A 144179-nucleotide genomic window follows, 5' to 3' on the forward strand; every position below is an offset into this window, starting at 1 on the left:
CCCCGCAGGCAGCACAAATGCATATTTGTCGGTCCACTCTGTCTTAAATTCACGATTTTCGGAATCCACCTTTCACTTTTTGTCAAGTTTGGAGCACGCCATGATTTTTGAAATAGGTACCGTTCGCAAATCTGACCGCGTTGTTGTAGCTAATGATGACCTGTGTGACTGCGGTGAAGTTAGTTTTAAGTAGGATATTCGATAGGTTTACCCGGAGCGAAGAAGAGCGAATGTCTGTCAAATATCCAACTTAACACTAACTTCACTGCGGAACTGCAGAAGAGTACCGCAGTGACGGAAGAAGAAAAAGCACTCACGGCCACAATGAGTTGTCATAGTGATGTTAAACAACAGCTGATAGGACATTTGGATTGGGCACGGGGTAGATACGTGATTGGAAACAGAAACAGAAATCACACGCCAATGAAATCTCGCTTGGATCACTATAAAAAAAATTGGAATATTGATTTTTGTCTCGGTCAGAATTTCATTGCGTTTGGGTCCGGATCCGGACCGGACCCCTGTAATAGACTGTAAGGTTCTGTGGTACGTTTGAGCTAGCCCATGGACATGATGAAAGTAAATGCTCAGAAAATTTGAGTGTTTTCAGAAGACTGTTTGATTTTGTAGCATCACTAGATGCAGCAGTACAAGAACATCTGCAGAGTGCTGCTGTGTTTGAAGGAACATTTAAGACAGGACAGAAAGAACTCTCAGTTTTGAGGGAGCATATTGTTGAAGAAATCAGGAATGCTGACTTTGTTTTAAGTCATTTTAGTCATTTTTCAAGCTAAAATGTCAAAAATCTCTCAACAGCGCTTCTTGTCATTTATGACAGTAAATGAAGAGTCTTTAGGTTTTGGACTGATGGTTTGACAAGCAGGTTTCAGTGAGGGTCATTTTAATGTGGTAATTATCTTTTTGGGGGGGGAAACCATATCAGACAAATATTACTGTTCCAAGCAGAGTATTTTTATTTAAATGTATTTAAATAGACTGGTGTAATACATGATTATAGCGCATCTGAAAAATGACATTTACATAGATTACATACATTTACCAGCCATCACTGCGTTTGACTATAGTGTCAAGAAGAATTCAAGGGTGTTACCACTGTAGATACATTCATGCACAAACTTAATGAAAACAAACATATCGATAACTGCTTTACTTAGAGGACTCAAAGGCTTATCTAGTGTGGAAGACCACAAGTGTCACGGAAAAAGTAATAAAGCATTTAACTAATTGTACAATAAAAATAGGCATTAATAAATTAGTTTATTAATTAATGTATTAATTATTAATAAACAAACTAAATTACAAACTACAACATTATTTGATATTTTAATGGGCAATAAAACGAGGAATTATAAATAGAATTTACAGATGAAATAAATCCATCATTGTATAGATCAAAATAAAAAGGGATATACAAAAACAACATTTACCAGTCAATAAGTACATCATTTAAAAATGCATTACTGAATTCATAAATAAATAATGGAATTTAACAATCTATTTAAAAATGCAGTTTAAAAAGACAAATAAACAGCTGGATTCACAAATTGAATTAAGAATACATATTTTAATCAGGTATCTGCATTTCCGTTTACCTGCTGCTTTTCCTTTTCCTATTAGCTATTCCATTTGCTAAGTCATTTAGCTTCTCCTTTTAGCCTGTCCATGACACTTTGGACCTTGAGCTGGTAAAACGAGGTAAAACAATGCAAATTAGCCATGGGATGTAACAAGCTCTCTGATTGGTTATTGTCATCTGCAGACGTATGACATGCCTGGATGTGGGAAGGAGAAGGTGGTAGAGGACTTATGAATTTGAAGCAAGGGCACTAGAGGCATCTGCCGACTGAGCAATTCTATTTATAAATCCTCTTTTTATTGCCCATTAAAGTTATTAATCGATTAATAAATACATTTGTAAAATAATTTATGAATGCCTATTTTTACTGTACAATTAGTTAAATGCTTTATTACTATTTCTGTGACACCTGTGGTCCTCCATAATGTAGATGAATATCAATACGACCAATAATGAAAATGTCACATATGAAACTTGGTTGGTAACAGCAGAGTTTGTGGACTGAAAAAAAATCAGCTCAAGGAGGCGAAAACACTCAGAGTAGTGAGGGGAACTGCAGAGTTAATGATAAATCTCTGTGTGTTTGTAACTACGTGGAACACCTAGTATTTCCAAATGTCCATTTGCATGTTTCCATCAGTCTGTGTAGGTGAGCTCCATGTCAACAACCTGTATGCAAAACCAGCTAGCCAAAACCCCAACATAGTCAAATGACCCTTGCAACATAAACTGCCCCTAAGAGCAACTATTTTTTATTAGTCCAAAAGAAAAAAGGGTTAAGGTTAGAGCTCCATCATGATAGAAACATCATAGATCATTATCTGCACTTGATACAAAATGTATGTGCATGTTGCCCTTAACACACACATGCACACAAACACATCTGTGAATATTTAGGGTTACAAAATATGTCAAGTTGTGATTGTTTGTTCCAGTATGAGTTTCACATCTCTTACACATGTAGTCATCACCGAAACCTCCCGACCAAAGTAAAATAAGACCGCCCCAAAGTTAGAATTACAGAAGTGTTTATCTATATCTGGGAAAATCTAGAAGAGGGCGAAGATGCCGCTTAAAAGCCACCATAATGATCATGATAATGATCATGTGTCAATGATCTCCTTCGTGGAGAAGCTGCTCAGAGAGAACCTCAGCATTCCACCTTCGAGGGACATGCAAATACAAAGAGCCCACCGAGCGTTGGCACCGCAGCCCCCGGCCGACGCACAGCCTAGATCGATCCTGGTCAGATTTCTCAGTTTCAAGGTGAAAGAAGAAATCATTAAACTGGCTTGGCAAAAGAAAGGCTTCAGGTGGGGAAATTCCAAGATCAACCTCGACCATGACTACGCACCAGGAATCCTAGCCAAGAGGAGGGAATACGCTGAGGCGCGGAGGCTCCTGAAGGAAAACAACATAAAGTTCCAAACCCTCTACCCAGCCCGACTGAGAGTTTTCTATGAGGAGGGGACAACAACATACGAGACGGTGGAGGATGCAACGGGGGATCTAGCAAGACGGGGCTTCCCGGTGAAAGTAATCACCCAGCCGAAATCACTGATGGAGAGGATTCAGCGTTGGTCGTGGCAGCCAGCACAATCGCGGGGTGCAGCTCGGTCCGACAAAGCACCACCAAGCTGCAGGGCAAAGTTGCAAGTATTCAGACGCATAAAAACTCAGGACACAGGGTAATTTGAAAAATGAAAACAATGCCTGAAAAGATATAGCCTGGCCCGAGTTGTTATCATTTAAAGTAACAAATGTGTATGACGGCGTACACAACGGTTTAATTCATAAATACAAGGTTGAGATAAAAAGAGAAGGGGGGAGAGAAACATTTATATGGCTGTTATCACAGCAGAGGGCCCCCTGTCCCAGTTTGGAAACAGAGGTTATCCCTCAGGTCTAAAGCAGGGCAGTGGACTGGCCCTATTTTTGGAAGCTTGGACAGAGGTCCACATGTTACAAGTTCATTGTACCTGTTTTGGTTATGTTCTTTTGTTTTGTGTTCTTATTGTGAAGGGACTGCTTACTTTTTCACCAGAGGGAAAGAATGACCAGGTAACCTTAGTTATGACAAAATGCAAGGAGAGTCTGTGAAAATAATTTCATTTAATGTAAATGGGGTATTAAATCCAATCAAGAGGAGTAAAATCTTATCAAAGTTAAAAAAAGAAAAAGCTCAGATAGCTTTCCTCCAGGAAACACACATGAATCGATCTGAACACATGAAGTTAAAAAGGATGGGCTTCCTATGGGGCGCCGATTGTAAAGTTGCGCCTGTTAAAATAAACAGCAACTTTTCCACACATTTAGCAAAAAAACACGTTTAAAAAACACATGTTAATTTTAAAATGTTACTTTTGACCAGATTTACGGCAATATTTGTGAACTTTGTGATATTTACTTCTCTTGTAAAAATATAATGTCAATGTTAAATCTAAATACAAAATCTAAATCCAAATGTTAAATCTAAAATCTAAATGTTAAATCTAAATCTAAATGTTAAATGTTAAATCTAAATATAAATGTTAAATCTAAATCTAAATGTTACATTTAAATATAAATGTTAAATATAAATATAAATGTTAAATTTAAATGTTAAATATAAATGCTAAATGTTAAATCTAAATGTTAAATCTAAATGTAAATCTAAATGTTAAATCTAAATGCTAAATGTTAAATCTAAATGTCATGGTGAAACTAAATATTTAGCTAATATGCAAATTCACACTGCCTGTCACCGGAAGTACCAAAATAAAAGCACATTGCCGCGAACAAGCGCTATCCGCGGTCTCCTCGGGTAGTCAAGCGAGTGATTGCGCTGCACTGTTTGTCACGTCTCCTCACCGTTCTCTCATGTTGCCTGCCACCATGTCCAGCGACTTAGCTGGAAACATTGGTAGGGCCGTTTTGGCAGCAATACAGAGGTTCAGCAATGCGTCCGCAACGACAGCGACAGTAGCCCTTTTCACAGAGTCTCCGCATTATCGCCGCAGCGGCGGTTCGCCATTTCTCTGTCGTCGTCGTTGCTGTCGTTGTTCACACAGAGCCAAGCAGCTTGATGTTTGGTGGGTCAGGATCTCAATCCCAACACATTATAACAGCATCCATATGATTATAAACAGTCAGCAGTACATGTTTAGATTGACAGGACTCCTGTCAATGGAGGACACCTGGGGAAACACCTTGAAAAAACACACAGACGTCATCAACATGACGTGTACCTCTTTCGGAGCCGCAGCGGCTCCGGCGATAATGCGGCTTCTCTGCTTGAAAAGGGCTAGCACAGCTACAGCATACACCACAGTAGAGCCACTACAGCACTCGGTAGCTTTTATTTTGGTACTTCCAGTGACAGGCAGTGTGAATTTGCATATTAGCTAAATGTTTAGTTTCACCCGTGACATTTAGATTTAACATTTAGCATTTAGATTTAACATTTAGCATTTAGATTTAACATTTAGATTTAGATTTAGATTTAACATTTAGATTTAACATTTAGATTTAGATTTAACATTTAGATTTAGATTTAGATTTAACATTTAGATTTAACATTTATATTTATATTTATATTTATATTAAACATTTATATTTAACATTTATATTTATATTTAACATTTAACATTTAGATTTAAATTTAACATTTAGATTTATATTTAACATTTAGATTTAACATTTAACATTTAGATTTAATATTTAACATTTAGATTTAGATTTAACATTTAGATTTAACATTGACATTATATTTTTACAAGAGAAGTTCACAAATATTGCTGTAAATCTGGTCAAAAGCAATACTAAAAAATTCACATACGTTTTTTTAATGGGGTTTGGTGCTAAATGTGTGGAAAAGTTGCTCTTTATTTTAGCATGCGCAACTTTACAATCGGCGCCCCATAGCTTCCGGCATGTTTATTCTTCCTCATACAAGTCAGGCCACAAGAGAGGTGTCGCCACTCTTATATCAAATACAAACTATGAACACATATCTGAGGTCCAGGACGAGGAGGGGAGATTTATTAAAATCACAGGGAGAATAGAAGGGAATGAAATAATGTTAATAAATGTTTATGCTCCCCCAGCAAGTGATTGGATATTTTATAAACGTATTTTTGACTTAATGGTGAATTCACAGGGTGTTGTAATCTGTGGGGGTGATTTTAACATCAGATTGAACTCCGCACTGGACTCATCCAGAGCAACTACCCAGAACAAACCCCTTACTAAGAGAATGATATCACTGATGAGTGAGTTGGGAATAATGGATGTATGGAGGGGGTTGCACCCCACCAGTAGAGATTACACATATTTCTCCTTTCCTCACTCTGTATATTCAAGACTAGATTATTTCTTTATGTTTAGCATTGATAGATTTAAAATTACGGACTGCAGTATAAAGACAATTGACCTCTCGGATCATAGCCCTATCTCTATGTCTCTAATATTAGGAGGGAAGATTAGGAAAAACTTATGGAGATTGAACTCAAACATACTCAATGATCCAAAAATCAGAGCAAAACTAAGAGGGGAAATTCAAGATTTTCTATATTTTAATGACTCTGGGGAGGTGTCGCCTACAATTCTATGGGACACTTTGAAGGCTGTACTGAGAGGTAAAATAATATCCATTACCACACACATGAAGAAACTCCAGGGACAAAGACTGTCTGACCTTCAGGGAAAATTAAAACAGTTACAGCTTTCTAACAGTAGAAATGTAAGCTCAACCTCGAAAGAGGAAATAAAAAAATTACAGAGTGAAATTGACGACATATACACGCAAGAAACTCAGAAAAAAATTATCTTCCTGAAACAAAAGAACTACGAAGTGGGAGGAAAATCATCAAAATTTCTAGCATATAAGTTACGTAAACAGCAGGTGGATAATACTATTATCGTACTGCATTGCTACATACCATCCTTGCCATTGATCATTACTACTGTTATCACTAGTAATCACATTTCCATGTGCATTTCATCATTATTGCTGTAATACATCTTTGTGTACTTTCACTCCTGTCAACCATCGCTTATAATTGAATACATTGTGATCTCGTTGATCTGCTCTGTACATGCGACATCTATTGCACGTCTGTCCGTCCTGGGAGAGGGATCCCTCCTCTGTGGCTCTCCCTGAGGTTTCTTCCGCATTTTTTCCCTGTTAAAAGGGCCTTTTTTGGGGCAAGTTTTTCCTCACTCGAATCGAGGGTCGAAGGACAGAGGGTGTCGTCTCTGTACAGATTGTAAAGCCCTCTGAGGCAAACTGTGATTTGTGAATTTGGGCTATACAAATAAAATTTGATTTGATTTGATAAAATAAAGAACCCGAAAACAAAGGTGATTGAATCTAAACTAGGAAAAATTCAGGAGAGTTTCGAAACCTTCTACAGGACATTATACTCTCAACCTCAAGGTTCTGATGAATTACAAATTGAAGCCTTTTTAAATTCTCTAGACTTACCTAAGCTCACAAACTCCCAAAACAAAAACTTAATACAACCAATATCAATCAGTGAATTAAATTTGGCTATTTCTAAATTGAAGGCTGGAAAGTCCCCAGGATCAGATGGCTATACTACCGAATGATACAATTCCTTTAAACCAGAGCTATCCCCACTACTACTTAATACATTTAATTGGGTCTTACAGAAAGCAGAAATACCACCCTCCTGGAGGGAAGCAACCATTTCAGTCATTCTTAAAGAGGACAAAGACAAACAGGAATGTGGTAGTTACCGACCTATTAGTGTTCTTAATCTAGATTATAAATAATTCACATCCATTTTAGCTCACAGATTTGAAAGATTTTTGCCGGACCTCATCCATTTAGATCAAACGGGATTCATCCAGCAGAGACAAACTTTGGATAACATAAGAAGATCGTTACATATTCTTGATCAAATAAACAAAAACAAAACTAGATCATTGATAGTGGGATTAAATGCCGAGAAAGCATTCTTATATAGAGTAATGGGAAAGTTTGGCTTTCATGACAATTTTGTTAAAACAATACAGTCCCTCTATAATAAACCAGTGGCTCGAGTAAAGATTAATGGAGATCTCTCTGACTCCTTTGTTATGGAAAGAGGAACAAGACAGGGTTGTCCGATTTCCCCTGTACTTTTCGCTTTATTTATTGAGCCCTTGGGCCAGTTGATAAGACAAAGTGAAGTTGTTAAAGGCATTATTATGGCAGGGACGGAACAGAAGGTGGCGATGTTTGCAGACGATGTTTTGGTGTTTCTGGAGGAACCTGAGACATCATTTATAGGATTGATGACCCTACTAGAAGACTTTGGGAAACTATCAGGCTATAAGCTCAACATTTTAAAAACACAGGTCATGACATTAAACTGTAATGCCCCAAGAAATCTACAGGATAAATATAATCTCAAATGGGAAGCCAATTCAATAAAATATTTAGGCATAAATTTGACAAAGGAGCTCTCAAAACTATCACAGGCTAACTATGAACCATTATCCTCAAAAATAAAATCGGATATGCACAGATGGAACCTCATCCCCTTTCTCAATCTGAACTCAAGGATAAGTGCAGTCAAAATGAATATCCTCCCCCGCTTATTATATATCTTTAGAACTCTACCTGTAGAGGTAAGTGACAGTCAATTTAGAGAATGGGACAAATGGATTTCCCGTTTCATCTGGCAGGGAAAGAAACCACGGATTCGATTTTCCATCTTATAGCTAGGAAAGGAGAGGTGGGTTTGCACTTCCTTGCCTAAGAAATTATTACTATGCCTCACAACTAATTCCCTTGTTGCACTGGTGCAATGGGGAATACAAGGGCAAGTGGAAAGAACTAGAGTTTGGATTTTCCCCTAGGTTTCCCCTTCAAACCACAATTGCTGATAGAGGCCTGGCAACCAAATTAGAAAGCATTAATAACCCCTGGATCAAGCATTGAAAATATGGCAGAAGGTGGTTAAGGCATGTGGAATCCATAGGATGTTAAAACTTTTTACAGTAGATGGTGTGCCTATGACACAGAATTTCTCCCCAATAGGGGGGATAAAAGTTTTGAATCATGGGTCGAGAAGGGTCTTACGACCTATCTCTCCTTCACACACAAAGGCACAATACAAAGTTTTCAGTGTTTGATGGCCAAACATGACCTACAACAAACCGATTTTTTCAGATTCCTTCAAATTCGCGACTATTTCAACCAGAAATGCAAAATTACAGCAGCAGAATCATCATTCTATAAAATTCTGAAATTAGCCTACAGTTCAACTCTGAAAAAAGGTATCTCCTTACTATACAATTCATTGTTCCACGGCACTAACAAAAGTACACTTCATATTAAAGAAAAATGGGAAAGAGAGGCAGGAATGAGGCTTTCTGAGGAGGTTTGGGGGGAGATATGCACTTTCCAATGGTCTTCAACCAACTCCATGGACTGGAGAGAACACTGTTGGAAGAATGTTATAAGATATTTTAAGACCCCATGTCAAGAAAAATACAAGAACACAAATGTAACCTGTTGGAGACAATGTGGTTCTCCAGAGGCAAACCATTTCCACGTATTCTGGGGCTGCCCCAAATTGAACCAGTACTGGAGCGGCATCCACAACACTTTAAATACAGTGTTCAAGTGTCAAATACCCCTTAATTTTGAAAATCTGTATCTGGGACATGTTGTGTGCTTGAAACTAAGGAGGGACATAAAGCTGCTTCAGGCTCTCCTGGCTGCAAGTAAAAAATCCATTACCAGGAAGTGGTTAAATCCAACACCACCCACAACTGAGGACTGGCACGGAATAATTCTGGAAATATTCAAAATGGAAAAACTGACCTATTGTTTGAGAATCCAAAAGGTTAAATTCTATCAAATTTGGGAAAAATGGATTGAATTTATAACCACGATTCGAGCAGACTTTGTATGATCCCTCTGAAGTTCTTTCTTTATTTATTTTTATTTATTTATTTTTATCTTTTGTCAACTTACTACCCCTGATGGAAATAACAATAAGCAAGTTCCCTCACTTCAATGTATATCGTTGTCTTTCTAAGATTGATAATATGTTGATGCATAAACTGCAACTATGCAGGTTGTAAGCATGTGGGTTGAAGAGAGAGTCTAATGTGTGTAAATGTGCTAAACCTTTCATACTTAGGGGTATATATAAGGACATGTTCTCAGGAAAGTGACAATGGATGCTCACGAAGGATTAGGAGGACTGTCCTTTACCACACAAACTGTGTCCTCTGTTGACTCTTGTTGCTCACCTGTAAATGGTTGCATAAACAGGAAAAGGACTATGGTAAACACCAATTCTGTATTTTTGTACTGTTGATTCTGATGGAAAATGCCTTTTCCAAACAAAATAAAAAATGAAAAAAAAAAAAAAAAAAGGATGGTCTCTGGTGTAAGTTGTGAATGTCCATCTGTTGAGTGCAAAGACATTGCATTAAGTCTGGACACAGTGTCGGAGGCGGAGCCCCGTTCATTCCTTTGAAAACTGCTCAGTGGCGCATGAAGCCAAAAAGAAGCTCAACTCTCCGGGTATGAAAATACCCGGATTGTTCGTGTTGTGCAGCCCATGGAGACTTCTGCCGATCAAGTCGGCTAACTTCTGGTTAAGCATCCGGCTAACTTGACAAAGACAAAATGATTAAATCGGGTGGCTCTTCTAGGCTTTCCAATTTTTACTGGACTGAATGATGATCAAAAACATGTATACACTGTATAACAGACACTTCTTTCACAATGTAAGCTTATGAAAAAAGTCTCCTTCGGCTGCAGTGCATCACATGACGTGATTCAAAGCATGCCGCTCTTCCTAGGGGCTTGGTTGAGTGCTGCTGATGATTTATAATCCCTTCCTAATCCATATATATCTGGCTTTGGTCTTGGGTCACTGACAGCTTCCCTTATCATCATCCTGTGTGGTGATAGGGTTGGGGAAAAACTACATCAGTGAAACAGCTAGAGACACCAAGAACAGACACAGCATAAACACTGCTCACAGCATCCTCTGAGAAGAGGTCAAAGGTCAACACGAATGAGTCGGTTGACTTTCAGAGAAAGGTTAAGAAGATCAATCACATCTGACACCAGAGACCATCTGTGAACAGAGACTGGGGATACTGTCTTCACTGATATATAAGCAACTGTTGTCACATGACCGAAAGTTCATAATTAGGTCTTGTGGTGACAGCTATTCTGGCTCCATTTGCTGCATGAAGATCATAAGATGTCATTAAAAGCTTTGAATCATTAGCAAAGGGAGCTTTGAGAGCAGACATCAGTCTAGCTTTAGCAAAGCTTCCTGCTACACCGAGGTAACCCGCATCTGACATGTTGCTATAACTTAATGTTAGTGAACCGATAATCATGACGTGATTTATCCTACAGCTATACACTACTGAGTGTCCTAGACATCGGAGTACAAAGTCTTCCCATCACGGTCCTCCCAGGTCACACACGTCCTAGGTCTGTGGGCAATCCTGGTGACGTCCAGTTCAGGTTTACTGTAGTACCACTCATTGAGCAACTGGTCCATTTGGTCCTGCTTTGATATCCCATGAAGTCTATCCTCTTCTTCGTCCTCCCATTCCTCTCGGGAGTTTGCGATGAAAGGCGGGTGGGGAAGATGGAGTACAGTATCCTCTCTCATGTCTTCAAAGAACTGCACCACACATTTGCGGGCAAAATCACGGGCATGCAGGACACAGGTTTCATCGAAGAGCTTCTGTTCCACATCGAGGTAGTTGCTCCAGTAACGAGTCTGCAGGAAGGTGGCGTGGTCGTCAAAACAGGGCTTGATTAGGCGTCCCATTGCTCCTAGTACAATCAGGAAGAGGAGGATGGACCAGCCAACTGCCTAGACAGGACGAGGAAAGTTAGCTACACAAAGACAACAAAAGCTATCAGTCATTTGGTGCAGTGACTGTGAGGAGCCTGCAACCATAATTCAATAACACCAACTGTTGCTGATACTCCCACATGTGGAGAGGATGAGTGATCTGCTGACTAGTATGACAGCAGTTCCTTTAGGAATGACTAATACTGCAGTCTGAGCCTCAAATGCCACAGCTTGTCATTTAATGTGAAAGTGAGGGTAGATCCCCAGTACAATATATTAAGAGCCCGATGCTGTGCTCTCAGGGTTTGTTCCCTTGAAGAGCATCCCTGAGGGCAAGTTTCACCTACTTGTATGAAATTTGGTACACTTGTGTATTGCACCTTGACCTTCTAATAGGTCTTGTTGCCATGGCCTAAACCTAACAGGAAGTCAGCTAATTTGAATTTAGTGTTGATACTTGCAGATATTGTACTTCAACAAAATCCTCCTACAGCTTTAACCAGATCAACTTCAGCTTTTGTCAGGTCAATCTGAACACCCTTGCAATGACTGCGTTATTAAAAGAGTTTTCGTTAAAGGGTGTGGCAGTGGAATTTGCCGAATTCCACTGCACATGGTCGAACCTGCCCGAAATTTCACAAATTTGGTAAGAGTCCCGGCCTGAACACATTTACGTGCCAATATTTTGTTACAGTCATAGTGTTTACATCTCTTTTTTTTTTTAGTAGTGATGTACTCTTCCTGGTTGGATGACAAAATCTGCCTCAAACATGGCACAATCACACTTAAGACCTTGATGACACTGTACAGTGAACATTGTGAGTTTTTCGTTGAATGGCCTGGCTGTGGTGGCACAGCAAATGCTGATGTGGCACCATGAAACAGGAAATTGAAGTTTCATAACAGAACTAGCCTCAAGACATTGACATGCCAATATTCTGTTACTGTCATAGCACCACCTATTGGCAACAGGAATCTCTCACACTTACATCTACAAAAAACGTTCTATGCAGCCATTTTGAAGTTCTCTGCTCATTTTTGGTGATTTGCATGTGTTGTATTTTGAGGAATTCCTCCTACATCTCTTACCTGATTGACTACAAATTTTGTCAGGAAAATCTTAACACCTTTGCAAATTGTGTGGCCGAGGCAGGGCAGTGAATATTAATGATTCACCATTACACAAGCAACCTAAAAAAGAAGGAGGGCTCATTACACCACTGAATTTCGCTTTGGGGCCAGACTGTGATGACAGCTGTATTGAAGTTAATAGGGGATGTATGGAGAAACACACTAAAACCCAACATATGTTACGCTTTGTGAAAAGGTTAGGGCCCAAACGCAGAAACACAAGGGAGGCAGGGAGGATAAGGAACAAAAGCAAGCTTTATTTAAAGAAAGCTGACAAATCCAAAAAACATAGTAAACAAGAGACAAGAAGATTAAATTCCAAAAATACAAAGTAGCAACACAAAAGCTAAAACAAAGTACCAACTAAGAAAAGCAAAGTACAACTCGAGGAGTTAGCAGAAACAAAACGCCAGGAACAAAAACCAGAACACATACCACAGTGTGACACAGGAAGACACTCAAAGACACTGGAACAGGCTCAGGGGGATAACACAGGTAGAGGACGTAGAGGGAACACAGGAGAACACAGGGTGGTTACAATGGAACAAGCTGACTAAGTATGGACCCAGCAGACGAATTACTGGAGCTGATAAAGCAAATAGTATTGTTTCAGGACGTGTGTGAGTCCCACTTGTGGGTCTTAAAGTGCCTGCTAGCCACCCACCTACTAGCCTCTTGTCAGCTCCAGTATCAGCTAGCCACCAGGCTGCTAGCTTCCAATCTGCTCCAGTGTCTGGTAGCCGTTAGCCGGCTAGCCTCCTGTCAGCTCCAGGGCCTGCTAGTCCACAGCCTAATACTGTTGACACCTGCGACAGGCCCCAAGTGTCTCCTTTCTGTGGAACTCGTCTAGCCAGCAAGGTGCATCCCCCAGAAAAAGCAAGGTTCCCAACCACATTCAGACACCCCAGACAAGCCCAAAGTGTCTTCTTTCTGGGGAACCCATCTAGCCTACAAGGTGCCTCCCCAAAGAAAGCAAGGTCCCTGACCACATCCTGACTCCCTGATATCCGTCTCCCTGGTTTACTGTTCTTCACTGCTGCCCAGGTCGTCTTCGCCCCAGAGCCAAGCCCGCCCAGTGCCCCAGCTCCCGCATCATTGGTCCAGCTGACATCTGCCAGTGGTTTTCCGTCAGAGGTGTTTGTTCTCATTGGTTTTTGTTGGAATCTTGGTTTTCTTGTTTTTTTGGTTATTTCAGCTTAAGTTATTAAATCGCGCGTTTTGTTTCTTAATCCTGCCTGCCTCCCGTGTGTTTCTGCATTTGGGTCCTAACCTTTTCACAAAGCGTAACAACATACATTCAGTCATGGTTAAAAGTTTACATTTGGAAAGAACACGTACATCATGGCAGTCTTTAGCTCAAATGATTTCTATAACTCTCATTTTCCTGTGATGAATGAGTGCAACACAAACTACTTTGTCATGAAAAAAAATTAAAAAGAAATTCTTCTGAAAATGTGACCAAATCTGCTTGCTCAAAAATTTACATACAGTAACTTGAACGATGAATTTAGGTGATTATAGAAAGTTGTGCGAATTAAATGTTCTTTGTAGCATGACCTCTTAACTTCTTCTGAGAGATTCTGATTGATACCAGCTGATGACTTTTCTGGGCCCATTTTAATAGGGCTTGTTTGATACAGCCATTAGACTCAGCCACAAACACTACAATGGGAAAGTCTAAGGAGCTCAGCATTGATCTGAAAGGGCACATTATTGATTTGAACAACTCAGGAAAGTCACTTGGAGCCATTTCAAAGCAGTTACAGGTCCCCAAGATCAACTGTACAAACAGCTGTTTGTAAGTATAAAGCTCATTGCACAGTTGTGTCACTGCCACGATCAGGAAGAAAACACAAACTATCACCTCCTGCTGAGAGAAAACAGGATGGTCAAGACCAAAAAGCAAGTCTGCAATGAATTAGAAGCTGCTGGAAGACAGGTGTCAGTGTCCACAGTCAGGTGTGTTTTACACCAACATGAACCGAGAGGCTGCCGTGCAAGACAGAAGCCCTTGATTCAGATGGCACCTTAAAGCTGGACTGAAGTTTGCTGCTGATCACATGGACAAAGAAAAAAACCTTCTGGAGGAAAACTCTGGTCACATAAAACAAAAACTGAAATTAGTAGCAATATGTTTGGAGGAGAGAAGGTGAGGCCTTTAACCGAGAGAATACCAAACCTACTGTCAAGCATGGTGTTGGTAGTGTAGCAGCATAGAAATGGGGTTGTCTTGCGGCAGTGATAGCACACAGCTGATCACTAGGGCGGCAGTACATAAGTACGGCCCTCCTTCCTGTGCTCTCACTGACACATCACTTCAGGGTCAGAGGTGTTTGCCCATGCAGGTAATGCTCTGCGCTGCTGCTTCAATTTCTATATATCGCTCCCTGTCCTCATGCTTAAAGCCTGTGTGTTTTCACTGCAGAGCAGCGACCGAGTGCTCCTTGCTCCATTTGGTCCTGGTTGTCTTTGGCGGTGGTAAGTGTCCTCTCTCTCTGCGATAGACCGAATGCTACCCGGTAGCTAATGCTAGTGTGGTCACAGGTAGATGTCTGCAGCCATGTGGGTCTCTCTCTCCCTCTCCCTGTGCAGGGTTTGACTCTTAAAAACAGGTATGCTACGTTAAATCTAGCGCTCAACAACCTCTGTAAATGTAGCTTAGCCATGCTAATTTTATGTTTATTGTTAGGAACGCTCATCAGCTGGCCGAAATCCACCGGTGGTGAATACGTGAGCCACACCAGCTGAGTGGGACTGCCGCTGCTTTGTCTCTGTTTTATCTCCACTGCTGTGTTTCGGCTACTTTGTCGGACGTTAACTCTGCGGCTGGCGTGGTTGGACTTTTTCTTTGTTTTATCTCCGCTGCTGTGTTATCGGCTGTGTTTCGGCTGCTTTGTCGGACGTTAAAGGGGACATATTATGCAAAACTCACTTTTTCCTTGCTTTAGTATGTATATTTTCGTATCCAGAGTGCCTCCCCACCCCTTAAGCGTGATTTTCGACCACTAAGTCAATGTTTTGTAAACTACCGGAGTCAGGAATTGAGTCTCTAAACAAGCCATTTGATTTGAATACTCCAGCCCTCGTGCTGGGTATCTCCTCCCACACTACGCCAGCTACCTGAACGAGAATCCGCCATTTTCTCGTTCTCACTTACTTGTACGCGACAGCCTGACCGCTACCATGTACAACCCGAAAGCCAAGCACTGCTGCTCTGTCGTCGGATGCACGGATCCTCATGTTTCGCTACATCGCCTCCCTACCGAAGAGGATATCAGAGCTAAGTGGCTACATTTCATTTATCAGGGAAACGTCCCAGCTTCAGTGAGCAAAAGCGTTATGGTCTGTGCCAGTCACTTCACGCCGGACTGTTTCAGCAACCAGTGTCAGTATAACGCTGGCAACGCCACAGATGATGTAAGTATTTATTTAACTGTATAGTTTGTGTTACTTTGGCCATTTAGCACATGAGCTAATGCTAACCGTCGATGTAAATATGAGGCTGAACTAACACTACATGTGAAGTTATCAACGTTGAACACGCAGAGGAGACGGTATGAAATTGTCTCAGTTGTTAGTGGATGGTGAGCTGCTGTTCCGCCATGAACACGCAGAGGAGATGGTATGAAATGGTCTGTTATTCACCGCCAGTGAGCTGCTGTTCCGCCGTGAACACGCAGAGGAGACGGTATGAAATGGTCTGTTATTCACAGCCAGTGAGCTACGTTGATTAATTAGCATGTTGTGCTAAAGGACAGTGTGTTAGATGCCCATGAGTAACTTGGCAGTCGTACGACTTACTGTGTGTTGGTATACACACAGCTAACGCTACAGCTAACTACGTGTAGCGTTAGCTGCTGGCATGAGAGACCAGACCTGAGAGTACCAAAACGTTATCTGCAGTAAAGTGTGGCGAGACGGAGGCTTTAAATGCCAATATGGTTGCTCAACAACGCCACCTTGGGAATTGCACCCAAAGAATTAATTACTGGTCAGAAACACAGGTTCGTTCCACTCAGATGGCAAGACACATGGTTCCCAGTTTACAAAAAAATACTTTATTTAAATATATAACAATTATCTTTCATTCAAAAAGAACAATGTAAAGGGGAGCCTAATCAGGGGCTGAGGCCTACTGGTAGGGAAAGAGCTAGTGGAAGGGAAGGTGATTTCATCAAAAATAAATGAATTAAAGAAAAACAGGGGGTTCACCCAGGCACACGTGGCAGTCACACACAGTGATATAACCGAAATCCAAGAAGGCATAGCACACAAGGAGAGACACCACCACCCACGTCACCAGCACCACCACCAGCCTGCAGCCACTGAGAAGGAAAACAAAGACAAAAAAGTTACAAACGAAACAATTAATACAAAATATACAATAACAAAATATACAACTTAGAGCAAGGGACAGTTCATAATATATCTAAGCTAAACACAATGGCCTAAATAGAATCAATTTACTTAATCAAAACAATAACAAATAAAGAAAACGAATTAAATGATCCAAAATAAAGGGATTAAGTCTTCAATCATTCAATTAAAAAGGGAGAGGAATAAACAGTTTAAGAACGTGGTGTCGGCAGTCCACCACACAAATCGGCTGTAGACAAAAAGCCATGGAGCAGCGCCACCAGGCAGCACAGAGCCGCAGAATGAGGCAGAATTAAAGAGACTGCAGCAGGAGACAAAGTCCAACCACGCCGGCCGCAGAGTTAACGTCCAACAAAGCAGCCGAAACACGGCCGATAACACAGCAGCGGAGATAAAACAGAGACAAAGCAGCAGCAGTCTCAATCAGCTGGTGGTGGCTCACGTATTCACCACCGGTGGACTTTGGCCAGCTGATGAAGGCTCCTGACGATAAACATAAAATTAGCATGGCTAGGCTACAATTACAGAGGTTTGTTGAGCGCTAGCTTTAAAATAGCATACCTGTTTTTAGCGTCAAACCCTGCACCGAAAGAGGGAGAGAGAGACCCACACAGCTGCAGAAATCTACCTGTGACCACACTAGCATTAGCCACTGGATAGCACTTGGTCTAACGCGGAGAGAGAGGACACTTACTACTGCCAGAGAGAACCAGAACCAAACGGAGCATGGAGCACGGAGCACAGAGCACTCGGTCGCTGCTCTGCATTGAAACCACACACACACACAAGCTTTAAACATCAGGACACTGAGTGATGTAAAGCGAAACAGCAGCGCAGAGCATTACCTGCACGGGCAACCACCTCTGACCCGGAAGTGATGTGTTAGTGAGAGCACAGGAAGGAGGGTCGTACTTATGTACTGCTGCCCTAGTGATCAGCTGTGTGCAATTACTGCCGCCAGACAACCCCATGTCTATGCTGCTACAAAAGCAATCACTACTTTGTTTTGGAGCCGGAGACAGGGGTTACCTGCTACATGTCTGCTGTGCTACAATCAGTTATATGCAGGCACGGACACAGAAAAGTTGCGTCGCGCTGTGTATTGCTCGTTGTTGGGGGGGTTTTGTTTTTGTTTTTTTTCAACTTTATTGAAAGTTGCTGTGTATCGCTCGTTGCCTTGGTCACGCGATGCCGTCCTCACGTCTTCCGCCCGGCAGGAAGAGGTGGGCGGCACACGCAGTAGCTCATTAGCATTAAAGGGAAAGGCACTCAAACTGGCCGCTTAGAGCAACGTAACTAAGCAACATTGTCAAGCAAGATAGTAACAGTTACTGGAAGTGAAGTAGCCACTGTAGAGACGGGAGTTAAGGTCCTTTCACACCGCGGACGTAACGAATAAACGACACGAAATATTCGGCGGCGAATATTTCGCATCAAAACCATTCACACCGGTGGCGACGCGAATAAGCGACAGATGCGACAATTATAAACCAAAGATCATTCAGAAGATGACGGATTCAGCAACATCATCAAGTGACGATGAGCTTGTCCTCCGCCTCCTCACCTACAAAAAAAAGAGGAGATTTGGGGTCCATCCACTCCTACAAGCCAGAGAAAGAGATGGGGAGTTCCATTGCCTTGTCCAAGAGCTCAAGCTTTATCATGGCCGGTTCCGGACATATTTTTGGATGTCTGTGCGACAATTTGAGATGCTTCTGGGGCTCCTAGCACCGCACCTGAGGAAGCAGACCACTAATTACCGGGACCCTGCTGATCCCGAGCAGCGTCTGGCAGTGTGTCTGAGGTAAGGTACAAAGCTGTAGCTAAAATACTATAGTGTGTAGGCTATGCCATATTATATTGTATTATATATTATTATCAGGGTTTTCCCTGGGGTTTTTTTTTTTTTTTTGACACCGGCTTCCTTCTCCTTTCAAACGGGGCAGAGCTCCGTCGAAAACATTACGAGAGACACAGCATTATATTATATTATATTATATTATATTATATTACATTACATTATATCTGCAACATCGCGTGGCAGTCGGGGACAGTGCCTCTGGACTGGCAGACTGGGGTGGTGGTCCCTCTCTTCAAAAAGGGGGACCGGAGGGTGTGTTCCAACTACCGGGGAATCACACTCCTCAGCCTCCCTGGTAAAGTCTATTCCAGAGTGCTGGAGAGGAGAATTCGGCCGATAGTCGAACCTCGGATTCAGGAGGAACAATGCGGTTTTCGTCCTGGCCGTGGAACGCTGGACCAGCTCTACACCCTCTGCAGGGTGCTCGAGGGTTCATGTGAGTTTGCCCAACCAGTCCACATGTGTTTTGTGGACTTGGAGAAGGCATTCGACCGGGTCCCTCGTGGCGTCCTGTGGGGGGTACTTCGGGAGTACGGGGTCGGGGGCCCTCTGCTAACGGCTGTACGGTCCCTGTACGACCGGAGCAGGAGTCTGGTTTGCATTGCCGGCAGTAAGTCAGACCTGCTCCCGGTACATGTTGGACTCCGGCAGGGCTGCCCTTTATCACCGGTTCTGTTCATTACTTTTTTGGACAGAATTTCTAGGCGCAGTCATGGGCCGGAGGGGATCCGGTTCGGGAGCCACTGGATTTCATCTCTTTTTTTCGCGGACGATGTTGTCTTGTTGGCTCCTTCGAGCCGGGACCTTGATAGCCAAGATGTTCGGCGATGCTTTGCCACACATTATCCTTTAATGCATTGTCCTTGTAACTTTTGTGTCCCTTGTCAAATAAAACAGGGTGATGAGAGACGCAGGTTATTAGTAGGTCCGCCATTGTTCTCACAGTGTTGTGACGTTGGGGTTGTGACGTACCTCCTTTTCACGCTACATGATTGGTTGATGCGTTTAGTCGCCGGGCAAAAGCTCAGAAAAATCGACCTCGCTACGAAAAAAAATAATGTCGCATTTTCGCCGCGACACATTCGCGGTCGGTGTGAAAGGACTCGTGTTGAAAACCGGGGTTTGAAAAAAATATTGACGCGCGAATTATTCGCACGAGAAATACGTCGGCGGTGTGAAAGGGCCTTTAGACATGGAAATAAAAACTCTCAGTTAAACTGAAACTTTCGATCAAGCTCATTCTTATGACTTGAAGTTATTACAAACTGTTTACTCCTCTCCCTTTTTAATTGAATGATTGAAGACTTAATCCCTTTATTTTTGGATCATTTTATTTGTTTTCTTTATTTTGCTATCATTTTGATTAAGTACATTGCTTTTGTTTAGGCAATTGTGTTTAGCTTAGTTATATTATTAACTGTCCCTTGCTTTAAGTTGTATAATTTGTTGTTGTACATTTTGGATTAATTAATTCCATTGTAATTTCTCTCTTTTTCCCCCTTCTCAGTGGCTGCAGGCTGGTGGTGGTGCTGGTGACATGGGTGGTGGTGTCCCTCCTTGTGTGTTGTGCCTTCTTGGATTTCGGTTATATCACAGTGTATGACTGCCACGTGTGCCTGGGTGACCATTTTCTTCTTTAATTCAGTTATTTTTTATGAAGCCCCTTCCCTCCCACTAGCTCTCTCCCCACCAGTAGGCCTCAGCCCCTGATTAGGCTCCCCTTTACATTTTTGAATGAATGATAATTGTTGTTAAAATATATATTTAAATAAAGTATTTTTTTGTAAACTGGGAACCACGTGTCTTGCCGCCTGAGTGGAACGAACCTGTGTTTCTGACCAGTAATTAATTCTTTGGGTGCAATTCCCAAGGTGGCGTTGTTGAGTAACCATATTGGCATTTAAAGCCTTCGTCTCGCCACGCGTTGTCGGCAGGATATACTCTTATAAAGGCAAAGACGTGTGTGTTCCTGGTGTTTTGTTTTGTTTCTTTGTTTTGTTTGTTGGGTTGTTGTTTTTTTTACTAGTGCACTAATGTTGTTTTTCTTGTAGGCACCAGGAAGGACTTAAAGAGACAAAGCAGCAGTGGTTTCCAGTGGATCTTCGTGCCAGTTCTGGTGAGATTTGGTATAGCAGATTAGGCTTGGGGGGTGGTTTGAGTTTCATTGTAGCCATGGAGGGAGAGTTACAGGAACTTGGAGATTTGATTGTACAGTTAAAGGCTGATGATGAGCACTTATGACAGGAACAGGTTGGCCCTAGTGTTTTACCGTCTACCTCTTTTGTGCCACCTACTGCCCCTTCTACTTCCAGTGTCCCTGTAACAGTTTGTCGAGCATGTGTTGGATAGCTCCCTGCGTCGTGAGTTGAAGCAGTTGGTGCATTGACAGCCCAATGACACCTTGCTTGCGGTTAGAGCAAAGGCGATTCAGTGGGAGCTTGAAGGTCTACCCGGCGGTGTGAGGGGCCGCAGTCATTCTGTCCCCTCAGTGTTGGGTGTCCAGTATGGTGTCCAAGGTAACCATCAGGGAGCTGTCTCTTCACCCCCTGTGTCTGAGATGGATGAGATGAGGGAGATGCTACTGTGTCAGCAAGAGCAGCTCAATCAGCTCACTGCAAGCATTGCTCTGTTGCAGAGCTCCTAGCAGCACAGTCGTCTACCTCGTACCAGCCCCATGCTATGCAGGCGCTGCAATCAGCCTGGTCATTTTGTGAGGGAGTGTAGAGTGCATGCTCCTCCTCGCTCACAATTCCATTCACAGCCCCCATCTAATCCTGGTAGGCAGTCTCGTTTTGCTTCTGCATTGGAAAACTAGTGCCCACCGAGCTGCAGAGCCACAGCTTGGGTGGGGCTGCTACAGGCTCACAAGCTTTACCAAGTAGCTTAGAGGTTTCTGAGTTGATTTCTTCGTGTACCCATTTAGATGTGGACATGGGTGGAGTGAAGGTCCCTTGTTTGGTGGATACTGGGTCCATGGTGTCTACTATTTCTGAGAGCTTTTTCCGCCAGCATTTTGAGCCTTGGGGCCGGGAGCGCCTCCGATCATGTCACTGGCTGCAGCTCAGAGCCGCTAATGGCCTGGCAATCCCTTATATTGGCTACTTGGAGCTAGAGGTACAACTTTGTGGCAAATTGATGCCCCACTGTGGGGTGCTGGTTGTAAGAGACCCCCCTGGTGGTGTGCCTGCCCAAGTGCCTGGGGTCCTGGGGATGAATGTTATCCGTAAATGCTACCAAGAGCTCTTTGGGCAGCATGGTTTGGCTTTGTTCTCTCAGCCCTGTGTTTCTAGGGCCCCGGGGCCTATTGTGCGAAGGTCCCACAGGACAGTCCAGGAAGGGTAAAGGTCATGGGTAAGAAGGCATGGCGGATTTCTGGTGGTGTCATGAAGATCGTGGCAGCCACATGTTCTGAACAATTCTCTGGCTCCACAGTGTTGTTTGAGCCCCTGGACTCTGGTTTGCCTAGTGGCTTGCTTGCATCCCCTGCCCTGGTTCGAGTGATCCGGGGCACAGCTTACATACCAGTTGTAAATGTAGGCTCCGTTGAGGCAGTGTTACACCCCCGCACAGTTGTTGGCACATTGGACACTGTCAATGTTGTCAGCCTTCCCTCAGGAGTCACTGAGGTGCCATCAGGAATAGCGACCATGTCCTCCCATACAGTTCCCCCTACTGCACCCCAGCAGGTGGGAGAGATGGACCTGTCATCACTAGGGTTGGGTATCGGTTGGGTTTTTTCCGATACTGGTTACTACTCAGTATTTTTTAAACGGTTCCGGTGCTTAAACAGTACATGAACCGGTACTTAAAAACCTAAAAATGCACACACTTCGTCAAAAAAACAATGCCCTTTTATTTCCAGAGCCAAATTGAAAACAATTAACTTAAAACATTATAAATACAACATAAAAATAAACTATTATTAAATAAAAGTCACACAATTTACATAATATCAGATACAACAATATTGTATCGAAAAATATAATAATGGAGATTAATGAGGAGCTCCATCTTAAAACTTCGTTGGCATTACTTTATTATTATTTATTGCTACTTTAAATTACGGCGTTACTTAGGCTACCCGAAGAAGAAATGCTGCTGTCATCGTCATCTGTGATGTCCATCACACTGGCAGCAGGACTGGGGCTCTCTTCACGAAGTCTGGGTCCGGGAGGCGCAACACTGGCGGGAGCAGCAGCGGCCGTGGATGTGCTTGGTACTGGGTCGCAGAGTTTGTCAAACACGGTGCACAGTTCGGCTTTTAAGTACACGCCGTGTGTCGCCAGGTGTTTCATCAAATTTGAGGTGTTACCCCCCCTTGCAAGCAATTGTTTTGCGGCATTTATTACAGATCGCGGAGTCTCCATTCTTAGGTGTGTAATGAAGCCCGACTTTTGACCGTCTTCCTTTCGGCATCTTGTTGATCCTCTCACCATCTCATCAGTGGCACCGAGCAGCGTCACTGATGATGTCAGTGACGCTGCTCGGTGCTGACACACGCAACACGTGCGACGTCGGTGCCGTCAAGTGCGGCACCGAAATGAGGCACAGAAACTTTTGTTTTTATTCGGTCCAGTTACTACCGTTTACCTAGTCATCACTGTCTGCTGACCAGCAAGGTCAGGTGAGGTCTCTGCTTGAGCAGTACACCTCAGTCTTTTCAGCTCACGATGGAGACTTGGGTTGTACGAACCTTATCTCCCATGACATCCCCCTGGTTGATGATGTTCCGGTCAGACAACGCTATAGGCGTATTCCACCCTCAGAATATGAGGTGGTAAAGGAGCACATCAACCAGCTGCTCTCATCACAGGTAATCCGGCAGAGCAGCAGTCCTTATGCATCCCCCATTGTGTTGGTGAGGAAAAAGGATGGTAGTCTGCGCATGTGCGTTGACTACAGACAGCTTAATAGCAAAACCAGGAAAGATGCCTTTCCTCTGCCACGCATAGAGGAGTCCCTGGATGCTTTGTCTGGTGCCTGCTGGTTCTCTACCCTGGACCTGGCCAGTTGTTACAACCAGGTACCAGTTGCGGAAGCAGACCGGGCAAAGGCAGCCTTCTGTACACCATTTGGCCTATTTGAATGGAACAGGATGCCCTTTGGGCTCTGCAATGCCCCCAGTACCTTTCAGAGGTTAATGCAGCGTATTTTTGGGGATCAACAGTGTCAGTCTCTCTTGTTGTACCTTGATGATATTGTTGTGTTTTCATCAATAGTGGAACAACATCTGGAGAGGTTAAAAGTAGTGCTAAGCAGACTTCAAACTGAGGGCCTCAAGGCCAAGCTCAGCAAATGCTTCTTCTTTCAGAAGGAGGTGCATTACCTGGGCCATGTGATTTCTGGTGAGGGTGTCTCCACCGAACCAAGTAAAATTGAAGTGGTAGCTAATTGGCCGATTCCCACTACCGTCTCAGAGTTGTGGTCTTTTCTTGGTTTCGCCAGTTATTACCGGCGTTTTGTGGAAGGCTTTGCTAAGCTGGCAGCGCCCCTGCACAAGGCTGTGGCTGAGTTTGGTCGCGCTAAGACTGGTAAGAAGTTTGAGCGTGGGGTTATCAGGTGTTGGACTGATGAGTGCCAACAGAGCTTTCCAGCATTGAAAACTAGGCTCAGCACTTCGCCAGTGCTAGCCTATGCAGATTTTTCCCTCCCTTTCATTCTTGAGGTTGATGCGAGCCATGGTGGTTTGGGTGCAGTGCTCTCTCAAGAGCAAGCAGGAAAGGTGAGACTGGTAGCTTACGCTAGTCGAGGCTTGAGACCCACAGAAAGGAACATGGTGAACTACAGTTCCATGAAGCTCGAGTTTTTGGCTCTTAAGTGGGCCATGACTGAGAAATTTAGAGAGTACTTGTTGGGTAATAAGTGTGTTGTCTATACTGACAACAATCCCCTTAGCCACTTGTCCTCTGCTAAATTGGCTGCTACTGAGCAGTGATGGGCAGCCCAGCTTGCCTCGTTTGACTTTGAGATTAAGTATCGGTCAGGGAGGAGTAACCAAAATGCTGACGCCCTCTCTCGTCAGCATCCACCTGGTCCTCTGGATGTGGAAGCGATGCTCCCTGGTACTGCCATACCTCAGTCTTTGCAGGAAGCGTTAGGGTTGAGGAAGGCTGAAGTAACCCAAGCTGCCATTGCAGCCTTGCCACAACACACCTCCCCAGAGATTTGTGCCTTTCAACAGGCTGACCCTGTTATCCAGGAACTGTTGGAGTTTTGGGAGCAAAAGCAGCGGCCCAGCCATGAAGAGCGGGCACGGCTGTCCCAGTCCACGCTGTCTCTGCTTCGACAGAGGGACCGTCTGGTTGAGAAGGATGAAATCCTTTATCGCCAGGTGTTCCGCTCTGATGGTGCTGAGGCTGTGCTTCAGCTGTTGCTGCCTGGTGCGCTGATAAGCAAGGTTCTGACCCAAGTCCACCAGGAGCATGGGCATCAGGGAGTGGAGCGGACATTGGCGCTCCTTCGGTCTCGGTGCTACTGGCCTGGCATGTCTTCTGATATGGCTCAATGGTGTCAGACATGTGTCAAGTTGCTAAAGATGTTCACCCAGCAGCTCGTAGCTACATGGGGCATCTGTTGGCGTCACGTCCCAATGAAGTCCTGGCTATTGATTACACCACTCTAGAGCCCGCCCATAATGGTGTGGAGAACATCTTGGTGATGACAGATGTTTCCAGTAAATACACAATAGCTGTCCCCACCCGAGATCAACATGCCCCCACCGTGGCTAAGGTTCTGGTGACCGAATGGTTTTACAAGTTTGGCATCCCTGCTCGGTTACATTCCAACCAGGGCCGTAATTTTGAAAGCTCTCTCATCCAACAGCTTTGCAGCTTGTACAGTGTTGTAAAAACACGCACTACCCCATACCATCCAGCTGGAAATGGTCAGTGTGAGCGGTTCAACAGAACCCTCCACAATCTGCTGCGTACACTGCCTGTGTCTCGAAAGAGGGACTGGAACTCATGTTTGCCCCAGGTACTTTACTGTTATAACACAACTCCCCATCAGGCCACTGGAGAATCCCCCTTCCTCCTGATGTTTGGCCAGGAACCTAGGCTGCCAGTGGACTTCCTGTTGGGTAGAATTGAGAGACCTGTTAGTGGAACTGTTCACGAGTGGGTTCAAGAGCACCAGGCTCGGCTAAAAGTGGCATTTGAAAGTGCAAGGGAGTGCTTGCAACATGCGGCTGACCGCAGAAAGCAGACCCATGACAGGCATGTTAAGGACCTGCCGCTGAGTGAAGGTCAGTTGGTATTCTTGCGTGACTTCAGTGCAAGGGGGCCCCATAAGACCCGGGATCGGTGGAGCTCTGTGAGGTATCGAGTGTCAAGAGCACCTAGGGAAGGTGGCTCAGTGTACGCCATTGTGCCAGTAGATGACCCGACCAAGGTCAAGAGAGTCCACCGCACCATGCTGAAGGCAGTGGTTGGAGTGGACACTCCTGGTTGTGCCCCTTCCCATAACTCATCTGTGGAAGAGCCACCCTCTGTGGATGAGTATTCATTAGAGTATGACTTGCTGGTTCTTAGACAACCACCCTCTGTGCGCCCTTCTGCTATGCCCTCATCCCAAGTGCCAGTACTATCTGACCCAGGTTCTCCTGGGTGTAGCTCATCGATGACTCCACCTACTGGAGCATCGGCATTTCTGGCGGTTCCTCCAGCCGACTGTTCTGGCCCCAGCCATGAGGCCCGACGCCGGACTGTACGGTCAACTGCCGGCCACCACTCTGATGTTCACCATCTTCCACGGCCAGTCGGAGAGGTGGGACCTGCTAATCCTCCCGCTTTTGTATCTAATGCAGTTTCTGCTCTTTTTAGACCTTGGAGCTAACTTGTAGCACTTTCCTTGATTCATCCATCGTTGGGACGACGATGCAAGAAGGGGGGGTAGAATGTAGCAGCATAGAAATGGGGTTGTCTTGCGGCAGTGATTGCACACAGCTGATCACTAGGGCGGCAGTACATAAGTACGGCCCTCCTTCCTGTGCTCTCACTGACACATCACTTCCGGGTCAGAGGTGTTTGCCCGTGCAGGTAATGCTCTGCGCTGCTGCTTCAATTTGTATCACTCCCTGTCCTCATTCTTAAAGCCTGTGTGTTTTCACTGCAGAGCAGTGACCAAGTGCTCCGTGCTCCGTTTGGTTCTGGTTCTCTTTGGCGGTGGTAAGTGTCCTCTCTCTCTCTGCGATAGACCGAATGCTATCCTGTAGCTAATGCTAGTGTGGTCACAGGTAGATGTCTGCAGCTGTGTCGGTCTCTCTCTCCCTCTACCTGTGCAGGGTTTGACTCTTAAAAACAGGTATGCTATGTTAAATCTAGCGCTCAACAACCTCTGTAAATGTAGCTTAGCCATGCTAATTTTATGTTTATTGTTAGGAACGCTCATCAGCTGGCCGAAATCCACCGGTAGTGAATACGTGAGCCACACCAGCTGAGTGGGACTGCTGCTGCTTTGTCTCTGTTTTATCTCCGCTGCTGTGTTATTGGCTGTGTTTCGGCTGCTTTGTCGGACGTTAACTTTGCAGCCGGCGTGGTTGGACTTTGTCTCTGTTTTATCTCCGCTGCTGTGTTATCGGCTGTGTTTCGGCTGCTTTGTCGGACGTTAACTCTGCGGCCAGCGTGGTTGGACTTTGTCTCCTGCTGTAGTCTATTTAATGCTGCCTCTTTCTGCGGCTCTGTGCTGCCTGGTGGCGCTGCTCCGTGGCTTTTTGTCTACAGCCGATTTGTGTGGTGGACTGCCGACACCACGTTCTTAAACTGTTTACTCCTCTCCCTTTTTAATTGAATGATTGAAGACTTAATCCCTTTATTTTTGGATCATTTGATTTGTTTTCTTTATTTTGTTATCATTTTGATTTAGTACATTGCTTTTGTTTAGGCAATTGTGTTTAGCTTATATTATTAACTGTCCCTTGCTTTAAGTTGTATATTTTGTTGTTGTACATTTTGGATGAATTAATTCCATTGTAATTTCTCTCTTTTTCCCCCTTCTCAGTGGCTGCAGGCTGGTGGTGGTACTGGTGACATGGGTGGTGGTGTCCCTCCTTGTCTGTTGTGCCTTCTTGGATTTCGGTTATATCACAGTGTGTGACTGCCACGTGTGTCTGGGTGACCATTTTCTTCTTTAATTCAGTTATTTTTTATAAAGCCCATTCCCTCCCACTAGCTCTCTCCCCACCAGTAGGCCTCAGCCCCTGATTAGGCTCCCCTTTACATTGTTCTTTTTGAATGAATGATAATTGTTGTTAAAATATATATTTAAATAAAGTCTTTTTTTGTAAACTGGGAACCACGTGTCTTGCCGCCTGAGTGGAACGAACCTGTGTTTCTGACCAGTAATTAGTTCTTTGGGTGCAATTCCCAAGGTGACATTGTTGAGTAACCATATTGGCATTTAAAGCCTTCGTCTCGCCACAGTAGTATTATGCTGTGGGGCTGTTCTGTTCTGCTGCTCTAAAGAAAGTAAATGGAATAATAAAGAAGGAGGATTATCTCCAAATTCTTCAGGAAAACCTTAAATCATCAGCCAGAAGATTGGGTCTTGGGTGCAGTTTGGTGTTCCAAAAGAACAATGGTTCCAAACACATATCTAAAGTGGTAAACGGATGGCTTTCACGATTCTGTCAGAAGGAGTGGTTAAAAATTCAGCCAGAGGACGACCAGAAGCTTGTGGACGGGGAGTAAACACTGAAGGCGAAAATTGGCTTCGTGTTTGGTGTGAAGACACCATAAAATTGTTCATCTGTAGTTTTAGCACAATGCAGTAAAGGTTAGGGTTAGGGTTTCTTCTAACCTTCTAACAGCAGTTGATGGACAAAACTTACACAGTAGTTGTGGTTGAGCGTAGATTTGCTTGAACAATCATTTTTTACAGTATTTTGACTTAATATAATCAGTTTAACCCATTTTTGCTGAATTGTGGATATTTAGATTTTATTTGTCTGATATTAAAGGTTTATTCTATTAACAGAAAACATGTGGCTGATGGTGACATTTAGTAGTCAGAGACTAAATACATTCATATTATAAATTGCATATAATATATCATAGTTGTAGTCTACTGCATATTAACATTGGACTGATATAATTATTTAAGTATTAACCAACACATCCACATCCGGTAAGTTAGATGTGAGGACTCTTAATAAAACGTGTACAGATGTGAAGCCTGACAGTCTAAATATCTGACATGTAAATAATGAATGTCTTCATTCTTTTTCTGTTTTGCCTCTTAATGTTTTCTATTTATTAATGTTGTTTGAGGGGGAAATGTCTGCTCAGCTGATTTGTCTGCAGCAGCAAACTGACATGATACTGATTTACATGAGATTTCGTGTAGAATAGAAGTTGAACCATTAAGAGAAATCACAGATTGTAGGTACAGCATTTAAATATGTCATCAATGTCATGATTTAAACAAATAGAGCTGACAGTTTGACTTACCAGAGTCACTACTTTGAGACTCCTTGTGGTGTAAACCTATGGTCATTTATGGAAATATAAATAAAATATTCTATGGAAAATAATTTAGTGAGTTGTATCCTTCCTCCTTTATTTATTTATTTATTTTTTTTCATTGTTTCATCTCAGTTCATGTCAAATTCTGTGAAACTGACAGCAATGCAGTGAATAAATACATCATTCCTGGACCTTGTCTTTTTAGGAGTATTTTGTATTTCTTGAGCTGCAGTTCAACCTATCGATTATTGCAGAATTGATTAATCATGAAACTTTTGTCACCATAAGCATTTTAAAGCTTATGCGAATTGTTCATATATACATACATACATGCACACAAACATCTAGAGTAAGTACAATTGGTTAGAGTTGAAGCAGAAAGTGGGTAAACTTTGATAGATGTTTTTGTGTTTTGTATGTGCATGCATGCTGAGGTTGCAACAGCTTACTTGTGAATAGCAGCGAATATAACGAGAGACTGCTTTGCGGAAAGAGCTGTTCCTGAAGATGATATCCTCCTTGCAGGGCACTTTGGCCATGATTTTAATCACATCCAGACCTGTATTGTTGGGCAAACCTGACGAAACACATGATCCATCATACAGACTATTACTGTGCCATATGTAGACTGTAGTAAGAACACTCATTGAATATGTATTTCTTCTTTCTTTATGTTTGTAGATACCTGAGAAGAGTGCAGGGTCTACACTAACACTGAAGGCACAAATGAATATCTTTCCATCCAACAACGTGACCAGGATCCACACCATCGGTGCCAACAGGGCTCTCTGGATCATGGCGGAGAACAGGTACCTGCAGGAAGACATAGGACCTCACACTATACAGCTTCACCCTGAAACATTAAATTTAGGTCTGTCACAGTCCCCTGCTAACTGAGGGCAACACTGTAACATATATGTGTTGTATATACTGGTGTTACAGTGTATATATCGTTTTATATGTGGAGAGGCAAGCTCTATCAATAAAGTGGCTAAATCCCTGCAAAGGAAAGAGGAATAGCAGCTAGTTTTATTTATGTTCATACCATTAGCAGTGAGGTTGGTGTTAGGGTAGCTTGCCATTTTCTGTATGTAGGTTGTTAGCTTGGGTTTTGTTGTCGGTTTTTCATGTATTAACAAGGAGTTTGAAAACAGTAACATGCAGATAGTGTTAGGGAGAAGAGTGTCCTGAAATAGGCTTGACAGGCTTTATACAAACAGTTTACATCCAGTGAGTCCGACTAATACATACTATTAACCCGTTGCAGACACGTCACGTCACGTGACGCGGGAGGCGATGCCATGACGGGCGGCAAAAGAACACTGGACTCAATAGAAAGACAAGGAGGCTCGTTATTGTTCCTGACATTTTGTGGTTTGTTGTTAAAATGGGTATTTCCTGCTGTGCCATGCAGTGTACCAACAGACAAGGCTGCAAACCTGATCTAGCCTTTTACAGAATTCCCTTTGAGAAGGACAGAAGACGGCTATGGATAGCTGCAATTAATCGCAAGGGCTGGCAGCCCTCAAAATACTCGAGGATCTGCAGCGAGCATTTTGTACAAGGTAAGTTTCATATTAAAACGTTATCAAAGTTATGTTAGAGTCAGTCAAAACAAATTCAATGTAGTTAGCTCACGTAGCTACCGTTAGCTAATAAACTCAAGTAGGGTTTGTTTACTAGCCTACTAGCGATGCTAGCTGGCTAGTCCTTCTCAGGACTCTGTTTGTATTAGCTGGTGGTCCTAGATCAGATGTTCTATAGGCCTACTACTGGGGGTGCCAGCTAATACAAACAGTCCTGAGAAGGACTAGCCAGCTAGCATCGCTAGTAGGCTAGTAAACAAACCCTACTTGAGTTTATTAGCTAACGGTAGCTACGTGAGCTAACTACATTGAATTTGTTTTGACTGACTCTAACATAACTTTGATAACGTTTTAATATGAAACTTACCTTGTACAAAATGCTCGCTGCAGATCCTCAAGTATTTTGAGGGCTGCCAGCCCTTGCGATAAATTGCAGCTATCCATAGCTGTCTTCTGTCCTTCTCAAAGGGAATTCTGTAAAAGGCTAGATCAGGTTTGCAGCCTTGTCTGTTGGTACACTGCACGGCACAGCAGGAAATACCCATTTTAACAACATAAAGTTAAGTTAAAACCAATAGAAAACCACAAAATGTCAGGAACAATAACGAGCCTCCTTGTCTTTCTATTGAGTCCAGTGTTCTTTTGCCGTCCGTCATGGCGTCCGTATCTCGCGCGAGTGGAACGTGACGTCACGTGCAAAGGGTCAATACTTATAGGCTATACTCCTTCACCTGCAATTCCCATTGATCACGACAGGTACTATACTTATAGTGTAATCCAAAAAAGATGATGATTGATTATTCTTTATGTGCTTCTATGAAACAGTCAGTAAAATCTTTGACTCACTTAACCACAGCAGGATTTTTGGATCTGTTCCCAATGGGTCTCATCCACTCATCCATCATGACGCCTGTATGTCGGTTAACCAGGACCCCCAGGAAGAACAGTATGATGGGCGGGACGATCATCACTCCCAGAGAGTACAGTTTGTTGTACTGAGGAAGGCACGGGCAGTTAAAGTCAAAGCTGGTGTAGAGCTTGACACTGACCAAGGCCAGGATGATACAGATCCCATTGGAGATAGACTCAGAGTTGGACTGGAAGTACTGCAGGACTAACTTCAGACGCTCCATATCTTAAATAGAATGTAGGTAATGTTCAGGGCGGAGGTAGAAACAGCAAGATGATCCAACTGCTGCTAGGGAAATGGGTCCAGTAAAATGTAGCTTCTGTGAAAATCTGCTATTAACAAGAAAATCTGCAGATAATATCCAGACAGTTCACCTTACCTCACAATGTGAACTAATCTTTTCTGAAGAAAAGTCTTACATCCACAATTTAAGCAGCCTCAGTCAACAAGCTGCACCTTGGTGGGAAGATACTAGTTATGGAGTGAGTCCTGCAGTGATCCAGGGAGAGTATGAGAATGCATGAATACACCTGCGCAGGTGACCACACCCTGCCTCATTGTTAAAGCAGCACTCACATAAAAGGCTCACAGAGAGAAAAGGAGCTGGTACAGCTTCATTGTGTCATAACTGGACCTGAAACTCAACTTTAAAGCATACCAGACTGTACAATAGATCAACAACCACTGTTGTGGCTGAGGATCAGACAGATTAAACAAGCCAACATTTGATTTAAAGGTGGCCCCTCACTTTTTAATGATGTTATGTTCTCACATCTCAGCTAATTTGATGAGTGTGATGATTATAACAGAAGATTTTTACCACAAAAACAAGACATTGTAACAACTCCTAATTACCCTGGGCTTTTTTATCAGTGGGAGTCAAACAGAAAGTAATCATGTGCAGTACAGACCAAAAGTTTGGACACACCTTCTCATTCAATGAGTTTCCTTTCTTTTCATGACTATTGACATTGTAGATTCACACTGAAGGCATCAAAACTATGAATTAACACATGTGGAAATATGTACTTAACAAAAAAGTGTAAAACAACTGAAAATACGCCTTATATTCTAGTTTCTTCAAAGTAGCCACCTTTTGCTCTGATTACTGCTTTGCACACACTCTGCATTCTCTTGATGAGCTTCAAGAGGCAGTCACCTGAAATGGTTTTCACTTCACAGGTGTGCCCTGTCAGGTTTAATAAGTGGGATTTCTTGCCTTATAAATGGGGTTGGGACCATCAGTTGTGTTGTGCAGAAGTCAGGTGGATACACAGCTGATAGTCCTACTGAATAGACTGTTAGAATTTGTATTATGGCAAGAAAAAAGCAGCTAAGTAAAGAAAAACAAGTGGCCATCATTACTTTAGGAAATGAAGGTCAGTCAGTCCGAAAAATTGGGAAAACTTTGAAAGTGTCCCCAAGTGCAGTCGCAAAAACCATCAAGCGCTACAAAGAAACTGGCTCACGAGGACCGCCCCAGGAAAGGAAGACCAAGAGTCACCTCTGCTGCGGAGGATAAGTTCATCCGAGTCACCAGCCTCAGAAATCGCAGGTTAACAGCAGCTCAGATTAGAGACCAGGTCAATGCCACACAGAGTTCTAGCAGCAGACACATCTCTAGAACAACTGTTAAGAGGAGACTGTGTGAATCAGGCCTTCATGGTAGAATAGCTGCTAGGAAACCACTGCTAAGGACAGGCAACAAGCAGAAGAGACTTGTTTGGGCTAAAGAACACAAGGAATGGACATTAGACCAGTGGAAATCTGTGCTTTGGTCTGATGAGTCCAAATTTGAGATCTTTGGTTCCAACCACCGTGTCTTTGTGCGACGCAGAAAAGGTGAACGGATGGACTCTACATGCCTGGTTCCCACCGTGAAGCATGGGGGAGGAGGTGTGATGGTGTGGGGGTGCTTTGCTGGTGACACTGTTGGGGATTTATTCAAAATTGAAGGCATACTGAACCAGCATGGCTACCACAGCATCTTGCAGCGGCATGCTATTCCATCCGGTTTGCGTTTAGTTGGACCATCATTTATTTTTCAACAGGACAATGACCCCAAACACACCTCCAGGCTGTGTAAGGGCTATTTGACCAAGAAGGAGAGTGATGGGGTGCTGCGCCAGATGACCTGGCCTCCACAGTCACCGGACCTGAACCCAATCGAGATGGTTGGGGTGAGCTGGACCGCAGAGTGAAGGCAAAAGGGCCAACAAGTGCTAAGCATCTCTGGGAACTCCTTCAAGACTGTTGGAAGACCATTTCAGGTGACTACCTCTTGAAGCTCATCAAGAGAATGCCAAGAGTGTGCGAAGCAGTAATCAAAGCAAAAGGTGGCTACTTTGAAGAACCTAGAATATAAGACATATTTTCAGTTGTTTCACACTTTTTTGTTAAGTATATAATTCCACGTGTTAATTCATAGTTTTGATGCCTTCAGTGTGAATCTACAATTTTCATAGTCATGAAAATAAAGAAAACTCTTTGAATGAGAAGGTGTGTCCAAACTTTTGGTCTGTACTGTATGTGTTAAGACAAAAGTATTTTGTAAATCTAGACAGTCAGCCTTCAGAAAATGTGACACCATTCTACTTTTGGGGGTGAAAGTATGTCAAATGACTCAAAATTGGATCAAGATAGCATATTAATTGCACTATTAAAACTGGCATGCATGCTGTAAAGACTAGATACTACAACCCCAAACTGGCATAAAATCAACCCACTCAGAAGAAAACATTGGAAAAATCTGCTTCTAGCTTTAGAGCTTGGTGTGGGTGAAAACAATTCTAGAGAGGAGACTTAATTAACTGCATCTTGGCATAAGGAAACAATGCAATTCAAAGTGAACTGGCAAAGGCCCATGCTATGACCCCCCCCCTTCAAGTGAGGTCCAACACAAGATGACAAACCAGTGGTAGTTTAAAGAAAGACACATTTATTAAAGAACCAGCAAACAAATTAACTGATGGGCCAGCCAAAATAAACAAAAGGGCAGCCATCTGCTGTCACCTGGCCAGGCAAGAGGCCAATCACCAGCCACAGTGACACATCCTGGCCACAGAGAGGGAGCATGTAACAGCCCGTAGTAACTAACACGTTGTCAGGAACCTAGCATGGGCTCACAGGGAAACAACTAGAAAATACTGGGGGAAAAACACATCATACAGAGGCCATAGTTTATTTAGATAAAAAGACATGAAAGAAAATGTATGCTTCACCTGCATGAAAGTGCTTTGATTACAACATATTTAAAGATCATCGGTTTCGAATGGACAATTAACATTGAAGAGGACTAACTTGATTAAATCATGTCACTATAGCTTTGTCTTGTTAAACAGATGCACAAACCATGTGCATGTTAACAGTCAGAGGACAGATTGAAATAAAGATCATGTGTTGTGGGTATTGCTGGAAGGTTAATAATGATTATGTTAATGCCACTGCCAAGGAGAAAATGAGCTCAACCATCTGGGCAAACGGAATCCTTTTTTCTTCATCTTTTGGCATGAAAATGATCAATGATACTGACAGACTTTAGAACCCCAGTGGAGATTGAATCTTAAAAAGGGTACACAGACTATGTTCAACACAAAAACAGTAAAACACAAAAAGCTCGATAAACAGGACTATCAAGTCAGTAAAGAAAGTAAAAGACAAAAAATACACTATTCAGTCTACAAACAGCAGTTTCAGGGTATTTTCTGGAAGCTTATCTATCTACTACAAGTGACAGCTGTCGTGAGCCATCTACAGTAGGTGCAGTAGAAGACTGCGGTCTCAAGTTCATATCCGAGATAAGATTTCAAGCGCTCTCAGGTCAACGTGATCTCTGATGACTCTTTGTCATCGATCACTCTGAAGACGCCCACCTTCTCTTTCTTCATGCTCCCCCTTCCTTTGTCTGAAAACACAACAGTTCACTTCAGCACACTAAATTGATCAAAAATTAAAACCATCGCAGCTTCAGCATTTATTCGTTTTGCAGTTAAGAAGGTAGTCTCCTACAACAATGTATTTTACATGACCTCCTGAAAGCTGCTGAGTTGTGTGTCTCCTCACCCAGTAAGTCACTGCGATCCAGCAAAACCTCCAGGTCCTTGTCACTGATCACCTTCCCCCTTGATGCTTTCACTTCCCTGAGAGGCACAAAAGTTAGAGCCAAACGTTACCCTCCATTTCTGTCGACAAGTTCAGTCCCAGTACAGACTCAACCAATTTCACTTTTCATGTATTTTCTCTAAAGATTTAAACGTATCTCGTTTAAATATTTCGTATGTCTTACTTCTCAGTGCCTCTGGCTTTGAGCAGCTCCATCAGCTCATCCAGATCAATGCAGCTTTTACTTTGGTTCAGCTCTGTCCTCCCACCTTTGAACTTATCTGTGGATGAAAGAAAAGAAGCGATCTTTAAAGTTTACACTGAGCGCAGATTTCAGACCACCCGTGCTGCAGTGCTTGCAATCAAACAAGTTTGTATTACAGAAGATAATCTTCTGCTGTGGTGTATGATTTGGGGGTATCCCATGAAAGTGCAGCCACTCACTCTTGTGGATGACCATCTGCTCCAGCTTTCTTTTGGCTGTAGCCCTCTCCAGGATCTTCTGGTCGATGGTGTTGGCTGTGACCAGGCGGTACACCACCACTGGTTTGGTTTGCCCAATGCGGTGACAGCGGTCCTGAGCCTGCAGGTCTGCCTGAGGGTTCTGAGAAGGGGGGGACACCACACTGACTATACACAATACATGGAGAGAAACACTTCGAATGGTAACATGGTTGCAGTTTGTTACCCCACCCAGTCACTGTCGAAGATGATGACAGTGTCAGCAGCTGTCAGGTTGATCCCCAGTCCGCCTGCTCTGGTGCTCAGCAGGAACAGGAACACCTCTGGATCTTTGGAAAACTTGGTCATCTGTGGGACAAGAAAAAGCTGGTGATGCCGCAGCATGGATATGTCACAGTTCTCACAAATTAGAAAAAACTGCCGAGAAATGCCCTGAGGGCAGCAATTTTGTTATCTGCTAATTCTGGATCGGCACAAGAGCCTCACACTCTTCTATCTCTCTTAATGAGCAGAGTATACACAGCCATCCCACAGTCACCTGCTCAGAATTCTTTACAATATATTAGATGTACAACATTTTGTTAACTCACATTTTCGTCTCTGTTGGCGTATGACATGCTGCCATCCAGTCTGCTGTACTGGAAGCCCCGCAGATAGCAGTAATCCATCAAAATATCCAAGATGGACGTCATCTGACTGAAGATCAGAACCTGGACCACAACAGTCAACCATGCATACAAGTCAGAAACATACTGGTATGGAATAAACCAAAGACAACAAACAGCATGGACAGAGGACTGTTGACACACAGCAGCACCATCACACTATGCCTCAACATTAGCTGAAACATTAATTACAGTGAGATACATGCTAAATTCCCTTAATGCATATAGATATGGCAATTAACACAGGCCTTAAATACGCCAGGATTTACAGTACCATACATTAAGTTGAATTTTAATAACTGAAATAAACATAAACCTACTGTACAAGTGGATCATGAAATACATAGATTACTTACATTAAGCCAAGTTTTATTTGACTGTATCTGAATTGTACTTAATAATGGAAATTAGCCTAATTCAGATCTGCAGGCATTATTACAGGTTGTCCTGCACAGGATGCAGGACCCTTTACTAAATTCAGTGTGTGCATTTTTCAATGGGAGGCCTTTCCAGGTGGTCAAAATGTACAAATGTTTGTGGGCTTCAATTCAATACCACAAAGCAGAGTGGGTTATATTATCTGAACTAATATGAGACCAATTAAAATGTGAATTTGTCTTTTGATTATCTTAAAGAGGTCATATTCTGCACATTTTTTGGGGGGGGGCTCCTAGCAGAATATGTTCACATACACATTATTTTTCTCAGATGGTGCATTGCTGCTTTCACTAGTCTGCTGATTCTTTAGCTATAAGTATGGTGCGTTGTTTTGAAAATTGTTTTGGTCATAGGTAAAATTAAAAGTCCAAAGAGAAAATTAGAAGTTAAATACATACAATTATAAAGATTGTTATTTTAGAACACAACTATAAATAATCAGGTCATAAATAAACCTAAGAAGAAAAAGTAACCCTAAGTAACTAACCCTAATCCTGCATAAAGCAGAAAGACATTTGTTAAATTTAAATTTTTAGATATATGGTAAAGGTAAAAATATGTTTTTTAGAGATAGTAATAGTGTTCCTCAGGTAGAGTTTAACTGTGGCAGAAGTAAATATTTTGAATCAAGATCACCATGTTAACATTTCAACAGCAGCTCATGACTCAATGAGGTGATAAATTCACACACCCCCATATTTGTTGGTTAGAGGTCAGCCAAAACATGACATAGGGGGGTTAACAGCAGGTAACTGTACACGCCATTAACTGATTTCTATTATAGTCAACATTACCCCAAACCAGTAGACCCAGCAGAAGTAAAACATGGCTACTGGTTATTTTAAAAAAAACTTAAATTAATCCTTTTTCATTGGTGATGAAGTTACACGTTTGGCTCTGTGTGCTGTTTCACCTTATGTCCCCTTTCCTTCAGTGCAGGCAGCAGGCTGTCCAGTATGAGAAACTTCCCAGAGCTCTGCACCAGCTGCTCATCAATCTTCAGGGAGGACAGCAGGACAGTTTGTGAAGATGGGAAAGCAAAGAAGACGAAAAAAACTATTCACAGGCAGTCAGCTGTGCTTCTTTAATATCACTACTGAAAAAAATTCTCAAATCTCAAATGTACCTTCCTTCTGTTTTATTATAAATCAACATTTGCCTGAGGCGGTATCACCTTTTTGATAGAAAATTCATAGTAAATTGCTAGTTTCTCAAGAGTGTCAATTTCACTTACTCATACAACAATTCCATCATCTTCAGTGCTATCTCAAACTGACTGTCAGTTCAGATTGATAGAAAGTAAAATGGGATGGTTAGATCACAGGGAACACCGCAGTAACTTACTGCCATGATTTTGAGTCAATTTTGTAGATTTTCACAAGTTAATTTATTATATGTCCATTTCACCAAAAATGCAGTTACTGCAGTCAGCCTTTACATCATATCTGTATCAGTTTGTTATTAGTGGTGGGACTCGATTAAAAAAATCAATCAAATTAATTAGAGGCTTTGTAATTAATCTCAATTAATCGCATATCAATATTTGACACGAGAAGCAACATTTTTCATTTTAAACGGATTTTGGTATATGACTGAATCAATGAATAGACATGAATGAGCTTAAACAACAAAAGCATGTCTATTTTCAACACTGAGTGTTAACATAAAGTGCAATATGAATAAAGAATATTATGATTGCATTGTTCACAAGGCACAAATTTAAATTCAAGTTAGATATATTCAAGCTTTTTCAGACTTTTTGTAAACTTTCTATGTCTTAAACACCGTTGTTTTTGTTTATTAAAATAAAAAACAGCGCTTAGTACAGCACATTCCAGAAAAGTGGGTCAGATCTTCTACCACCGAGAGTGGCCGACAGTCCAATGCAATCCACTTCGCCAGTGCGTTTGTTAATTTGTCAGTACTCATTTTGGCTCTGAACCCTGTCATCTTGTCGAGTGTGGATTGGTGACACTGCCTGCTCGAACTAGGAGCGTTGTCTGTGCTAGCTGCAACATGTTTGGCATTGAGGTGGTAGCAGAGGCTGGAAGTGCTCCGGTGATAGGCACAATTTGCACACAACTGTGCTTTTATCCAGGTTTCCACCCAGTAGTTTTTTAAAACTAAAATTTCCGCCCACCGAACCCAGCAACGACTTCTCTTCGGTTTCCATTTCTCGTGTTGTGTCCTGTGCATCAGTATTACGGGTTTGCCGGTAACTCATGCAACGAGCAACGTTCCGCGCTGTTTGGAGTGCAAAAATAAATTGCGATTAAATGCGTTATTTTTTTTGTTGCGTTATTTTTTCTGTAATTAATTAGTGGTAATTAATGCGATAAAGTCCCAGCACTATTTATTATACCCCTTTTCCACTGGTCAAAAACCCAATTTAAACCCACAAAGATCAGGCTTTTTGTGACTCTGCAGTAGACATGGGTTTCTATCAGCACAAACACGCTAAATTCCGCTGTGTGAAATGATAATGCGTTATCAACATCCATATATTGAAGAATAATTTGGGATGCGGTTTCGTGCAATCTATTGTTTTCTCTTCTTATACAACTGTTTCCAGCACAATCATGACATGAAACGTGTCAGATAGGGCTGTCTTGCCTTCGGGAAGTGGGGATGGGGTCAGTAGGCGATTTTTAGAGGGTTGACCCACGTTCAGAAAAAAACCTGTGTAGACCGGCTAATTTTTGTGGAAAAGTGGCATTAGAAAGAAGAACCACTCTAGATTCTGAATTACCTTGGTATGCCGTAACACCTAGATACTGCCAAAATGTAATCAACACATTGCAACAGTCCTATTCCAAATAACAGCTGAAAATCACAAACATTGGGAACACAGTTAAACAGTGCCCATGTCCAAAGAGGTACAGGTGACTGTAAGGTACCTTGAACTCCTGTGTGGCAGGATCGAGGGGGTACTCCACCAGGTAAGGGTGGTTACAGCATCTCTTCAGCAGCATGAAAATGTTCCGCAGCTTCAGGTTGATGTGGGTGTCCAACGGCCTCTGGATATCCAGCATTGGAAGGGAGCTGGAGGATACGTGAGGAAAGGAAGTTAAGATGGACACATAGCCACAGGGTGTGCTTCTCATGGAATCATGACATGACATTCAAAACATGGCGAGAATTGTTAAACAACCAGCATTTTCTAACAAACTGTACAACACATATGTAAAGAAAGAAAACTCACAAGTTGAGTAATGGCCTCCCGACACTAGCATCAAAATTCTATTCAATTATTTGAGTGTGCAGCTGAGCTTTGTGCAGGCTGTACTGACCTTTGCTCATTCTCCTTGCAGACCATCTCAAGATATTTCTCCAGGTCATGTGATGCATCTCCACCCGTTTCTGTATAGTTCACCACCTTTCGAGTGCGACGCTTCGGCCTGCCACTTGAAGTCAACACTGCAGGAGCCTCTGTCTAAATAAAGAGCAGACAAGTTCCATCACTTGGCTTTTAATGGCACTTTATTACGGCAATTAAATGGTCTATTTGGTAAATTAATAATGTAATGGGTCATTTTCTACCTGTTGACAAAGAGGACAAGTCTGCACTGAGCAGAGCCCATCACAACTTTCAATAACACACAATTCAAGAGAGTTTACTTTTCCATTAAAATACATTAAGATATGAAACAAAAGACAATATATAGAGAGATGTAGAGATGTCTTTTTTGACCAAGAAATGCAGAGTGGGACGTAAAACAAAACAGCCATCGAAATGGATCCATAGACTTTCTATGTGGGAAGTTTGTTCATGAGCCAAAGGACAGCTGATTAACTGTTCACGTCACCTGGATGAAGGGTGTGTGGCATTGGGATTGGCCTTGAACAGAAAAGGCGCATAACTTCTAAATGGACTCAGATGACCACAAAATTTTGTAGAAAGGCACACACACACGTTTGCACTTCTTTACTTGTGAGTAAGTCTTGTTCTTTACATCTGAACGCATGACAGTTCGGATGCCTGTGTGAACCTGGTCGAACCTGGTTGTGAATACACACTTGTTTGAGATTGGGATTGTTCATGCTGTTACCTTTTCATTTCCCAACACCTTGGCGATGGTTTTGTTGACCACAGCAGTGTATAAGATCTCCTGTTTGGCTGTCAGGGGAGCATAAACAACAATCTCCTTCTTAGGAGGAACCTCCAGTGTCACATCTGACTTCAGCCTCCTCAGCAGGAATGGAGTCAGAATCTGAAACAAGAGAAACCTTTAGAAAATGTATATTCATTAGCCTCAACTCAGGAGGCCAATTCATGTGTGTAAGTGTGTAATAAGCCGATACTTCGTACATTTCTTATATTGAAAGAAAAAAAAAACAACATTTATTCTGCCTTGAAGACAGGAAATATACACACACACACACACACATATATATAGTGTATACATACACTATAGAAGTATACTGTGTGCTGATGGTTTTGAGGACTGACCTGGTGCAACATGCTCAGGATGTTCTGCTCGCGCTCAGCAGCCACCACATTCTCAGCCTCACCCAGGGTGTCGATGTCAAACCATGACTCAAAGCTGCACAGAAGACATGTCAGCAATGACTTAAAGCTCAACATTCAGCAACACAGATGGCACATCAAACACCATATAGCAACTAGTAGCTACTACAGGTGGTATTGCTGCCATTGATTTAGACACAACCTTCGACAAAAGACCCATGTCTGACACTTTTTCTATTTGTCATTTATTATCATCAGTCTTATTTTCTAGTTTTGCTGTACAGATGTCAGTGCATAATTAGATCCATAAATGAGAATAAAAGATAAAATTATTTTGAGGGGCCAAAACTTTGCAGTATGTCGCAGCAGTAGCAGTACTGTGATCAGCGCTCAGTAATCAATAACTACAGGAAACACATGGCTCCATACCTCTTGAGGTCATCAAAGACCTCTGGCAGGAGGAAGTTGAGGAGGGACCAGAGCTCAGCCAAGTTGTTCTGCAGTGGTGTACCAGTCAGCAGCAGCTTGTTGTCTGTGGGCAGCATCTTCAGCTCCCGTACCAGCCGACAGTTGAGGTTTTTGATCCTGTGGCCTTCGTCCACTATCAGGTACTTCCACTGGAAGCGCTGGAGCAGAAAGCAGAAAGCAGACATAACCTGGCTTCTTAAACAGTACTCATGAGAACAGGAAAATGAGGGTGAATAAAGACTTTATGTCATATGCTTGTGGTTCATGGATCGATTTTTTTGTTTGAATAAACATTCAAGATTATTGCTGTTTTTTCTTCAACTGCGCAAACCCTACCTACAACTATGAATACAAAACTACAATTGCAATATCATTCGACAAATATTTTAGTCCCTGTAAAACACGCAGGTCATAATAACCATTTCTTTGTTTAGTAAAGGATGAGCAGGGATCCTACTTGTAGGAATTTTCTGTCTATCATGGTGATTTCAAAGGAGGTGACAACCACAGGACACATGTTGAGGGGCCCCTGAGGCCTGCGGATCTGCTTCAGTAGTTTGGCTCTCTCTGGGCCGTGGTACAGCAGCACGGACACCTGGGACACAAAAGACACATAACACTGCTCAGACTGCTTCGCTACAGCAGATATTAACACACTCAGTATTAGTGGGCAAGTAATTGGTTAGTTTAGTATTAGTTAGTGCGGGTGCTTTGATTGATCAGACACGATCATTATTGACCGATATAAGTTGTATATATAGATAACTATGGTAACAGCATGAAGACGCCCTCCGTTGTTGTCAGCTCAATTTATCACTTGGGATGGTCTGTTCAGAATTAGTGCATTTTCTGTCATCCTGAGAGGATGGAGGAGGACACAACTGTTTCTGGCCAACTGGGTGGTTTAAATTTTTTTTAGTATGCAACTACAATATTGACAAAATACCAGTAAAAATGTCAGCCTTTCACCGGCAGGCCTTTCTCTCCTGGTCCCTTATCTTCAAGCATAATTTTTCACCTCATAACTATTATATATGGAACAACAAGGATATTTTATTTAAACATAAATCCCTTTTTATTGAGTATTGGTTTAATAATAACATTGTACATATGGCTCAATTATTCAACAGGGATGGTCTTCTCTATTCGTATAATGAGTTTTTATCTGTATATAATATCCCTGTATCACCTGCAGATTTTGCCAGAGTTTTTGGAGCAATCCCATCTGGAGTTTGTATGCTATTTAAATCTCAACCTAGAATGGAATCCAAACATTTCTCCCTGTTATCCTTGTCAGACACCCCAATAGTTAAAGCTTATCCGGCTGGTAACCATGGGAAAAACAACAAATTAATTAGACTCATGTTTAAAAGGGATGCCACCACAGTTCCATACGTGATCTCATACTGGAACAAATTTATGGAGGACACCGACTGGAAGAAGATTTGGCTCTTACCCAACCGATACCTGTTAACTAATAAAGTGAGAGAAATTTCATTTAAGATTATTCATAGATTTTATCCATCCAATGACCACATTGTAAAAAGATTTTAAAAAAGACATTGACGTGAAATGTACTTTCTGTTCCGTACATGTTGAAACTGTGACCCATTTGTTTTGGCTCTGCCCTATCGTGCAAAAACTGTGGAGTGATATTTGTAATTTTGTTGCTATCAATGTTGAAGATTTTATTTTGTTTTGGAGGAATGTACTGTTTTGGCTCCCTGACCTGAAAAAAAGCCAACATAACTTTTATTATCAACCTTATTATTTTAATGGCAAAATTTCATATTCACAAATGTAAGTTCATTAAAAAAAAACCTTCCTTTATTGCTCTTAGTGGTGAGCTCAAGCAGTACATAACCTCCATCAAATTTTCAAGCAACCAGAAAGACTGTCAATATATGTGAAAACTTGAACTTTTTTTGTAAACTTGTAAATTCCCCCTGGCGTATACCATAGAAGTGCTTTAAATATTGCATATTATTTTTGAAAAACTGTTTTGTAATGTGAAACAAAGTTTTGAATAAAAATAAAAAAAATTAAAAAAAAATGTTTCTGGCCCTGCAGCATGGGAGCCAAAATAGCTAACAGCTGATTGAGCTAACACTACACAGCAGGCTAAACACACAGCAGGACTGAGAGTTTCTGTTAAGAGGAATGCAGTGTTAAACAGTGAACTGCAGTTTAACGTGACACCACAACAAGTTTACAGTTAAAAAATGTACTGAAGTACTTTAGCTGAGAAACTCAGCTGCAAACTTGCTTAAAACCGTTTAATTCCTGTGGTTTTTACTAATGACTTGTATGTGTTACAGAGAACAGTCAGACATTCAGACCTTCACATGTCTGATGAGTCAAGGTCATCTCAGTAATACATCCCCTTACCTCTGGTGTGAAGCGCTTGAATTCACTGATCCAGTTTGGCAGAGTGGAAAGAGGGGCCACCACCAGGAAGGGGCCCATCACCTTCTTTTCTATCATCATGGCAATGTGAGCGATGCACTGGATGGTCTTTCCCAGTCCCATCTCATCAGCCAGGATCCCATTGATGCCATTCTCCCACAGCATCTGACAGCACAGAGGGAACAACACACTCAGCAGCAACTTCAACACTGAAGAACGCCGGGCATTCATCATACTCTAATCGTCATCTTTATAAACTATATAACTAAAATAACAATTTTCTAATTTGCAAAACTTCCAACAGAGGGCGCCCATTAGCTCAGTTGGTAGAGCGGGCGTCCCATGTACAGAGGCTTTGTCCTTGCTGCAGCCGCCCGGGGTTCGAGTCTGACCTGTGGCCCTTTGCTGCGTGTCACCCCCCTCTCTCGTCCTGTACCCTGTCATCTCTGAGCTGTCCTATCAATAAAGCTATAAAAAGGCCACAAAAAAAACTTCCAACAGACACTTTTTCCAGAACACAATGAAGTATCTATAGCTGATATTCAATAACTGAACTGTAACCACTATATTTAGTTTGGTTGGTGTTTAGGCCAGTACCTACTTACTATACTGATCATGCAATGTGTCTGGAGCTGGGGGGCTCACCAGATCAACTAAAATATTTCCTGAGGGAATCCCTGCTCTCTCTAGCAAGTTCAACCTTTCTGGAGTTGCTAATAACTGCTTTCTACTGCAGACAGAAGTGCATCAACATACACAGTGAAAAAGAAATCATGGGCTGTATATGGCCTTAATGTCTGCCAAACTTCTTTGAACTTTGAAACTGCCAACATGGACGTTCTCTTAGTGCTTACAAATATGGATACATCTGCAATAACTCCATCTGCTGATGGAAGATCACACTGCACCATCAAAAGCTCTTGAACAGCTACTGAATGGCTCTTGAGGTGAGTCCGTTCCGTCAACTCCTATTTTAAAAGGCCAAGATGAACTCAACTTAATTTTTAATCTGTTACAGTTCTGAAGAGCTGTATTGGCTAACAAATGACACATTGTCAAACAAACAAATAAAACAAATCCCTCCCCACAGTCCCATGAAGGTGAAGTCCTACTGACCCTCAGCCACTCGATGCCTTCAATCTGGTACCACCTCATGACCCCACCAGTGAAGTGCTGTGGCTGCTGGGCAGGGACCGGCTGGCCGTTCACCTTCCTGTGAGGATGCAGGAGATGCTTGGCGTTTTCTCGCACGCTCTCTGACAGACGGTCCTTGATGTCTTGGTTAGAATCGCTCATCTTCTCAATATCCTCAGCTTCTAGTTTCTTCTGGGTCAGCGCCCCGTCCTATATCAAATGTTTGACACACATGTATTATCAGGTGTGATACGTCCAGTGAGTAACACATACTTCCAATTTAAAATCTATCCAAAAGTGTCCAAACATTCCTCCATTCCAGCTTCTAGATTATTAAAAATGTCTTCACATGTCATTTACTCAGAAGAGAAAAAGTCTAAATAAAGTGAACCGTTACCTCTTCCTCCACCTTTGCTTTCTTAGACTGTGACATTATTTCCTGGAAGACAAAAACAAGCAATGTGTGTGAGCATAGCAGTAAATGAGAAATCAGTAGAACAGACAAAAGGTCAAATAAGATCTTACTTCTTTTGACATGACATCTGCTATTTTGTAGTCGTCATCCCTCCTTCTCTTCTTTTTATCTACTTCAACAGGGAATAGTCAAAAACGTCACACATACACATACTACACTTTTGGATTTGAAGCTTACACAACCAGGGTTTACAATAATCACTTAAACTGTTTGTAAATGTTAGTATTTACTGGAATATTGACAAACTTTATTAACAGCTTTTCATACTGTACTTAGAATCAAAGCAAATATTACAACGTGTACTGACCTTTCTCAGGCTCTGCACCATTTGCACTCTGCATGTAAAAATAATATATATGGGTGAGTGAATAAGGTTCAGATAGTACTTTAAAACTAAGCTACAATGTGCTATCAGTAAAACTTCCCTCACCTTCTTGGTTTTCTTTTCAAGTTTCTCCTTCCTGAGTTTCTCCTGACATGGTTGACAGAAATAGTTTTAGTAGTGATTAGGGTTGGGCGACTGGACAAATCCATCTTCTATTAGCGACAGCCTCAACCCATCGCCGGCTGGGTTAGGGTTATTTTTGACATTTTATTTTGTTAAATTAATGGTGCGCCTCCTTGAAAAATTCACTCAATAAAGAATTAACATGTAAAAGCTCCAGAAAAAGGAACAGGCCAAATCTGTGATTAGAAAGGAGTTGAGGAGGAGCAGAACTGACCAGTGCTAAGAAATGCCTGCAGACTGCCTGGGGAGCAGGGCACTGTGCGCAAATTACGGGAGCAAGTTGATGAGCAGTGCAGCTGCACCACTCAAAAAATGCGACATGCAGCATTTCGTATCCATATTTTCAGGCAGAAAACCGCTTCATCCCTGCACGCTGAGGAGCGCAGGGATGACGCGCTTGTCTGGTGAGATAAAAAAAACGCTGTAGCCTACAAGATTAAACACTTAGCGTATGAACAATGGTGACTAAACCAAACTGCTGCATAAACCTATTGGTTTATATAAAAGCGGTCTTGGCAAAATAGCTGACAGCTCTCAAGAAGATTTATTTTGATTTATTAAAAGTGTGGCCTAAAACTTTGGTCTGTAATGTTTAGGGGAAATTATCTTTTCACATTAAAGACTGCCGATGTCAGAGGGTAAGGTAAAGGTAAATAAATATTTGATCCACAAAAATCACACAGCAATCACGTAGGCTAATGATAATAATATAAACAGGGACAACAACAGAGTGTCTCTCAGTGTAAGCGTAGTGTGATCAGCAGGATGGTGTATTCCCTGCCCACTGCACGTGCTGGCACACACCTGAACAAATACATCAGCAATAGCCGATTGGTGGGCTGATGGTGGCCGTTTGGAAAATTTTAACATATCGCCCAACGCAAAGACAGCACAGGTAGTTACGGTCTCATGTGTTACCTCATTTTGTTGTTGCTCCATTTTAGTCAGCAGGAATTTAGAGTAGATGTTGCTCTTCTGAAGCAAATGCTGCAGTCTCTTGAAGCGCATGTCATGAGAATCCCTCTGCCATGATTCCCGAGCCTTGTGGTGAGCATACATCATACATTAATGACATAATAACTGTTGGAAAACATTAGGGCTGGATATCAATTGAACATTTTTATACTAGCACAAATACCATGTGACTCTTTGTATCTATAAGGAAATTACACTTTTTCAAAGCCTAAATTTGAGGAAGATGTTGTCCTACAAAAAGATTTTAGATTTTACAAATAGATTTTTTGAAGGAAAAGGGCAGAAGAACACACAAATTCTGAGGAATTAATAAGCAACACGCCTTTTCCATCATCTCCTTTTCTTTTCTCTCCCCTTCCTCCATCAGCTGCTTCTCTTCCTCTTCCATTGCCTTAGTGATGACCACTTCAGACTTCATATCCTCAGATTTCACACAGAGGTCTGTAAAGAAATAAGTGATAGTCAAGTAACACAATCATCAATTTTTAATAATTTCAGTCAAAATGAAGATTGTGATACGACAATTATCATTCCCACTGATGATGAATCTTATTAAAAGCACATTTGCCAAAAAAATCACGATAGGATTGCTTTTTTTTGTTTTTTGTTTGCCCTATGACAGTAGTATATTTTTACATAAGATCAACTTTCATGAGATATGACATGTACATCATTCCCTCACTATCTCAACCTCAAATGACATGACAGCACCAATACATTAATCAAATTCGGATAAGCTCAAGACAATCCCCAGTAAGCTCCTCTGGGGCCCCTGAGGGCCGTGGAGTGGGTCCTTTGTGACTGACCCTTTGCAGCTTCAGTCTCCATGGCTGTGCCCAGTGGCTCCTCAGACTCGTCCGGCTTGGGGCAGTGAGGGGAGGCACTTCGAGTTTCTTCCTTCGCACTGTCAGCATGAGGAAGAGTACAAATGAAAAGCAGAGGGTGAGCTTTTGTCGCTGGTTCTGCAGGAGGCTCGACTAACTGCATTCACATGTTTCAAACTTCAAAGATGGCTGTTATGATCTGTAAAGCATTCACTTAGCAACAACATGACTCAGACATAAAGCGTGTGAAACCTGGCAGAGTTACTGTACAATCAGAAAACATGTACAGCACATGATGGGTATGAAGTATCACACAATATATGACAACTTCAGGGTAAAGCGAAGATTCAACGATTCGCTGTACGCAAGGCTTTCACTATTTGTTAGCCCGTGTCAGAAGAGATTTACAATCTAAGAACAAATTAAGATATTAGTTATCATACTGGTCCATTTTGTAACAGATAATTGTCGATGATTGTAACTTATTGTAAATAGTGAAATCTTACAGTTTCTTTTTACAGTGTGTAATGGTGTTTCACTTACCTGCTCATTGTTGTCAACAGCGAAGCAGACGACAGGAGTACTGTGACTGGTTCAAGTGAATAGTAAAGGATTTTTTGTTTGACTTGTTACGAGTTCACGTTACAAAGGCACGTTATTAAAACAGACATGTGGCTCTAAAAAGTACGTTGGTTGGTCAAACTAGCTGGCTAGTGGTTATTGGTGTAATCTCTGAGTATGTAGGACAGCAGATATCGCAACAAATCCGAAAATATTGTCTTATCTAAAACTGCAGATGTGGACAGAGAGACTAGTTTGAACTCCACACTAGTTCTTCGCAGCGAGGACAGTGTGTCCCACTCGACGGTAAGTACCGACACACGACACATGTACGGCCGACACATGCCTTTCAAAGTAAAACGGCTAAAACGAACGTTACGCTCGAGAGCCGGTTTGGGAGGTCGACATCATCTTTTATTTTGAAGGCAGTGTCACTCTACGTCGGCCATTTCTCTCCGTGAATTCGGCTCACTTGACGCAGCTGGGAGATTGATTGTGGGCGGTGTTACTCATTTCGCGCCAGTTAGGACGAAACCACTGCGTAAGAAATATGGTGATGTATGATTAGAGTGCATATACTGCATTATTGTAGAAGTAAATACGAGCATCAAAATTTAGAAAACAAGGTCCAGTCTTTTGAAAGTTAAAGCAAAGAAAAAATGTAACGACTGCGGAGCATTTCTTGCACAGAGAAAAATATTTTTTTTAAAAACGGCCACCCCTCGGAGTAGAAATATGTGCCACACCTAATCTGATATTTACCGCGAATGTAGGTTGACGGTAAAGGTTTTACCATATTTGTATGTGTTTGGTTGGGTCATCATATTTCATTAGAGTTGCAAAGAAAATCCTAATCCTAAACTACGATTTGTTTGTAAGGCATGTTTTTAATCTTTAGCCAGATATTGCAATGAAGCAAATGCACCGCATGAATAAACCAAAATGCATTCGATGCATATAAATGTGCTGTTAATCTCTTAAAGGACCTGTTCACCCAAAAATGGAAATTCAGTCATTATCTCCTCCCCCCATGTTGATGGAAAGTCAGGTCTAGTTCTAGTCTGTTTTGTTTTATGTTTCTCTCTCTCTCTCTCTCTCTCTCTTTATTCAAGAAATTCAAACACATATAAACAATCCATACAAGTTCAAAACTCCAGTCCATTCTCAGCACAACTAAACATCGACAAACAAAACACAGTTTAGAGGTAAACGGTGAATTGTGTGGTTATGAGGCTTTTTTAGAGAAATATGGTGTTAAAGGATAACTACTGTTTTTTACAACCTGGACCTTTTTTCTAGCAAAATATATGGTCATGTACTCACCCAGATAACTTTGGTGTCATTTGGCGTCGTTCGGACGAAATTAGATCCAGTGTAGCGCCGACATATCCATATAATGCGAGTAACGGGGCATCGACACACAGCCTCTATATAACACATTATCTGCCACGAAACTAGTTCATTTCACCAATATTTTGTTACGATATGCTAGTGCTATTCCCCTCTGAGTCCGGGCTCGTCTATTGACAACATCCGGGGTCTGTAGGTTGATCTACTACCTCTGACCTGGAAGATGTCGTCTCTGAGCTGCGCGCACCCGCGACAGCCCGGCTTGTTTACCTGTAGCTGCTACTGCTAGTTTGACCCCGGATGTTGATAACGGACGAGCCCGGACTCAGAGGGGAATAGCGCTAGCATATCGTAACAAAATATTGGTGAAATGAACTAGTTTCGTGGCAGATAATGCGTTATAAAGAGGCTGTGTGTCGCTGCCCCGTTACTCGCATAATATGGATATATCGGCGCTACACTGGATCTAATTTCGTCCGAACGACGCCAAATGACACCAAAGTTATCTGGGTGAGTACATGACCATATATTTTGCTAGAAAAAAGGTCCAGGTTGTAAAAAACGGTAGTTATCCTTTAACACCATATTTCTCTAAAAAAAGCCTCATAACCACACAATTCACTGTTTACATTCAAAAGTTGGCTCACAGTATTTATGTTATTAACAAACAAATTATGTAAATATCGAGTTATGTTTCTATATGAAATGTAAGCATTGTTGCATAGGAATACAATTGTGAGGAGAGTAATTCTGTTTGTACAGAAGAGCCCAACATAACAGAATTTGTTGATGAAAGTTAGCTAGTGTCACAGGGAGTTTTAAACTATTTCGGTTCTTAAGGAATCTTTTAACACAGTTGATTTTTATAATTTGGTTAAATATTGTAAAAGTCAGAACATTAAGTCCCCCTTCAGCTACAGGGTAGGAAAGAACAGTTTGTTTTTTATTACTTTATGGGCCTTATTTTTCCAACAGGATTTTGTCTAGCTTGGAACATATGGATTTGGAGACATCTAGTGATCAGAACACATAAGAAGCTCTTGACATCCCCTCAGCTTTACTTAATAATACTGTACCATGTATAGATAGGTCTCTTGCTAACCAGCAATTGAATTTCTATTTAATTGTCTCAATAACAGGCAAAACATTATTATCCATAACTTCTAACTATGCGGCCAATTGAATATGCGCATTAGAGTTTCCCCCGATGGCAGCTCCTGCAAGTTCCGGTTAGACTGTGATGACGTCACAGATTTTAAATCACTTATTGAAAGTTTTTCAAATATAAAACCCTCATGGATCAAAAATACATAATAAAAAGAGTCATAGTGAACACCATGCTAGTTCTGATAGACTTTTAGACTGTGATGACGTCAGATTTTTAAATCGCTTATTGAAAGTTTTACAAATATAAAACCTCCATGGATCAAAAATGCATAATAAAAAGAGTCATAATGAACACCATGCCAGTTTGGAAGCACAGCTGATTAGCACCCTCTGGGGCCTGATTCTCCTCAACAACTTAAGTAGCTGGGGGACTTGTTTTAAAAATGTAGTCATCAACTGAAAAAAAATTCAACGGAATATTTATAACGAGCGGCAAACACAAGTATATAGCTCACATAATGCAAAAATGAAACATGATATTTAGTTTATTTTTTGATTCTGTAGCCCTGATCTGACTGGATAGTCATTTGTTGAAGTTGACTGCAAGGAGAGAGAGATCGACTGCTGGATGAGCTAGATTGACTTTGAAGAAGAGAGAGAGCGGCACACTGAATGACAAATCATACCTTTGTCTCAATAGGAACAGTCTAAGTACCTTTCAAGGCAACACTGAGACAATAAAGTTGGGCAGGAATCCTCAGCTCTATATCCTGTCTTTCTTACATTGTTTTCAAAGTTCTTCTAGAGAAAGTGATCAAATGTCAACATCTGAAATTCACATCATAAAAATTAACTGTTGTGAGGGTGTGTGAGACCCCTTACAAAGAAAAATAATGATTCAGGACCACAGTCTGTAGAGTGGATAAATCCAGGCTGGAGTTCCATGACAGAGTAGTGGTGGAGGAAGTATTCAGATCCATTAAAAGTTCAAAATAAAACCTCTGTACTCAATGTGAAACACTGTCCTAAAAGCAAAACTCCTGTGTTTAAAGGCTAGCTCCACCAATTTAACACATTCAAGTGTGTTTACAGGCCTTGGAGAGTACTACTGCATTATGTGAAAAAACAGTGGCAAAGCCTGTCCAATCCTATCACATACATTACCCACAATGCAACTTTAGCCCCTGAGTGACATCACTAATCAGATTGCTTGCATCTTCATCTTGAGCCACAAAAGGCTTTTCACATGTGCAGCAGGACTCCCCAAGACCTGCAAACACGAGAAGCACGTATTGGGGGATACTATTGGCAAACGCACTGTGTAAAATTGGTGGAGTTCTGCTTTAAACTTTCACTTAGACCTGCAATAACATTTGGGCCCCTGGGAGGCAGCAGAAACAAGTAGTGAACACTACACACCAGTTTACCAGCTAGAGCCTCTAACTTTCCATCCCTGCCTTAGTTCAGTTTATGTGTTTGTGGGCATGTGCACATGTACTGTAATGTAATGTAAAGCACATTGAGCTTACTTCTCAAAGTGTGCTATATGAAAATAGTTGCCTTGCTCGTGCACTTAAGTAATACTAAACTGCGGAAATACTACATCCCATCCAATCCAAATACACAGATGGTGTATACTCTGTATGATTTCCCCCTGGGATTAAGAATTCTAACTCAAGTAAACTAGCTGGTGTGCTGATCTAACTAAAGTGCTTGCACCTCACCTACTAGTGATGAGTCAAACTCCTGTCAGATGTAGCAACATTTAATAAGTCATGCATTAGAGAAGTGCTGTCTCAGATGCTTCCTCTCTGCTAATGATGACTCACCAGTGATTCAAGGTTATTCTTGCAGTCAGTTATGTTGACCAGCAGGCTAGGACTTCCTGTGGTTTCCTGTGAAATCTGCTGACTTGTGTTCAGTAGAAAATGGGTCACACTCTGGCAGTTTAGGATTGAGCTTAACTAGCTAATAAGTGGCTTGTATGTCCGCATACACACATCTCTGGCCCCTGTGGCCTCATATACAGCTGCACAATTGAGCACTGTCCTAACATTCTTATCTATACAGCAAACACTGGTCCCAGAGTTCCTTTTAAACTGAATTCAGTTACCTTTATTATGAAAACAAGAGAACACTGTATTTTATATATGCAATTCTGTACTGAGATTACACAGCAATTTGCAAACAGACCCTATGTAACTGGCAGTAGATATGCCAAATGAATATAGAATAAATAATTCCAACAGGTTTTCTACACATCTCACCAAGAACGGCAGACAGATCCTCCCATTTCATACAGTCTGGTAGTACAATATTTATTTTCAGTTGAAGTGTTACATGTTGAGCAACAAACTTACAGTTGTCTTCAGCCACAAATTTAATGCAGAGATAAAGAGTCAAGACAAACCCAATAACGTATCGAACACTACAGAACTGGCAAATCAGATTTGACATAATATATACATAATGTTTATGTACATATACTTTTGCACTAGACTTTCGATGCTGGACTGTGAGACACTGCTGTGCGTGGGAAATAAAAAAAACCCAACAACTTTCAAATGGGGACAGACTGAAAGACAAACGCTGATACAAACAGCAAAATAATCACTGAAGGAGAAGAGAAACAGAGAATGTCCATACAAACAGAAAACTTAATGAAACTGATTCAATTACCAACCCCACTGTAGGAATGCAGAGAAATGCACGCACGCACGCACGCACGCACGCACGCACGCACGCACGCACGCACACACACACACACACACACACACACACACACACACACACACACACACACCTCATGAACCTGCATTCAAATAAAAGAGTAGTCTCTGAGAGGTCTGACGGGGCTCTGATGGGGAGTTGGGGCCAGGTTGAATGATCACCTATCTTTAGAAATTGTCATCAATAAGAGGCCAGGATAACAAGAAGGATGCTTTATTTGTTTTTGGTAGTGCGGCTATATTATGTACAGTACAAATACAGGCAACTTCATCTTGTTCTCACATGGACATGTTGTGAAGCATGTCTTCCCTGTCCTGTCTGCTTGTGGTGGGGCTTTGCTGAGACACAGTGGAGTTTGGGGGGTGGGGGGAGACAGGCCTGCAGAGTAAAAGGGCGGGGTGTCAAACTGGAAGTGGTTTCTCTCTCAGCAGCATCCTCCTGATGTAGGTTTGACAGTAGTGCCAGGGGTCAGCTTCACGTTGGGCTTCTCCCCTCCTCCAGCTGTGGCCCCAGGGCCCATCCTCTTCTTGATTTCAGCAGCCATGGTCATGAAGGCCTGCTCCACATTGGTGGCGTTCTTGGCACTGGTTTCCAAAAAGGGGATGCCCAGAGAGTCTGCAAACTCCTACAGAAAGGACAGAGGACAGGATTTTAGCCACCTTTTGTGCAGTTGTGGGGCTCTTTAAGTTTTTATTTTAGTGCAAAGCAATGTCAAATTATAAGATATTAAACACTACAAGACATAACAGGGAAACCAGGGGTGTGTGCAGATGAGAAGGAGCTGGTACACAAAGAAGTTGGCATGGCGGTCGCATGGGGCATGTGGACTTAATCAACACAATACAGAACAAAACTAAGTTAAGCGGGTAGTGCAGTCAAGATTTCAGTGTGGTGTGTGTAGTGAGTGTGCAGGACAGCGATAGAGAGAGGGACAGAGAGATGATGCATCTATCCTTATGGGGAATTTTTCAAATTTCATTCTGCTACTACTTCAGCATACGTTCAGCTATAGAAACCGTTCAACTATCAAAATGTTCAGCTTTTTGAGCTCTTTCAGCCTTGTGCTTTTCAGCTTTTTCAAAAAAAAAAAAAAATTATGTTTTCTAAAAATAATATGGAAGCAAATGGGAAAATCTTCAAATCCTCTTCAAAACTCATCCACTTTCAACCTCTTCTTGTCCCTCATACTTTGAGCTAGAGACACCATTCAAACTTTCTCCAAGTTACAAGACTTTGAACTATTGGGCATGTATTCAGCTTTTTAAAATCTTTTTGAAATAATCACAGTTTTAGTTTTAAGGATTTTTAGCTTGTCTTCTGGTTTTATAATGGGTGTGTATTGCGTGAGCTAGAGTGCGTGACATCATCGCTTCAGCTTTGTGCCTTTTCAAATATTCAGCTTCATGTTCAGCTAAGAGAAACTGTTCAACTATCAAAATATTCAGCTTCATGTTCAGCTAGAGAAACCTTTCAGTTATCAAAATGTTCAGCTTTTTAAGCTCTTTCAGTTTATTACTTTTCAGCTTTTCTCCCTTTCAAATATTCAGCTTCATGTTCAGCTAGAGAAACCGTTCAGCTATTAAAATCTTAAGCTTTTTCAGCCCATTCTGCCTTTTCAGCTTTATGTTCAGCTAGAGAAACTGTTTAAGCTCTTTCAGTTTATTACTTTTCAGCTTTTCTGCCTTTTCAAATATTCAGCTTCATGTTCAGCTAGAGAAACCTTTCAGCTATTAAAATCTTAAGCTTTTTCAGCCCATTCAGCCTATTACTTTTCAGCCTTTCTGCCTTTTCATCTTTTGAAAAATTCAGCTTTTTCTACAAATTCTTAATCATTCATTCTCATAGTTTTATGCATTTCCTGCAGTACATTCAGCAGATTTCAGAAATCACTTCAGAAGGTCAGCATTCACACTGTATTTTCGCAGGAAATGCAATTTTTCTAGTTTACTTAGATTTTCTGATTCAAGCAAATACTTTAAATTGTTTGTTAATTTAGGGCTGGGGCAACTGATTAACATAATCAATGTCTTCGATTACAGAAATGTGACAATTTGTAAACGTACAGTATTGCTGAAACATATGTAAAATCTGAAAAAAAAAAAATGGAATTGTACTTCATTTAATTTGACAGTCCCTTGTTGACCATATACAGATGTTTTAACTGAATATCCCTGCTCTATACTGTGAACTTCTGCACATCCCATGATGAGTTTTGCACAAAACTGTAGCTTTGTGAGCCTAACACATACAAACTTGCTATAGTATTTGTTCGTAGTAGTATTTCCTTATTATTTTAATGTCATTTTTGTGTTACATATTTATGTTCTTGCAATAATTGTATAAGAGAAGAGTGCAACAATGAAACTTAGGGAATGGTGGATATATGCGTAAATAAATACATAGTAGTAATTACTTCTGTCCTTACAACTTGTAGCAATGAATTAGCAAACAGACAAATGAAATGTATAAAATAAATAACAAAAAGGGTTTGAATTAAACATTGAGAAGTGGGGAAATACTGCCCCCTATTTGTCTGAAGCAGGTGGCTGGAAATTGCAATTAGGTCCTTTAAGTGAGATCCTGCAGGCAGAAAGACTGGTCGGCAAGTTATTCAAACCAGTTCACTTGAAGCTGCTAAGGTTTTCAGGTAAATATTAAAGGTGAAAGTCTGTTTTTGCTCCAAAACACATGTCAAAAACTCTTCTGCCCTAACTTAAATCTTTTTACTCACTTAACCCTTACCCATTATGGCACAGTGTATATAGATACAACCGGGCTGTGGTTCTGGGTCACACCTAGGCTTCCTGAAGGAAGCTCCCCATCAACCATCAACACAGACCAGCCTATCTGAGTGGGGTTTAAGGGTGACCCATCTTAGGCCATCTTAAATAGAACATCTAATCAAATCTAATGCAAAGACACTGACTTACTGCCAGAAGATGGGATATAGCACAGAAAATGTGGAAAAACTGTTAAAAGCATAAAGGCATTGATATGCAACAGCTTCTGTGTGTGGGACTAAAAAAGCAGATGCCTTACTTTTGCTGTTGTGTAATCCACCACCTTCTTCGTCGTCAGGTCACACTTGTTTCCAACCAATAGCTTGTTGACATTTTCACTGGCATAGCGATCAATCTCCTGTAGCCACTGTTTGACATTGTTGAAGGACTCCTGGCACAGGAAACAGATAAACATTAGCACTAGGCTAAATGTGCTACAGGACATCAGCAGCTTTAGTTGGCTTTAAAAACGTTTTGAGGCAGTATTGACGCAGCTGATTTTTAAAACCAGTGTGCACTGCTGCTAATCATTGCTAGGACAGAGCACGATACAAGAGAGTATACTGCTGGATGACAATACAGCTTATGAGCTTTGGGCTCTACATAGATACTATAGATCCATTTTAAGCTTAAGTGATACAATAGAGAAGATTTAATTTTACAGTTTAGGCAATGTTCCAACATTTTGTGTGGGTGCGATATTACTGCTATCATTGTTGTATGATCTGGCTCATGTTAAACTCTTTGTACAAACTGAACCTACACACCTACATACAGAGAATGAATGTCATAGTTTGTCATCTAGTTTGACATTTAGTCATAACTGAAAAGAAGACTAATATCAACAACTGAAAGTTTGCTGACGTGTTCCAAATTACATAAGTCACTTGCGGTTTATGGATATTGGCTAGGGAAGGAGCAGGGTCCCGTTTTGGGTCAAAGAAATCACTCAAACACACACACACACACACACACACACACACACATATATATATATAGTGTCATGTATGTGTAATATTATTTTAAATGCTATATTACCCAGCCCTAGCTGCATGTATGCATGCATGCTTTTACAGGCTTTGAAAAACTATTTACAATACATAATTTCCTATAGAGCAATATCTAACTGCTGAAATCAACTCCAAGATCCCTTCGTGTGCAAACATGGAGATGCATGGTTGGCCCATTCCTAACATCACATAACAATATTTCTAGTGCAGCAACAACTACTCTTCGCTGAGGGTTGTGTCATCTAACAGGGTTCCAGGGATACCACAGCAAAATGAGAAATGGTTTATTTCTATGAATTTCAGTTGAATAGAAGCTGGCCAATCAGCTTCCGTCTCTCCATTGTGGTATAAAGTTCAACCATCAATAAACAAAAGCACATGTCTTTTTTTAGGCAAATCTAAGTTGTTGGTGCCTAAATGAATTAACTTTGAGTTGTAATAGATATGAAAGTTTGTAGCGTTATACACACCTGGTCTGTGACATCATACACTACAATGATACCATGAGCACCTCTGTAGTAGCTGGATGTGATAGTACGAAACCTCTCCTGACCTGCTGTATCCCACTGACAAAGGAAAAAGATATTATTAAGTCAATTTCAATATTTAGTATTTTGAAATTGTACACCTTAAGAAACATTTGATAAAAACTACAAAGACCTGCAATTTTAGGAAATAGCTGAGTCTTTTATAAAAATACATACATACATACATATATACACAGACATCCAAAGAAGGGAAAAGTTAAACCTGAAAAACTCACTTTCACAGAGAGCCAAGTTTACTGAAGGACACCAATACACAAGCAATGTACATCACTAAAGTGAAGCAGTAGGTTACTTACAATCTGAAGTTTAATGGTCTTTCCATCTAGTTCTATGGTTCGTATTTTGAAGTCCACACCAATAGTGCTAATGTAACTTTCTGTGTATGTGTCATCCTGCAAAGAGAGAAACATGGTGTTGGTACAGTGAACATTTCAAGAGAATACAAACTGGAGCATGAGCATGTGAATGAATTATTTACAGGAAAGTTAACTGGTATTATCATCTGTTTTCAATAACTTAGTTTTATATTAAGTTAATGAGAAAACCAGTTAAGATGACCAACATCTATTCCATCTGAAGACAGCTTTTGCCAGTCTGCATGAGGTCACTGCATAGTAAAACTTCAAATGCTGCAAGCTGGAACCCTGCTTAGGGGAAAAAGATATACGAAGGCACTGTATGTGCTGTTACACAAACTTACTGCAAATCGAAGAAGAAGGCAAGACTTTCCAACACCAGAGTCACCGATCAGGAGCAGCTTGAATAAATAGTCACTGTGAAGGATGAGTAAAAAATCTCTTAGTCAAACATTACACAGGAATTGTTAACTAAGTGAGGGAGTTACAGATTACCCTTTTAAGTACATACATGGCTGCCACAGTAAGGGCCTGGGAACACACAAGTCTGATGCAAGATCTCACACTGCTGATTCATAGCAGTGATGGGCCTTTTAATTCTTAACATTCCTTGATTTAGTGCCAGTTTCAGTTAGATGCAAATGTGCTCTAGTGTCATTACATCGTTGGTCAGAGTGGCTGAGAAGTTGACATTTTACAAGGAAAGGAAAAAAACAGACAATGAACTCTGCTGAGCTCAGAACATTTTCAGAAGGAAGTGCAGGAAGCTGACTGATCATGTGATTGGACATATGAAGCAAGTCAAAAGGACTGAGGAAACAGAGCAGACAAGTACCCATCTAGTCCACTTCTGAGTTTAGTCTGACTCATATTTACCAAACTTATATAAAAGCTCAATTGTTCATACTTCTGAGTAGGAATTTCACCTGGATTTTAACCACAGGAGCCAAGTTTTGGTTCCTGATCCAGAGCTCCTGCAAAATTCCCTGCTCCCAACGTGGTACTTTCCATGGACAAGGATGCACCAATTTCACAGAGGAGTTAACAGAACTGAACATTACACTTGTGTACAGCGTTGATTGAAACATGAAATGTGGCACTACTTAAATTCCTGTCACTATAAGTATTAGGATTTTGACTTCCTGGCAGGTCTTTTAAAAACTGGTGTGTATCATCAAGAGAACAAGAAAAAGCATTATCTTCTAGTTCTTTCAAAATGGTTACTTAATAAAACCTTCCATCAATGATTTAAACGCCAGGCGCACAGAGGTGTGGGGTCTCATCACATTTTGAACAAAAATGCTTTTTAATGAGTTCAGTCTATGTGGAATCTTCACCCTTCTTAAGATTGAGAGGAAATGTACTTTCATTTCCTCGATTATGTGCGCCGTCTTTGTAATTTATTGTGGGACGTGACTGACAGATGCTCAATTTTCATTTTCAAAGAGGCATGGGGCAACTTGCATACCAAGGGTAGGGATTTCTATAATTACATTAGGAATTATCCAGCCCAATGACCCACCTTAACACCTCATGCAATAAGGTGAGTCCAGACAGCCTGTGGCCAACGCAAGTCTAAACTACATCCTCCACCACTTACAGCTACACCAATATAAAATCAATACAATGATAATCCTTCACGTCACCAAAATACATACACACACAGCAATGTCTTTGTGTGCAACAATATAAACTTTAAACACACTGCCTCTCTAACATATAGTTTGTGCACGCCCTGTTAGTGTTCAACGTGGTTCCGTTTCATCCCTTTCCTTCTGATCTTCTGTAGTGCAACATCATTAAAAGTATGGGTAGGAATCAGAGAGAAACTCATGATAAGAGAGACACATTACCCAGAATAACAATGTCATAATGATCAGTATTTCCCCTAGGACAGAGTTGTAGCAGCGGAGGTGTCACACGCCAAATGTATTTTTTTGGTATTTTTTTAAATTGTGCTGTCTGGGAGGTTTCAATGTGTCTGCTGGCAGGAGAGGGACTCAAAACAAATGAATTACATATGAGGTGTGATGAGCCAGTCTTCTGGAATGCATCTGAAAATTTCAATCTGCATGGGCGAAAATCTAATATCACCTTTGGAGGGGACAACTACATGAAATCTTCTCAAGAGCAACTTGAAGAGGACACCAAATGTAGTGGTGTAACTCCAACACTCCAACATCCAGCTAAGAAAAACTACATTAATACTGCAAACACTGGCAGTTGTGTTTACAGGCATACTGGGGAAGTAGATCAAATTTTTCCCAGCATCGGAGGGTCGTCATCCCCAGTTGTATATTGGGGAAACATTGATGTTACCAGAGCCCAACCAATATTATTCTTTTGCGGCCCAAGCCGATATTGATATTGGGAAGTAAAAGATTACAATACCAATATATCGACTAGGGGATGTAATGGTCACGCTTAAGGAGACAGACATGTTCTCATAAGACCTGCCCTACTCAGCCCTTGATTGGTTGGTTTTGTTCTCAATGCTTGACTCAAACTGTTGGCTTACATAGACGATCTGATGATGTCTGTTTTCCGTGGTGTTTGAGCTGCAGTAACATTTTCACCTCTTCACTCATTCTGAGCCACTTTACACTGCAAAAGTGTCTCCAGGTTCATTAGGAGCAAGCAGGCTGGCTGTCTGCTACTGCCGGGCTGCCCTGCTGCCACTCCCTGCCAACAAGAGGGAGGAAGATTGGTGGGGCCAGCAGCCGAGTGCCTGATCTAGCCTGTCCTCCCGTGTCACACCCCCCTTGGTGGCCTGGTAGTTCTGCTGTACAACCAGGGGGAGGGAGGGATTGCTACTGGCTACTTGTGACAAAGATACATCACAGAAACAAGATATTTTTCAGTTTAACCCCAAGAATCTTTTTCTACATTAAAAAAAAAATTGTCATATTGGTGCAGATCAAACAACATACACCGAAAGCAACACATCTGTCAATGGCCAATATATCCATTGGGCTCTACTTCATACATTCAGGGGTAGACAATAAGGGAAATTTGCCACTGGCCCTCTAGGCCTGGGCTTTTGAAGATCACTGGCCCCACCATTGTAACCACTGGCCCAGGAATCGATCCCCATAATAACGAAAAAGAACAATTTGATTTAATAACATTTATTTTAATACTGCAGTACTGAGGTCAAAAAGTGCAAATACATAAATCAAAGTGCAAACAGTGCTGCATTACTCAAGTACAATCAGTTCTTCCTCCATCTCCGCCTCAGTTGGTTGATTTTTGCGCCCCCCTCCATGTTACAGGGCATTTTACTTGACACATGCTAAAAAAACAAGATAAGATTTACAGCCTCACCCCACACCATGTTCTCTAATGCAGACATCAACTTTAAATATTTGACCAACAGTGTTTTACAGGAGGATGATCTGAACAGCTGTTCTATTCACACTTAAAGGATAACTACTGTTTTTTTACAACCTGGACCTTTTTTCTAGCAAAATATATGATCATTTACTCACCCAGATAACTTTGGTGTCGTTTCGTCGTTCAGACGAAATTAGATCTGGTTTTCTGGGGGAAACCCTGAATAATATTGTTTAAAGTGAGCCTTTTGTTGTTTAACAGAAAAATACATCATACAAGCAGCAACTTTTGCAGCCTTGTCAGTCTGATGGCGAGTTATCACCTTTCTGTCATCACTAACATACTGTTTATAATCAAAGAAGCTCTGAGGCTTTGTTCTATATGTTATAATACAAGATTTAAGCATTGAGTTACAATCAGGCAACATTCTGATTAGGATCGTCTAGGGCACATTCTATAAATTGCAGTTCTATGCTGATGCACCGACGCACCAAACGTATTACGTCGTCAACCTGACCGACCCATCATAGCGAATTATGGGCAGTGACGCGCTTTCTTACCCGCCTCCTTGTTTATGTGTGTAGCGGTAGCCGCATGGAGAGCCATGGCAGAAAGCCAAACGGAGGAGTTGGCGGCTTTTTAAAAAAACAAAACAAAAAAAACAGCGTTTCACCATCTCTCATCTCTGCCAGTTAGCCCCTCCACCTACCGCCTCTCTCGGGTGCGGGTGGGCGGGCACGCACACACACACAAGGGCGCATGGATAGGTCGCGGTAAATGCGCTATATCGCGCTAATTGTACAGTGTTCAAATTACCGCGAACCCCCCACCCCCCGTCGGATAGTCCGACCACTGACGGACTTATTTGACCCTTTTCAATAAGCTATTTAGCAGAGGTGGGAATTGTGGAGTCATCAAGTTATCTCCATGCCATGTATTTGCTCTGCTCAGTCACTGAACCAGGTGCATTCACTAATTAGCTCACCTTCCTGGCTGAAGAGCTGTGCTGATCGGACTCAGCTGGTTTAGTGCATGAACAGAACAAATACATGGCATGGAGATGACTTGATGACTCCACAATTCCCACCTCTATTTAGTGTTTTGATATACTTAAATCCTGTTAAAATGACTGTTGAATAAAACAAACAGTAATGTCTTCATTGATATTTTACTTTCATGTTTATTGAAAGCTATCTTTTATGTTGCAAGAGTGCACTTTATCAGTGTTGTTGTTTACCTTTTCGTATGTTTACATTGTTTGCACATGTTGGCAAAACTGCAACTATTTAAAGGGGACATATTATGCAAAACTGACTTTTTCCTTGCTTTAGTATGTATAGTTGCGTATCCGGAGTGCCTCCCCACCCCCTAAGCATGAGTTTTGACAACTTAGTCAATATTTCGTACCTGGCAGAGTCAGGAATTGAGTCTCTAAACGAGCCGTTTGGATTTCGACCGGATTGTGACGTCACAATCCGGTCTTTTGCATACTCTTTGCGTATCTCCTCCCACATTACGCCAGCTACCTGAACGAGGATCCGCCATTTTTTTCCCCTCGCTAACTTGTACCGACAGCCTGACCGCTACCATGTACAACCCGAAAGCCAAGCACTGCTGCTCTGTCGTCGGATGCACGGATCCTCATGTTTCGCTACATCGCCTCCCTACCAAAGAGGATATCAGAGCGAAGAGGCTACTTTTTATTTATCAGGGTCCCAGCTTCAGTGAGCAGAGGCGTTATGGTCTGTGCCAGTCACTTCACTCCGGACTGTTTCAACAACCAGGGTCAGTACAACGCTGGACTGGCAACGAGATTGTCCCTTAAAAGATGGATCCATACCCGCTGTCAGTGATGGAGCTGTAAGTATTTAAAAAACAGTGTAGTTTGTGTTACTTTGGCCGTTTAGCACATGAGCTAACGCTAACCGTGGATGTAAATATGAGGCTGAACTAACATTACGTGTGAAGTTGTCAACGTTGGGCTCACTGGCCGGAGGATTCACGATAATGTTAATGATACGAAACGTTAATGTGTCATATCAGCACTCTTGTAAAACATGACGGTGAATTAAGAAAATGAACTAGGATATTGAGATTTTATCGCTTCTAACCAGCCGGAGACGGGGTGAAATGTCTCAGTTGTTCGCGGACAGTGAGCTGCTGCTCGGCGGTGAACAAACAGAGGAGACGGTGTGACATCGTCTCAGTTGTGTGTGTCAGTTGTTCGCGGACGTTTAGCTGCTGTTCCGCGGTGAACACGCAGAGGAAACGGTATGAACTGTTATTCTCGGCCAGTGAGCTACGTTCATTCATTAGCATGTTGTGCTAAAGGACAGTGTGTAAGCAAACTTCTAGAAGCGTGTCTTGTCTGAATGCACTGCTGACTGTGTGACAGCCCGAGGAGCTGCTGTAGTTTGGCAGATGTCATGGCTCTGGGAGACTGTCCTCTGACCGTTTTTCTGTGTGTTGGTATACATGTAATACGTGTGTAGCGTTAGCCGTAGCATTAGCTGTGCGTTAGTTGTAGGCTATAGCTAACGGTACAGCTAATGCTACAGCCTGTAGCGTTAGCTGCTGGCATGAGAGACCAGACCTGAGAGTATCAAAACGTTATCTGCAGTAAAGCAGTCACTACTTTGTTTTGGAGCTGGAGACAGGGGCTACCTGCTACATGTCTGCTGTGCTACTATCAGTTATATGCAGGCACGGACACTGAAAAGCTGCGTCGCGCTGTGTGTTGCTCGTTGTTTTTTTTTTTTCCTCAACTTTATTGAAAGTTGCTGTGTGTCGCTCGTTGCCATGGTCCCGCGATGCCTTCCTCAAGTCTTCCGGTCGGCAGGAAGAAGTGGGCGGCGCACGCAGTAGCTCATTAACATAATAAAGAAAAGTCACTGAATCCGGCCGCTGAGAGCAGGGCTGTGAAACTGGTGTGTAAACAACCCTGCTGTGCTCAATCCTTCGGTTTTTTCAACCAAAGCATGTTACTATCATTCCATTTAGACATCAAGGACCCATGTCAACAAGCAGAAATGAGCATAATATGTCCCCTTTAAATTAAAATCTGTTCAGAAAGGTTCTTTGGCCTAAATTGTCTGTTTTTCTTTTTTTGATTTAAGATCGTGATAAAAATTTAAATCGGGATTTTATTTTTAAAAAATCGTGATATGATATTTTTGCCATATCGCCCACCCCTAGTTGTTATTTCACACATTTAGCACACAACAGGAGACTCCGTGTCAGACGAGTTCTCAAGTGCTGACTAAACTCAATTGATAACGTAGCAGCGCGACGAGTCCTTGCTAGCTAAGCAGCTAAACTTTAGCGCCGCTCCGTGTTGAAATCCCGCCCTGTGTGGGTCACCACAATGTCATTGGTCAGGCGCACACACGCTGTTAACGATACAATTGGCTGTTGTATTGACAATCTGTCAATAAAAATCAGCCAACAGTTCTCCTCCGATCTAGTTTGAATGACGGAAATCCATCGTAGCGACGGAGAACTTTAATCCATGCTGGCCCCACTGACGGTTTTAAAAGTACGTCCGGGCCACCGGGCCATTTATATTCTCGACCCCAGACATGCAAGACAGTCATATACAATACAGCACAATGTCTGTGTAACTGAAGAAGACAAAATACCCCTGAAAAGGCAAAAAGCAGGAATTATGTATTAATTCACTACACTGTGGTGTCAGATTCACAAAATTTTACAAGTAGTGTGAAACAATACAAAAAAAAGTGCCTTGAGTCTTATCTTTGTGCCTATTGGACACACACAAACTGCAAATGGGCCACGTCCATGTGTGTCATCATTCCAATGTAAAATAGCCACAAACTGGCAAAAGGCTGAACTGCCAGAAAGCAGAACAGTGCTGGAGTTAAAATGTTTGAAGGAAGGACACAACATTGGCTCACTAAAATATTTTAAATTTCTGTAAATCAAGCTTACACAGTTTACACCACAAAGTAGCAATTGTGGCAAGTCAAATTGCCAGGGGTATCTGTTTTAAAAAGAAATTGGATAATTTGTACCAGCCCTACTAAGAGGCCTACAAAAGAAACAACCAGAGATTCAGTGTCCTGGAAAAGACAACAAATATTGCACTCTTTAACTTTCAACTGCTTCTCCTGCATGTTCTGATTTCCAATATGTCTGATATTAGTAATAACCTAAAAGTAATCAGGGCCGATTATCTGCCTGGCCGATTATCAGGAGCGATATTCAGCATTTTTCCAATGATCTGTATCTCTGTGCATTTTGTGTCTGGCTTGGTGGTGAACCTACTGATGATGCAGCCAGCATCAGTAGAGGAAAAGCAGTAATGGACAAATTCATTATCACACATCAGCTGAGTCTGGCACTCGGAATCAGGGATAGACTGATTGTTGACTTTGCCAAGTATCGTGACTGATGAGTACAGTACTTGAGTATATTGTTCTCACATTCCATCACTGGTTATTCTAAATTTTGACACTAAGAATTGAATTTTTACTTCAAGTGTTTATCAGTCTTCTTGATAACCAATAATCAGTATCAGCCTTGAAAAATTGATATTGGACGATCCCTAGTCAGTTTTATTCTGCCTCCCAGGACCGCCTCAGTTCCTCTACTTGTCATTGTTATAAATTCCAGTTATTCCATTTTCATTATGCCTGGGACTGTGGACAGCCATCCATATGCAAGGCAGAGGGCATTCAATAGTAACTTGACCAAAAAGAAGAGTTTGAAAAATTCTGGGGTTAAAACCATGTAGGGCTGGGCGATATATCGATATAAAAAATATATCGATATATTTTTAAATGTGATATGGAATTAGACCACATTGCATAAATCGATATAGTTGAAATTTGGGCTGGGATCCTTGCTCCAGGCAAGCTGCTGACCCGTAGCTCTCTGCACTGGGGGGAGGGGCAGGAACACACACTCCGGCACCTTTCAACAAACATGGAGGAAGCAACAACGTCTGCGGAGCACACACATCCCTAAACTCGTGTATGAAAGACACACAAGCTTGTAGTTCATCAGACTTGTTTTTTTAAATACTGGACATTTGACAGGACTATAGACAGTAAGGGGAGACGATTAGCCCGGGTCAACTTCCTTAGCCGCTGTCGAAAACCTCCTTTCTTTCCCCTCTTCCTACTCCTCGTCTCACTCTGAGTGTTTGTAGAGGTGCACATAAAGTCACTGTTGCAGTTAAAAACATACTCGCCACTGGAAGGGGAAAAGTCCATAAGTAGATCCACTGGGAGACCATGCGATTGAAATTCGAAAAGGATGTCACGACTGTATTGAATCCTACTTGTGTGAGGAGGATTCACAACCAGTCACAGTGTGAGATTCAGCGAGATATCTCCATCTTCGACTCAAGCGCTACAAAACTCTCCGAAAAGTGCGCATAAGAGCATTAAAGACAGGATGCCGCTGGTTTGGAAGTTAGTAAATACTGTTGAGTTAATAAACAACTAAAAACACACACGACGCACAAGCCAACGCCTTCTGCCGGTCGCCACAAGAGCAGCGCCCAATATATATAAATGCTGCCCTTACTAGTGTTTGTCATATTGTGTTCTTTTGTAATGTTCGTTTGTAATGTTCGTTATTTGCATCTGTGGATTTGTTAGAGAGCAGAAGAAAATCTGTAATTTGATTTTAATAAGCCATTTATAGTTGTCAAACTAAAAAAATGTTGATATTGTACTTTTCTCATATAAATATATTTATTTCAGAGAAAGATTGGCCTATTTTATTTTATAGGCTATTTTTATTTAAGATATTTTTTATTTAAATGTGCACCTTACGGAGCTTTGATTTCAAAAAAGGTACTCCTGTTGTAATACAGTATGTTTACATTTTATTGTTATTTGAACAGCTGAGCATTTATTCATGAACCAGGTAAAGAAACCTGTTTATTATTTATTCATTTGATTTTGCAACTGTTCACTGAAATAGCCGGTTTCAATAACACTACTTGTGACATGTCATATTTGGCTTTGGCTTTGACTGAACATTTGCTCTCACTTTGCGGAAAAAATATCGGGATATATATCATATATCGATATTCAGCCTAAATATATCGGAATATGACGTTTGGTCCATATCGCCCAGCCCTAAACCATGTAAAGAATCATCTTTGTCCTTTTATGCTGATTTTTCGCCAAAATTAACGGGTCTACATAGGTTTTTTTTTTACATGCGAGTCAACCCACTAAAAATCGTTGACCCCATTGTCACTTCCCACATGAAAGTCTATGGTTTTTATCTCAAGCATTACGTTGTACATCACTTGCGTCACGTTTCGTGTCATGAATGCACCGGAAACTTGAAGGTCATCGTTGTAACAGAAGAGAAAAAAAAGAAATATACCGCATTTCAAATTCCTTCCTTATTTACACACCACCACCTGATGTTGATAAAAATACGTCATCACATTGCACAGTCAGAAATACGTCAGGATTTAGCGTGTTCACCCAGATCTTACATTTATATCAAAGCCGAGGCAAGGTTATAAAAACCCTTGTCTACTGCAGAGGCAATTGTCCTGGGTGTAAATGTAGAGTGTACACATTCTCATTGCACACAAAAGTCGCATCTTAGCGGGTTTTAGTGGGATTTTTGACCAGTGGAAAAGAGGTCTTACTTAATGCAACATGTTTCTCTTACCTCAAACCTGCAAATCCCAATTACAATCACTCTCCCAACTCTGGGCTATTACCCATTGTATCCACTTCAACAAAAAAATCCTAAATATGCCATTGGTAAGAGTCAGGCTGTGCAAATTAAGCATTATGGGCCTGCAGGAGTTTCTGTTTGTCATTTAAACTGAAAGTGTGGCATTCAGCATACTGAATTACACCAATCAACCACAACATTAAAACCACTGACAGGTGAAGTGAACTCAACTTTGATCATCTCCTTACAGTGCAATGTTCTGCTAGGAAACCTTGTGTCCTGGTATTCATAGTGATGCCATTTAGACCAATGCAACCCACCCAAACACCACTGCAGACCAAGTACACCTCCACATGGCAACAGCACACCCTGATGGTAGCGGCTCCCACAGCAGAACAATGTGCCCTCCTCTAAACTACAATGTTGGGTAAAGATACCCCTGCTTCATTTTCACACTCCCTCTCATTGAGTAAGAACTTGGACATTGGACATCAAGAGTATCTAGTCTCTATTTTTTAATACAAGATTAAGCAGTCTGACAGAGATGAAGATCAAGTATAATTATTTAGACTAATGACACAATCAAAATTACTATACATTTCTTAAATTTAAGACTAGTACTGTTAACAGCTTGTCATACAGGCAAAACCCTAACCCAAGTGAATGTTTATGAATGGAAACACTTAAGACAGAACAAAAGCTGAGATGACTAATTGCTCAACACTGCTGTGGTGCAATCGAAGGCTTGTCCTATGGCATGTGACCTACACATGACTAGTCTGTGGACGGCCTGCTACAACACTACTAGACCATATGACTGAAAGTGAGTCACGCTCAACACCAGGTAAAGCGTAAAACATATTACTTGAACGTACACAACCGATGTCTGCTGCTACAGCAGCTGTTTGTTAAGAGTTTTCTCTTGAGAAAAGAAGCTGCTGCCTGTCACAGTGACACATACCCACACTAAAGTATAACCACCTGCAACACGGTATAAGGTGCCGTCTTTCAAACAATCCAATTAACGGAGTCCTTGCTGCCGAGTCATGTTTAATAATACTCACCATTTTAGTTAATTGTTAGTTTTATGAGATTAAAATTGGCTAACCCGAACTCTAACGGACATCGCTATAATACTTCATTTTAGCAAACATAAAAACAGTTGATTACAAAGACAAAGAATCGCGTTACAGTGACAGGAGCCAACATTAAAAAGGGCAGCTGTGTCGTCTACTAACATCACATCTCATCTCTGAAACTGAACACGAACTGAAAACAGCCAGTAAAGATCAAATGCTGCTGCTATCCCAACAGCTGGCTTACAGTGCTAATATGTATATCAAAAACACTGGTTTGTCAAAGATATCCATCGACTTAAGAATGTTTAACACCAACACCCACAACATTCATGGAAAATGGTGACAGCATCTTAGGCAAATACAGGTGAACATTAAGGATGTCAGCTGATGTTAGCCGCTAACCTAGCTCAACGGTATGTCAACGCTGACGTTGACGTGTTAGCACATGGCTAACCTTAGTTCGCTGACCAAAATGTAACACCACGCAGTGAATATGATACTTACTATTCAGGATTCATTGTTGACCGATTGTACAGTGTATCCCCTCTCGTGAACCGTCTCTTCGCCCCTGTCTACAGATAAAGCGCTGTTTAGTTGTGAAAACGTGAGCGGTGGCTAGCTTACACTGTTCCCAAAACCACAGCCGGCTAGTTGTTTCTCTGCAAAAAACCAAAATGGCTGCAACTCCAACCAGGAAACAGCTAACATTAGCCAGCTAGTTGGCCAAGTCGGGAATGACACAAAATATGTGGCGTGGTTTAGCGGATGCCTCGTCGTGTAAGACAGCCTAGTTACTCGTTCTACAGCCGTAACGCGAATAAACAAGGGATGTGAATACACGTCTGACTAACAGCCCTTTCTCTGTCTCTCACTGAGTGTGTGTCGTTACCGCAACAGCGAACTGTCAAGCCCAGGCAGAGATTACGTCATTTAGTGAAACGTGGCAAAGACGAGTCGGCTGGTGCCCCGTGTCAATATCCACACATTACACAACTTCCGGCCATGTACTTCAACATAAACCTCTACGACGGTTACTTTGCACAATTTGCTTGTGTTCAACAGCGAGGCTTTTATTTACAAAGCCATAGTTATTATTTCCGTCCACATGCTTACATCTGACGGGCTTGACGCATTAGTCCCCAGGATGCCCAGCTGAAAAATAAATGTGCGAAGTGTACTAAAATTTAGCATACTTTTGTGTACTTGAAGCAACACTAATCATCATTATACTTCCAGTGTGTTCATGATTTGTTAACTTGAAGCATGCTATTTTGGAACAACTAATGTTGTACTTGTAATAACTTCAAGTCATAAAGATGAGCTTGATCCAAAGTTTCAGTTTAACTGAGAGTTTTTATTTTCATGTCTAACTCCCGTCTCTACAGTGGCTACTTCTCTTCCAGTAACTGTAACTATCTTGCTTGACAATGTTGCTTAGTTACGTTGCTATAGTAACCACCTTTAGAATTCCCACAGAGACTCCCCTTAGCTGTCATACACATACACGTCACATTCACATTACAACAGTACTAAATATATTTTAGTTGTAATTAAATTGTAGAAAAGCTCAACTTGAAGTGTATTCAATGTACTTTTATGTGCTAAAGTGGAACAACTTAAAGTATATTTTGTATACTTTAAGCATATGGCTTTATATGTACTAATATATGCTTAATTAGTTAAATTAAAGTGTACTTTGTTTGTATTATAAGTACATTCAAAATAATTTGTTAGTGTCTCAAAAATATATAAGCTTTATACTTTTAATATATTCTTACTGTGCTAATAATATGCCTAATTATACTTTTGGCTTATTCCAATTACTAAAAAAGCATACTTTGCATAATAGTCAGTATACTTTATCATTACTTTGCTATATTACTTTCTACCTTGCACATACTTGCAAATGTATTACCAGTGAACTAAAGGCTGAAAGACTTGTGGGACTACTTCCTGGTGAAAAAATATACTTTAATGTATTTGTACCATATCCAAATTAAACCTTGTAGAAATAGGTCAATTTCAGGCAGCAAGACCTAAACATTACACATAAACTTTACAGAACACTGAGAAATAGTGAACAATGAAAAACAACATTCCTTAAATTTGCACGCCTAACCCCTCCCACCATACAGAAACACACACCACACATTATGTTCCTTTTTTTTGGCTGAACTGCTCATTGTTACACTTTCGTCTGATGGCCGCGCGCACATCAGACACTTGTCTGTGGAAACTCCAGAAGAACAGCGTTTGTTGACCGAATCGACAAGAGATAATGTAAGTCACACAGCATATTCATTGTATTTTGAACAGTACATCACAGGGGTATTCCAGAAAGGCGGTTTAACAAACTCGAAGCCTAACCCTGAACCTGAGTAATAGGTGGATATTTTGATGTACTTTACCTTCTTGTAGAGATCATGCCATTTGCGCTGCCTCGGGGCTGGTCTGTTGCGTCCTCCAGCAGGCCAAACCCCAGAGCTGGTGAATCTCCTCAGTCTCACCATCCACTCCCCCTCTCACATTGCCTTGTGGCTCTTTGGTTTAGTGTTCATCTGAAGACAACATGGAAATAATAACAGTGGTTATAACTATGAATCACAGCATAAACATAGTGTGCTGAACAAGTGTGTAAGTCCTGTGAAATTCCAGTCTCTGTGCAATTACCACATTTACAGGCTATATTTTTTTTATTCATGCTACACAGCATATGTGCTCACTTGTAGGTCTACTGTGCAATTATCCAACCGTGGTCATATCTATCAGTGAGAGGTGTATATCATGTATACATTTATTTATTTTGATTTTATTTATCAATTAATTAATCAATCAATCAATCAATCAATCAATCAATCAATCAATCAATCTTTTCCTCTACTTTTGACTCTTGAGCTGCTATTACAAGTTACTGGTGTAGGATCAATAGAGGTCACGTTATTTTGTCGTTTTTGCATTCAGACACTGTACTGACATGACTATACCGTATCTGACTGCAGACATGAACAGCTTTCATACGTAAGCTTCAGGTTGGCTGATAAGGTCCGTTATTTGTTGGAAGTAGTTTAAATTAAAGTCATAAACTAATGCCGCGTTCCAGTTACATGGGAGACCACTCGCCCGAGTTGCCAAGTGGGAAATCTCGCAGCTGTCTCGCGACATTTCACCGAGGCACGCCCCCTTTTGGTCGGAATATCAACCGTCCGACTCGGCCCTCCTGGGAGTAAACCGAGTACAGCGAGGATAGACGAACGACACGTCAAACAAAGATGGCTGCGCCCGTAGTTGATGGTAAGTTGAGATTTATTTTCTTTGTATAGTACCACGTTAGTCGTTTTAATGTCGATTTTAAATGCTCTTACTCACTTGATTACATTACTGCTTTAATCCGGTCTTGCTGTGCGTGCAATACAATGTAAAGTTTTGTTTTCGAGCTGGTTTGCTAACGAGGCTAATGTAGCTAACAACAATAACAATGGCTAGCCTGCTATTGCCCCTCGTGGCTCGAGAAAAACAAGAAAAAATGTGTGTTGCTGCTAGTGGTATTATTAGTAGACAATGAATGGGTCTACTGCTACTCAGAAAAAGAAGTGAGATATAGTTGTAGGTTGCTGTAAGGTGGGTTACACCTTACAGTTTTGTGTTGTTCATTCACAGCATACTACTTAAATAGCATACTACTCAAATTGCAGTCTGTAACATACATTGTGTTTTTCTTTTTAGTCTTCCTCAACCAGCAGCTAGACGACCGGTTAACATGTACACGACCGTAGTGGCAGAGCGCAGGGGAGTATGTTTTCCTCCTGGGCTGAAGCCGGTTAGCTTCAGGGCTAACACCCTTCACTTCACTTCGCTGCCAGACAGTAGTTGGTAAAACAGTAGGAGAGACATTACGTGGTCTGGAGAAGCTTGTGCATTTATTTGGCCACATACTGAACTGTACATGCACGCTAACCTCTTCCTCTGCTCTGCTAATGTCTGCTCCAACCTCACTGGCCGCTCGATTCACTCCACACATACAGACCCTACGCACACACGCACTGCTCTAACCCTTAAAGAAACCACACCACTCTCCATCATGTAATAATATTACACTGTGCTACTGAAGCACATACACACAGTAACGCTGCCGCTACCAAGAGCAGTAATAATAGGTTAACTTACAGTTACAGTAGCTGTAAGACTGACGTTAGCTAACGTCAACGTTGGTTATCTGGCTAGCTACGATGACTGAAGTTGCTGAAACACGTCATGATTCGCCAACGAAATCATAAAATTAGCCGGTGTGATGAATGGAAATATTAAATCTATGACCATTCAATCAGAAAATAAAAACATTGAATGTTCTTACTGTGAATCAGAAGTAGGCTTGGGCTTGCTTCGTGACGGAGACGTTAGCTGGTCAATGTCATTCAACAGCAACGTGACCAGAATGAAATTCACTTCCAGTTAAGTGAAACTAAGTGCACTTTAAAGTCTGTGTAAAGCAAATTCAGCCATTTTCTTCTAAACACATTAAATGGGTTATAAATGTATTTCCTTAAAACATGTAAAAAGCCATTCAGCCATTTATAATTTAGTTATGGAGCTAGGCTGCCAAACTGTATTTCAACATTTCTGTGTTCAGGATTTAATGGGCGGGTCAGAAATCATAGCCGCTGCTGCGGAAGCAGTATAAGTACGTTCAGTGCATTAGCTTCGGTGGTTTTCCGCTAGCTCTCGAGTCTCGGATAGCATCGCTTATGATAGTCTGCAGCTAGCTAACCAGTCATGTCTCCTCCACGTAGCTCATGCATCTTTCCTGGATGCCACAGTGTGCAGGCCAGGGTAACGGCTCAGTTAGCCTATTTAAGTCTCCTACCGAGACAACGTAAGGAAATGGTGGATCGATGTTGTCAAGAGGAGCTACTGTGGAGAGTTCAAAATCACCACCAACACCAGTGTCTGCAGTGTCCACATTACCCCCGATGGTTACAGCACGGCCACCGGCATTACGTGCCCGCCACCGAGCCTCTCCGTCCGCCGACAGCGGCTGCTACCATCACGGCCACCGGAGAGAGAGCACCTGCTGTCGGTGGCGGGCACGTAATGCCGGTGGCCGTGATGGTAGCAGCCGCTGTCGGCGGACGGAGAGGATGTGCCCGCCACCGATCCTCTCTGTCCCGCTGACAGCAGGTGCTCTCATCTCCGCCACCGGCATTACGTGCCCGCCACGATCTTCTCCGTCCCCGGCTTGCATCCTCCCGTCCTACCGACAGCGGCTGCTACCATCACGGCCACCGGTAATACGTGCCCGCCACGATCTTCTCCGTCCCCGGCTTGCATCCTCCCGTCCTGCCGACAGCGGCTGCGGAGAAGATCGATGGCGGGCACATAGTGATGCCCGCCATCGATCCTCTCTGTCCCGCCGACAGTAGGTGCTCTCATCTCCGCCACCGGCATTACGTGCCCGCCAGTGTAAGTGTGTGCTTATGTTATAAATATTGTATTCGTTTAATTAAATGCATTTTGCTGAAGGTGCAAATCCTGGAAGTGATTTTAAATCGTGCCCATGTAATGTTTCCAAATGTTATTGCATTTAATCATGACATGATTTGGCCTGATTCCCTGAGCGAGTCCATCTGACAGCACAATGATAATCCACAGGTAATATTTTATGTGCACCAATATAGCTATGACAAGGAATTATATGTAGACTGGGGTTTAAATTACTGGGAAATAAATTACCATTCTGATGGAGACTGTGAGGAACGAGGCTGAGCACTATCAGTGTCGGACTCAAACAGGTAGTGCTGGGTCCTTCAGAGATGCTGCTAGCACTAGCTTCCATTGTTGCTAGGCTACGTCCTTGTGCAGTACACAGAGGGCTCCCCTCCCGCGCATGGGCGTGGTTCCAGCGCCTCTAACTGACACGCCCCCAGCGTTTCACAGCAGAGAGAAGTGCTTGTTTTTCCATGATTTTGAGACCTAATTTTATATACTTAGCAATTTTTTTAATCTTTCAAATTTGGCTCAGTGGTCAATGATACATGCTACTGTGGTGTGACAAACTCATAACACAATTTTTTTGCTGCTTTACACGCACTTTAATGAAGTATACAAACAGTATATTACAAATGACTCAAATAAGCATGAAAACTATTCGACTAATGTAAGTACTTTGAAATAAAGTATACTTTGTAAAAGTATATTTTAGAACAATTTAAAACAGACTTACAGTGAAGTACACTTTTAATAAGTGCACCTAAGTTCACTTCCAAAGAAGTGCAAATTAAGTGCACTTTAATAAAGTATATTAACCGTATATTACAAATGACTCAAAAATAAGTACATTTTTAATAAGAATATTAATCTACTACTATGAGTGCTTTGAAATAAAGTATACTTTTTAAAAGTACACTTTAAAACAATTTAAAATAGACTTATCACAGCAAAAAGTCCAGTGTTGATTTAACTCCCACAGAGTTGATTTCAACACTTTTTCAGGGTTTATATAGCTCCACACTCTCCAGAGTCAAATTAACACTTTCAAAATAGTTAAACATTTAACACTATGCCAGAGTTCCTTCTTTAACTCGCAAAAGAGTTAAAGTAACACTAAGGGATTAGACAAATAACACTGCTCTGAGTTAAATTTTTTACTATTTTGTAGTGTTAATTTCACTCCATAAAGTGTCAAGCTATCAACACTGAAAAAATGTTAAATTATATATATATATATATATATATATATATATATATATTTTAATTGTATTTAATTATATATGTATATTAATTATAATAACTGATTCCAATAAACAAATTAATTTTCAAAAATAACATTTATTTTTGCCTTTTCTCCCTTGCAGTCATTCAAACAGTTGAATTAAAATATTGTGAATGAAGGTATAATGTACAAACATTCATCTGAAACATTGTATGAGCTTTGAATATCAAACGGTTTATGAAATTTAAGCTCAGACATTTTTATTATACACCTTTCCTCAGTTCGTAATACTCTGAATGCATGATGATGGTCATCAACATTCTCTGTGAATAGCTTGTTTGCCAAAAAAAAACGTGTTCTTCAACCAAAAGTACATCACCTATTTGACAAAAGACTGGCATGTCTTCTTCCATTGCACTGCAAATAACAAGTCCAGCTTTATACTCTACACCATCAACTTTAATCCAACTAGTTGAGAAAACATCTTTTGACAAGATCATTTCAAACATTTCATTGTTGACCACATTCTCATCTCTGAGGGAAAAAGATTTAATTGGCCCGTACTCATTTTGTTTGAGGGTGAAGGTTTCCCAGTGATAAGCAATGGCCATCTGATGCTTTTTAGCAAGTGATTTGGTTATGTTTTTGAAATTTTTAAAATAATCTTTAAACAGCTTGTGTTTGGCTTCAAACCTCATACACCACATATGTAACAAGGGACCAATTTTCCTTATAGAAGATGGGTAATGGATCATAAAATGATGCTTAGGTATCAAGTTTCTATGTGGATACAAGTGCTTAAATAGTTTGTGGTGGTCAACAATCAAATACTTTAAATATATTGTCATACCTAGAGTGAGAGAAGGTGAAAAAACTATATTCATTATTTGAAGTAACAACAGTAACAAATTCCCGTTTTTGTTTCCTGCAGGAATAATGTCACCAAACAACAGTGGGATGTTTTTCACAAGACACAATGTCTGAATAGAATTCAAACCAATGCCATTGCCAGCACTCTCCAAAATAATCTTTGTGGGACGGTTTTTTCGTTATAAAAATCCATAATCAAAACCATAAATCCTGGAAAGCAAGTCCTGTTCTGACATAAAGTGTTGTGTGAGATATCCAAAAAGCAATCTGATCTCATACTGAGACACACCCTCAAGAAGATCATGCATTATATCAAATGAATAGTTATTACAAACATGGAAATACTTCAATGAATTAAGTGTAGAATTTTTTTTCAAACCATATACTGACTTCAATTGTGGGTTCTCCTGGAGAGACTGGCAATGTATTTCAAACATTTCTTTTCCACAAAGGATCACCTTAGGATCATCCTCACTGTATACCGTTTGAGTATCGTTTTTCTCAATCAAACAAAGGCGACAGAAATGACGGCTACTGAATGACTCATTAAAACCAAGAATTGTGTGCATCCCTAGATTATCTCCGGTGATCTGTGAGATTGTACCATATACCTGCTCATCAGAAAATGGAAGACTTAGCCCTTGGCTTTCCAGTTTTTTCATATCATTTATCAACGGTTCCAGTATAACATCAAAACCATACTTGTGCAGATCTTGAGCGTGAAAAAGTGATACCAAATGAATGTTCATCAAAACCGAATTAAATTTTGGGGGCAAGTTTCTTACAACAAAATAAAGACAGCCAATTTTGTGAATTCCACATTTGGAGCCAAGGGGATTGGCTGTTTCAAAATCATCATAGTATAGTTGAATTTGTAATGCATGTCTTTTTGCTGTAAACAAAGGGTGGGTTTTAAAATAACTTCCATCAAAAAAGTCAGTATAAGTGTCAGGCTCTGATCTACACACTTTCTTTAGGAAAACACAAATGTCTGGATTTCTGCACATGAACTTCAATGTTTCTAAAATCGGCACATATATAAAAGTATCCTTCACAGGTACTTGATCATAAGTACCGGATTTCTGATTTCGCCTGTTGTCATATCTCACTCCCAGTGTTATTTCTACTGGCTCGACAACTCCCCATTTTTGGTTGAAGTATTTATTTCGTTTCCATTCTGTATTCAGATTTGTGAACGGGTTTTCAAAATTTTCAAAAGATTCATTTATCACAGATATATTGGGGTCAGTTATAGGTAAAGCAGAAATAACGTTATGCTTTGCTTGTGAGCGAAGCTCACTTGTTAGTTCCTCCAAATCTCCTACAATTGATGATACCAAACTGTTGGAAATCCCACTCCCCTGTAATTTGGCCACGATGGATGCACACATTTCTTTGGTTGGATCTTTAGTATGTCCTGAATCATTGCTCTCAGAAGAAACACTAAAAGAGCTACATTGATTTTGGGGATTAAATTCATCCTCCAAAGCATGTGCCTGAGATGAAGTTGCAACTGGCTCACAAGAGGAACATGCAACAGATGAAGTTTGAGCAATTTGCTGAACATTGCTATGAACACTATTAAGGTGCTTCCGAAAACCTGCATATGTTAGGAACTGATGCCTACAGCCTTGCTGAGAACAAAACAATTTGAACTTGGGTCCAGGATAGTAACTATGTTCAACTCTTAAATGTGAAATCAACTGCTGACTGCTGGGATAGAGTTTCTGACACATGAAACAGGTCAGCATTGTTTTAGCCTCTTACTCATGGAGTGTGAGTGCTACTTGCTGGTTAAGCAGTCTGGCTCTCAAGTCTCTAACTCTGGGTGATTCCTTCATTTTCCCCACATCAATGTTATACACTGTTGTCTGCAGGAATGTGTAGAAATTCACAAGTGCAACATCATAAGACAAATTAAACACAAAATGTGCTTTGAAAAGTTCATCACATGCCCCGAGGGAGCGGTTTGCCTGGCATGGGATGATATGCTTCTCCATGGCGATGTAGAAGATGTCAATCTTGCTCTTCTGACGCCCAACAGCGAGGAGGTATGGCTGCCGACCCTGCTGGTTGCGGAGATGCTCCTTCAAACTGCAGCATGACTAGGGTTGAGATAAGGAAACTGAACATTAGACACAAGAATAATGTGCAGCCACAGAGAAAACTACATTATAGAAGTGATTATTCAAACATCTTCTCACTGGCTAGTGCAAGATGGGAATGCCTATGAAGACTTAATTTCAATTTTATCCACTTTTTAACAACCCTCATTTACACATGTGGCTAATGTGGTGACATGTGAGGTAACATGTGACAAATTATTATAATCACCTTAATAATATAATTACCTTATGAAAGACTACAAGTCTCTCAACTGCATCACATGTACTAATTTTTGGAGACTTCGGTCCACCAGGTGGTGGAGGAAGGAGATGTAACAGCAACAACAGGGAGGCCATTTCTTGGTCGTAGGCTGAGGAAAAAGAGTCACAAGAATTAACTCTTCAAATTTAATATTTTTCAAGTTTGAATGAGAACAGGGAGGCATTATGAGATTTTAAACAGTCATCCATCTATTGTTTATATTTATCCCAAAAATCAGATCAACCTTCAGAGATACACAGAATAAACAAATAAAATCTAGTAAAAAACATCTCACAGGTGCTCTCGTTTCCTAAATTTAATCATATAGTCATGAAAATAATGAATGAAGCAACTGTAACTGCAATTATAGCAAATGTTTTAAAACAAACGCAAACAATAACAAATACAACAATACAACTCACTTGTTGCCTCATCAAGATCACTTCCTGGGGGACTTTCTGCTGACTGCACCAAGCGACGCAACTCTGGTGTTGAAGTGAGCCGCTTAGCCTCTTTTATGACATTTGGCTTGAAGAACATATCCCATTTCTGAAGCAGCCTGGAGGATGTCTCATCATCAAACAGGAGAGTGAAGTCTTGATCCACCTTTAAGAAGGAAGATATTAAACTACTACTACAGAAATACTTTCAAATTTCAAGCCATTCTAAACATCTCATTCCAAACTTACCAATCCTTTTGTATCCAGGAATCTTGGGAAGGTGGAGAGGATATCAACACTTCTGCCTAGGTCATTAACAAGCTTCTGACGGTGCTGAAAGGTCTCTCTCATCTTCTGGAAAATCAGGGAATTGTCTGTGGTATGGTTGAGCAAAGACATGGCCTCTTGGCAAGCATCCCCATCAAGCTGCCTTTCAACATTAACAGTCCTTTGGAAATTTGGGCCTCCTGGAGAAAAGTCAATAGAGCTATTTGGTGGCAGTGCAGATCCTCTACGAATCTTCCTCTGGACTGTTTTCAGACGCCAAGAAATGTATCCTGTGCTGCTTGAAGCATCATAGAAGTGTTCCTGAAATGAAAAAAATTAAATGCGTTGTCATACTCGGCTCATAAGAAATCTCTGATAATTCAAATGTCAATGTCATGCACACAGCTTTGTGTCACAACATGCAAGTATGACATGAAAGTGCCATGCAAACAATAATAATGACTATTACATAGCCTTTCTTGGAATATGGATCCTTGAGGGAAGGGAACAGCATCACTATCCCAAGAGCATACTCTTCTCTGATTGCTTTAGTGGGGAGGTGCCTGAGAGGAGATATTAAATTAGTAATCTAAATTTATGCAATGGCCATGCAGTTATCTGGCGCAAATAAAAAGAATATGAAACACACATACCCATGATTATCAACCATGTGAGCCACCAGTATGTTAACCATTTGTCTTCTTGTGGCATCTGTTAGGGTTTCTGTTGTTTGGTACTCCTGAAGTACTTCTTCACCACCGGACTTGCCTCTTAGCACAGCTTCAATCAACTGATTAAAAAACAACAACATGAGAATGCAAAACATGGTGATAAACAGCTTTTCTAGAGACTCTAGAGAAAAAATGTGAAACTCATGAGAATCAAGCTTTGTTGTAACCTGTTTAGCAGACACTGCATCACGTGTATCCTCAATTCTTTGTCTCTTGCTAGGGACCTCATCTAAGATTACAGTTGATGCACTTGAGCTGAAGCTTGAGTCAGACATCAGAAGCAGAAGACAAGGAGCAATCAGAAAATTCTAAAGGAATAGAAAAAAATGTAAATAATTTTATTCTGTAGGGTGTAGAGTGCTTGATTATACCTGCCTTTATATCTCACCGTCATTTGAGAAAACTGTCAGCACCACATTGCCTTGTCCAACGAGGTCGATGAATATTTCTGCATCAACTTCTGTCCCTGTTGCATCCTTGTATGTAACTTTTGCATCAGGTGGCAGGCAAAATCTCTCGATGACTGGAAAAGATAGTAAGATAAAACTGTTTATAACTGTTTCTTGTCCCACAGCGAATGACTGTTCACGTTAAATACATTCATCCACCACTGTACAATCATTAAATAGACCTAGAGCATTTTTCCCTCACAAAACCCATTCCCTCTGAAGTCCAAATTTGAAAATTGATGATTGGCTTTTTTTTTTATTGACTGTTTTGTGTATATTATGCTTTACATTCTATCAGGCACACATTGCAGAACTGAAAATGTTTAGCAATTTACCCCCATTTATGAAATAGTCTGCTAAAGGCATGTAAAGAAATCAGAGTCTATAACATAAAGGAGCTTGCAGAATGAGGGTTTAAAAGAATATGGGTGTATTTAAACCCTTTTCTTAAGCCAAACTAACCTTTTTAATGGAATTGCAGAAAGTCAAACCGTCCTTCAACCTCATCCAACTTCACATACTTCTGCTGTTGGCTGTACTTCACCTGGACCAGCATTTTTACTGAGACATGCAAGAAAGTTTGACAAAGTTAATTAACATTTAAAAGAAGAACGGTAAAAAATAAAGCGAAGTCCAGGTCACACAGACAACTAGACACGTGGAACACGAGTGTCTGCGTGTCTTTACACGATTTTTGCGCCCCCTCTGATGTTCAACCACGGTGAAAGTGGTGAAGGAAAAAAAAAGACCTTTAGCTCCAGCCTCAAACAAGATTTTATACAGTAAAAAACATAAAGCTTTGTTTTTCATCGCTTTGAGCTTGCATTTTAATTGTTGTTAAATCGTCAGTGATAAAGTTGGAGACGGTTTTAGTAACTAACGTCACCATAGACTGCTAACATTAGCTAGCTAACGTTAGCGGTTAACTAACGACTGCTAACGTTAGCTAGCTAACGTTAATCACCGGGACAAATTTGCTGTTCAGCCCTGGCAACAAACAAGGCCTTGTACAGCATATATTCTCCGTAGATGTTTCATTGTATATACTGCAGTTCACAGCATCAATTTATAATTATTTCAGTAAGTTTGACTTAGTTAATTGCACTTACCGTGTAGAACTGCATGAGAGGAGGAAAATGGCTCAGACTCCAACCGAATAAGTGAAATGCATAGGCGGAGCTTAATTACATCTCTGCGGTGTTAGACTAACACTGATGTGATCAACTCTGTCAAATAACTCCAACACTGAACACCATTTGAATCAGAATGTGTTATAATTACACTTTGAGAGTGGAAATCAACTCGGAAATGTTTAACCCTGAAATTTCAACACTCCAATTTTTGCTGTGTACAATAAAGTACACTTCTAATAAGTAAAATAAAGTACAACTTTTATTATTGCATAATTAGTATGTTTACTTTTAGTATATTGAAGATGAACTTAATCACATATATTTTAAAGTACACTTTCTAGAAGTAAATATTAAATATACTACAAATTAAGCACAAAAAGTAAAAGTATATTTATAATAATTTATAATAACCTTTGTATGCTACAATTATATTTTTTAATATAATTAAGTGTAATACTTTTTCACCTGGGTGTTCATTTACCATCCAGGTAATGTGCACTTTGCTCGACACGTCTTCCATTACCACAGACACTTGTCTCCTCACTTCACGTGTGTCATGAGCCACGGTTGTGTCACCACCTGTCTTAGAAACTGGGTGTGAACAGGGAGACTGCTGCATCATGTCATCGCCTGTATACAGGCAGTCCGTATATCAGTGTCCCATTCAATCTGGCGAAAACCAGTTGAAGAAGAAATATACTTAAGATAGTTTTTTCTTCTTCAATGTACTTATTATAGTACTACTGAAATATGATGAGTGCATATTAAATGTTTTATTTTGGAACAACTTAAAGTATATTTGGTGCTCATTACAAACTGCATAAATTCAAATTCAAAAAGTTCCGAAGTTCAAAATTAAAGTAATTGCAGTATATTTTATTGTTCTTAGCTACAAACAACTTTAATAACACATTACTTTAGATGACATTTAAAATACCCTTTCTGTAGTATTTGAAGTACTCTCTGAGTATATATTAAATTAAATATAAATTTGTTCCCAGGACACTTTAAGTGTGATATCAGTTCATTAGGAATTTATTATCAGAATATTACAAGAGCCACTTTAGATAGCACACTTTAAGTACATTACTCACAATATTATATATACATCAGACAGGCAAACCTACGTACTACGGTAAGCGTGTTGCGTCATTTCCTGTTGTTGTGCTACTGATAGTGATAGCGTAACTGTGCTGCTCCGGCTCGTCCGAGCAGATTATTGTTATATTCCTTACTGCAGCGGCTTTATTCCCGCTTACAATTAAGCACGTACTAGTCCACTAAAGCATTCAACAGTACTCTGTGTTTATAGCTTAATCGCTAAACCTACTGCTGTTTGTAGCTCTCCTAGCTCTGCTAGCTAATCTGTCGTACCCTAGCTTAGCCGCTATCAGCTAGCGATTGCTTCTCTCTCTCCCTCTCCTCTTTTCTCTTGCTCGGTGTGCCAGATGTTTAGTTACACCTCTGCCTCCCTTAGTGATACTGGTACATGTATTAAGTGGAGTTTATTTGTAGTGTTGGAGGCGAGGCTCAGTGAGTTGGAGGCTGTAACTCCGACTGTAACTGCTGCACTTAGCCAGGCCCCCTTAGCTAGTGCGGACCGAGCAACCGTAGCTTCAGCTAGCCGTCCCTCGGCAACTCCCGAGCAGCCGGCAAAGCAGGGCGGCTGGGTGACTACTCGAAGGAAGCATAGTACCACGCCAAAGCCCACAGTACACCATCTGCCGCTTCACGTTTCTAACAGATTTTCTCCACTCAGCGACACACCCGCTGAGAAACCAACTCTGGTTATTGGCAGCTCCATAGTACGGAACGTGAAGTTAGCGGCACCAGCGATCATAGGGAAATGCATCCCAGGGGCCAGAGCGGGCGACATCGAATCAAATTTGAAACTGCTGGCTAAAGCTAAACGTAAATGTAATAAGATCATAATACATGTCGGCGGTAATGACTCCCGGCTACGCCAGTGGGAAGATGAATGTTGAGTCGGTGTGTAACTATGCCAAAGGAGGCGGACACCCTCTCTACCTTTAAGAGTAGACTTAAGACCTTCCTTTTCGATAGAGCTTATAGTTAGGGCTGGCCCAGGCCTGTCTTGGACCAGCTCTTAGCTATGCTGCTATAGGCCCAGTCCGGGGGACAAATGACACACTGAGTTTCTCTCTCCTCCTCTCCTCTCCATCTGTATACATTATGCCTGTATACATGCCCCATCTCTGCATGTCACTGACTTCACTTCTTCCCCGGAGTCCTTGTGCTTTCTAGTCCTACAGGCTCCCATGGATCCTGGCCGTGCCCGGGTCGTGGATCGTGGATGCGCCTACTGCTATGGCCCTGCCTGATCGTGGATGCGCCTACTGCCATGACCCTGCCTGATCGTGGATGCGTCTACTGCCATGGCCCTGCCTGACACCCACCACTACTGTTGCTAATATTAGTCATATCTCTGTTACATACGTTCCACTACTATTATTGTAATGCATTACTACATACTATCCTTACCGTTAACCACTGCCACTGTTATCACTAGTAATCACATTTCCATGTGCATTTCATTATCATTGCTGTAATACCTCTTTATGTACTTTCCTGTCAACCATCCATTATAATTGTATACATTGTGATCTCGTTGATCTGCTCTGTACATGCGACATCTATTGCACGTCTGTCCGTCCTGGGAGAGGGATCCCTCCTCTGTGGCTCTTCCTGAGGTTTCTTCCGCATTTTTTTATTTCCCTGTTAAAAGGGCTTTTTTTTGGGGCAAGTTTTTCCTCCCTCGAATCGAGGGTCGAAGGACAGAGGGTGTCGTCTCTGTACAGATTGTAAAGCCCTCTGAGGCAAACTGTGATTTGTGAATTTGGGCTATACAAATAAAATTTGATTTGATTTGATTTGATCTGCTTTCTTCCGCACGTAATGAAGACACACTTTGGAGCGTTCAGATTTCCCACCGATTTCCACAGCAGCGCCGAGATCCTCCCAGTGGCATTGGCAGATAGTGGCACAGCAGTGGCAATCTGTGGCCTGTCCGTGGCATTCCGTGGCACCGCTCGGCAGTTCAGAAACGCCTCCCTTGGCTCGCTGCCAATAAGGGCGGGGCCACATTTCCTGGTAAAACCCACTGGTCCGTGTTGTTTTTACGACAGTCACTCTGCTTTCAGGTGATTGTTTAGCAGTATGTTCGACTTTTTAGTGCTATTTCTGTTTACTTAGCGGAGTCATGATGAATACAAAATAAAAATATAAGGGAAAAATCAGCTACTTGTTTACACATTATAATGTACAAAGTTTTGCACAATTTCTCTTTGTTTTTCACTACTAAATATTATCTAAAAATATATTAATATCTGTTCCATAGCGTAAATGTGAATGTAAAATATTGTACATATTGTACTATTCTTATTCTTATATTTAATATTTAATATTTCCCTGTGTTTATATTATTCTTATTTTCTATATTTCCCGTTGTGGGACTATTAAAGGAAATCTTATCTTAAGCAGCAACAGAGTGACAATGGACACTGACAGTGTTGGAAATATTACAATATCTAATATGAAATACAATTGTGAAAATATCTTTACATAACAGTTGCTATGCAGTGCTAAATCCTGCCACAAGGTGATAGGGTGTCTTTGCAACAGCTGGACTGACAGAATGTAACAAGAGCAAAAAGGAACAGATAATATATATTTAGATAATATTTAGAAGTGAAAAATAAAGAGAAATTGTGCAATCGTAAAACGAGTTATCGTAGTTTAGATTCTCTTTTTTATTCAATATTAGCGGACATATGTTATATAGTATGAATACTCACATCATCACATAAGTGTTACGATGGCGGCGTGGTCAAGGCCAATGGCAAGTTTTGCATTTTAAACCATCGGACGTTGGTTCGCATCCCGGCCGCCCCACTCTTGCTGTCTGTCATATTATTATTGAAACTATATGAACGACCACCAACTGCTGAGGGGAATATCACATTCTATAGCCTCTAAATGGTCCATTATGCTCACAAGGAGGATATAAGGTGGGGTTTCAGAGGTTTCTCTCTGAAACCGGCAATGAAAACATTGCTATGAGAATCCAGAGAGTTATAAACGGTAAAACAAAACTGAGCTGCATGTGAAACTCCATAGAGCTTTGTGGGTGTTTCTGTTTAGGGTAATAATTTTATCAATGCGTATAGCATTGTGAGCATAACACGATTTTTTGTCACATTAAATTGTGATCGGCCAGTTTCAGAAAACATCTTTGAGGAAAATACTAGTTAATTTTATCTGGTTATGGTAAGTGTCGTCAGTTTTATACTGATGTCTCTATATGACCTATGGCAACACTTATGTACTATTGTAGTTTTATGAAGTACAGTACTTACTATGACAAGGGGAGAACACGGTAGGAACATTTTCTATCCTTTGCTGCATTAAAACTTAACTTTGACTGTATATCGGCTTCCTCTCAGCTTATGACGAAAGACAGAAAGACAGTGAGAGCATCTTTAATATAGTGAGGTAGATATTAAAAGGGGAAATCAGTGAATCAGAGCAATACCATTTTATTTTATGATCGTTTGATATTATCAAGCATAAATAACTTGTACAACCCAGTAGGAAGTTGCTCTATCAAATGCAGCCAAACATTCATTCAAGGACAGATTTTTTACAACCTGATGCAGTGGTGCTCGCATGCACGCAAAAATTCCTTGTAGTTGATGTTTTCTCAGGACCGTTGGAGAAATTATGGCTGCCAGCAAGGACGAAATTTTGATTTCAGAGGTGGGGGGGACACAAGTTCTTCTAGTTTTCTATTGCTACTTTTAAGTTTACTGTTCACTTTTTTGGTTTGAATGGTTGTAAAGCATGTAGCAAAACATTTTCACCCAATTCTGTGTTTCACCTTGTTAGTCAACTTCACTCCAACTCAGTACCACCAATTTTACACTTATTTTTGGAATATATGGTAAACAGACCTCATTTCTGCTCTTCCATCTTGTGCTCCTTTACTGCCTGAGCATCTACTGACCCCTGGCTGCTGCTGACCCAGCTAAGATAAACATTACAAAAGGTGGAATATCTATGAGCAACTTATAATTTAATTAATTACAATAATGACAACAAATATTGCTCATGAACTCTCTGCTTAGTCGCTACTATTTCTTACCAATAAAATAATACATTTACACATTTACACAGACTTTTTAGTACACCGGCCTCAATATAAAACTGTACCTGGCCAGTTTGCTTCTTTCATCTGACAAAATATAAGATGCATGGTGTTTGAACTTTGAAAGCTCTGATACAGATCATCATCACCCTCACATTTGTCACAATGCTTAATCTCATGACTAACACATGTTTATTCTTTCAACCTCACCTGTGAGCCTCCAGCCTCTCCTCCTCTACCTCCTCCAGCTTCTCCTCCTCTACCTCCTCCTACATCTCCTCCAGCCTCTCCTGCTCTACCTCCTCCAGCCTCTCCTCCAGCCTCTCCTCCTCCAGCTTCTCCTCCTCTACCTCCTCCAGCCTCTCCTGCTCTCCCTCCTCCAGCCTCTTCTCCTCCATCTCCTCCAGCTTCTCCTCCTCTACCCCCTCCAGCCTCTCCTCCAGCCTCTCCTCCTCTACCTCCTCCAGCTTCTCCTCCTCTACCTCCTCCAGCCTCTCCTGCTCTCCCTCCTCCAGCCTCTTCTCCTCCATCTCCTCCAGCTTCTCCTCCTCTACCTCCTCCAGTCTCTTCTCCTCCATCTCCTCCAGCTTCTCCTGCTCTACCTCCTCCAGCCTCTTCTCCTCCATCTCCTCCAGCCTCTCCTCCTCTACCTCCTCCTACATCTCCTCCAGCCTCTCCTGCTCTCCCTCCTCCAGCCTCTCCTCCTACATCTCCTCCAGCCTCTCCTCCTCTACCTCCTCCAGCCTCTCCTCCTCTACCTCCTCCTACATCTCCTCCAGCCTCTCCTGCTCTCCCTCCTCCAGCCTCTCCTCCTACATCTCCTCCAGCCTCTCCTCCTCTACCTCCTCCAGCCTCTCCTCCTCTACCTCCTCCTACATCTCCTCCAGCCTCTCCTCCTACATCTCCTCCAGCCTCTCCTCCTCTACCTCCTCCAGCCTCTTCTCCTCCATCTCCTCCAGCCTCTCCTCCTCTACCTCCTCCAGCCTCTCCTCCTCCATCTCCTCCAGCCTCTCCTGCTCTCCCTCCTCCAGCCTCTTCTCCTCCATCTCCTCCAGCCTCTCCTCCTCTCCCTCCTCCAGCCTCTCCTCCTCTCCCTCCTCCAGCCTCTCCTCCTCTACCTCCTCCAGCTTCTCCTCCTCTACCTCCTCCAGCCTCTCCTCCTCCATCTCCTCCAGCCTCTCCTGCTCTACCTCCTCCAGCCTCTTCTCCTCCATCTCCTCCAGCCTCTCCTGCTCTACCTCCTCCAGCTTCTCCTCCTCCATCTCCTCCAGCCTCTCCTGCTCTACCTCCTCCAGCCTCTTCTCCTCCATCTCCTCCAGCCTCTCCTCCTGTATCTCCTTCTGCATCTCTACTATCCGTCACCTGACAAAAATATATTGATACATGACATGAACAGTGGGACAATTTGGGGTGCAACAATCATCAATTTTGATGATACGGTTATAGAGGAAAAAGCTTAGTTTCACAATTATCATGAGTTTGGATATAAAATCACATTTGTAATCCGAGGTTTTATTGTATTTTTCCCTAAATCATTCATCGTTGGTGTTTTTTAAACAGTTGCTGCCTTTCAACATAAAAATAATACATGAAAATAAGTGTATCTCTTCGGCATTAAATAGAAGCTTTTTTTAAATCTTTGCATTGTTGGGGCTCTACAGTTATAATAATAATAATAATAATAATAACAACAATAATAACAATACATTTGATTTATCAGCACTTTCAATACAACTCAAAGACACTTTACAAGATTATTGAGAGCTTTGTAATTGATGAGGAGGATCTTGAAGTGGATATGCTGCTTTATTGGGAGCCAGTTGCAGGATGGGTGTAAGGCATTTCTTTGAGTAACTTACACTTTGACTTCTAAAGAAATCTCTTATGTCCACTTTTCTTTTTTTTAGACATCCTGGCTGCGCCTAATTACCAAACACACATACGCACGCACGCACATGGACACCGATTCAAACGTTAATGTAAATGAAACCTCTGATATTACAATCCTTCTAGCTGACGTGACCCAGGCTGAACAAACGCCCAATTTACCGTGGCAGATTAATAAGGACTCCTGGGCAACTAGCAGACCGGTGTGCAAGCAAGATGGAGTGACAGCGGGGCCGGCCAATCACACAAGAAACGGCTGAGCCAATCGAGGAGCTTGTGGGCGGTCTAAACTCAGGGAAAACAGGCTTCAGTTTGAGCGGCCGTTTTCCGCTTGGTCCTAGTGCTTGTCGAGTCTCTGTTTACTATAGCGTAACATTGTTTTTGGACGGTAAAAACTGCAGGGAACCACAACGGCCTTTTGAAAAAGTGCAGGGGAAATGTCCCCTGTGTCCCCCCCCCAAATTACGTCCGTGGCTGCCAGCTTGGCCCAAGGAGGACCACCCCCAAATTACCTCAGGCTATGGTGCTTCAGGTTCCTTTGCACAGGGTCCATCGATTTTGAGCATATGAAAATATTGATGTGGGAGAAGAAGAATACGTAGATCTCCTTTCAAGACTAAGAACCTAAATGTTAAGTTGTTTGCCAAACCTTAAAGACACCAATTATGTCAAAACTCCTGAGCACACAGTTACAGAGCTTTTGTATCAGCTTTTGTAACTCTTTCTTGACATAAAGCAAAGATCCATCAGCAGTTGAGAAAACACTTTAGGACAATTATTATACGATCAGTTTTTATTAATCTCCAGGAGGAACATTCAATACAAGAATAGATTAGGGCACTGACTATTTGTGTCATTGATACTACCCTGTCAGTAAACACTTCTGTAGCTCAAATTGTGTTGCTGTTGTAAAGCCTTCGCAAAGCTCTCAGACCAGTATACATGGTCATATTACTATACTTGATGTGTATCTTCACAATACCTTAAGTGTTTGCTGTCTATTTTAGGTGGAGGCAGACACTGACACCTCGATTCCGGATCTCACCAATGAGATATTAAACTGTGGATACACAGGACAAATCTCTATTTGAAGAAGGGAGGAAATAATGTGGTTGTTGGAGGTGTTGATGCTTAATGTGCTGTTTGTGAATGAAAAATGTCTATTTCATGCCATGTGCATTGGCATGAAATTTCCTATACAGTAGATTTTACCACGCTTTGCCATTGTAGGCCGGCAAAATGGGAAACCTATAGAAATCACTTCTTCATTGTGTTCCATTATTGCCCTGGTCATAATGGTCTGACCAGACTATTCGTCAATTTGTAATTCCCCAGCGCTGTCATTGTCATGGCTGGATTGTTATTTTTTTGGTTTAAAATGCTGTTTGAAAAATTTTCCATAGCCGTATTGTTAATAGATACATTTACCGTAAAATGTCAGTCAAAAGTCTAGTCTCATACTCTACTCTGATACATTTAAAACAATTATCACAAAGTTAAACTTAAAACATCATTCCACTTTAATACCTAATGTTTTGTAATTTGTGATTTATCGGATCTCTGACTTTTTTCTATAATGTAGTTTGATGTGTTGTGTGTGCATGTGATTCATATCAAAACAGTGCGATTGTCCTCCATGCCAACCTGAGGCTGCTGCCAATGCTGCTTCAAATAAGGGACGGGTTGAAGCTGTATGGCTTGTCAGAGCTCATGGGCAAATACCCTGATGTCTGTCAGCCTTTGTTTGTGCCGGGTCTTGAAATGACGGCAAGTGCACCACAAATAGAATGTTATGATGAATGCTTTCTGTCCCATCAGGAGTCTTATTTCTGTCCTAGGATTTAGAACACAGCTGCCCAAATTTGGGCAAGTAGGCCAAATTGTGTCATTTCTTCCATTATTTTCGCCTATAGTGCTCTACAGAGTAAAAATAAAGGAAAAATTATTTTAATTTTTCATCTTTCAAAATGTTTTACTTTTCTGCAGTTTGACCCATTTTTAAAAAACATTTTTTCACTCAAAATATTTACAATCTACCACTTTTTTTCCACAAATATTTTCCAGAATTTTTTGAAATGTTAGCCTATACATTGCATACAAATCTATGTTTATCCGTCATCTTTGCATTGATTATTGAAATTAAAAAAGCGATACAATTTAACTTGTTTTTGAGAAACTTTGTAAATCTCACCTTACATTTCAGACTAACCTATACAATATCAATACAATCTGATCACAATATGTCTGTGTCATGCAATCACTACTATACCATAGACTTCAAGTTAGTCGAACCAACAGTCTCGAAATAGATACAAATTTACAAAACCAATGACTTTACCTGATGCACATACCTTGTTGTCTGCATGCTTACACATCTCTGATAGCTCATGATTGATGGGGATTGTAAAGGCCAAAGGAAATTAGTAACAATACACATAATATCACAGAATGTTACAGCTATTAAAAGCTCAACAACAATGTATTCCAACATTGCTAAACCATTTGAAACTCAAAAATTGCTCATCTTAAAGGGGTACTGTAAACTTTTGGCCTCTCTTGATAGTTTATGGTATTATGATGAGGTTAATCGAGTTAAATAACGATATATACAGTTGATGCACAGAAAAAAGGATTGTGTTAATGGGTTATCTGCATTCATTTCACAGGCTGATGCAGACTTCGTACTGTCTGTGTGCCAACCAGAGTACAGTGAAAGAGGCACAAACCAGGAAAAGGTGGAGATAATGGGGATGAATCACCTGCAGGATTTCCTCCAGGAACTGGAGCAAGGTAAAACAAAAATTCGACTCTGGTATTGAAACATAATGTTTTATTTATTTTTTTTAAAACTCAATAACTCAATTTAACACAAGTTACCAAATATTACAGATTTAGAATATGTAATACATTGTAAGTACAGTACATCATCTCCTTCAAAAGTATTCTATTTAAGGGAGGTTATGCAGCTTTCTCAGTCTGTATTAACAAACACACAATTTAAAATCGTTCCTAGCACAAAGGATGAGGAAGATAGATAGAACAGTGGTCGAGCAGCATACAGAATAGCTGCGCTGTGAGAATAAAGTTGTGATTTGGAGAAATGGGGGAAAAAAGTACAATTCTTTTTAAGCGGTAATATTCTTAAGCAAAAATAAAGAAGTGTGAACCCCCTCACAACCCTGCAGATAGATGATTACTGTCAGATTTGACCAGAATGCTGAGTTTACATCACACAAGTATGCACTTGGGTTTAATTTTGTCTGGACTCTGAAAATGCCCAAAACTGTCCCGAACACACCACAATAACTATAAAATTAAAGAATACATGCAGAGGGTAGGATTTCTGCAGATAAGACACCACAGCATTCTTCTGTGTAAAGTGATAATTGAGAGGTAACTTTGTATGAATTGACATGGAATTTACACATTGTTGTTTTTTAGGGCAGGGTATCTTTTTATGATTTCTGCTATATCTATCACATAAAATGGTACATGCTTTCCTCATTGCCTTAAATTTCACTCTTAACCGAATCTGTGATGGAGAGAGATGCACTTCCCACGTTGTCTCCAAAAACATTTCTCCAGTGGATTCCTGTCCTGAAGGAAGAGAAGAGACGTTTCAATGTCAGTATCAAGTTCAATCATCACTGCCAGACAGAGTTTGGGGATCACAGAATATGCTATCCATGTATTGCTGCTTGCAGTAACACCATAACCTTGCCTGTGAAACACATGACATCATATGATGAATTTAAAACTGTCCTGGTGGATGCATTCCATCTGGGCCAAGAATTCTCCAGTGTTTAGATTATGGTTTCTCAACAGGGGTGGTACAGCCTCCCAGGGGGCATTCAAAGAACGTAGGGGGCATTAGTGACATTTTTTTTTTTGGAAGGGGGGCGTTGAGGGGTTTAGTAAAATGTTCATAACGTGACAAGTTGAAATTAACTTGCATTGCATTGTCATCCATGTTGACAAAACATGTTTCCTTCTGTTTCTGTTTCCTTCAGAGGTCATCCAGAATTTTTTTCTGTGAAAGCATTCATTTGTTAAATCTGCCGTTGGCCTTGGTGTTAATGTCCTCACCCACAAAACTTAAAGTTCTCTTTTATATGAATTGTGATGAGTGACTAATTGTAATGATTTGATCTCCTTTAGGCTGTCAAAAACATGTGAAATGTTTTCTAATAAAATAAACATAAAAGAATTGGCAGTCGCTGCCTGTTTATTTTATAATAATTAAACCGACTGGCACACAGATGCACCACTGTATTCACAACCATTGAAGAGAGAAGAACAAGAAATTAAAGAGAATCTCTCAGTTCATCTTTTTTGTGACTAATTGAGAAATTTGGTGGTTAAAATAAGCCTGGAGCTCTGCCATTATTTAAAGATTACTAATTTAAAACATTGATATAAAGGGAAAATAAATAATCCATATTTTATTCATTGGGGTGTTATAGGCTACATGGATTATGAATAGGGGGGTGCTGGCCCAAAAAAGGTTGAGAAAGATAAATAAGTATCCCATGCAGCTGTTGTGGCAGGTTTTTAGTGGTTTAGTGAAAGGAAATATTTTCAGTGACTTAACTGTGCCTCCTTTTTGTTAAAATGTTAAGAAACACTGACTCAGATGAAAGAGATCTCGCAAAACCTTTGCGGGATCTCGCAAAAGTTTTTTAAATTAGGTCAATGTACTTCCGGGTCAGGGAAACCGAAAACAAACCAAACAAATACAGGAATGGAGCGCACACACCCATGGGAGAGGTTTATAGAATTTTATTTTGAGATTGGCCTCACATATAAAGACATTATATCAGTGCTTGGCAGTTGACACGGTTTTCTCATAAGTGAGAGAGATCTGAAGAGACTAGTTAACGCAAGGGGACTGTTTCGTCGCAAAGCGTACTCTGACCTTTCGGTCCTGGTTGAATTCATTAGCAACCAACTGCAGTACTCTGGACAGCTTCACGGGTACCGTTGGATATACGCCAAATGCAGAGAATATGGACTACGAGTGAGGAAAGAGGATGTGCGCTTGGTGTTGAAGGAGCTGGATCCAAGAGGAGTGTCATTAAGGCAAGCAGGACGACGGAGCTACTTCTCAAAAGGTCCGAACTTCATCTGGACTCTTATGATAAACTGAAGCCATATGGCATTTGTGTCAATGGAAGTATTGATGGGTATTCAAGAAAAATAATGTGGCTTAATGCCTACACAACAAGTAGTGACCCAAAGTTGATCGGAGGTTATTACATAGAAGCAGTGCAGCGTTTAGGGGGCTGCCCTAGAATTGTGAGAGGCGAACTTGGAACCGAAAATGGCTATGTGAGAGGCTTTCAGCGTTTCCTCGTCCCCGTTCACCCAGACGACACCCTTGACAGTTAATTGGAGGGAGCCAGCACAGCCAATCAAAGGATCGAATATTGGTGGGGTTTTCTTCGCAGTCAGTGTGTGGAGTTCTGGTTATCCTTGTTTGCAGTCCTCAGGGACAACGGGTTCTTTGATGGTGGGTTTCTGGACAAAGGCCTCCTTCAGTTTTGTTGCATGGGACTCATTCAGGTGAGTTAATGCATTATAGTGTTTTCATATGTGTGTGTGTGTGCGTGTGTATGTGTAAAAGAGAGGAGGGGTAGGAACAGAAGGAACGGGGGAAGAGATACAGAGAGGGGGGGGGGGGGAGAGAGGAGGGTGAATTCTGTAATTTAGTGCTTTAAGTTGATATGTATGTACAGTTTTTCCTAAAAGTATTTGTATATCCTTTTTAACAGGATGAGTTGGATGACACTGCACAGGTTTGGAACGCACACACCATCAGGCCATCGAAAAACATAAACGTCCCCAGCGGTCGGCCCAATGTGATGTATGCATTGCCTGAACTCTACGGAACAAGAGACTTCCTGTCCCCAGTTGATGATGAACATATCCAACTGTGCAAAGATGAATGTGTCTTTCGCCGGACGATTCCGTGTGATTCAGATGTATATGAACTATGCAATATCTTTATGGCCGAGTCCCATCTGACTCTACCAACAGATCCGTATCAGGCTGTGAACTTGTATATGCACCTAAGAGAAGCCATCAGTGCATCTCTGTAAGTCAGAAGTATTTAGTGTTTTCCTGTAGGGGCCAGTGAGTTGACCTGTGAAGTGGAAGGAGCCACAGGTATGAGCAACAGGCCTTGAGAAGGCCTTGGAGAGCCTTCTCAACAGCGGATCTCTCAACTGGAGGAAGGTAGTTGAGAAACGATGTCATCAGGATGTCTGCATCAACTGAGTCAATTCCATGAACGCAGGCTAAAATGCCATCCCATGCTATATGTTTTGATTTGGATGATATTCTCAGTGTTGGTCAACACAGAAACACAGGGGTCTCCTATAAAATGTAACCATGCCATCCCATGCTATATGTTTATGTTCTATTAGTTTAAATTATTGGATTGATGTATGGATCAAAGCCAATGAGTTGGTGTTGCTTTAGACATAAAGCCTATCAAAAGTGGAATCAAACCTGTGTAAAATTCAGAAATAATGCTAAAAAATACTGTCCACTTATAACTCAATCAATTGATGGAAAACTAATGTTGAAATTCTGATAATTATTAAATTGTAACTGCTTAAGCAAAAGGACAATAAAGTTAGTGCTGAATGTGAATATATTCTGTTTTTGTAGTCTTTTATGATGATTTATGAATATCTTTGGGCTCTGGGAACTTCTGATGTGCATTTTTATTAGCAGCCCTATTCAAAGCAGTATTGGTGTTAGGAACAAACATGCTCCTGCGTCGACATCACTCCTCACTTTTGTCAGTGATAGCATGTGTTTTAGAACTTGGACACAAAAATCGCCTCTGTGAAAATTAAAAGGACTTTTATTACTTCTACAACCAAGTAGTACAAACATCAAGTGACAGAAAAGCACAGTGAAAATATTGTGCATGAACAATCTGTGTAGCCACTAGCCAAAGCACTGTAATGTAACTTCTCTAACACCTTAACATCAACAATTCATTAACAGTTCTACCAGTGATGGACAACTCTATAATCTTTCTTTTTAGCAACAAGTTTAGCCTTCAGCTGAGTTAGGCTCAAATTAATGGAAATGAAAGCTGCAGTCATTTTCAAAGCATAATTTAAAAAATTAAACCAATGTGAAAACTATGGTGGTGTACTATTGCACCAACAGAAAATAGAATTGCAGACTGCTCACCACACGGTTCAGTGCATCAATGACAAAACAAACAACAAAAACAGACAAACAAAAAATAAAATATAAATAAAATATAATCAGCCGTGCCACAATGAGGCCTGTTACTATTAGGCCTGATCAGGACTGCTCTCAAGTTCAAAGGATGTCCATTTCAAAGTAGTTGCTGGACAGGATGTTGTCAAACTCTGTGCAAAATTCAGGGTAAGAACTGTATGTACACGGCACTTCAAGTGTAGCTCCACAGGTATGAGCAACAGGCCTTCTGTTAAGCCCAGTTTCAGCATTAAACCATATCATAATTTTGTCAACACATATGACAGAGGAACCAGTGCAGAAGCTCAGGATTTTTTCAGCTTTGGTTTGGTCAGCATTTTTCACATAACGTTGGAGATGGTTAAAGGTTGCCTGTTCTCTCTGAGACAGCATCACCTTTGTTGTTTCAAACAGTTGCAACACTCTTTTGCCTGTGGCCTTCTTTGACTCATACAGAGACAATACACTTTCCTTGTTTGACAGTTTCAGCTGTACAAGTGACATGGGTGTGGAGAAGCAATCGACTATATATTTTGGCTCTTGGAGAATGGCTTTATGAGCCATTGTTTCTATGGCAGGCTTCATGCTATTCTTTGGAGGTAGGAAATGGGAACCCATCCTTGTAAAAAGGTCGAGCAAGTCCTCTTCCTCACTCTCCTCCATTGTGCCTTGGAGAGCCTTCTCAACAGCGGATCTCTCAACTGGAGGAAGGTAGTTGAGAAACGATGTCATCAGGATGTCTGCATCAACTGAGTCAATTCCATGAACGCAGGCTAAAATGAAAGCCTTTGATAGCCTCACTGGCATGACACCATGGTCTAGTAATCCTTTCACCCAGATCCGTCCAACTGCTTGCCATTCAGCCTCACAGAAATCTGGTCTCAGCCTTGGAACTAGCTCTGTTTCCCCTTCACACTGTTCAAGAAATTGCTCCTAGAATGCAGTATAAACCTCCCTTGACACTCCAGCATCATCGATAGCTTTTTTTCATTTACACAGTCCATCTTTAGAGTCAAATTCATTATGCTGCTGTCCATAAATACAGCCAAAAGATCTTCAACAACCTTTATCCTGCAAAGTGATGCACGTCGTGGGCTCTGTGGATTTCCTGGGTTGCTGGCTGAGGCTGATGGGGAAAGCTGGCTGCTTGGGTTTAAAGGCAAATCTTGTGGTAAGAACATCAGTCCACTGTCCTGCTAGAAGAACAAAACATACACAAAACAAAAACAGAGTGGTCAATGAATAAAGCAGAGTCCAAAATATCCTAACTTTTAGTACGTTTGCGTCATGGTCGAAATAATACCGGATCCTATGTTTCCCATAATGGAACTCAAAAGCATCTCTAACAAACTGCACACCTCCAGTTTATAACACAGGCTTTCTATTCAAAATGTGTTATCTCCTATCACAAGACAAGTTAACCCTGACAATATCCGTTTGACATCATCACAGTTACTTTTTCCAGACCTGACAGAGCTCCTCCAGAGCATCGCAGGACATGATATAAATGATATAAAAAGCTCCATTGCATTACATCTTTACAGTTATGTAAAATCATACAGTAGTTTAAAGGATGTGTTCAGGGTTGCTTACCTGTGCAGTTTGCACTGCCTCCTCATGTATGGACTGCACATCTAGTGTAGGCAGGCCATTAGCTGAAGGCAATGGGAGTTGTAAATCCTGCATAGGTACTCCATTCACCTCAGCACTCTGAAGGATAAAATAAGTAAAAACATATTAGTTGACAGCAGACACTTTGACCCTACAAGTCTATGCAGTCTGCTTGCAGACTGTAATTTATAAGTCTTTTTAAATGAGTCTTCTACATCAGACTAACTTTTAGTTAAAGCCAGGAACATTCAAGAGATAGTCAGTAAAAATTCCACTTAGATTTTGAGAAATAGAAAGAAGTTAAACCTCTTAAATTTCAGAGACAGAGAATTATAATAAAGTCACAAATCAGTGTTACAAAAATTGCTGCACAATCCCAGGAATTAGGTCAAAAGGACTCTGTTGACGTCCACTACTACAACTATTCTGCAGCTTGCTAAATGTAACAATTGGTATTTGTTTTTAATACAAGTTGTGCATGACATACCACTATACATTAGAAATGGAAGATCAGGAAAAAAGAAATTTGATAGAGAAATTTGATACAAAATGTAAGAATTTTGAAGTTGTGAAAGCAAACATGCCTGGCTGAAGAGAGTAAAATCTTACACTAAGATCATACAGTGGAATTCCACAGGTTTTCCATCAGCTCTTAATTGATTTTTTTTGCTATTTAAATGTTTTAAAGTAGCATAAGCAATAAAATGTTAATCAATTATTGCTGCGGCAAAATGAAGCTCTAAATAAACATGGGGTGAACTGAGTACAGTAAGTGTTCCACAGCACTGTAGGTTATTTCATTCATGTGCCCATATAATACTGGGGGAACAGAACAGTGCATATGCCATAAAAATATAAAACATGATCAATTTTTTCAAAGTATGAATGCACAATTGAATTTTTGAATTCATAGAATCAAATTTACTACTGTATTAATATAGCACTACATTTCTGTATTTTGTCTATTTTTACTGGTTTTAATACCTGTATTAGTATTTCTACCTCCTTACCCCAAAACATTACTGATCTTATCATATTACCTGTGTGACATCCTCATTGTTGACGTAAGTCAATGTTATCACAACTGTCTCATCACCGTTTGCTCCGCCAAGGTCATCTTCCGGATCCCATTCAATTGTATCTGCCTCGTCTACTTCTGGAACATCTTCCAAAGTTCCATGACAGATGTGCTCAAGCTCTGTTTGTGGGAAGTCATTAGGAACTGCACTGGTCAGATCAATGATTTCAAAGCAGGAGTCCGGGAAATCATTAGAAGGCTGGAAATGATTCCAAACGTTATCATCATCATCATCACTTGTGTTGGTGGTGACCTGCCCCTGGCCAATGAGAGTTTTTTTTTAATGTCTGTTGGGGTTGAATGAGAGGGATGTGATTTTCCTGGACCTTGTGCTGTCACAGTCTCAGATATTGCTTTTTGTTTTTTGGATCTTGGTTGCATCTGGAAATGCAGATTCTGCAACAAATAAGACACGTTTTCAATGTTGTTGTCAGCAGTAATTTAAAATCATGGCAAGGAGAAACACATGTTCCACATTTAATATTAAATGGTGTGCAAAAAATACATATGGCACAGAGAAGCTCCACTAAACTCTATTAAGAAGAAAGGACAACTTGAGCGATTTCCCTCAGTCTGTATGATACATTGGCAGCAAACATATACATATAGTATATATAGGTGATATTTTGTCATTAAGAAAATGTTTCTTACTTATGAGAAAAAGGTGTGTACCACACTCAGCCAATGCATTAATGAATACAACCGAGTAAGCTTTGTACTAATATAGTAATCCAAAAATGAAAAAACATTAAAAATACATGTATTAAGTTGCAACAAAAAATGTATCTGACCACACATGTAAACAATAAAGTCCTAGTAAAAGTGTATCCTACAGAGGTGCAAGTATATGTAGATAAAAGTTTCTGACACACTGGGCGACTGTTGGCACACAAAGGAACCTCTTTCTCTATTATGGAATACTGTGCATTATCTTCTAATGAAGTTATTACCTGAAGTGCTATCTTTGAGCAAATTCTCTTTCCATCGGCCCCTGTCATTAATATTACTTTATTTATTACAAATATATTTCCTACTGCCACAAACCTGTTCACTTTTGTCACTGTCAGATGAATGTGTATGATCCAGCAGATCTGTAATCGAATCATCTGCATCGATGTGAGATCCATCTTCAGTCAACTGTGAATCTGCTCCCTCAGTGATGCTGCCAGATAAATCCTCAGATAAGGAATCTTCAATACATTCATCCGCTTCAGATGGTGATCGATCTGTTTAAGGTTCTTCTTCTTTTGTGCAAATGTAAAATCTAAGCAGCTTCAGTTTGCTTTGTTCATACAGTCTGCCAACAGTGTCATCGAAGGGAATCTTGTTTCTTTTAAAATCACAGACATCAAAGATAAACTCATCAGCTCGCCCTTTTGTTGAGTGTCCATCTGGGAAAAGCAGGTCCTTTCCCATTTCCAAAATCTGAGCAACAGTTCATTTTTTCCACAGTTGCATGTCTTGTTCCTCCGCCATTGCTGGTCCTCACTTGATGGTATTCATCACTGCTAAAATGAAATGGTTTTTCTCCTGCAGAACTTTTTTGTCTTGCCATCCCTTCACCTCTCTTTTGGAACACACCTGATGTACCACACAGCGCTCCTTTTGTCCTTGATTTCATTTTTCGTGTTCCTATTTTATCTCTCAATCTCTGTATCTTTATCGGTGCTACACTTTGTTTGCTGACAGAAAGAGAGGACAGCTACGCGGTCACCATATGAAGTGATATATCTTGCCATTTGCTCATCAGTCATGATGGATAGCACTGCCTTGTCAACCTGCAAACATAAAATAGAAGAAATACTTTTAATGCTTACTTTGAACATGAATGATAAATACACACACCAACACACACACCCACGCACGCACATGCACGGATCCAAAGCCAGGACCCTCCTCATTCAAAATATTGTCCGTGTTTCAGTGGTAGCCAGGCCCTGGACATAGCTGGTCTTACAGTAATAGAGATTGTACATAGAGACTAGGGGTGTGCAGAGCAGCCGATATTTGTATCGGTATTTGTATTTGTTGAGGGGGAAAAAGTATTTGTATTTGTATTTGTATTTGAGTAAAATTCAAAATAATAATGAGTTACACTTCTAATTTTCGTTATAGTGTAAGTATTCTTTAATTATCCATTATAATAATTATGGATATGCAATATTGGTTGATGTTTTTCCATAAATCCAGCAATGAACATGTAACAAGGAATGTCATTGAAAAGAAAATAACATAACAGCCATTACCTCATCCATGGTTAAACCAACAACTAATAAAATATCATTGTGAACACTATGAACCCCACCACCACCCGTCCTTGTTGGAGGACGTTGAACAGACAGAATAAAAACAAATAATACTTAAAAGAACTGTTCTTTCTAATGCACAGAGCTCCAAGAACTAAACTTGATCTGTAAATAATATGACATAGTAGCCTATAGCTAACGGTCATTATGCTTCTGGCCTCTACCTGGTCTTTTTACTAAACTTAACCAACTCCTTTCTTCATTGCCTAAAACCCAACCAAAGCACCGAGCAATGATTTTTTTTTTCTCCCCCGGTCTGCTGTCAGCAGGGTCGCCGGCTGCAGCAGCCTCGCGCCCGTGAAGTGGGCTCAAGCCGCGTTCAGCCGCGTTTAGCCGCGCTCGAGCGGAGCGGGGGAGAGAAACAATGTGTATTTCTTTTACTCTGTGGAAGATCTCCCAACGGACTGAGGGACAAAGCAAGTAGGACAGATCTGCCCAGTCCCTGAGCAGCGCGCGTTTCACAGACAAGCCACAACGCAGAGTGTAAACAACGTCACCTGGTTCAGCAGCACCATGGACAGCTGCGGGGGCGGGGGGGGGGGGGGGGGGGGGGGGTCGGAACAGCGGTGTTTTGACGCCCCCACCCCCGACTCCTGAACGTCACTCACTCACTCATCCGGGCATGTACTGCGGTCTCATGAGGAAACGTAACTTTTTGATGTGATGTTTTTCTTGTTCCCGAATACAAATTTTTTTTTTTCGTATTTGTAACACAAATGTAACACGTATTTTTAGTAAGTATTTGTTCGAAATAAGTATTTGTAAAAAACACGTTATTTGTGCATTTCCGAATACCATATTCGGGTTCGGCTCCACCCCTAATAGAGACGCCAGATAGAAAGCTGGCTTACTTCATATGAAGTCCATTATATCCATTTCTATTTAGCAGAAATCTAGTTTTGTTTTCTTTTTAATTTATAGCAAATGAACAGCCCTGCAAGTGGCAGCACATTTATTTATTCTGCTGCAGAAAGGTGTTCATGCTAATACGTCAGCGAAAGACAGTGCCCTGTCAGTGATCACTTGGTTTATCCAATTGCCTGCAGTTATTTTGATGCAGTTTTGGTCTTGTTAAAGCCTGGCCAACGTTAGGTCATTAATAAAATAATCTGCAAATGGAGATCGAATTGTGTTATTAAGGTTTCTGCTCACTGCTCCTATTTAAATATGATCACTGGCAAGAGTTGCTTCGCCAAATTCTATTTTGTGCAAAGCTTGTTCATCTCTAGGACGAGCAAGCTCAACGCTATTTAAGCCACATGTACCACAAAACGTGTCACACTATGTATATTATTTTCTCTTTAGTATTTGTAGTCACCGATAAATAACTGGCAGAGAATATTTGTAAACCTGGTCAGAAAAGAACAGTTTCGTGATAGAAGTAACGATATTTAATTAAACTAGCCTCTACAGTAGTTTCTTGCCATGGCGTCCAAAGTTACCATGGTAACCACTGTTGATGGAGATAAAAGACACATAGCTTGACATAAAGCAAAGTACAATTCATCACCTATAACCCTAACGACGTAATGTTATGATTGTTGGACTGGCATAACTTAACGTTAGAGCAGGGAAGCGATGAGCGCTGACATTAGTTTCAGCTAGCGCAACATTAACGCTAACTCCATTTCCCCTTATATTAGTCACTATCCCAGGCTCTGTGTTGTTACATCAATTTATTGAATGAATTTTATGCCCACCTTGTCTCTTTGCATACGCATAATGTCCTCTTTTGGGACCTCTCTAGACCGCAGGAAATGTTCCAAATCCTCCTCCATGACTCATACTTTGCTGATTCCCAAATGGCCAAGCGACAGCAAGCGACCAGCAAAGTGTTACAGCTTTTGCGGGATCTCACAAAGGTTTGCGAGATTCCGCATTAATGTTTGCGAAATCTCGCAAAAGTACATCTTTTTTTTTTTTTTCACCCATCATTCCCCCCCCCCCCCCCCCATGTCCCTTACGGGGCTCCGTAGCTGTCACTGCGCGGATATCCTTTCACAAATTCATTGGAAAAATGATCGGCAGCATCCACGAGTGTTGTCTAAACTTTAGAACATACCGGCAAAATTAGCCTCACATGTTGCAACTCTTCCTGTTTACTTTCATTGAAGAGCAGCATGTATCCAGAGACAGACAAACACTTCAGCCTATCTCTGTAAGGAAGAGTGGGTGCGACCATGATCTGGGTGTCTAATGTTTATGTAACCCACATGGTTACTGGTCCGTGTACGTTTCGTTAGTTTGATTTTTCCTTTAAACCGAACTGTCAGAAAACGAAAGTAAGCTGGTAATTTGGTTTTCCGTTTCAAACCAAAAACCAAAAAACCAAAATTCAGGCTGGTTTTTTCGTTTTTTGGTTTTTGGTTTTAAAACGAAAAAACGAGGAAACCAAAATCAAATTACGGTTACATTTTGATTGTCTTTTCGTTTTTTGATCTTAAACAGCACATTAAGGCCGATGACAGACCGGAAGAGTCTGAACTTCAAAATAAAAGCCCAGTGAATTCAGTTTTAGCCGTAGACAGTAGATGAATGGCCTATAAAAAAAATCTTCTTTGTAAATGTTGTGTTTTGAGCACATTAATACATATTCAAAGCTGTGTTTATTTTTACACATTAGCGACAAGCTCATCGTTTAGTTCATCTTCTCCTCGCTGCGCTGGGTCTCTGTCTCCGCTGCGCACGCTGTAGCGCTTCGCTTCCATTCAGTCAGATCATTTTCACAGCGTGTTCTGCCGCCCGTCTCCGGTCCCAACCGGGCTGCGGACACGGAGCAGAGACTGTCCGACAGGCTGTCCCTCTTTGAAGCAGAGGATGAGGTCAGCTTCACTCCCGCTTCTGATCTTAAACAACACTGAACTTCAAAATAAAAGCCCAATGAATTGATTTATAGCCATAGACTGTGCTGACTCAATCCGACCCTGAGATCTCCAACCCCGGGCGTATTTGGCAGGTGGCAGCGGCCCCTTTATGGTTCTTTTCTACTGTCCTGATCGTCCCAGCTACACCCAGGCGCAAGAGGGCAAGAGGACTTCTTGTCCCACCACTCTCAGGAGTTGTAGTGGTAACTGTTAAGTGTGGCCTAATTGGCAGCTTAGATGAGGGGATCACCTCCGCCGTGCGTAATAGTCGCGCGTAATGACAGCTCTTCGCCGGTTAAACACAATAAACTGCGCGACTTCTTGCATGTTTGTCTCATGACATGGTGGAACCTACACAGAGGTATACAGACAGGTGGATCAGGCGGCAAATTGATATGACAGCTGGTTCAGGACGTCTTCGTCCATTAAATAAATATGGAGTGGAAGTTGGTTCGTAGCTACATTAACTGAGTGTTAGCATCACACAGCATTATTATATGCCGAAAACAGTGTAGGCTATTACTGGCTTTGTGTGTGCCTGACAGTCTTATCAATGAATCTACAGTTATCCCACTAGCCTATGTCCGCCCATTGCGAAACTCATTCCGTCGCCAGCAAGCATACAAATCATAATAGTATCATTGTTAAGATTATGTCAGTGACAGACTTCGTTCCAGTGTGATGTTTACAGGACATTGAGTGTAAATCCTCTCTCCACACTGGAGATCCAATCACAACCTTTATTTTCCCCTTTTAAAATCCATGTTCATTTACCAAAAAACACCAGCAGGTGTCGCACTGCGAGCGTACCCTCAAGGTCATCTCATCCGAAAAGTTTCATAATTTTTATCCATACTTTGTGATAAACAGTTTAATTACTACACATGTGGAAGTCTGATTAAGTGTCATAATTCCTCTCTGTAAAAAAAAATAAAAATAAAAAACACCCAACCTCCCTCCACCTCACATCCATTGAGTCTTGAGTCTATAGGCAGCCAGCTCACCTGTGAGGCCTTTGCCTTGAGAACAAAGGAGCTGACTGGCCTCGTCCCCAATTGTTGTGCTGTGTATTTGATGTGACTTACCCATTTCTGTTCCACACACACTTAGTATATTTAATAGTTAAAGAAGATTATTGATGCTAATTTCTACCCTCTGTCATTACCCGCGACTATTACGCACGGCGGAGGTGATCCCCTCATCTAAGCTGCCAATTAGGCCACACTTAACAGTTACCACTACAACTCCTGAGAGTGGTGGGACAAGAAGTCCTCTTGCCCTCTTGCGCCTGGGTGTAGCTGGGACGATCAGGACAGTAGAAAAGAACCGTAAAGGGGCCGCTGCCACCTGCCAAATATGCCCGGGGTTGGAGATCTCAGGGTCGGATTGAGTCAGCACAGTCTATGGCTATAATTCAATTCATTGGGCTTTTATTTTGAAGTTCAGTGTTGTTTAAGATCAGAAGCGGGAGTGAAGCTGACCTCATCCTCTGCTTCAAAGAGGGACAGCCTGTCGGACAGTCTCTGCTCCGTGTCCGGAGCCCGGTTGGGACCGGAGACGGGCGGCAGAACACGCTGTGAAAATGATCTGACTGAATGGAAGCGAAGCGCTACAGCGTGCGCAGCGGAGACAGAGACCCAGCGCAGCGAGGAGAAGATGAACTAAACGATGAGCTTGTCGCTAATGTGTAAAAAATAAACACAGCTTTGAATATGTATTAATGTGCTCAAAACACAACATTTACAAAGAAGATTTTTTTTATAGGCCATTCATCTACTGTCTACGGCTAAAACTGAATTCACTGGGCTTTTATTTTGAAGTTCAGACACTTCCGGTCTGTCATCGGCCTTAATGTGCTGTTTAAGATCAAAAAACGAAAAGACCATCAAAATGTAACCGTAATTTGATTTTGGTTTCCTCGTTTTTTCGTTTTAAAACCAAAAACCAAAAAACGAAAAAAACAGCCTGAATTTTGGTTTTTTGGTTTTTGGTTTGAAACGGAAAACCAAATTACCAGCTTACTTTCGTTTTCTGACAGTTCGGTTTAAAGGAAAAATCAAACTAACGAAACGTACACGGACCGTTACTAAACCCATTTATGTCATTTAAGTGTTTACCATGCCCACCACAAGGCGGCGCATCAGCCCTTGACTCATTGTCATGATCACGCAGTGTGTGCTCACTCTGAGCCGAGCCGCTGACTAGAGCACCCACCGACATACAAGCTGATGAGCCTTGGTGACAAAATACAGTGTAGAAGCTGCAAAATGATTAAAAATCCCTTGAATCATATAACTAACTGCTCGCTTGCTTGTTAGGAACCAGTCTTGTGTAGTACGCTGGATAAGAGGAGCCGTTTCACCGTGTGAGCCCTCTGAGAGAACTCCGGTAGGTGTGGCTGCTACATGCTAAGAGGCTAAGCCTCGTTGTTAGCTTGTTGATGTAGCTTGTTGTGTGAAAATGCCTTGCATTGAGATACTTTTCTTAAAAAACAATCGGAGCTACAGGAGTGTTTCCGACCAAGGTACGTTTTATCAGTCTGTTTTCTAGAAATAATTGACACAAGCAGAACCCATTAAACGAGCCGTTTTTTTCGTTTTTTCGTTTTGGGGCAAAAAACGAAAATCAAAAGTTCAGCTCGTTTTCTTGTTTTTTGGTTCTCACTTACAAAACGAATTTACCACTCAATATTTTGTTTCCGTTGGTGGGCGGGTCCTCTGACTGGCTAATGTGCTTCCTTGCCCTGTGCTCTTCAAAATAAAAGTTCTTCCGTTTGATAATGTCGACAAAAATATTACTGTATTATAGACACTAGCAGACACAGAGGTCCCCAACACCCACAGTCAAGACTGACCCGGCTTCAAATAAAAATAATAGTATTCATAATCATTTGAAAATGAGAACTTATGAAGTTATGATGACTTCAGTGCAGTTGATGTTTAGCCACAAGGTGGCGCAGTTGTTACATGAAGAGTAGACCTCAGGCCTTTACTACGAAGGAGGCTCAACATCGCCAGGCTCTGTGTTCATAACCCGGCTCAACAAAACCTAAAGCCCCGGTCAGAGCTAACTGTATCACGACGGTGGTCAATGTCCGGCTCTGAGCTTTCTGCTCTGTGCGCGTTCACATTAAAGGAGCTGCGATCGCGGGCTGCTGAGAGCTGAGGAATAGGAGTGATCACAACCAAATATGAAGTTTTTAATTTCTGACAGCTGAACATTGCGCATCTGTTAACCTTTATCCATTTACAGTAAACAAATCTTTTTTTCTTGTTGAAAGATATTTTATATTGTTTTCATATTATTATTTACTGACTGTGATTACAGAATGCGAGTGTGTTATATTAAAGTGAAACTCTCGCCAAAAAGCAACCGAGGCTTTATTTATGATTGGGTATGAGTCAAACCTTCACGTACAAGCACACTCATGACCAAAGAGGCACTTTTAAGATTTACCGTAGTTTCGTTTTGGGGCAAGCTCATTTTGAACGGGAGTACATAGGGCATACCACGACGGCATCAAAATGTCTATTTTTAGACCACTAAGAAGGCTCCACACATCATGAAACTTTACTGGTAGCATCACCAGGGTCTCTACTCATGACACGAGCAGTAAGAACATTGTTTGTGTACACAAAGTGTGTGAAAAAGACGGTTTTGAACTACTTACGCTTAGCTACTGGGACTCCGGCGCGCCGCCGCCATTCCAGGCAAAAAGTGTCGATCTCCGAGTGCGGCCATCATGACGGAGAGTAACGGTGGGACGCTCCTCGGGCTTATTTCCAGATGAATTCGCGGATAATTCGTTGTTCTGTCGTTAGTCAAAAGCAACACTGACGTCCATGTTGACAAGGGAGCCACATATTACAAACAGTACGGCATCAACAGCCGGTGATGTCACGTAACCGGAGATCGACACTTTTTGCCTGGAATGGCGGCGGCGCGCCGGAGTCCCAGTAGCTAAGCGTAAGTAGTTCAAAACCGTCTTTTTCACACACTTTGTGTACACAAACAATGTTCTTACTGCTCGTGTCATGAGTAGAGACCCTGGTGATGCTACCAGTAAAGTTTCATGATGTGTGGAGCCTTCTTAGTGGTCTAAAAATAGACATTTTGATGCCGTCGTGGTATGCCCTATGTACTCCCGTTCAAAATGAGCTTGTCCCAAAACGAAACTACGGCAAATCTTAAAAGTGCCTCTTTGGTCATGAGTGTGCTTGTACGTGAAGGTTTGACTCATACCCAATCATAAATAAAGCCTCGGTTGCTTTTTGGCGAGAGTTTCACTTTAAGAGCGAGGCTGGGTGTGCCTATGAATATAGGCTACAGTGAGTTTTTTTAAGGTGCTGTACAAGCAAATCATATTGTCTACTCTGAACAATGACAAAGAGTGTTTATAATATATATATAAAGAAACGATTTTGCTCTTTGCTCATGGCAGTTGTGACAGTCATTTTTGTTTACATGTCAGCAGGCAAGCTTCACTCATGCCAGGGATGTATTATGCTTTGTCCTATAGCCTACTTAATTGTATCACCTGGAACATGTTATGAAATGGATTTATAGTATAGAAATTTGCTCATAACAGGCCGGCTGGAATACAAAGCAAACTTACCTCTCTCGAATGCACATTCATGGAAGTCCTGTATTGTCATCCCAGGACAAAACACAAACAATGCAGTAATGTAATAATATACATCTTTACATGCACAATAATGAGTCAATCAGAGAGTTATTAAATGTTTTTATTATTTAATTACACAGAAACCACATGGCAGGTGCTATTTTCCTATCCATAGGCTACTCTAAGTACAGCAATGTGAGGGTTTCATACATGTAGGTTGGATCACTCTTCAGGAGGTGTCCTTACTCTACCAGTAGAGAATGCTTTCCTGAAATTAGTGAGAAAGTAGAGCATACTTTCCCTGGAAGTACAGACTAAAAACGGGTTAGGGGAAAATCCTAGAGGAAACACTGCATATATTTTGGAGAGGGGGGTCGAGCATGTGTCTTGTAAGTGTAAACAGTGAGTTACTGTTATCTGAGGAGCACACGTCATAATTGTGAAGGGTTTGTTCAGTTGAGCTTCACTGACTACACAGTGTGCAAATTTTTTTCATTTTTATTTTATTTGGCAGGGACACAGTATTTTCATACGTAGTCCCTGGCCACTCACAATGACACACCACCTGTACAGTGAGAAACAATTGTTGCCTGATGTGCTATTAAAAAAGTTGATTAAGAGTTGGGCCTACGAGCATGATTTGTGACACCACAGTTTAGTAGCCAGTCCCGGTCCAAGATTTAATGTTCAGAAGTGTGATGTGTAAACCTGAAGTGTACAATACAAATGCCTACGATTGACTATAGTAAAGTACATTAGGATACATCTTGTGTTTGGCAGGTAAACTTAAGTGAACAATTTTTGTTCAAACAATAACATTGATGAAATGGATTCCAGATAAATTATCGTGTGGTTATTCGCTTTGCAGTGAATTGTGCAATAGAAATACTTTTTACTTTTAATAATACTTTTGAGTACGTGTCAGAGCCTGTACTTTTTACTTGAGTAGATATTTGGATCAGTACTTTCACTTTTACCAAAGTCGTTTTTTACACAGGTACTTTTACTTCTACTCATCTCTAAAAACAGACTGTGAGGTAGAGCCTTCAGTTACTGGGCTCCTTTACTGTGGAACCAGCTCTCTCCATGGGTCAGCCAGCCTGCCCTCCCTGTTCACGACCCAGTCTGCCACCCACTACTCCCATTAACCTGGCCTGCTCTCACTGCCTTTCCTGCCCACCAGAAGCTGCCTTCTTCAGCTCCTGTCAACCATTTCCATGTTTTTCCATATTTTCTATTATAAACTGTTTTCATGTCCGTATACAACATCTATTGCATGTCTGCCTGTCCTTGGTGAGGGATCCCTACTCTGTTGCTCACCCTGATGTTTCTCCAATTTTTCCCCTGTTAAAAGGGTTTCCTGGGAGTTTTTCCTCAGTGGATGTGAGGGTTTAAGGGAAGAGGATGTTGTTATGATGCTCATGCTATGTAAAGCTCTTTGAGACAAACTGTTTGTAAAAACAGGCTATACAAATAAAATTGCCTTGCCTTGCCTAACCCGCTTGGACTGTAATTCATATTCATGCTACTAGTTTGATCATTGACTGACTACATGAATAGTTGCACAGAGGAGATTCTTCAAGCCTTATAGTCATACGGTATAGGGTATATACACATTTGATGTGTTTAGGCCATTTATAAGATCTAGTTAACATCATTAAAAGTAATTTCCAAACACATTAAAGAAAAGAAAAAAACAAGCTCAACTGAAAAAACCTTCACAATTATGACGTGTGCTCCTCAGATAAAAGTAACTCACTGTTTACACTTACAAGACACATGCTCGACGCCCCTCTCCAAAATATATGCAGTGTTTCCTCTAGGATTTTCCCCTAACCCGTTTTTAGTCTGTACTTCCAGGGAGAGTATGCTCTACTTACTTACTAATTTCAGGAAAGCATTCTCTACTGGTAGAGTAAGGACACCTCCTGAAGAGTGATCCAACCTACATGTATGAAACCCTCACATTGCTGTACTTAGAGTAGCCTATGGATAAGGAAATATCACCTGCCATGTGGTTTCTGTGTAATTAAATAATAAAAACATTTAATAACTCAATGAATGACTCGTTATTGTGCATTTAAAGATGCATATTATTACATTATTGCATTGTTTGTGTTTTGTCCTGGGATGACAATACAAGACTTCCATGAATGTGCATTTGAGAGAGGTAAGTTTGCTCTTTGTCATTGTACAGAGTAGACGATATGATTTGCTTGTTCAGCACCTTAAAAAACTCACTGTAGCCTATATTCATAGGCACACCCAGCCTCGCTTTCAATATAACACGCTCGCATTCTGAAATCACCGTCAGTAAATAACAATATGAAAATAATATAAATATATAAAATATAAAATATATAAAATATAAAATATCTTTCAACAAGAAAAAAGATGCACAATGTTCAGCTGTCAGAAATTAAAAACTTCATATTTGGTTGTGATCACTCCTATTCCTCAGCTCTCAGCTCTCAGCAGCCCGCGATCGCAGCTCCTTTAATGTGAACGCGCACAGAGCAGAAAGCTCAGAGCCGGACATTGACCACCGTCGTGATACAGTTAGCTCTGACCGGGGCTTTAGGTTTTGTTGAGCCGGGTTATGAACACAGAGCCTGGCGATGTTGAGCCTCCTTCGTAGTAAAGGCCTGAGGTCTACTCTTCATGTAACAACTGCGCCACCTTGTGGCTAAACATCAACTGCACTGAAGTCATCATAACTTCATAAGTTCTCATTTTCAAATGATTATGAATACTATTATTTTTATTTGAAGCCGGGTCAGTCTTGACTGTGGGTGTTGGGGACCTCTGTGTCTGCTAGTGTCTATAATACAGTAATATTTTTGTCGACATTATCAAACGGAAGAACTTTTATTTTGAAGAGCACAGGGCAAGGAAGCACATTAGCCAGTCAGAGGACCCGCCCACCAACGGAAACAAAATATTGAGTGGTAAATTCGTTTTGTAAGTGAGAACCAAAAAACAAGAAAACGAGCTGAACTTTTGATTTTCGTTTTTTGCCCAAAAACGAAAAAACGAAAAAACGGCTCGTTTAATGGGTTCTGCTTGTGTCAATTATTTCCAGAAAACAGACTGATAAAACGTACCTTGGTCGTGACTTCATCTCTCTGTAGGAGGGACGTGATTTATCTCAGTCAAATAAAGGATCTTTGGTGCCTCAAGTAGCCTTGAAGAAGTACCAGTGCCATCAGAAAGACAACTAACGAGAGAGGATCCCCGCCCTGTGTTCAGAACCAATAATGTCGCTGGAACTGTACTTGGACCTTTTCTCTCAGCCCTGCCGCTCAGTTTATATCTTCGCCAAGAAGAACAACATTCCTTTTGAATTCAAAAAAGTTTCGCTGTTTGATGGTGAGTTTAAGTTTACACACTGACGAAGAACACTTTGTATCCTTTTCCAGATCAGCAGGGGTAGAAGCAAATGACATTCATTCCTGCAGTCTTTTTTTGAGTGTTTTCATAAATCTGTGCTGCTTCAGAGAGCTGATCCTCTGCGGACACTGCTGCTGTGTCACGTTGTGTTCAGTGGTGACAGGGCTGAGCTCGCAGTTAGTTAACGGGACAAAAAACTATTTAAATTAAAGATGACGTCAGATATCTGCATGGTAAGCAGTAGTGTAACTGGATAACGTTGTAGTGGCATCTACCGTCATTTATCACCTAAATCAATCAGTGACCTGAATCAAGCACACTAAACAGGACTCAGCAACAGAGCTGGAGCTGGATAAGTACTAATCAGGCCGTGTGGACTCGTTACAGTTTGACAGACAGGTGGAGTGGACTGGTTACAGTGGGGCAGACAGGGGGAGTGGACTGGTTACAGTGGGGCAGACAGGCCGAGTGGACTGGTTACAGTGGGACAGACAGGCCGAGTGGACTGGAATAAATATAGATAATTCCAGGCTAAAATCTTCTTGCTGCTGCTGACTTGACCCAGCGTGTGTGTTGGTTTCAGGTGAACATTATGAGGAAGAGTTTGGGAAGATCAGCATGATAAGAAAAGTTCCTGCTATGCGAGATGGAGACTTCTGCCTGACTGAAAGGTGATTAATAAAATGTTCTTATATATAAGTCATTAAACAACATACATAAAGGAAATTTTAACTTCTTTAAGTGAGAAGATTATTGCTAGGCCTGTACGATATGAGGAAAATCTGCGATGTGCGATAACACTGTTCAATATTGCGATGACGATATAACTTGCGATAAATAAACAAATATTGAAGTTTGCATATTATTAACTATACAGTTAATAATAGTGTTTCCGCATTAATATGTAGACAGCTAACATAGACCCGAAACATTGAATAGCCAATGCCCACTGAATAAAGAATGAAATAAATTATTTTGAACATGCTTTTATCGAACAAACTGCATATGAATACCCAACCAATTAAGCAGAACATTAATTTAAATAAGACATTATAATTATATGACATTAAAGTTTAATTTCCCCTGCTCCCTTTAAACTATTTTCTTGGAAACTCAACCAAAACATCTCTTACCATGCAGAGTTGAAATAAATAAAAAAAATCCAGGGGGAGACAACTTACATAATTAAATAAATATAAGTTAAACATGGCACTTTATATTAACTGTAATGTCTCTCATCACAGTCATCAAGGCCCTTGACTCTGCCTAACAAGGTGCAGAGATCTATAGTATGAACTGAAATAGAGCAGGGCCAGCCCACTAAATCAAGAGAAAATAAAATCAGGAAAAAATATCTACCCTTTAGGTCAAGTTACAACCTTAGTTATTCCCTTAACACAAGTTCTTGGCCAAGAAAACCAGCATGTAAACTTTGTTAGGTTTCAGACATGTACCACATTCCCTGATGTGCTGAAGTTGTGCTGATGTGCTTACACAGTACCTATCTTTGTAACATGTTGTAACAGTCAGAGTTATTTAATGTAGTGCCACTAGGTGGCGCCTCCTTTTGTTTAATGGGTAATGTAACCTGTACGATGAAGAAGAGCAGGTGTACTCAAACTAAAGTGCCGTGCGGAAACCCCCAATGTTGCCTGCCGTCTCTTGAGAAACCGGAGCTACCCGGCGTTGCTGCACTAAAGTGGACCATCACCTTCCCCTTCACCAGCCCACGTTACAACGTCGTCTCTCCTAAATCCAAAATAACTCCATATAGCAGAAGTGCTGTTCTTCCTCGACCATTTTTATCGCTTTTCTCTCCTCCCTCAGCCATCATAACCTGGCAATCACCACCAAACTGATGCCAATTAATTTTGTAAGGGTAGCTAACGGCTAGCTGGGGCTTCATCTGATTGGCCCTTGTATCCAGGGCTCCGTCAGATAGGCTAAATGTTAGCATGCTCACGGTGCATGCATGCCGCATGTAAACAAAATTATTTTTCTTATTCATAGCGTGTCAGGCATCCTTTGCGATGTGTTTATCGCACATGTTGATATTGCGATGACGATGAAAATTCGATTTATCAGGCAGCCCTAATTATTACTATTATTATAGTATATATATTATTATCTATTTCTTTGTAGTAATTCTAGTTATTTGTAATTCCTGTCACTGGGTCAGATTTATCCAGATTGAATATTATCATATTATCATAAAATTAAAACAATTTTATTATGGTGGATTGCTGAATTGAGGAAAGTAGCTGCTCTGTAGTCTGGTGCTATGGTATAAAATCATAGTTTACTTTGTTTCTCCATTGTCGTCATCGACCAGAATCAACATAAAATGACAGTTCCTTGTAGTAGCTTTAAACAGTAATAACCTGGTATAAATTTTATAAATAAATCCCTGTGTGGGGTAGTCATTTGCGATGTTTGCCTCTGCTCTGCAGCATCGCCATCATGCTGTATATGACACAGAAGTTTAAGACTCCAGACTTCTGGTACCCAGCTGACTTTCAGCAGCGTGCTCGTGTCGATGAGTATCTGTCATGGCAGCACATGGCTATCCGTATGCATGGATCCAAGATGTTCTGGTTCCGGGTATGTTCACTGACACCTGTCATGGTGTCCTCCTTGTTAAAATGCAGGCTTTTACCTCCAGCTTTTCTCCAGTCAGAGACTGAGGAGTGAAGTCAGCAGGAAAGCAAACACCAGGCCAGTGTTGTTGTCAGTTAGTGCCACTGACAGAGACTTCCTGCTGCTTTCATTCTTCTGCTGGTGTGTGCATTTAGATGTTCCTTTTGTATCCTATTTCATTTCCTTTTCACACTGTATCAGTGTGACATCAGTAACAAGAAGACAAAAGCCTCAATACAATACATTCTTTGAATGACCTGCTTCAGACTTGTGATTGTGTGTCATGTGTCAGTGAGCCTGTGCAGAGACTGTTAGTGGGAAGACTTGTGATTTTAATGTCCCAAGTGAATGATTTTGTGTCAGGAATAAGTTAATTGACAGAGTTGAATAGTTTGTTATTTCATCTGCACTTCCTTGACACTCAAATGGAAATCTATGTGTTTGGGCTGTAGCTTTTGATTCCTAAAATCATGGGTGTGGAAGTCCCTCAGGAGAAGCTGGATGCAGCCTTAGAGGATCTGAACGGCTCACTGAAATTCATAGAAGAAAAGTTCCTTCAGGACAGGCCCTTCATTGCAGGAGATCACATGTCACTGGCTGACCTGGTCGCCATTGTGGAGATCATACAGGTACAGTATGCATTTTTCCAACAATTATCATGGAACATGTTCAGAGAATGATGAATGGCCATGCCATCACAATGTTTGAGATGTATGAATGTTATTTTCTACTTTCTATTTGTCTCACTAGACTTGACACTGGTCGTCCCTTGTGCCTGTGTTTTAGGGTCAGTATTGAATAAAGAAATAATGTGTTTTACATCAGACAGTAAAAAAAACACAGTTAAACCTTCATTATAGAATATATAAATGCATAACTGTGTTAACTGTCTAGAAATTAACATATTATTTCTATCTTTTGTCTAATTTGATCAAGTTTTGCCTGTTACATCTTATAAGTGCATCAGTAGTAAAAAAAAAAAAAAACAAGTTTTGCAACAAAACTTTTTTATTCAACAAAAGTTCACAAATGTAAAATGCATCTCAAACTTGCAAAATGTATTTTAAAGCTGCATTTATATGTTTTTATCCCCTTGAGGTCTGCACAAGCTATGGAGTTGATCATGGCTAAAGTTGCTTATTTACACATCAAGCACACACAGAACAACACTATCATTTATTTGGACTTTGGAATCTGGTTTCCACTAGGTCATTAGAGAAATATCTGGCCTCAGGATTGCTGTGGTGTGAAAAAACTCTGAACAGAGTTAGATAAACACACAAAGAAACCAAAAGGGTTAAAGTACAAGTAGATTTTATTGTAATTACAATATAGGAGACAAAAAACCTTATCACAAGAAGTCAGAAGGAGTGGCTCCAAAGATCGAATAATAACTCCTCCTTTCTAATCATTCCACAAACAAAGAAACCGGACGTGATTGGCCTTCTACTCTGTAGCAACAATTAAGTTTAACATCAATATTAACTGAATGGTAAACACATGGACCCACGAGTTCATCATAAGCTTATCAGAGAACAAGAGATCCTTATGCTATACATATCAAAACAACATCATGACTGTCATGTGATATTTGGGTCCACAGTTACGAAGCATATGCAGTAGAATAGTAGAATAACAGACTGAATAAATGATAAAGTTCAACAGTTCATCAATAGTTCAACTTCACAGTTTCTAAAAACTCACCAGGTTTTTTTTTATTTTGCTGCAGTTTAACAAAGTTCCAATACAGAGAATGCAACTGATGTGCAGCACAGAGAGTTTATTGCTATTGTTAAAGTTCAACTCGTGTCTCTAGTTTTATTGAAACAGCTGCCTGCTCCTTCTGAAAGAAACAAACACTGAGGCGGACCCTAGTGCAAGCCTGGTGCTACAAACACAATCTGATCAGTAGTCAAAGGAACTGAGTTTCAGTACAGTTTTAGGTTATAGTGCTCGCTGAGGTTACCCTCGCTAACCTCCGGCCCCTGTACTGGCCCATGTTGTTACGCCTGTCAAGTTTGTCATTCTCAGTATTTGTCAGTATTTGTTCGAAATAAGTATTCGTAAAAAACACGTTATTTGTGCCTTTCCGAATACCGTATTCGGGTTCGGCTCCACCCCTAATATGCACTCATTACTTGGTTGGTGCTCCTTTTGCATGAATTGGCATGGAGTCGATCAACCTGTGGCACTGCTGAGGTGTTATGGAAGTCCAGGTTGCTTCGATAGCAGCCTTCAGCTCGTCTGCATTGTTGGGTCTCGTGTCTCTCATCTTCCTCTTGACAGTACCCCATAAATTGTCTATGGGTTTCAGGTCAGGTGAGTTTGCTAGCCAATCAAGCACAGTAATCACATGGTCATTAAACCAGGTATTGGTACTTTTGGCAGTGTGGGCAGGTGCCAAGTCCTGCTGGAAAATGAAATCAGCATCTCCATAAAGCTTGTCAGCAAAAGGAAGCATGAAGTTCATGAAGCTCTAAAATTTACTGGTAGATGGCTGCGTTGTCTTTGGACTTGATAAAACGCAGTGGACCAACACCAGAAGATGACATGGCTCTCGAAATCATCGCTGACTGTTGAAACTTCACACTAGACTTTAAGCAACTTAGATTCTGTACCTCTCCACTCTTCCTCCAGACCCTGGGACCTTGATTTCCAAATGAAATGTAAAATTGACTTTCATCTGAAAAGAGGACTTTGATCCACTGAGCGACAGACCAATTCTTTTTCTCCTTAGTCCAGGTAAGAAGCTTCTGACGTTGTCTCTGGTTCAGGAGTGGCTTGACATGAGGAATGCGACAGTTGTAGCCCATGTCCTGGATACGTCTGTGCGTGGTGGCTCTTGATGCACTGACTCCTGCCTCAGTCCACTCCTTGTGAAGCTCCCCCAAATTTTTGAATGGCCTTTGCTTGACAATCCTCTCTAGGCTGCGGTTATCCCTGTTGCTTGTGCACCTTTTCCTACAACACTTTTTCCTTCCACTCAACTTTCTATGAATATGCTTGGATACAGCGCTGTGTGAACAGCCAGCTTCTTTAGCAATGACCTTTTGAGGCTTGCTGTCCTTGTGGAGGCCGTCAATGACTGTCTTCTACACAATTGTCAAGTCAGCAGTCTTCCCCATGATTGTGAAGCCTACTGAACCAGACTGAGAGACCCTTTAAAGGCTCAGGAAACCTTTGCAGGTGATTTGAGTTAATTAGCTGATTAGAGTGTGACACCTTGAGTCTACAATATTGAACTTTTTCACAATATACTAATTTTCTGAGATACTGAATTTTAGGTTTTCATGGGGGGTTCATAATGTTCACAATGATATTTTATTAGTTGTTGGTTTAACCATGGATGAGGTAATGGCTGTTATGTTATTTTCTTTTCAATGACATTCCTTGTTACATGTTCATTGCTGGATTTATGGAAAAACATCAACCAATATTGCATATCCATAATTATTATAATGGATAATTAAAGAATACTTACTTTACGCCTATTTTGAATTTTACTCGAATACAAATACAAATACTTTTCCCCCCTCAACAAATACAAATACAGATACAAATATCGGCTGCTCTGCACACCCCTAGTGCATATACAAGAATTTACCTTTCAAAAGGCCTAATATATAAAATAATAAAATATATGTAATATTCAAATTTTCTGAGATACTGAATTTTGGGTTTTCATGAGCTGTAAGCCGTAATCATCAAGATTAAAACAAATAAAGGCTTGAAATATTTCACTTTGTGTGTAATGAATCTATAAAATATGAGTTTCACTTTTTAAATTGAATTACTGAAATAAACTTTTCCACGATATTCTAATTTATTGAGATGCACCTGCAATTATGCTATGTTTGAGCAGGAAAAGCTGACAGCTGATTAATGGGCTGATATTATCAGGGGTTGATCACATGCACATGACCCTCAAATGATCAGTTATGGCCATTGCACTTATGGTTCGCCAAATTCTAATACCCATGCTAGCTCACAAAACAGATACAGCATGTTTTTATCAGAGCATCAGTTAATCAGAGGCGCCCAACTTAAACTTAATGGTGGACCACAGACCAAAAGCAAACAGCTATTGTATTGTACTGTTATGTATTGTTAAGATGCAAAATGGTACTATACAGTACAAGGTAGGTGTATTATTACAGTATAGACCTGGTATTATGAGGAAAAATGTGTTTTATTCTACCAATATAACCATGTTGGAATACATACTTGGACAGGCAACAAAGTTTTAATTTATGCTTTACTGTTTGTATTTTCTCACAGATTCCATCCTATAACAGGGAATGTTTTAAGGATGAGAACTAACTAATATGTTTGTAACACAGAACACTGTCTCTGGTATTGACTGGTAATGAAAAAATCCAAGCGACAGCAGCAGCTGTGTGAAGTGTAGAAAGAACGATTGAATTGCAGAATCAAAAATGCTGCAGCAGGTTTTGATAAATGATCACCTGTGATGTAGATGGTATTTGCTTTATACTAAAGGGACTGGTACTAATAGAATCCCTTTTACAATTGATCCCTGTGATATTGGTCCATAGTTACAGAGAATGCCTGAAGAGTTGGCTGCACATTAACAGTCCTTATCCTCTGTGCCTCTCTCGCTGACAGCCTGTGGGCGCCGGCCTGGATGTGTTTGACGGGGGACCCAAGCTGAGCGCCTGGCGGGACAGAGTCGAGGTCGCCGTTGGTAAAGAGCTGTTTGATGATGCCCACCATGCTATCCTGAGAGCCCAGGAGAGTGTGAAGATGATGGACCCTAGCAAGATGCAGTTGTTCAAGCCCAAGATCCTCAAGTTATTCATGTGAAGAGGAGTTTCCCTCTCATTCCTGGCTATACAGAGAATCCACATTGTCACTGTCAGCACATGTAGACTGGACAATACATTGTATGCATTTTAAGCTGCCTGTATGTAGAATCTCCACTGTTTATAAGTAAAAGCACTAGTATACTTACGTGTTGAGTCCTGGACTCATTATGTAACAGAGGAATGTGAAATGTGAGAACTATAGCTTGTGTCTGCCAAGAAACATCACACCATTTCCTTAACGCTTCACAGTGGACATTTTGGGCTGTGCTCCATGTTAGAAGATATGTTGAGGTTATTTCAAGCCTTAATAAATTGAGTTTTTGCACCAAACTCTGCTCTCAGTGTCTGTCAGTTGTGGTGATCGCTGTGACAGTGCCTGATAGTCTGGCTCCTGCTGATATCTGATAATATGATACAAAACTGAAGCTGTGCAACTTAAGTTTGAAGTACAATTTTGAGATCAATCTGTATTTATTTTTCAGCTGGCCCACTTAAAAAATATTTGATTGGGATGACCCTCAGCATCACGGTCTGATCTTGAGTCATTCTTCCTCTTGTTTCATGGCAGCGTTTGCAATCAATGCTGCCACCAAGTGGGCAAGTAAGGCCATTTCGATTACGCAACACATTTCATTACAAGTAAACTCAGGTATGCTAATAAAGTAATGAGTATGGATATAATGAATAGAATGCAAAAGACTGCAAAATAAGGGAAAGGGAAAAAGTCCAATAACAATAAAGAAGAGTGTATATGTATATATATTCATATACATATATATATTCCCATGGTAAGACATTATTATGAGGTAAAAAGTCATGGATATGAGAAACAAGGTCATAATTTTGACTTTCATTTAATAGTTTCAACTTTTTATTGTCCCAGAATTCTGACTTTTTAATCATATAAATAAGACTTTATGTCATATTTATTCTTTTTTGTCATGCTTAGTTTTCGTCTTATCCAGTTATTTCACTGGTGGTAATGGTCTTCCATTGCCATTCCCTTGCACGGGACTCACCTGCAGAAGGTGATAGCAAGCAGTGTGACTGCAGCAGGTAGGCTGATGGTTTACTCCTGACTGACTGTGTGCACAGAGCCTAGACACGTCACGTAGAGGTTCATAGTGAGGTGGCTCTGGTCCTGAACACAGCTGCTGTTCTGTTCCTGTGCTCTAACTCTTAGTTGTTGAGTGTGCAGGTTGGTGGAGCTCAGCCCTCGGCCCCCACACAGAGTGAATGACAGGATCATACTGTATTGTGTCCAGCTCGTTACCTGTCACCTAATGTAACAAGTTGTGCATACAGATCGGAGGACTGTGGAGAGAATATACTGTAATACTTAGGTCGCTGGTTCAAATCCGGCTTGAAGGATGTTCTTTTCATCTTGAATTGATACACCAAAAGGAAAGGTAGGAAAAAACATGCACAGACAGCCAGTAACTGAAGACTGTAGGTGATCCATTCTCTGCTGTATTGCAAATGCTCTTCTGACAGAGCAGTCTGTGTACTGTAGATCCTTTCAAAATCAATCATTAACAAACACTTCATTCAATGTATTCTATTCATGGAGGCTGCAGAATTCATAGCTCATCCCATTCACCTCTTTAGGTATATATGAAAATATATTCTGAATTTCAGCGCTCTGTACATAAGAGGTCATTTGACAGAGTTCTAGCATTTAAATTCTGATATCAAAAGCAAAATTTTTTGGAAAACATAAAGAAATGTTACAGACACAAAATACATTCACTTTTCTTCATTCACTAGACCCCATCCCAACTAGGTTGCTGAAAGAAACTTTACCTTTAATTAGCACATCTCTACTAGAAATGATCAACCTGTCTCTATTAACAGGATACGTACCACAATCCTTTAAACTAGCTGTAATTAGACCGCTTCTTAAAAAGCCTAATCTTGATCCAGAAGCTTTAGCCAACTATAGACCTATATCCAACCTCCCTTTCCTCTCCAAGATCCTTGAGAAAGCAGTCGCCAACCAGCTATGTGACTTTCTTCAAAAAAATAGTTTATATGAGGATTTTCAATCAGGTTTTAGAGCACATCATAGCACAGAGACGGCACTGGTGAAAGTTACAAATGACCTCCTAATCGCTTCTGACAAAGGACTTGTCTCTGTCCTGGTCTTACTAGATCTTAGTGCTGCATTTGATACCATTGATCATCACATTCTACTACAGAGACTGGAACACTTAATTGGCATTAAAGGACCCGCATTAAACTGGTTTAAGTCCTATTTATCGGATCGATTTCAGTTTGTACATGTTAATGATGAGTCATCCCTGTATACCAAGGTTAGTCATGGTGTTCCTCAAGGCTCCGTGCTTGGACCCATACTATTCACCTTATATATGCTCCCTCTAGGAAATATAATTCGGAAACACTCCATAAACTTTCATTGTTATGCAGATGATACACAGTTATACCTATCAATAAAGCCAAATGAAACTAATCAGCTTACTAAACTCCATGCATGTCTCAAGGACATTAAGACCTGGATGACCTGCAATTTTCTGCTGTTAAACTCAGATAAAACCGAAGTTATAGTACTTGGTCCTAAACACCTTAGAGATGCATTATCTAACGATATAGCGAGTTTGGATGGCATTAACTTGGCCTCCAGCACCACCGTCAGGAATCTGGGAGTTATCTTTGATCAAGATATGTCCTTCAACTCCCACATAAAACAAATTTCAAGGTCTGCATTTTTTCATCTACGTAACATTGCAAAAATCAGGCCCATCCTGTCTCAAAAAGACGCAGAAAAGCTAGTCCATGCATTTGTTACTTCCAGGCTGGACTATTGTAATTCTCTATTATCAGGCTGTCTCTAAAGAGTCTCCAGCTGGTCCAGAATGCTGCAGCACATGTACTGACAGGAACTAAGAAAAGAGATCATATTACTCCTGTATTGGCCTCTCTGCACTGGCTCCCTGTAAAATCAAGAATAGAGTTTAAAATCCTTCTCCTAACTTACAAAGCTGTTAATGGTCAGGCACCATCATATCTCCAGGAGCTCATACTACCCTATCACCCAACTAGAGCATTACGCTCCCAGAACGCAGGATTACTTGTAGTTCCTAAAGTCTCCAAAAGTAGAATGGGAGCCAGAGCCTTCAGCTATCAAGCTCCTCTTCTGTGGAACCATCTTCCTGTTTTGGTCCGGGAGGCGGACACCCTCTCTACCTTTAAGAGTAGACTTAAGACCTTCCTCTTCGATAGAGCTTATAGTTAGGGCTGGGCCAGGACAGGCCCAGGCTTGTCCTGGACCAGCTCTTAGTTATGCTGCTATAGACCTAGTCCGGGGGACAATGACACACTGAGCTTCTCTCTCCTCCCCTCTCCTCTCCTCTCCATCTGTATACATTATGCCTGTATACATGCCCCATCTCTGCATGTCACTGACTTACTTCTTCCCCGGAGTCCTTGTGCTTTCTAGTCCTACAGGCTCCCATGGATCCTGGCCGCGCCCGGGTCGTGGATCGTGGATGCGCCCACTGCTATGGCCCTGCCTGATCGTGGATGCGCCCACTGCTATGGCCCTGCCTGATCGTGGATGCGCCTACTGCTATGGCCCTGCCTGATCGTGGATGCGCCTACTGCTATGACCCTGCCGGATCGTGGATGCGCCTACTGCCATGACCCTGCCTGACACCCACCACTACTGTCGCTAATATTAGTCACATCTGTTACATACGTTCCACTACTACTATTATTGTAATGCATTACTACATACTATCCTTACCATTAATCACTACTACTGTTATCACTAGTAATCACATTTCCATGTGCATTTCATTATTATTGCTGTAATACATCTTTATGTACTTTCACTCCTGTCAACCATCGCTTATAATTGAATACATTGTGATCTCGTTGATCTGCTCTGTACATGCGACATCTATTGCACGTCTGTCCGTCCTGGGAGAGGGATCCCTCCTCTGTGGCTCTCCTTGAGGTTTCTTCCGCATTTTTTTTCCCTGTTAAAAGGGCCTTTTTTTTGGGGCAAGTTTTTCCTCACTCAAATCGAGGGTCGAAGGACAGAGGGTGTCGTCTCTGTACAGATTGTAAAGCCCTCTGAGGCAAACTGTGATTTGTGAATTTGGGCTATACAAATAAAATTTGATTTGATTTGATTTGATTCATGATTATTTTATTTTTATTTCATTGCTGGTTCAACTATGTCCTTTTTCTTTTTTATTGTTTCCTTTTAAAGCAATGACAAATCAAATGATAATTACAAGCATCTGATATCATATCAGAAATTACATAAAAATATTATGGAAGAGATATTCAAGCCATGGACATAAAAAAGCAAAAGCAGGTAAATCAGGAACAGAAAAAAATATATAAATAAATAAAAAGAAAAAAAAAAAACATAGGTATACACATATATAAGTAATAATAATAAACATAAAGAAATAAAAACTCAAAAGATCCATATGGACTATGTGCATTATGCAAGAATCAACATTAGGTAAGACATAGCCAGACAGGAGACAATGTTTATATTAACGCCCTTCCCTCCCCCATCCCCCCACCCTTAACCTGAACCAGTTCCACCTGTCTGAACCACTGGGCTGCAACTTAAAGTGTTGGCTACGAAAAAAAAAAAAAAAAAAGAGACTAGCTAGGTGTTAATCTGTACTAGTTTCCCTGGAATGTATCAGGAACGGCTCCCATATTTCTGAGAATGCGTCCAAATTATTATTTATCTTGTAAACGAGACATTCATAAGAAGCCATTTCTGCGTGTTAAACCATTCTTGATATAGGTTGGAGGTTCACTGTCCGTCCAATGTTTCAATATCACCCTTTTGGCAGTGGTAATGGCAACTTTTAGCCACTTCAGATGTTTGACCCTAACATCTTTGATATCTTTAGTGACATTCAGGAGACACAGGCTTGGATTAATGGTTATTGAAGTTCCCAGGTTGTTGCTAATTTTCTCTATGCTCTTTTGCCAAAAAGTAGTCAGCAAAGGGCAGCTGAAAAACATGTGCACTATGTCGCCTAGGTTGGAGTTACATCTCCAGCATGCCCCAGATGGTATCAGGGCCATCGTCTGTAACTTTGCTGGGGTAGAATAGATCCTATTGAAGATTTTGTATTGAGTCAGTTTTGATCTGGCGTCTCTCATAGGAAGGAGCATTTTCTCCACTAATGTGTTCCAATCATCATCGTCAGAGGCGTTCCCTAAATCTCTTTCCCACACTGCTTTCAGTCCTCCAGTGTTTACACTGTATTTGTCTATCAGATAGGCATAAATTGAGCTTGCTTATGTGTGGCAAGACACCATGTTTTTTTTATTTGTTCATCTATATCTGAATGTAAAGGGGGTTCTGACTCAAATTTGCTGATTTTAAATAAGCAGTCTCTAAGTTGGAAGTATCTCCACCAATCATTCCTCTGTAAATTAAATTGTTCCCTCAGAGTCTCAAAAGATTTCAAGATGTTTCCTTGGTAGAGACACCCAATGCTCCTAACGCCCCTATTGTGCCAGTCTTTCCAGTGTTGTGGAGAATGTATACAACAATAGTATCTGTTGAAGCAGAAACTCTCAGAAAGACGACCCAGAGGCAAGGTTTGTAGAAAGTGGGTTCTGTTTATTCCTGGACTGATCAGACATTTATGTGCCTCGAAATCTGCATACACAATCACATTTGCGTAGTGATGACCTAGACCATTATCAAAATGTCACGATGACCCTTGTCTCATTGTTCCATATCTTTCCTAGTATTTCATGTACTTTCCAAGAAATCCCAAGTCTTGTGTGAGACAGTGCGTGTATGCTCGTGCATGTGTGTGTGTGTGTTTATCCTGGTTGACTTGGCCCTACATGTTGATTTGGAGTGTCCATGCGGTTATGTGTGTGTGTTCTCATCAAGTGTGATGTCAGTCGTATTTCCTAATCTATTGTTTATCTCAGACCCCAAAGCAGAATAACACATTCATTCAATGGTCAATAACTGAACAATGTGCATGAGGGCGAAAAAAACCTATATTCTTATAGGATTAAAAAATTCCCCCACAGCCCCCAGATTTGCTTTTACTTTTAATGATCTGGACAACCACCTTAGGCTCACATTGTTTATATGAGTTGATCATACAATGGTTATACATATTGCATATACACATTTTCTTTGTTTTAAATGTTATGTAAGCATGGCCAAACATTATCGTTAGCATTTGCCTGCGGTGTGCAGTTATGTGTAACTTAGATGACTATAAAATGGAATAATATACTTCAGAGTGTAATATTGAAACTTAAATGACAGCTATGGCTTCAAAACAACAACATTTGTTCGAAAGTAACATTTCAATCTCCCGTTATTCTTCGTATGAATCCAGTAACACTATTAAATAGGGAACATCCCAAATTCAGAGCTTTTGACCTTCTCATTCCTTCCATACACATATTATAGTACTGATTAATTAAACACTTATTGACTTGATATAGACTTCATAAGTTTGATCAGTCCATTCGATGGCAACTACTACAATGTCTTTGTCACTGGTGTCCAGAGGTCACAGTATAGGCACATGTTAAAATCCTTTAATTCTTTGTTTCAAAGTTCAGTCCTTGTTCACCTTCATAGAACTATTATACCTTTGATTCACTGTCCGAGTCCATGCAGTAATCAGGTATTGGGAACAATTCTGGATGTTCGATCACTATTTGTGCCAGCTGAGCCTCTGCCACCTTCGTAGTCGCCATCATGGTCATCTGTCGGGCCAAAGCTTTTGTAAGTACATTCTCAGAATGGGTATGATGCAACAAACCAATAGACTGATTATGACCAAGACTATTAGAGCTGTTGTTCCTATTTTAGCAAACACTGCACCCCACTGCCCAAACCTTTAAGCGAACCAATCCTCTGATTCTCCACTCCCTCCTGCATTTTCTGTTACCTCCTGTCTTAATATCTTAAGTTTAGACATTGCTGCAGTGAATGTTCCGCCTGTGGCTGTGTTTTTAGGTACGTGCAGCATTTTTCTCCAAACATGTGATGTTGGTTTCTCTAGCATCTTTAAGAAGAATGACATTACGAATTGCATCATATGTTAGGTTTTGGGCAGGTATGCATTTTCTCACCTTCTTGACTCTCTCATCTACATAAGTGTTTGGCAAGTAATTGTGTCATTGGGTTTTAATGTTGTTTGGATCTCTTCGGGTTCAGAAGTATTTAATTCTCCACTTGCCCTCTTTCTTCGTTTAATCTTGGGTTTTAAGTTGGTTTTTATATCTTTATTCAATACTTTTCCTATCTCCCTTCTCTCTGATACACCATAAGTTGACATTTGACTCATGTCCCTGTTAACATGGTTTGTAGTTGCATCATACTCATCTGATTCATGTCTTTTGGTTTCCTTGCTGCGCTGCCTCTCTGGCGGCCGCCCCTCTCGTGATCGGCCCTCTTGTGCGTGATTCTCGGGCGGCTTGCCCTCTGTCCATTGTCACTCCTGCGGTTGACCCTTGGGCGGCTTGCCCTCCGTCAGTTGTTGTCCCTGCGGTTGGCTCCCTGACATCACCCATGCCAGGCAGCTTGTTGCCATCAGCAGGTGCACCAGTAGTCTCTGGTACGCTCGCATTTTGGTCAGATTCTTTCTTTGTTGCGGGTTGTGCCTTAGTACAATGGTTCAGGTGGTGCCACGTTGTGCTTCCCTCCACCTGCACGGCTGTTGGCGTTGCGCGTACCGCTGTGTAGGGACCCTCTCGCCTTGGTTGATGTCACTTCCTTCGAAAGACCTTGACTTAGACCTTGTCCCTCGGCACCACTGTGCCCTCTGTCACCAGACTGGACTGGGGAACTCTGTTTTTTTTCCTGTAGGTAGATAGTTTTGTGTATGGTAGTTAATTGCTTCATGTACTCTTTTAAATCCATTTGCAATTGTTCAAGCGGGTCCCTTGTAGGGCCCCCTTAAATGAGGCGTAGGCATGGGCCGGCCTGTGAACATTTCATGCGGTGTTAGATGCGTGATTCTGTTAGTTTGCATGCGATAGCTCATTAGTGCAAGTGGTAAGCAAGCAAGCAAGCAAATTTTATTTGTATAGCACTTTTCATAGAAGGGGTTCACAAAGTGCTTCACAACAGAGTCAGTGAGTAAAACAAGAATAGACAATTAAAATACAAAGGAGCATTGAAACATAAAAGCATGGCAGTATAAAACAAAATTATGACAAAAACCCAGAAAACCCACCCCTACGTAAAAGCCAGTCGAAACAGTAGTTTTCAGATCCTTTTTAAAAGACTCAATGGAGTTTAAGGTGCGTAAGGACAGTGGCAGGGCGTTCCAAAGTCTGGGGGCAACAGCTTGGAAGGCTCTGTCCCCTCTGGATTTAAAATGGGTGTGGGGGATGATAAGCAGGCATTGACCAGAGGATCTGAGGGAGCGTGTGGGGGTATAAGATTTTAGCAGCTCTGAAATGTAGGAGGGGGCTTGATCATGTAAAGCACTGAAAGTAAGAACTAACATTTTAAAATGAATTCTAAAATGGATTGGGAGCCAATGGAGTTCTGCTAAAATCGGTGTGATGTGTGCACTTTTTCTCGTGTGGGTTAAAAGTCTAGCTGCAGAGTTCTGAACAGCCTGGAGGCGATAAAGTGCTTTTTGGTTAAGACATGTAAAAAGGCTGTTGCGGTAATCTAGACGTGAGGAGATAAAAGCATGGATGATCATCTCAAGTTCTACTTTAGACACCATGGATCTTATCTTAGAGATGTTCCTCAATTGAAAGAAGCAGTTTCTAATCAACTTGCTGGTGTGGCGCTCAAGGGACATGGCTGAGTCAAAGATGACCCCGAGGTTCCGGAGACTCGTCTGAACGGAGGAGCCTACGGTACCCAAGTGAAGTTTAATAAAGGGGATGCGATTATCGGGTGCAATAATCAGGGTCTCTGTCTTTTCTGAATTTAATTGCAAGTAATTTGAATTTAACCACTGTTTGATGGTGGACAAACAGCTGGTTAGTGAAGACAGTTTAAAAGACTCAGACTCATTAAAAGAACAATACAGCTGGATGTCATCAGCAAATAGATGATAAGAAACATGTTGAAACTGGCTAATTATCTGACCCAGGGGAAGAATGTATAGTAAGAATAGAATTGGCCCCAGCACCGAGCCCTGTGGAACCCCACAGGACAGGGGGGCTGTATCTGAGAAGATCTGGTTTGCACATACATTAAAACTTCTTTCAGAGAGATAAGATTCAAACCATTTTAAGACGAGACCGGAAAACCCTAGATCTTTGAGTCTGTTTGCCATAATTTCATAATCAACAGTATCAAAGGCTGAGGAGAGGTCTAGTAAAACCAGGACTGTGTCTTTGCCAGAGTCGGCTGCCATCATAATATCACTAGAAACTCGGGTCAAGGCAGTTTCAGTAGAGTGATTTCTACGGAAACCCGACTGGAATTTATCCAGGACATTATTAGTCTCTAAAAACACTGTTGGCTCCTCTGCCACTATTTTCTCCGGATGGTTCCTATTGGTCAATTTCTTCTCAGTTTTACAGACACTAGAGAGAATGGTTTTTTTTGGTTCCTTTTACTCTTCACATTGTGTGGGTGGTACTATTGGGTCATAACCACCATCTAAATAATGTTAATAATAATAACAAATCTTTCAAATCGTAGACCATAGCTTTAAATGAAGGGGTACGGTGATTGTGAGAGGGCCTATTACTTATTATAACTGGAATAAGAGATTGCAGGTGACGTGGAGTAGGCCGCTGGTGCCGGTAGGGGGAGGTATTACAGGAGGGAATGGGGTGGGATGAGACCGTGGAAGAAGAAGCAGGACGATGGCAACAGGAGGGTGATGAGGAGGGGGTGTGGCATGTAAACAGTCATTCACGTGGAGATGTAAGGATAGCATAGTGAATGTTAGCCGCCAACAGCTGTTTGCCTGAGGAGTTTGGACGGACTCCATCGCGCATAAAAAGAGTCGGGCGCTTCCAAAACAAGTTAAAATTGTCAATAAAACCAAGGTTGTGGGCTCGACATGCAGACTGGAGCCAGGTGTTGAGAGCAAGGATTCTGCTAATACGCTCAGGACCATGGGATCGAGCCGTGACGGGGCCACTGATAAAAACAGACTTCTCACTGGATTTTAAGACTAAAAAGGCTGTTAAAAAACTCTTTTGTGAGTTCTGACTGCTGATAGGCCGTGTCATTTGATCCTACATGGATCACTACCCGGGTAGGCATGGAGGAAGGTGGGATCGAGCAAAGCAGACCGGGGAGTTTGTCCAGGAGTACCGGGACAGTAGCGCCAGGGAGGCAGTGAGTGGAGGAGTTTTCGAAGCGGAGGCCTCGGGTGTAGGAGTCTCCGATGATCACAGTCGGGGGCGGGAAAAGGAGCGGCGAGACCCCGGGAGAGCCGGGAGCATTTGCACCGGGAAAGTGGTCCCGAGTCCGGCCGCTGTGGAGATACCCGGAGCGCCTCCGTACTGCCTCCTTCAGCAGCCTCCGCCGTGAGGCAGAAGTCGCGGTCTGGGATGACAACTGTCGGCACAGGGCTCCAGGGGAGCTTCCCTGGGTGCCACCGGGGGGTGGTGGAGGAGACGTCAGCCCAGTGGAGCAGCTCTGTGCACCACCAGGTTGAGCTGGAGAAGACGTCAGTCCAGTGGAGCAGCTCTGTGCACCACCGGGTTGAGCTGGAGAAGACGTCGGTCCAGTGGAGCAGCTCTGTGCGCCACCGGGTTTAGCTGGAGAAGGCGTCAGTCCAGTGGAGCAGCTCTGTGCGTTGCCGGGTTGAGCTGGAGGAGACGTCGGTCCAGTGGAGCAGCTCTGTGCACCACCAGGGTGAGGTGGAAAAGACGTCGGTCCAGTGGAGCAGCTCTGTGCGCCACCGGGGGGAGGTGGGGGAGATGTCGGTCCAGTAGAGCAGCTCTGGGTCCCACCAGGAGGTGGTGGAGGAGCGAGGTGAGAAGGTGCAGCCGCCTTGTCATCTGACACTGGGGAAGGAACCACAGGGCCGCCGGGTAGCAGTCCGCCGGAGCAGGGAGCTGCAGACACCGCACTGGTCTGTGGTAGGGAGGCGGCGGCCAGTGGAGCAGAACTCGAACCAGAGCCCGAGCCCCGACCAACTCCCTGATCCCCAGCAAGCTGCGACAGAGCGTCGAAGCGGTTGGAGAGTGGAAGTGGGGCTGAGACAGCTACGGGTGGGGTCCTCCTGTGGCCACGAGAAACCACCTCGACCCATGGACGGTGAGAGCAGGGGGTGGAGCAGGAGGACGGCCGCAGGCTGGAGGGATCACAGGGCAACGTGTCCTGAAGAGCCGCTGAGAGAGAGGAGATCTGGAGGCACTGTTCGTGAGCGACATCCAGACACTTGTTCAGCAGGGCCTCTTTGGTTTTAAGTTCCGCAGAGAGCTTCTTCTGTGCTTTCTTTAGTCGCCAATCTGGCTCCAGGGACACGGAGGTAGCCATGTAGCTTAGCATAGCGGAGCTAGCTGAGGCTAATTGTATTGCCGGCTTTTGACTGGGTATAGACCAAACAGTGTAAAAGGTAATAAAATAGTCACTGATCACCTTAAAACTCACAGGGCTGCAGCTGTGAGTATTAAAAGGTTAAAAACAGCTAAAATCTGCTGCGATCCTGGGTTAGAAAATACTTAAAATCACTTAAAAGTCACTAGCGGTGTGAGCGCAGCCGATACACAGGTATCTGGTTTGCCACTCAGAGCAACGAGTGTGTGTAGAGCATCTACCCAGTTTAGTTTTGTGCTCACACAGATTTTGTTTTGCTTTCAACGTTCCGTTTACTCTCTCCACCATCCCCTGCGATTGAGGATTGTAGACACACCCTAGTCTCTGTTTGATTCTTAGTTGTTGTAAGACTCCTTTGGCTACTTTTTGGACAAAAGCTGACCCATTGTCTGAGCTTATTTCTGATGGTATGCCAAAACGTGGAATTGTCTCTCATATTCGGAATTTTACAAGAGTTTCTGACCCAAGGTCTTTTGATGGTGTCGCTTCAACCCAACGGCTGAATCGGTCGATTATTACCAGCATGTATCTTTTCCCTTGCACAGTTTTTATCATGTCAACATAATCCATCACAAGATGTTTAAAGGGTCCTTCTGGCACTGGAATGTGACCTACTGGTGTAGCTATTCCTTTTTTTTACATTGCTTTGAGCACAAATTTCACACTGTCCCAATACCTCATCAACCATTGACTGCAGGTATGGCGACCAATAACCTTGTTGCTTTATTTTCTTCATCACTTCCCTATCAACAAAGTCAACATTGACACCGGTGCAACCAACAAACCTTCATGAGACCGCCATAGTCCCTTCTCATCCTGAGATGCCCCTCTCTGCTGCCAAATAGTGTGTTCGCTAGATCCTGCTTTCTGTTGTATTAGAATAATGTCCTCTGGGGTAGCAACCGGTTCTAGTGACACAACAGGTGTTAAAATGGCCACTTGGCTCTTTGTGACAAGTTTTGCTGCCTCGTCTGCTGCATTATGTTCTGCATCAAAACTGCAGATGCATACATGTTATGTCAATTGGACTAATACAGAATAAATGGTTTGTCATAGTCAGGTACTGCTAACGCAGGCACTGTTTGCATTTCCTGTTTGATAGTTTCAAATGCTACTACTGCTTTTTTTGTCCATCGCAATTGAGCATTTAACGTTGCTGTCCCTGCCTCATTTGTGAGCTCTCTCAGTGTTGCTGTTTTTACTGCATAGTCTTCTATCCAGTCTGAACTGAACCCAGTCATCCCTAAAAATGTCATCATCTGTCCTACTGTCTGTGGTTGTGGTGCTTTCCCCACCCCCTCTAGTTTTGCTGGTGCAACAGGATATAGCTCCGTCAGAGATTAGTCTTCCCAAGTAATTCACTTGGGGTTGACAATACTGCAATTTAGCTTGTGAAGCTTTCTGTCCCCCCTCAGCTAACTTTTGAAGTAGTTTAACTGAGTCTCGGTGGCAGTCGTCTAACGTTGGTGCGCAGATCAACAAGTCATCAACATATTGTAGCAGTGTACTGTTCATTGTTATGCCGTCCAGGTCTTGTCTCAATATCTGATTGAATACATGTGGACTGCTGAATGCTGAAAAATGCTGAGCACAAATTTAGCATTAGCTGGTATGTTGGTAAGGAATGTGTGTGGGTTTGACACCTCTACTGGCCAGTCTTCTAATATCTTGGAGCACTGGTTCTGAAATATCCGCTAACCAATACACATTTGCTGTCTCTGTTTGTAAGTTCATTTGAAAATTTATTCCCGAATCGTCAATGTACACCCCTTGTGGAGAGCAACAAATTTTCAATTTTAATTTACACCGAGCGTCTCTCCCGAGCACATTTATTGGGGTTTGACCAGACACTAACACTGGCAGTGTGGTTGTGCCACTTTTGGTTGGTAGTTGAACTGGAGCTGTGATTGGAACCTCCAATATTTGTTCTTTATCAGCTTTGGATGTGATTATTGGCAGCTGACCCTCCCCTGTAAGATTCTCTGGACACCCCTAGTAACCCTGTTTTGGCCGGGCCTACGTGTCTACGTTGAACAGGCTGATCTCCCAGACTTTGTTCTCCCCAATTGTTATTTGACCATGGGTTTGATGGGCAGTCTCTGCGTGTGTGTCCAGGCTGTTCGCATCCCCAGAAGACCCCTGGGGGACCTCTCGGCATTTGTCTTCCCCCTTGTCCTTGCCCCCGTGTCATTTGCTGTGGTCCTCTCGTCAAAGAGTACTGTGGCTTTTGATAGGTATTGACATTAGTCGGGGGGTTTTGGGGAGCGTAGGTAGGAGGAGTTGGAAGCACAACAACAGGTGCTTCAACAGGCATTTTGTTGTCCATGACAGGAACTTGGATTTTTTTCTTTGCTTTTGTTAGTCCAGTCAGTTAACTGCAATTGTGTAACTTTTCTTTGAATGTCTCTTTCTTGCATTGCTAGTCTCTGCTCCTCCTTTCTGTATTTTGCAACTGCATGTGCAATGTCCCCGAGTGCCAGTATTTTACCAACTGTTTCTTCCTCAAATTGTTTTATCCATTTATTGGCCCCTTCGTGTATGTCAGGTAGTCTAGAGATCAGCCCCTCAAGGTCGAGCGTCTGCCACGGTATGTAATGCCCTTGTGACCCCCTTATCAAGATTGGGTATTGGCCCTCAGAGTCAGTGTTAGGGAATCTGGTTGGGACTCACAGTGCATTTCGGTCTCTTGACTTTTTCCTAAATATAACCCCTTCATTTTTTTAACAGTCTCATTATCTCAAGTTCTTTTTCTCTTTTTTGTTTTCACTTCTTACTTTTGTCTTTTGGCTTGTAGTCTTTAATTCTGACCTCCATATCCTCACACACTCTTACATCAAATGAACCTACCTCTGGCCAGTTCGGGTCCAACCTTTTTTTTTTAAATGTTTCTCCCATTTCTGAGATGTTTTCTCTATGTCCTTTTTTTTGGCTGGGTATTTCATGCTCAAAATCATTACCACAGTAGGAAGCATTTTGACGGTTTATTTATATTATTGCACCACTGTAATTGGTTGTAAGCATTTTTATTGCAGTTTGAATACAGCTGTTTACTTATACTGGTTACACTTTACTAGCAACTTGGTAAATATTATTTTTGTATACTACGTATTTTCACCTAATATTTCACCCGTTTCAGTCCTAATGTCAGCTGTCGGTTTTATAAATGTAATTTTCCTAATTTTGCCTCAAGTGTATTAAATTTCTTATTTGTGAACACACCACTTACGCAGCAGAGTAGGCAAGTCAGACCTTCATTTCATCACTGCATCACTGCATATCGATATTCTTAAACGCTTCAGACAACAACTATTATTCAACCGCTAATAAGACAGTATGCTGAGAAAATCTCGAAAATCACAACTAAGCCTTGCTATATTCAAAAGAGAAAAAAGGAAAAGCTCACTGAGCTCGAACACAATCAACAGTGAGGAGAGAAGGGAGGGGGACTGCGTCACACCGGACATGCAGTAGAGTAGGTAGAGTAGGCCATTTTACTCTAGAGTAGAGTAAAATGGCTTCCCCTCTATCCTCAATAAAGGGTTGTTCCAGAGAGATGAGGAGTTAGTTAAGAGGGCAGAGGATTTCTCTCTTTTGTGTATTTTATGCCATATGGTTTTGGTATGTAACATAATTGGGTTGTCTATCTGGGAACTCCGGCTTAGGTAGTCTGCTGCATTAAATGGTTTATTCAACTCCTGCTCTATCTGAACCCACAACGGTGTGTTGTTACTTTCCAACCTGAGTGAGCATATTTGAGCCATTAGAAAAGCCTCTTGATAAAACTGCATGTTGGGGAGCCCAAGACCTCCCTTGAGCGTTGTGGCTTGTAATCTACCAAGTCTCATTCTAGCTCTTTTCCCTGCCCATATAAATTCTGAGAACATCTTATCAATATACTTTAAAAACAAGTTATTCAGAGGGAGCATATATAAGGGGTAGATCAGCTTGGGGGCGACCATCATTTTTATAACTTGGACACGGCCCCACAATGAGATTAAAAGTTTATCCCAGCCTTTGAAGAGGAGCTGGAGCTTCTGCAACAAAGGGTCAAAATTATCCTTTATCATGTTGACCAGTCCAGGGTTAAGTAGAATGCCTAGATATTTCATATTTCTGTGGATCCATTGGAATCTCCATTCCTGAAAATCTTTTTTTTTGACAATGTTTTGATAGAGGCATTACCTCCGATTTGCTCCAATTCACTTTATATCCCGAGATTTCAGAGAATTTCTTGACAGTATCAAGTAGTGGGGGGACAGAATCTTGGGGGTGTGATATTAGGACCAATATGTCGTCAGCAAAAATTAGGAGTTTGTGCTCTTGATGCCCCAGTATCACTCCTTTTATAGCCTTATGACCTCTAATTATCTCCACCAATGGCTGAGAGCTACGATGAATAGTAGCGGGGAGAGAGGGCAACCCTGCCTTGTCCCCCTACTGACCCGAAAAGGGGCTGACCTTAGACCGTTGGTAGTCACCATCGACTTGGGATGTTTATATATAAGTTTGATAACGTCCCGGAACCAAATATCAAAGCCAAATGTTTTGTGTATGAGTGTAGTCCAAATAGTCCCAGCCAACCCGATCGAACGCCTTCTCGGCGTCGAGGGACAAGGCCGCAGCCAAGAATGGAAGATCTTTGGCATTCCACATTATATGTAAAAGGCGTCTAAGGTTATCGGATAATTTGCGACCTTTTAGAAATCCTACTTGGTCCGGATGAATAATAGATTTTATAGTGTAGTTGACTCTTATCGCCAATAATTTTGCGAGCAATTTTCCATAGCAGCACAGAAGTGAAATGGAGCAGTAGCTCCCGCATTCCTGTGGGTCTTTCCCCTTTTTCAGAATTACTGAGATAACCGCCTCTGTCTTTTAAGGTGGGAGCTCATTCCCCTCAATGGCTGCTGTAAAGGTCTTGAGTAGTTCAGGGCCGAGTTGTTCAGCGAACACTTTGTGGAATTCGCAGGGTATTCCATCGATACCCGGGGATTTGCTGTTTGGTAATGTCTTAATTGTGTCCTGTAATTCTTTAATTGTTATTGGTCGGTCCAGCCATTGCATTTCTTCTTCAGAAATTTTAGGTAAATTCAAATACTCAAAGAAAGCTTTAGTTTTATCCATGTCTAGTTCTCCATCTGAGGTGTACAATTCTTGGTAGAAATTTGTAAAGGTTAGGTTGATCTCCCTCTGAGAGTTGGCAAGTCTGCCCTTTTTGTCTTTGACCCCTGCAATCTGACAAGAGGCTTCTCTGGCCTTTAGCTGGTTAGCCAAGCATTTCCCAGCTTTATCCCCTGACTTGTACCATTTTTGCTTGAGTCTAAAGAGAGAATATTCAGTCTTTATGGAAAATATTTTGTTAAGCTCATATTTAGCTCTGACTAAGTCTGAGAGGCAGGAATCGGTGGGTTTATTCCAAAATTGTTTCTCCAATGCTTTTTGGAAATAATATAGACACCCCCCTTTGTTTTTTGTTGTAGCAATTATGATAAGAGCAGCTTAGCCATCTACCACATATTCTAGCTGTATCTCTCTCTAGCAAATGAGTCTCTTGGAGCATAATCACATCTGACTGTTTTTGTTTTAAATAATCCAGCGTCTTGCGTCTCTTTTTATAGGACCCTAGCCCGTTTACATTCCAGGAAATAAACTTTATTATCTTATATGATGAGTAGGTAATGTCTAGCCAGTGATTTAATGTATTCGGAGCCATGTGAAAAACTGGAGTGCAAAACATAGCCAAAGAACACCCGACCGGTGGTCCCCTCCCCAGCAGACTCAATAGAACGTAGCATCCCAGCATCCTGATCCACACAGCATTTTTTTAACCATGTCCACAAAAATCGACCCCTTTTCCGACTCTTCCGGGATTGCTTTGATTCAGATTGAATTCCTCCTGCTGTAGTTTTCTTGGTACTGTAGCCTTTTGTCGAGCCTTGAAATGGTGCCTGTCATATTGGCCACTGTGTTGTTCAGCTTGACGTTATCGTCATTTCGAGGTTATGATTCATGTTGCGAATTTCTCGCAGGACCTGGTTGTAATAATACAAACTATTATATAATCATTAAAAAATAGAACTGAGTAATAGGATGTTTTTCATCTTGAGAAACTGCAGAATGTGTAAAATATGATCAGACAGTGCATCCTAATATAACTACAGTACCTGACTGCACATGACTAAATGTGTGATTAATACAGATTTAATTAGCGTTCTTAATCCTATTTTATGAATGATATTGTAAATGTTCTTTTCTGCCTTGTTTTCTTTATGAATTCTTTTTTGGTTTGTTGTTTAAAGTCTCTGGTGGAGTGTTGCTGTGATCAGAGAGCGCTGTGATGTAAGGACGTTCGGTCAGCAGGGGGCGCTGCTATATCAGGATAAGAAGAAAACACTTAATCTTCTTTTTATCTTGCCGAGAATAGACTCTGTTTAGTCTGTACCATTGAAGAAACCATTTTTTAGGACACAGAATTATGATATAAAAGGATCACATCAGACTCTGGAACACCAATCTAGTGAATTATCCTTCAGCCTTTGCCATTCTCTCTCTCTTTTTTATGTCATTGTAGCTACACGGATACTCTGTACATAAATAACATGTCATGGACAATATTATATTATAATATAATATAATATATATTAAATTAATATAATAAAGCAATTTTGCTTGCGTGAAATCAGTATTACATGTAATGGGATAAAAGTTGAAAGTCTTGCATTTACATGACTGAAGGAAAAGTAGAGGAATTAAAGGTTTAGTTGGTAATGTTGGAGAGCTAGCAAGATTTGAAAGTGGCACCTCGTCTAAGCTCCATCCCCTTCTCCCCCTCCCGTCAGTGCTCCGTCCAAAGCCCCGCCCCCACAAACTTGAACGCGCATCAGACAGCCCGTCAGCAGGGCATTGGAGAGCCGTTAGCATTGGGCTAATACAAGCTACAAAAGTAGCTAAGTTGGCTAATGTTACATATTTCATGAAAATAACAAATCCCCCCGAAGCAAGACAACTAATTACCCGTCCAACAGAAAGACAGCAACCTCTGCATCACTTCTGGAAGTGCTACTTTTGGCTGCATTTCCTCTGCCACTGTTATCTCCTGCTAACTGTGCTAACTCTTCTTCTTCTACTGTTGTTTTATGGCTGTTGGCAAACAGTGTGCATTACCGCCACCTTCTGACCTGGAGTGTGTATCTCCTGCTAACTCCGTATGGAGTGTGCTGAATATATCCGGCAACGGTGACACGTGATGAGTGCGCGCAGGGAGGAGGGGGGGGCAGAGTGGGGTGCAGGCAGGACGAGACATGAAGGCATCTGATTGGTTCTTTCAACTCGGACCGAGAGGGAGGGATTGGTCAGAGTTTTTACAGGCCTGCAGCTGCCACAGAGGTCTGATTTATTTTGTTCCTTTTTCTGAACACATTATGTATGGACTACTCTCAGGATGGGAAGACCATTTCACCCAGTATAACAAAAAGTGTTTCTGAACAGGATTACCAACTATACCTTTAAGGGGCCAGTATGCTTCATCAGAACTGCTTAGACAGTCAAATAGGAACAGGAACAGTTTCATCTGTCGATATTGACATTGATAACCGACACTGCACAGCCAACACTGTACAAACTACAATACATACTCCAATGCATCACATGCAAGAAGCCATGTAATGAGCCCATATTGAACTTCAACAGGAGGTGGACTGGCCTACAGATTAAAACACATACTGTATATATGTACATCATGGGCGAGCGGTCATAATAAGCTATAAATGCAGTGCATGCCCAAGCCCTTCAATGAAAATAATTGAAAATATTAATCTGGCAGTGTGTTCAATTATACAATACCTTAGTTCTACTGTTTTGGTCTTAAATCCGTGCCTAATCTGTCCCGTTTTGCTTGCGAAAAGCTGGAAAGCTGACAGCTTGTTTCGCGCATGCGCACTGTGACACCGAGTAGTACAGGTACTGCTAGAGGCTGTGTTTACTGTAGATGAGCATTTTGAATGGCAAAAAAGCTGTCAGTGAAGCAGCTTATCTGCCAACGCGCATGCGCAAAACTGACTTGTTTGAATTGTTCAGCGGGAAACTGTCAGTGGTTCATTTCATCGTGTAGCCTGGTCAAAATGAGTGAAAATATTAGTTCTATTCAGTCTTTGCGTTCAGTGCCGTTATCGCGGAGAACTTTTGAGGAAAAGAAAACTATAATTTCAAGTGGATGGCGCGGTAGAAGTGAAACTCATACAGCCCGACCCCCCCTCCCGTCAAACGATCCGGTCTGACAGTGACATATTGCCTGTTCATTCATGAAAACCATCTCGAAACACTCTCAGTCAAACAAGGTGGGGAATGAGAAATCTGCGGCGCTACTAGCCTAGTTCGCTCATTTTAAAAACACACCGGCAGCAGCGCCTACTGATCTGAGACATGTCACGTGAGTTACTGTAAATGCTGTGTGGAAAACCAGCTGTGGTCTGTGATTGAGGTGCAGACGGGTGAGTTTGGAGCTGATGAGAGGATCGCGCTGACGACTGTTTCGTTACATTTTTCTCATTGAAAAACTATACAACTGGCATTTAGATGATGTTCTGCATAAAAAAACAAGTGAAATAATAACAATTCGGTTTTAGTAATCAACCGCTTATAGTGATCAAATGTACTCTGGACCAACGTGATCACTATAAGCGGTTTCCACTGTAGTAGTTAAAAAACATATAATATTTTTTATTAATACATAAATACACCCCTGGAGTGTTTCATACTTTATACTTTACTGTGTATGACTTTCCTTATGTTTTATGCCAACTGGGTTGAGCATTGCTGTGATTTGTAGCCCAAAACACGTTGTTTGGAGACTTTGTTAGTGAAGCTAACCTAGCTTGAATGTTGTTTTCATTTCACGTGTTCAGATTCCGATTGTCCCGACCGAGACTGACTTTATCCCATGCCGATGCTATTTTGTCTGCTGTGTTGCAGGTAATGTACTGTATATTTTTATGTTATTTTCAAGAGGGTTTTATTGAAAACTATGCCTGTGTGAACTGTTTTTCTTTACACGTTCAGTTAAATGGCTCATTCATTTACTAGCTTTGGATTTAGTGTGTATGCCACATCTGAACTGTGTATTTATCTCATGTTGAATGTGTTCTTCAGTTTAAAGCCATATAATGGATTATGTAGGGGGTTTAGTATGTTTTATAGACCAAAATACACTATACGATCACTGTAATATATATATTTTTTGTTTCTGTTTTATATAACCAGAATTGGTTATTTTTTGTTGTTTGCTGAGCTGAACACAGAGGAGAGAGGACCTTGCTATGATTCCGATTGTCCCGACCGAGACTGACTTTAACCCATGCCGATGCTATTTTGTCTGCTGTGTTGCTGGAAAATAAACCCCTTGTAATCCACTTGACTGTCGCCTGTCATGTAAGAAGCCATGGTAGTGTGGAGCTGCATTAACAGAAAAAAAGGGACCTGTCACATTGGTGCCGTGACTCGTTGATTTGGAGCTTCGTCTTCACTCCGGCCCGGGACCACCTTATTGGACGGCTTCTACTTTGTGCTTTCAGGTGGACAGTGTTTCAGTCGGGATATGGTGTAACTGGTGCACCTTATTCCTCAGCCAGTCTTCTTGTGTTATTATATGCTTTTCTGTTTTGCTCTTGTTTAAAGTGATTTTGTCAAGTGTAATTTAACAATGAGCTACATACAAGGGAATGTTAGTACACCCTTTATTCAGAGTGTTGGTAGAGGGAGGGGTAGAGGTATGGTGTTGCAGTTTGACAGTCCTGTTCAGGGGGGTGATGTTCATGTGGTGGGAGATAGACAGGTTCTAGCTGGGGCTTCTGCAGTCAGTAGAGACAGGGTTCCTTCTCAGAGCCATCACACTGAACACACACCAAGCACACAGGTTTCTGCTACCCTCACACAAACCCCTATTCAACCTGCACATGATGTCGTCAGTCAGATGAGTGACGTGATTAAACTTGTTGGCCAGCAGGTGGCTGATCGCATAGTTGCACACCTGGGCCCAGCACATAGTACACCAACACCTAACACCCCAGTTGTGCATGATGCACCCACCAACATGTCCGCACATAACATGGACCTGTCACAAGTCCAACTGGTGCCTCAAAGGAAGGTGAAAGAGCCTCCGACTTTCAAAGGTGATGACACTGACGCTGTGGATGTGCACCGATGGGAAGATCTGATGAAGAATTACATAAAGAGAGCGAACATCAGACCAGAGCAGCAGGCTGAGGAAATGCTCATTCACCTCAGAGGTCGAGCTAAAGATGTTGTGAAGTTTGGTTTGAGGAACAGTGGTATTGATGTGACTCTGAACCCAGATGCCATTTATACTCTCCTTCGTAAACATTTTGCTGCTGTCCCCTATTCACCTCTCCCCCTAGCAGACTTTTACACTACACTGCCAAGAGGTAATGAGGATGCGTACGACTACTGGCTGAGGCTCAACCAAGCTGCAGATGTCGCTGCTGACCGCCTCAAAGAACAAGGCAAAGAGCTACACTGCCCCAGTCTTGAAGTGACACGCATGTTTATCAAGAACTGTCCTTCCAAGGAGCTCGCCATGACTTTCAGGTCAAAAACAATTGATAAATGGACTGCAGTAGAGGTCCAGGATGTACTGGATGAGGACCACACCGAGAGAGGTTTGAGAGGTGCTGCTGCCTCCACTGTGAGTAGGAGGCCCAGTGAGAATGTATATGTGAATAAAGTTGAGATGCTTCACACTGCAGCACCTCCACCAGACTTTAGAGACTCTCCCAGACCCAGTAATCCCCCCACATCAGACTTGGCTGCTCTTGAACGTGTCATTACCATGCTGGAGAAAGTTCTGCTGGAGAAGTCTGCTCCAACCCAAACTAATACCTCCAGGCAGACTAGATCGAAAACCATCTAGGATTGAGGGTCTGAATAACCTGCCGTGTGCTGTCTGTGGCAACTCAACACATTCTGCACTCACTCAATGTCGAGACAAGAAACTCTGCTTTAAATGTTTCTCACCTGATCATTCCAGACACAGCTGTCGTGTGCAGTCTCCGTCCAATCCATCGGCGCAGGTGGAAAACTAGTGGATCTGTGCCCAGGGGAGGACGGTGCGGATCCTATTGATGTCCCTCCCATAAGTGATGTTGAGGATTTTGAGTTAGTGTTTGAGTCAGTCTGTTCCAGCATGCCCCCAAGTAAAACTGTCATGTTTCAAGGCACACACAGAATACAAAAGTCAGACAGCTTGTTCTACACCACTGTCACTGCAGCAGGTGTTTCATTGAAGGCGATGATCGACAGTGGCTCTACAGGATGCACGCTGAGTGAACCAGCTGTGGAGCGCCTCCTGCAGCATGATCCAGATGTGAGACAGTACTCTGCAGACGATGTTGTTATTATTGGATGTGCAGGTCATCAGGTCACGCCTTCAGCTGTATATGATGTGGAAGTTCAAGTGTATGATTGCAAAATGATTATTCCTATGTTTGTGGTGCCTGGACAGACTGATGATCTGATATTGGGCAGCAACGCCATAAAGAAATTTCTTCACTTAATGAGAAAGACTAACAGCTATTGGCGACTCATGTCTGAGCCCAGTAGTGTCACTGATGAAGACTGTCACCACTTCTTCTCTCTTCTTTCCAACACAGAGAGGTGGAGAGGTGTCAAAGTGCCTGCCAAGGTTGGCACACTGAAGTTGCAGCGTCTACAACCACGAAGTGAACATCTGGTGTGGGGCAAGCTTCCTGCTTCTGCACCGATGTCAGTTGGCAGCACAGTGGTCGTTGAACCAACCCAAGCAAGATGCAGACCCAGAAATGTTTTGGTTGGTAGGATTGTTACGCCTATGTGGGGCGATG

The 144179-nt window shown here is 41.5% G+C and overlaps 5 protein-coding genes and 1 long non-coding RNA gene across 12 annotated transcripts; 2 read left to right on the plus strand and 4 right to left on the minus strand.

Moving 5' to 3' along the window:
• Positions 1-10995: 10995 nt before the first annotated feature.
• Positions 10996-31975, minus strand: calhm3 (calcium homeostasis modulator 3; the record flags this gene model as incomplete). Its single annotated transcript, XM_084374754.1, has 4 exons — positions 10996-11445; positions 29706-29833; positions 29942-30069; positions 31689-31975. 4 exons carry the CDS (start codon positions 31973-31975, stop codon positions 10996-10998), a joined length of 993 nt encoding a protein of 330 aa, XP_084230880.1.
• Positions 31976-34917: 2942 nt separating this feature from the next.
• Positions 34918-49537, minus strand: hells (helicase, lymphoid specific). 3 transcript variants are annotated; one of them, XM_084376601.1, is made up of 23 exons: positions 49220-49537; positions 48659-48756; positions 48175-48293; positions 47796-47918; positions 46800-46841; positions 46677-46704; positions 46420-46481; positions 46292-46333; positions 45877-46104; positions 44743-44925; positions 42812-42949; positions 42316-42512; positions 41869-41962; positions 41468-41629; positions 40709-40851; positions 40316-40460; positions 38332-38415; positions 36906-37025; positions 36547-36663; positions 36298-36457; positions 36038-36134; positions 35815-35891; positions 34918-35656 (listed from the first exon to the last, which is right to left on the minus strand). In XM_084376601.1, exons 1-23 carry the CDS (start codon positions 49225-49227, stop codon positions 35568-35570), a joined length of 2556 nt encoding a protein of 851 aa, XP_084232727.1. In that variant the 5' UTR covers positions 49228-49537; the 3' UTR covers positions 34918-35567. The 3 variants fall into 3 exon arrangements, with proteins under 3 accessions (XP_084232727.1, XP_084232726.1, XP_084232725.1); XM_084376600.1 differs by lacking the exon at positions 49220-49537 and having other exon boundaries at positions 46420-46478; positions 48659-48854; XM_084376599.1 differs by lacking the exon at positions 49220-49537 and having other exon boundaries at positions 48659-48854.
• Positions 49538-53991: 4454 nt separating this feature from the next.
• Positions 53992-71137, minus strand: LOC311270928 (ras-related protein ORAB-1-like). Its single transcript, XM_084376192.1, has 6 exons — positions 70707-71137; positions 59463-59535; positions 59059-59154; positions 58685-58780; positions 57464-57595; positions 53992-55049 (listed from the first exon to the last, which is right to left on the minus strand). Exons 1-6 carry the CDS (start codon positions 70718-70720, stop codon positions 54849-54851), a joined length of 612 nt encoding a protein of 203 aa, XP_084232318.1. The 5' UTR covers positions 70721-71137; the 3' UTR covers positions 53992-54848.
• Positions 71138-73411: 2274 nt separating this feature from the next.
• Positions 73412-95817, plus strand: LOC311270750. The gene is made up of 3 exons (XR_014624291.1): positions 73412-73493; positions 92883-93006; positions 93802-95817. It is a non-coding gene; the product is annotated as an uncharacterized lncRNA (long non-coding RNA).
• Positions 77012-86392, minus strand: LOC311270747 (uncharacterized protein). 5 transcript variants are annotated; one of them, XM_084375883.1, is made up of 10 exons: positions 84297-86392; positions 82495-82593; positions 81972-82106; positions 81751-81891; positions 81506-81642; positions 81322-81415; positions 80835-81173; positions 80568-80751; positions 80130-80254; positions 77012-79883 (listed from the first exon to the last, which is right to left on the minus strand). In XM_084375883.1, the coding sequence occupies exons 3-10, from the start codon at positions 81975-81977 to the stop codon at positions 79542-79544; spliced, it is 1368 nt and encodes a 455-aa protein (XP_084232009.1). In that variant the 5' UTR covers positions 81978-82106; positions 82495-82593; positions 84297-86392; the 3' UTR covers positions 77012-79541. The 5 variants fall into 5 exon arrangements, with proteins under 5 accessions (XP_084232009.1, XP_084232008.1, XP_084232010.1 ...); XM_084375882.1 differs by having other exon boundaries at positions 81506-81891; positions 85397-86392; XM_084375884.1 differs by having other exon boundaries at positions 81506-81844.
• A 17295-nt stretch (positions 95818-113112) lies between the features above and the next one.
• LOC311270749 (glutathione S-transferase theta-1-like) lies at positions 113113-121112 on the plus strand. Its single transcript, XM_084375886.1, has 5 exons — positions 113113-113310; positions 113915-114002; positions 115782-115932; positions 116421-116597; positions 120595-121112. Exons 1-5 carry the CDS (start codon positions 113199-113201, stop codon positions 120790-120792), a joined length of 726 nt encoding a protein of 241 aa, XP_084232012.1. The 5' UTR covers positions 113113-113198; the 3' UTR covers positions 120793-121112.
• Positions 121113-144179: the final 23067 nt, after the last annotated feature.

Source organism: Pagrus pagrus (genome assembly GCF_965226575.1).
Source record: "Pagrus pagrus genome assembly, chromosome: 15".
In the NCBI taxonomy this organism is placed as follows: Eukaryota; Metazoa; Chordata; class Actinopteri; order Spariformes; family Sparidae; genus Pagrus; species Pagrus pagrus.

Bases quoted from the DNA above. Each gene is read 5' to 3' on its own strand.
- LOC311270749 (XM_084375886.1), top strand. From the start codon at position 113,199: ATGTCGCTGGAACTGTACTTGGACCTTTTCTCTCAGCCCTGCCGCTCA. The intron at 113,311-113,914 runs GTGAGTTTAAGT...TGTTGGTTTCAG, and splicing joins AAAAGTTTCGCTGTTTGATG to GTGAACATTATGAGGAAGAG. The intron at 116,598-120,594 runs GTACAGTATGCA...TCTCGCTGACAG, and splicing joins CCATTGTGGAGATCATACAG to CCTGTGGGCGCCGGCCTGGA.
- LOC311270747 (XM_084375882.1), bottom strand. The intron at 80,255-80,567 runs GTGAGTTGTATT...CTTTTTCCTCAG, and splicing joins TGATCTTGATGAGGCAACAA to CCTACGACCAAGAAATGGCC. The intron at 79,884-80,129 runs GTAATTATATTA...TCTCAACCCTAG, and splicing joins GACTTGTAGTCTTTCATAAG to TCATGCTGCAGTTTGAAGGA.
- hells (XM_084376599.1), bottom strand. From the start codon at position 48,839: ATGCAGTTAGTCGAGCCTCCTGCAGAACCAGCGACAAAAGCTCACCCT. The intron at 46,842-47,795 runs GTAACACATGAG...CAACCATGTCAG, and splicing joins TGGAGCAACAACAAAATGAG to GAGAAACTCAGGAAGGAGAA. The intron at 44,926-45,876 runs GTCAGTAGGACT...CTGTGCTGTCAG, and splicing joins AAGGCATCGAGTGGCTGAGG to ATGCTGTGGGAGAATGGCAT.
- LOC311270928 (XM_084376192.1), bottom strand. The intron at 59,155-59,462 runs GTAAGTTTGTGT...CTCTCTTTGCAG, and splicing joins GCCTTCTTCTTCGATTTGCA to GATGACACATACACAGAAAG. The intron at 58,781-59,058 runs GTAAGTAACCTA...TTCCTTTGTCAG, and splicing joins AGACCATTAAACTTCAGATT to TGGGATACAGCAGGTCAGGA.